General features: G+C 46.2%; 4 protein-coding genes, 1 long non-coding RNA gene and 1 other non-coding gene across 7 annotated transcripts; 4 read left to right on the top strand and 2 right to left on the bottom strand.

Moving 5' to 3' along the window:
* The first annotated feature begins 15,854 nt into the window (after window positions 1-15,854).
* Window positions 15,855-23,672, top strand: aar2 (AAR2 splicing factor). The gene is made up of 8 exons (XM_048984274.1): window positions 15,855-16,716; window positions 17,216-17,353; window positions 17,778-17,834; window positions 19,109-19,249; window positions 19,404-20,277; window positions 20,560-21,309; window positions 22,124-22,353; window positions 23,056-23,672. Exons 6-8 carry the CDS (start codon window positions 20,562-20,564, stop codon window positions 23,221-23,223), a joined length of 1,146 nt encoding a protein of 381 aa, XP_048840231.1. The 5' UTR covers window positions 15,855-16,716; window positions 17,216-17,353; window positions 17,778-17,834; window positions 19,109-19,249; window positions 19,404-20,277; window positions 20,560-20,561; the 3' UTR covers window positions 23,224-23,672.
* Window positions 23,673-25,826: 2,154 nt separating this feature from the next.
* Window positions 25,827-28,632, top strand: LOC125713278 (uncharacterized). The gene is made up of 2 exons (XR_007383525.1): window positions 25,827-26,227; window positions 26,603-28,632. It is a non-coding gene; the product is annotated as an uncharacterized LOC125713278 (long non-coding RNA).
* A 19,326-nt stretch (window positions 28,633-47,958) lies between these two features.
* Window positions 47,959-48,031, bottom strand: trnar-ccu (transfer RNA arginine (anticodon CCU)). Its single transcript has one exon. It is a non-coding gene; the product is annotated as a tRNA-Arg (tRNA).
* Window positions 48,032-79,552: 31,521 nt separating this feature from the next.
* LOC125713271 (EMILIN-3) lies at window positions 79,553-90,980 on the top strand. Its single transcript, XM_048984270.1, has 4 exons — window positions 79,553-80,145; window positions 86,277-86,396; window positions 87,575-87,900; window positions 88,475-90,980. Exons 1-4 carry the CDS (start codon window positions 79,982-79,984, stop codon window positions 90,292-90,294), a joined length of 2,430 nt encoding a protein of 809 aa, XP_048840227.1. The 5' UTR covers window positions 79,553-79,981; the 3' UTR covers window positions 90,295-90,980.
* A 1,753-nt stretch (window positions 90,981-92,733) lies between these two features.
* b4galt5 (UDP-Gal:betaGlcNAc beta 1,4- galactosyltransferase, polypeptide 5) lies at window positions 92,734-117,972 on the bottom strand. 2 transcript variants are annotated; one of them, XM_048984275.1, is made up of 9 exons: window positions 117,534-117,972; window positions 100,843-100,959; window positions 100,062-100,175; window positions 99,473-99,600; window positions 98,278-98,394; window positions 97,653-97,840; window positions 96,104-96,226; window positions 95,661-95,762; window positions 92,734-95,571 (listed from the first exon to the last, which is right to left on the bottom strand). In XM_048984275.1, the coding sequence occupies exons 1-9, from the start codon at window positions 117,637-117,639 to the stop codon at window positions 95,424-95,426; spliced, it is 1,143 nt and encodes a 380-aa protein (XP_048840232.1). In that variant the 5' UTR covers window positions 117,640-117,972; the 3' UTR covers window positions 92,734-95,423. The 2 variants fall into 2 exon arrangements, with proteins under 2 accessions (XP_048840232.1, XP_048840233.1); XM_048984276.1 differs by lacking the exon at window positions 117,534-117,972 and adding an exon at window positions 114,653-117,522.
* Window positions 117,973-119,560: 1,588 nt separating this feature from the next.
* slc9a8 (solute carrier family 9 member 8) lies at window positions 119,561-143,295 on the top strand. Its single transcript, XM_048984271.1, has 16 exons — window positions 119,561-120,089; window positions 121,005-121,192; window positions 122,899-122,979; window positions 123,758-123,816; window positions 127,257-127,340; window positions 127,768-127,869; window positions 128,009-128,043; window positions 129,063-129,206; window positions 134,832-134,970; window positions 135,468-135,573; window positions 136,557-136,673; window positions 137,132-137,214; window positions 137,318-137,429; window positions 140,471-140,691; window positions 141,589-141,735; window positions 142,542-143,295. Exons 1-16 carry the CDS (start codon window positions 119,833-119,835, stop codon window positions 142,653-142,655), a joined length of 1,989 nt encoding a protein of 662 aa, XP_048840228.1. The 5' UTR covers window positions 119,561-119,832; the 3' UTR covers window positions 142,656-143,295.
* The last annotated feature ends 884 nt before the right edge of the window (window positions 143,296-144,179 follow it).

Here is a 144,179-nt window from a genome sequence, read left to right as displayed (position 1 = left end):
CAGTAGTCGATGACGCAGTGACAGAAGTGAATACTGTTAAGAGGCTGTTTACAGGGCAGTGACTCGTCGGCCTGTATGTTATGAATGGGCAGTGTTGGCCGTGTGAAGCCATTAAAGATTTTCCTTTGATTGGAAGCCCAGGATTTTTGATACAGAGAGAGAACCATGAGGGATGACCTTTGACCTGAGTCGATAAAGGGCTGGGGGCCAATGGAAAGATGCATAGCTTCAAATCCAGGTTTATCCTTGCAGGCGCTAGGAAACGGGTCGTCTGACCACGACTGTGAGCTCATAGCCGTCACTAGCCATGGGCAGTAGTAAATCTTCATCTTTCCCCACATATTGGAGTTTTCTTTCCTCTTTATTAGGGGAAATACGGCACTGTGCAAAAGTCTTAGACAATCCAAGGAAATGTGTAAAGCTATTTATCTGGGTAGGAAGTGTATATTTGAGCAGAACAAAAACGCTATTTAACATTAGAGAATATGCAAATGAAGAGTAACACAATAAATACTGTCAGGAATTCATTAAGTTCTCCAAAAATATACTGATATTTAGTTGGATGGCTGGACGAACAAGCTTTGGTTCCCAAACCTCTCCTCAGGGGCACCCCAGCCATTCCACATATTTATTAAATTTCACTACCAGCTCACTTAATTTAATTAGTTAAAAAAAAAGCCATTGAGGTATTGATCAGCCATACAAGGTGCGCTAGTGGTCGAGTCAAAAAATGTATTGATGTATTGGATGGGTGCTGCAAACACTGGGGTGACTTCAGGGGAGGTTCTGAACTGGCTAAACTGACACATGACAGACATCATAGTTTTACACCAACATGAACATCATTTGAACACCATTTTAAAAAACATTTAAACATTTTCTTTGAACGCCTATGACTTTTGCGCAGTACTGTATGCCACTCATCTTGGCCACTTGTAAAAATTCATATAAATAAAATGTGATTGAATAATTGATTGTCGGATTAGTTGATTGATTGATTGGTTGACTGGTTAGCTGATTGATTGACATGGTGAAAGAGAGTTTCAGTTTGGCTGGGAAATCCGGTTGGTGTGACTCTGCTCTGTCTTGGGACAGAACTGAAGGACAACGTGTCAAGACAATGTGATATTAACGCATCTCGGAAACAGGGTCAAAGGGGAGGTGAGCCCGGGCCAGAGAGGAGTCCGGAAAGGGGAGGTGACATTCCGGCACATTCAACAACTTCTGACCGGGTGAGGATTGGACGCTCCGTGACACCAGTGGCCCGGACACATTTCTGGTGATTCCAGTGAGCTCACTGACAATCCCGATCTGTCCCAGTGCCAATGGAATTCATCTGCGGTCATTTTCAGCACATCCCATTAGAACAGTTAGGGCTCCTCAGGGTGGGGTGGACATTGTGAGGGGGGGGGGCACCTTCGCTGGCACACGACTTTGTGAGCGACAGCTGGAAGACCTCTGGGAGGGCAGGGATGGGGAGGGGAAGGGAAGGCAGGCTAACAGGCCGGACACGGACCGCTTCCTCACCACATCAGCGCCTCTCAGCCCCAGCCCCTGTCCCCCCCCCCCCCCCCCCCCCCCCGCCCCAAAACGCTGAGAGCGTGTTTCTCTGACGAAGATCGATGGCCTGAATCCTCGCTCTCGGGGATTTTCTGAATAGCACAGTCATGCCGCTGGATCCCAGCTTGCATTTCAGCCCTCAGCTCCTGCTTGACATTTATACTGATCATCTTTAACTTGGGGCCTCACGCCGTTCCGCTTTCTACAGCAATTATAACAACACAGCATGACGCAAATTTGGTGTAACCATAACTGTCACCTCGAATCCCACTTTTACGTGTGAATTTGCGTGTCTCTATGGGTTACGCCACAGTACCTGTAATCAGAAGGTTGTTGGTTTAAATCCCAGGATCAACAGTGTTGTCATCGTTGGTTCCTTGCGCAAGGCCCTTAAACACCAATCTGACATTACTTTCTTAAAAAAAAATAAAAAATTATATATATATATATATATATATATATATATATATATAATAAATAAAAATAAATAAATGTGTCACTTTGGATAAAAGCTTCTGCTGAAGTCAGGTGAATAATGCAGTCAGAATAAAGAGGTCCTTGATTTGTGGGAGTATAAATTTCACTCCATACATCTTTCATAACCACTTAATCAATACAGAGTCAGGGTGAGTCTAAAACTTACCCACAATGCACAGGGCATGGGACAACTGGATGGGGTGGCAGTTCAGTGCAAGGTAACACACTTACACAAATTAAGGACAGTGCACAATTCAGGGAACTGCGTGCCTTTGGACTTCGGAAGCAAATCGAGGTTAACTCAGGTAAGAAACCTGTACGAATGCAGGGTGTAGATACAAACTGCCGACACTGACAGAGTAGAAAACAAGCCCTCGAACCTGGAGCTGAGAACATTCTGCTGCCCACAGAGACGCCAAGCTACACTCTAATGTACCTGAACTAAATTAATTCTTTGCTTTCCATACTATACTATCTAATGTCTACTTACACTGTTTTTCCATTGATCTCACCAAGTAAAAGAACCATAAAAACATATTTCAAAGCATTATTCACAATTAGTAGAGTCCTTTATGCAATTACCAAAGAATTACAATGATTAATACATAGAACAAATCACATCGGAACAAACATTTTTGAGTTTCTTGACTACATTGATGCAAACCATTGAGACTTTACATTTAACCGATCTATGAAATGACTTATCAAATGGTGCTTTAGGGAAAACAAAATCCAAACCTGACGTTGTTTATTAACTTTAGTAAACAGGTACCACAAGTAACTATTTTGGTTAATAACCAAAGCTAACATCAGTTCTTAACCAGGCAGCAGACCTTGGTGAGATCTCAAACCATGTCATACTTGCCCTAGAACATAAACGTGGGAATTAGTCAACCTTACATTGCTAAATTAATTTTTTACATTGATCTCAAATCATGAATCATCACCAAATCTTCACATTTAATCATGAATACCATCCATCTTCCAACCTGTGCAGTGTCACGAGGCATAATCGCCATTACTCAGAATTAACAATTTAAAAGGCAACTGACCTAAGGCATCTGACGTCGCGCGCTCGCTGTGCACAAGTATCAAATGTATCTTTTTTAAATGAACGAAATAAAACCGCTATAGATACTAGCGCATCCTGCTGTCTGACCACTAGGGGGAGCTGGAAAGAGTTACCGGGAGAAATGCAAAGTACTAGGGCAGACGAATATCCGGTAGAAAAGAGAATTCAGTGTGAGTAATGAGTTCTTTATGAAGCCGACTGGAGTCCAATCATTACTGAGGAATATCCACGTCTGTCTCATGGACTTCATTCCATTTTCTGTTGTGCTTTGTATTACGCGCGTTCAAAAATCTGCTGGTCAGACATAGGCTTGGGTGGTATTGTGGCAGCAAAATGAGATACCACCCAAGCGTACTAGACGGCTGGTGTGATTTGCATAGTTCACATTGTGCATTCTCTGTCTCCCTTGGGTGCGTCTCGCATTATACTGTGGCATACAATATTTTGGTGGTATTTTCAAGCAGTATATCCAAATTCTTGATAGCCCACAGGCCTGTGTGTCTATGTATTTGAGAACGGTCTGACTGCAGCAGACTGGGCCACCTTCACTGTCGGTACAGAAATCACATGACCTCCACTCCTGGCCACCAACCCCCCCCCCCCCCCCCCAGCCCCCCTTTACCAGGGAACCACAGGAGGGTCTGACGCAGGATGGTAGGGCACACACACTGTGGGCATTTAAAAAAATGCAGAGGGGCGTGCAAGGATCAGACAGGATTTACACACGATACAGGCAAGGGCAATCCCGACAACTGGGGACTCAACGTGACTATTTATAACAATAAACATACCGAGATATATACAGATTTTCCCACTGGGCTCGGTGGGAACCAGCTCGCTGACTACTTTATATTAAATTACAACATAAATACAATTTAAAATGGTCACAGTAAAATGTTATATTGCTTGCATGTGCTGGACCTATACAGGAGTGTCTAATTACTCAGCAAATCTGACAGCCACCCCACCCCACCCCCACCCCCATCAACGAATCTGACTAGCCCCATTATAGCTGTTAATACATTTTAAGGCCCAACTGAAGACTAAAGTTGCCCATCCCACCCAGTGACTTGCTTTGCAAGGTCACACTAACGCCTCCTAGTGTTCGATGCCTGAAATGTTGCACCGTTGATGAAGGAGCGCTTGTGAACACTTGGAAGTTCATCCATATGGTCAAAAATAGTCAAAATGTCAAATATTAAACCATGGTCTTGTCTATCATTACCAGCAAAAGAAAAAGTCACATGACACATTGTGCTTGTGACTACTTGAAGGAGATGGGGATCTTCGTAGTCTGATTGGACGCCTAAAACTTCAGCAGACCATGCCAAGTTCTCTATAGAGTCATGTCCAGCATGTCTTATATTACTGAATGCCAGATTTCTGTTGTGGGTAATTGTTTGTAGATACACTATATGGACAAAAGCACTGGAACACCTGCAGGAATGATTAGTTATGACATCCCATTCTAAATCCGTAGGACTCAATAACAGCTGCCACTCTTCTGGGATGGCGTTCCACAAGTTTATGGAATGTGTCTATGGGAATTTTTGCCCATTTATCCCGAATAGTGTTTTGTGTCCGACTGATGTCAGAAGTGAAGGCCTGGCTTGCAATCTCCATTCTAGTTCATCCCAAAGGTGTTTCATGGGGTCGAGGTCAGCAAAATTTTTCCACACCAAACTCGCCCCAACCATGTGGTTATGGGCCTTGTTGCTGAGGCATAAATTGTTCCCTTCACTGGAACTTTGGGGCTGAGCCCTACCCCTGAAAAACAGCCCCACACCATTATCCCTCCTTCACCAGACTTTACAGGTGGCACAATGCACTCAGGCAGGTAACGTTTCTCACTCCACAGAACACATTTCCACAGCCCCAGTGTCCAGTGGCGGCGTGTTTTACATCATTCAATGCATTCAATGATCTGAGGCTTGCGTGCAGCTGCTTGGCCATGGAAGCCCATTCCAGGAGATTTCTGGAACACAGTTTTTTTGTGTTTGGGTTAATGCCAGAAGAAGTCTGGAACTCCATTTACAGCTGGCCGTGGAATATCTAGCAGGGAGGAAATTTCATGAACCGACGTATTGCAAAGGTGGCATCCAATGACAGCACCACACTTGAGTTCACTGACCTCTTCAGAACGACCCATTCGTTCACAAATGTTTGTAAGCCTGACTGTATGGTTGGGTGCTTGATTTTATACGCCTGTGGCAATGGGTCTGAATGAAACACCTGAATTCAATGACTGAGAGGCGTGTCCCAATACATTTGCCCATATAGAGCATCATGTCTACCACAGCCAGTGTCCAGCTGGTGGAACAGTAAACAGCTCTGGGATGTAGTGGTGTTCAGGGTGCTCCCTGTCCCCTACGTCCTGGGATACTTTCTGAGATAAGCTCCAGGTGCAGAGACCCTGTAGTAGCTAACCAGTTGTGAAAATGGATGTCCTTGTAATTTACCAAAGGCTGTAATTAAATCATATATTACCCAATGTATAAGATACACGGATGCTTGGGATGACTGTAGATTACGGGACGTTTGGTTGAACCATTATACTACCAACCATAAATGTTAATCCCGGATTTCTGTCATTATCAATGCTGGTCACACAAAACTCACTAAGCCTGCTTTTCCAATTCCACTACCTCCCCTTCCTCTTTGCTTGTGAGATTTTTACTTACACAAAAATGTTCTGAGGGCAGAACAAAAACATTATTGGTTCAGAGAGATAACCAATCAGATTGTAGAAGGGGTGGGTTCAATTAGCTTCTTTTTTTTTTTTTTTTAAATAAACCACAGAACTCTGTAGTATCTGACCACTCGCCTGTAGTTATAATTTCATTTCCAGTTGTCATTTTGGTTAAAATGGTGGGATTCAAGTAATTTCCAATAATAATAATAATAATAATAAAAACAACCTACTATTTTTAGCAGAAAGCTACCAGCTGTGACTGTTTTCAAATGCAAACGTTCAGATCCGAAAATGCAAAATCAACAAGAGCCACTGGGGGATGTAAGACTGATCTTCCTTTTCGGAACCTGTTTGCAGCCTTGCTTTGAAACACGGTTCCCTGTTTATTTCTCTTCATTGTCATTTTGAAAACACCGTGCAGAATTCTGACCACTTCGTTACAGAAGCTGAAGAAATGAATTATAATTTATATAAGGCCTTGTGTTTTTTTTTTATTCAAACCAGCAAATATGGATCGCAGCTTTCTGCCTTTTTGTATTTATTGTAGTTGTTTAAATTTAATTCTAGATGTGTGATGAAATACGTTCGAGCGCCTACTGTCACGTTATCGGAGGCAAAACCTTTTACATGTGTTACTACGTGACACGTCTTACATACAGTGTCAAATCAGCATTAATTACATAGCAGCTCGAAATCTTTTTGTTACTTTCTTTTTAAATTAATCATATATAAATGAGCTGTATGAGGTGAGGAATCCGTATGTTTGGCTTAATTTTATGGTTGTGCGATGGGATTGATCCATCCTTCCCCCAGCAGAACAAGAGAGTCCCCAGGAGGAGCGCTCTCCAACACCCCTTCCAAGGGATTTGGATTTGTGATGAAATTTAAATGATTTAAATGAAGAAAAATGCGGTAGTTTAACGTGTATTTACCAGGGGCGTCTGAAGCATTTTGAATGTGGGGGGGGGGCACATTGGGCTGCCCCAGAATTTTTTTTGTGAATTAGATGACGTATATGTTCATATCGATCAAGTGGAATGGATACTTTCGTGAAACAATAGACACAGCGCTGGGTGGGCGCTGGGTTTAACATAATATTTAATGTTAAATGGGGGGGGGAGGGTCAAAACGAATAATTATGACACGTCCCCCTCAGATTGAATGGCGGCGACGCACATGGTATTTACTGTGAGATTGCGTCAGTGTAGTCACATGGCGCCTTTTCCCACTAGCGCACACAGGAACCAGAGGCGCTAGTTACCGCGCGGTTCCAGCTCGCTTTGGTTTTCCACTGCAGAAGGGTGCGCTCGATGAAGGCACTGAACTTTTAACATCTATAAAGCACTGTCACCTTATTACTAAAAAACATATGCTATAAAACTATTATGCGATTCATGTCATTTAAAGGCAAACGACCCAATAACCCCCAACACAGCAAATAAAACAGACACGAACTATGGAAATGGAAAATGTCGACAGATGGAAATACAAGAATCATTCCTTTACTGACTCACAGAGCCTATGCTCAGTTTAAATTAAAGTCAAATTAAGATAATTGGGGAGCATGGAGGAGAAAAAAAAGCGAATCTGACTGATTGAACTGAGTCACAGTTCCAGCGCCGTCGTGTAATTTCAATGCGCGGAATGTCATTTATTATGTAATCTGGCAGGGCCGCATGCGGCTCCTACATAATTACAACACATTAAATCGCAGCAGAAAGCGCACGCATTTCATTCCTCAGAGCGGTTTATGGATAAACTTCCCATGCCAGGTCCTTTATTACCGAGCGGCGTCAACAATACATATTTTGACCCCGCGCTCTGTCACGGTAATTATAACTGGACACATAACTCTCACCTGCCTTGTCCACCTGCGAATTTGAATGAGAAAAAAATAATGCGTGCAGGAAATATTTTCATATTGGTATGAATTTTTTTTTAATTACATCGCCCTCTAGGGGACAGGCGTTTTGCTTTTGTAAGTTGTAGTACTTCCTTCAACGTGTTCTTGTGTTACAGCCGGTTTATTGTTTATTTTAACATGGCGTACTTTTCCTCTCGCTTTTCTGAAGTGTTGTTGGAGAAAAAAAAACTGCTGTTGGCGTCTTAAAGAGAAAGGTCTTATTTAATATCACAAATAAGAGAACTGCATGCAGTCATTAAGGAAAGTGAACATTTGCAGTGTGCATTAGGCCTATATATATATATATATATATATATATATATATATATATATATATATATATATATATATATATATATATATATATATATTACATGGAGCCACAGGAATGGCACAGACATCTATGCAGGCCTTTTCATAAAAGGTGAATATGAAATGCAACCTGGCACTATATTGATACAGTGTTGCTGTCTGTTTCCCTTTTCTTGTTACATAGTAACTTGGCACTACAGATGTTATTAAGTAATTATATTAAGTGTCTTTCGGTGTAACAGAAACAACAGAAAACGAAGACCGGACTTGTCGGGTAGCTTAAGCGAGTTGTTTAATACTAATGCACTCATTATATCGCGCAGCAAATCGTGGGAATATGATCGGCCGTTTGTGCTGAGTGCGTTGTAAGTTTATTTAGCCATTTTAAACTTAAACTTGGCTGGTTTATCGGTGAGGAATTTGGATCTGAAGCTCCTTCAAACTGGACAAAACTTCCATTCTGCCAGATGGCAGCGTTGTTTCGTAAGGAGCACATATGTTATATTTGACAGCACATTTTTTTTCGCTTTAAGGAAAGTGTCTGCAAGCCAGTTTAGTTTGGCAGGCTTTTTGGCTCGCTTTTAATCTATTCATGAACTCTGGTGTATTCAAACCGAAATCTTAATGAGCATGTGTATAGGATAAGGATGATTGATGACACAGGCAATCATAGGATCTATTTAGGGGGCTTTAGTCCCCTACTCTTTCTTTCAAAATATTTCTTCTAAAACCATTTAGTGATTAATCCGGTGTTTTTGTAAACATTTGCCCCCCCAGCCGGCAAATTTAATCGTGCGTGAATCGTTGTATATTAACCTCTACAGAATGTGACTTTTGTTGCAGAAGTACGACTTCGATAGTAGTTGCTTCTCCTCCAATTTTTTTTTTCCATGGAAGTTTTTATTACAAGCTCAAGTGGCTGGAATAGTTGAGGAATTTGGCAGGAACTGAGGATTCGCAGTCTGAATGTGTATCGGAACTACAGAGAGAAGAATCCTGCCAGGAGGGACGTGTACAGAGAGGGAGACAGCTCTCGTTACCGCGAAGGAATGACGAATGTTTGACCGGGGTCGAGGCCTTGGACGTGTGTTATAGCCTCGAGATGAGATGTGGCTGCTGTTTGTGTGCAGATACCTCTGGGGATAGCTAGCAGGATACTTCTGGCTTCTTGGTAACAGAAATAAAAAACATGGAGGTTTCTGGGCAGAATGACAAAGAATTGCGACCCCCCTCCCCCCTGTCTCCTTCTCTCTGTGTCTCTATCTTTTCTCGTTATACAGCTAGAATTTCATGTTTATCAAAGAAAGTGCAAAAAAGTAACAGAGGTTTGCATGTTCTCCCTGTGTTGGCCTGTACTTCCTGGGTTAGGCTTGAGCAGGGGCAGTGCTGGGACCTGCAGATATCAGTCTGAAGGACACGACACTGACATCTGAGTGAAACAAACCATTCAGGACTTTTTCAGATTCATTCAGGGCTTTAGCTGTGTCTGGGCTCCAGAACGGCCATGACCCTGTATTGGATAAGACAGACTGATGGATCAGTGTACCGATGCATGTATAAATAAGTTCTGTCTTAGTATAGGAGCAGCAGAGAAGCTGTACAAGCCTGGATATCCATTCACCACAGGAAATCTCTCACTCACTTATGAGAACTTACTTCATTATTGGCCTGGTACACCTAATACGAATTTGTTTTGACAACACTGATGCATAAATTTATAATTTTTAGCAGATGCTTTTGTCCAAAGCAACGTACATTTATTTATTTTTTTGGAATAAGCAGGGTCAGTCAGTCCCCAAAGCAATTGGGGGTTAAAGGCTTTGCACAAGGGCCCAACAGCAAACTCACTTGGCCAATTATGGGATTAGAACCAACAACCTTCAGGAGGATTATGAGTACAGCAGCCTAATCTGCTGAGCCACACGCCAACTGCTGTGATTTAAAGGCAACACAGAACATAGATGTAAAGAAATGAACAAAATGGAAGATTTAAAAAATGCATGCAATAGGTGCACATGAGTACATATCAGTGTGTGCAAACATCACAAGTCAGAAATCATGTGCGATGTGTACAGGAGTGTGGTTCCTTGATGCTGGAACAAGTGACCTACCCCAATCCGGCCAGCAGTGTCCCTCTCAAACTTTCAGAAAAGTCTGAATACTCACACTTTTCATGACACCTCCCCTATCTCATCTTACTGCTGACCTTCCCTCACTGCTGACCTTCCCTCACTGCTGACCTTCCCTCACTGCTTCCTTTCCCTCACTGCTGACCTTCCCTCACTGCTTCCCTTCCCTCACTGCTTCCCTTCCCTCATTGCTTCCCTTCCCTCACTGCTTCCCTTCCCTCACTGCTTCCCTTCCCTCACTGCTTCCCTTCCCTCACTGCTTCCCTTCCCTCACTGCTTCCCTTCCCTCACTGCTGACCTTCCCTCACTGCTGACCTTCCCTCACTGCTTCCCTTCCCTCACTGCTGACCTTCCCTCACTGCTGACCTTCCCTCACTGCTGACCTTCCCTCATTGCTTCCCTTCCCTCACTGCTTCCCTTCCCTCACTGCTTCCCTTCCCTTCCCTCACTGCTGACCTTCCCTCACTGTTTCCCTTCCCCTACTGCTTCCCTTCCCTTCCCTCACTGCTTCCCTTCCCTTGGGCTTTACTGACTCTCCCCTGGTGATTGTGTCTTAGCAACACTGGATGCTTTTCACTTGTATTTTGCGCTTGTCTAGTAGGGATTCTATTTCTGTTTCAATTTGGCCAGCTTTCTGATGTTAGGTATACTGTAGCTTCTGGCCTAGTTACGGGGCTGGACTGACCATCTGACATCTCCAGGCTTCGATGGGCAGATGCTTCGTATAGTTAAGCTCAGAGAACTGGAGTGTGAACGTCACGGGTATGTACTGTACTGTAGCCCTGGGACAAGCTTTAGATGAAAATCAGACATTTAAAAGTGCTTCTCATTTCCAGTGTCAATGCTGTGCTGTACAGAAGCAGATGATGCCTGTAATTTGCCATGACTTGTTATTGTCATAATAAACAGTTAGGAACTGAATAAACTGGGAATCTTGCAGTGTTCCAATACTGTTCATATTTGCTTGTTTCACATTCACAGCTCATGCTAGGAGTATATAGGACACTTAAGGGTCAATAATGCGCTTAAAGGTAAATCTGTTTTGCAGTGTTTTTTCGACGCAGAAACAGGTGCATAGCTGACAGCCCATGTTATAAGGTTTGATGTTAGGGTGTGTCGGGCATCTGTGTAGCTCCCATGGAGCTTGGGGACAAGAGCCTTACTTAAGGGTCCACAGACGTAACCAGAATGATGAATGCAGAGTGATGTTTACTGACTCATGGGAAAGTGCACGTATATCTTGCCAGATAAGGTATTCCCAAGCTGTCCGCATGAATCCTGAGCAGGGAGATGGAGAGCGGCATGAAGCTGTCCACAGTACTTGGCATCGTCCCAACTGCCTGAGGGTGGGGGGCCTTGGGGTGGGGGCAGTGAAGGGGGTCAAAGATCACTTCTGCCCCCAAAGGGGAATTTTACTCTGTTCAATAAAGAATTGTTTTCTCTATTTTTTCATGAGTAACTTTTCCATACATGTCGCATGGGAATTTACTTCAGAAAAATATAAACTCAAGCTCTCCAGACATTTCAGAATGCTCCTGTGGGGGTGGGGTGGGGTGGGGTGGGTGGGCTATTGTTTTTCAAAGCATGAGCACAAACAATAGTCTTAAGAGGCTGACAAAAAAGGTGAGAAAACCCCCTGACTGTGATGTTTGCCTCCGTGGAGACAGGTAGTGCAAGCTGATCCGACGTGAAGTGAGGTGTTATCACTGTGAGAAAGTGAAAGTTCGCATGGAAGCACTTTTTTTATTGCAGCGAAAACATCCCCTTTCACCCATCGGAATCCCAGAATCAGTTGAATAACATGAAAGGCAGATTGTGTAGTACACTGGCTGTTTGTCAAGCCTTGGCACTGAGAGCGATAAGGACTCAGACCCAGTCAAACATGTGGGCATGCTTGTGTGTGTGTGTGTGTGTGTGTTAATGGTGCATTATAAACTGCTGTCAAGATGTCAAGCCTGAACTTGTGAGCTGTGGAATTTATGAAACACCTCCTAAGCTTAAAGAAGAATCGACAAATCCTACACGCTTGAGGTTTGGGCCACGTTGTGAGAAATCTGGCCCTGTGACTCGATGTGACTCGCCGTGAATGTAATATCCCCGAACAGTCGGGGTGGTCAGCGAATCTGCCTCCCTCCACCCCCCAGCTTCTGCTTCCCGACACATGGGACGGAAGACAAACCACGGAGGGATTTTCCTGGACCGCCTGGATCCTGGCAGTCAGATCGGCTTCCCAGAATGCCGGGCGTGTTGGTGCCCATCGAATGTTCCAAAACTACCACGTAACCCCTTCGTGTGGCACAAACTGTAATCGAACGAATCGCATCCTATTCTCAAGGTGCCGGACATGTATCCATTGGGAATTGCAGGATGTTACCGTAGTGATCCGGCCATGATGTGTGGAAATGCTGGTCTGCGCAAGGATGAAAGGCTCTGCCTGTTTGGTGGAGAAGAGCGTTTGCGCATATTACACACCAGATCCTGATGTGACGTACGCAGTAGGCGGTGACTCTCTGGCCCCCTTTACAAGGACGGAGCAAATTGGTGAAGCCTTGCTAATCTGATGGGCACGGCCATTCAAGAGAACGTTATAGAGTGGCTGAGTTCTGGTTTCGGTTTTAAGATTTGGCTTTTGCCGTCGTCCTTTTTTGCCGTTTGCTGGTCGTTACTCTGAACGTGCGTCTCTGACATCATTCCCACCATCCATCATCGTATGGAAATCGTGAAATTACAGTGTGTTCTGCCGGATGCGTGGATTCATTCAGAGGTCTTTAAATGTGACGTTGTTATAGTCCTTTAAAAAGACCAAATGGCAGGAGGACTGCAGTTCAGATGCTTTAATTGCATGTCATAATAAATTGATTCATTCACTTTCCTCGCATGTGTCTTCGCATCTTTTTCCAGACCATCCTCTTGGGCTGACGAACACACTGGGTTTCTTTATGACTAATTCAAGAAATACGTATATGCATAGTTTTATGCAATGATTTAAAAGCCTGTTTCTTTTTAATTGGTACAATATTAAATGCTCTGAATAACTTAGTCATGAAGCATTTATGAAACATCTGGATTAAAATCAGTCGCATTTTGTAATTGTTTAGCTGTTGGCTTTTTCTTTATAGAGCAACTATCAGGACATGAAAAGTGGCTCTGCTGTGGTTTTTGTAGTTTTTTCTTCGGCTGACAGGATAAATCTTCCGAACCCTGAATCTTTTTACAAAACGTTTGAGGGAAGGACAACGGCAATGTGACAGTGATGTTTATTTAGGGCACATCTGAGGGATGGGGAGGCCACCTTTATCTTCCAAAGCATGAATAAGTCAACAGGCAGGGTTTGGAAACCTTCCCCTCGGTACAAATGTGACAGGAGTCACAGTTCAGAGATTTTCATGCCCATTTCCATTTTGATGAAGTCGAGGTTGCAGTCTGGAGCTGATCCTAAGAATCACAGGGATCAAAGCTGACAGGACCTCTGCCTGTCCATCACAGAGCGCCCTTACACATATTCACTCACTCACTCACTCACTCACTCATTCATATATTACCAGCTACCACCAGTACTCACTCACTCACTCACTCATTAATATATTACCAGCTACCACCAGTACTCACTCACTCACTCACTCATTAATATATTACCAGCTACCACCAGTACTCACTCACTCACTCACTCACTCATTCATATATTACCAGCTACCACCAGTACTCACTCACTCACTCATTCATATATTACCAGCTACCACCAGTACTCACTCACTCACTCACTCACTCATACTAGCAGCTACCACTGATACTCACTCACTCACTCACTCATTCATATATTACCAGCTACCACCAGTACTCACTCACTCACTCACATACTAGCAGCTACCACTGATACTCACTCATATATTACCAGCTACCACCTGTACTCACTCACTCACTCACTCACATACTAGCAGCTACCACTGACACTCCCTCACTCAGTCATTCATCTATGATTAGCTACCATCCTTATACTACCGGCTCATTTCTCCATGGCAGGTTAAGAAGTGCTACTGGGGATCCTGGGTGTAGCCTTCAGTGCCACCCTTCACAGGTCAACGTGGAGAAGAGACCTTGGCCACCCTTCACAGGTCAACGTGGAGAAGAGACCTTGGCCACCCTTCACAGGCCAACGTGGATAACACAATGAATAATAAAAATTAAACACAATAATCATCAATGGACTTTGTCTTCATTCTTAATCACAGTAAGAGGAGTTTGGACTTAAGTAGAACAGGATGTTTAGATACTCAATTTGTCATTTGTTATTTGATGCCTTGGAAGTAATTGGTTTTCACACATCCCGCCTTGCTCCTCATGAGACAACATTCTGGGCCAGAGTACAGGGACAGCACCCTCAGAGCATTTGGGGCTAAAGACCTTGGTCAAGAGCCCAACAGTGACATAACTACCATTCATGGCATTGGAACAGCGGTGGATAGTTCAAGTCCAGAAAGTAAAAATCCAGACCAAGATTTTGTTTCACCCAAGCAGTTTTGGCCTCTGTGACTGTGATTCTTTATACTCAGCCGGTTGACAGAAACAAGATCTTGGTCTGGATTTTAACTTTCAGGACCTGAACTACCCACCTCTGCATTTCAACAACCTTCCAGACATATTACATTTACTTATTTGAAGACCCTTTATCCAAAGTGAGGCTCAGGTATCCAAATAGAAGCGGCTCAGATAGTTCCTGGACCAATTGGGGTTGAAGAGCCCAATGGTGACATTATGAATCCCAAACCTGAGGAGCTACAATCATACTGTTACAAAAAACAATGTCTATGCTAAGCTAGCAGCCTGACCTGCAGGTTCTGTTGATGATGCTAAGGTGATGTTCTCAGGTGTTTCTCAGACAAGGGTGCTCCACTAGGTGTGCCAGAGATGCAGGAATGAGAGCGATTCCTCAGGAGTGTATGATCGAGAACATAGGAAAGGATCTCTAAGAGATACAAACATGCATTTTAGGCCAAAAAAAAAATGGGATGCCGAGGAGGTGGGAGGAGGGATGGGATTTTATTTGGGTTGGGGAGTAGAGACAAGTTTATCAAAATAGGGAGGAAGAATGAAAAATTGAGACTGCCATATCTGATTTCAGTAGAAGGGAAAAATCCAAGAGAAACAGAAGTTGGATCTTTGGAAGGGGCTGTAATGAAGCCTGGGATCAGGCACTAGAGCAAAACCCAGTCTCACATAACTGGCCAACACATAGATATGAAACAAATGTCCCACACCACCTGTCTCGACTTGCCCTGCATTGCCCATGTCTTCCTACTCTACACTGTTTTCTGGAAGCCCGGGTGCCTGATTGTGATGTCATATCCTCACACCCAGAGATAAGGTACGTCCAAAATCGCATACTCGTTTAGTTTGAGCAGCTGACCTAAAGGTTATCCCGAAAGCCTGCATACACACCGGCCCTTTGCGGATAAGATTGGCCACCCCTGGTCTAGTCCATGCACATCCCCTCTGAAGGCAGGGCTACAGCATTTGAGACAATCTACTGGACTGGGTGACCTAAAGTTCCACTTCTACATCTGTGAATTGTTTTTGTCATGTATTATATCTGGAGTCTCATAATCTTGCGTGTCAGCAATTATTATTGTCGCTCTGCCCCTATTGTGCTTATAAATAGCAAGGCTAGATAGGAAAGGTCAGCTCTCCCAACATCTGGCCTTAAAAGCTAGTATCTTGCTTGCTGCATTGTTAGGTCTGGCAGGCTGGCTGATGATTTGATAAGGATCAGCGTCTCTAAAAGCTACAGTTAGCTAACAAGCTGAAGAGGCGTTAACTGCTTTAAGTGGCTTTACACCAGGCAGGGTTCCCACATAAAGGGGTAGAAAATCACACTAACGACCTAAGACCTCGATAACCGAGAGAATGTCGCAGCTTACGCGTCGAAATGAGAAGAGGTTCTTCCTGTGTCGACAAATGTGCTTCTCCGGCAAATAATACTGTTTTATATACCCGAAATGCGCAAGAACGTAAACGGACTACCGACAAGCTTAATATCAACAACGTGATTTTCAGTCTGACTGACTGAAACAAGCAGATTATTTTTTCAGGCTGTATTTCTCGTTCTGCATGTGATTTCTAGGAACAGACAACCCTTCTTTGAGTGACTTTGATGCATGTAGTTAAGTAGACTGGTGCCACTGCTATAGTTTCCTGGCAGCCTCTTAATGTTTTCCCCTCCTGCTGTGACCGAGCTCCTGGGAGCGTCGTTATTGATCGCGGAAGTTTTGCGGACTTGATCAGACTCGAGTTTGGCGAAACCCTAAACTCCGTGACGGGGAGGGTAATCAGAGAAGCTGAATACCGTTTGGCAATGCTGCAAGAAGGAAGGTCCGCACAGTGCGAGTTTGTCCGCCGATTCGCCGACTTTAGAAGTAAAAAGCATTAAAAAATACATGCCGTGTCTGAGGACGGGCTTTGATATTGTCTTGTAAAACGAGAGTCTGAGACATGCTGTCGTACCCCAGCCACCCTTCTATGGGGGTCTTGCACAGAATGGGATACCTGAAGATCACCCAATAAACAATGATAAATGGTGGGTAAGATATACAACTTTAATCTAGCTTCTAGTTCTTATTGTGTTGGAATATGTGTTTGTGTTTTTAAACAAGTACTGATGAATCGCAGAGAAGGATTAAATGAGCTTTTAGGAAAATCCGGTGATTATGCAGCCATCAGTCACAGGACAACACAGACTGCTGTGAAATGCGTGACAGAAATGACTGCAATTCGTGCTATATATATATATCTTTTCTTTTAACTTTTAAAATCAGATTCAATTGCTTGAGTATTTCCATGCTAAATTCTTAGCAAAGCGCGTTCACATATTACACTAAATAATGGTGTGATTGCAATATATTAATGTCTTAATTGTCACTGCATAATGTATTCAGTTGTATTATTTTTACATGTTTTTTGTTTTATGTATAAAATTGCAAGCATATGTATATATGGCCCATGCATATGCGCTGTTTGAACGTCTGTTTGACTTTGCTCGTTCATTCATTGTCTCCCTCATTCATTTCGCCTTCCAGTGCGTCGCCAGGCCCGTGCTCTGTATCTTTGTAGTAACATTACTCATTGGGGGCATAACCTACAGCAGATGCAAGTGTAACTACTCAGAGATACTCAGCGCCTACAAAGCGCTGATTCTCATTGAGCTGCAGAACCTGGTATGTGCGGCCCATCGAGTCCAATAATGAGTAACTGAAGATGAAATGGGGTGTTAAATCCATTTCAATTTAATAGTATAAGCTCTTTTTGTTTACGTCACGATAATGGATAAGACGTTTAGCCGTTACTAAATTCAAAGACATTAAGGGAACGGAATATTCTTAGGACTGAGTATAAATTAAGGTATTTTGTTTATTGACGTCACATAGAATTTCACTCAAACGTTTTGCAGTCGGAATATGTTACATAAAAGCTAATTGTAGTTTCGGTGTTTTTCACTTTGAATCTGTGTTGTACTGCCCTCTTCTGGGTTACCGACAGACATTGTCTTGAAAAAAGATCTAAGATAAGTGTCCTAAATGTAAATCAAGGTTACTTTGGTTATTTAACATTACTAAAATTGAATTTGTATTTGTCCACTAGAATCTGACCAGCATTTACACTACATCCAAAGAAAAGGACCGATGTCCTTCAGCAAAGGTAATGGGTCTATGTGCTTATGTTTATGGTCTAGATCGACCTTCGCGTACGGCTGACATACCGGGAAAACCAGCATAAAGCTAAAAACAACGACAGCCCGACAATGCTGTGGTAAATGGGCGTAGGAGATTTTAAGGGGAGCTTTTTTTTGCTTCTGAATTTAAACCTGTGGTTTCACTCAGCCGTAGGAAGAGTCAGAACTCCGGAACCACAAATAAATAAATAAATAAATAAATAAATAAATAAATAAATAAATAAAGATTCACCACCAAGGATGGCAGATAGGTGACACTGATGAGAAATGATTAGGCAATGACCATGACAGGCTGAAACTTGATCAGGTAGCTGGTTTGGATGAATCTCTTCAGATGTGCGGCCAGTTTACCAAATCAATCACTCAAAGCTTTTGCTAAAATGGTACACTCCCTGATCAAAATAATGCTAGGTAATTACATATAATGGACTGGTTTGTTCTTCCATGGCCACCTGTCCAGTAAGTGTAAGGGTGGCCATGAATCCTATGCTAAATAATGTAGGACGCAGGACTGGGTGCACACTGTTTGGGATCCCGACCCATTGTATGGATGAATTGCTCACGGGAGTTTTACTTACATAAAAATGTTCTGAGGGCAGAAGGAAAAATTATTGGTTCTGAGAGCTAACCAATCAGATTGCGGAGGATGTGGGACCAACCAATCAGATGTCTTGGTCCAGCCTCCTCTAGTTGCTTGGACCCACCTCCTGTACAATCTGATTGATCATCGCTCTGAAATAATCATTTTTCATTCTGCCCTCAGAACAATTTTGCGTAAGTAAAACTCCCACGAGTGGATGAATCACATTGTACAGAAGTTCTTCCTGCACAACTCCCAGTACAGGGATCAATTTTAATGTCACCGTACCAAAGCAGTCATTGTAGAGGCACTGATCCTCTGCTTGTGGCCTCATCGGCAGCAGCATGACACCTGAAGCAACCGTCTACCCTGTTTTATATTGAATTTTCCCATCGCTATATTTACATCTATTTACTTAGCAGACATTTTTATCTAAGGCAATGTACAGTTGAGAAAGTGGAGTCAGATGGTGTCTCAGGAGCGATCGGTGTTAAGGGCATGACAGTGACATCACTTTGCTGACCATTAGATATGAACTGGCAACCTTCTGATTCTCCCCCTTGGTTACCAGCTTCTCACACTGCAAAATGCTGCAGCGGTGGACTAACGAGACACTTAGCAGAGGGCCCAGTCATGCATGTCGACATGTCTGTTCTGTAGGTGCAGCACATCTTACGGTCGATCTACGGCATGACGCAGCTGTTCAAGTGCCAAAGTAAACGAAGGGAAAAGCAGGAAGTCGGGAAGGTGGTGGAGAAAATGGAGCAGTTATTAAGAGAGAACTGCAAACAGGCTGATCTGGTGAGACTCACACATGCTTCAGAATACGGGCCTGTGCAAATATCGGTCAGGCCGCATACCGTCGGATGCTTGCTGCTCTCTGACCAAACTACGCCTCGAAATGTCAGGTTATCTAATGAACAGTCTTTTTTTTTCTTTGTCTATTTTGGTGCAGGTGAAAAGATCAAAGCGTGAAATTTGCAGGATGGGCCCGAAGAGGAAAAAGAAGAAGAAGAAGAAGAAGAAGATCATTGAGAGTTTGGTCCTCTGCTGGCAGAAGCTGCAGGCTGTGTATGTGCCAAAGCCAAAGAGGAGAGCATGAAGGACCAGCCATCTGAATGCTCCAGATGCTCTCCTTCTCCAGTTCTTTAGCTAAGAAGAGGGTCACCTAACTAACATCTATAAATAAATGTACTATTTTCTATATATCCAGTGCATTTGATTGTCATAGCAACCGTAGAGGAATTGTTTGAATGTACACACAATATATGAATGTATGTGAACATTAATGTTGTACAGATCACTCTAAGCAAATAATTCAATAAGTATATTTAATGTGTGTAACAGTTGGGTAAATATCTTGTATTGAACTAAAACAAACATGTGAGATTTGTTCTAGTGGAAACACATTATATTCAGTCTATTAACCAGTATATAACATAATATATAATATGAAGATTAATAATATATAAAGTGAGTTTAAAATATCGGGTAGAGTTGATGTGTATTAAAACAATACTGTGTAGTGCATATTTTTGTTACAAACATTGAGAGTACATGTTTAAAGTGGCATCCTGTTGATGTAAGCAAATATATTTTAAAAGCTATATAAACAATTAACATCTAAGGAGAATGTGCTTTATTAATCATGCGATTAAACTAAAATAAGAAATTTGAAGATAATATTGAACCTAGGAAAGGAAGCCGTATTGCAGACTGCTCGGAACCAATCTACGCTGGGTGTTGTCTGCCTCTTATAGGGGACAAAAATTAAAGACGGACCTATAAACAGAAACGCGTAGTTAAGGGTGTGTTACAACGAAGCAAAGGTAAGATGATTTAACCTTTTTTATTATGTTTGCGTTCGGTATTTCCCCCCCAAAATGTTGGTAGCATATTTTAAAACGCATAGGCAGCTTTGCGGTGTTTTTAAAACCGTCTAGTTGGCGTGTAAATCGCCACAGAAATCCGCTTCGTCTGAGAGCAGCAGTTCGTGAAATTGTGCCCTATCGAGAGAAAAAGGACAAGGGGGATAATAGGAGCAACACCGCAGCATGTGTTTCCGTATGTAGATAAACGCTGGCGGCTTTAACGCTGTTCTTTATCGTTAGTCATGGCAGAGGGGGACATGGACCCGGAGTTAGCAAGACGGTTGTTTGAGGAAGGAGCCACGCTGGTGCTGCTGGGGGTACCCGAAGGCACCGAGCTGGGCATCGACTACAAGAGCTGGCAGGTCGGCCCGCGTTTCCGAGGGGTCAAGATGATCCCTCCCGGGCTCCACTTCCTGCACTACAGCTCGGTTTGGAAGGATGGAGAGACAGGCCCTCGCATGGGGCTCTTCCTGTCACTGCAGCCTCGTCAGGTCCTGCTGGCCCACTGGGACGCCAAGGAGGAGGACCTTAAGTTTTCCGACGACGAGGAGGAGATGGGGCGTGTTGCGGCCGGCCTGCGGGACCTGGACCCCTTCCTGGGGCCATACCCGTACGAGATCATGCGCAAGTGGGTCTCCCTGACCGACCGGCTGACCTTCGAGGTGGCCAGCGGCCTGCAGCCCCTCAGCGGCAGAGTCTGCTCCTTCAGTGACGTGGTGCCGGAGCTGCGGCTCCCGCTCACCAAGGACCGGGAGGAGCATAACCTGCCCCGCAACGACACCGAGTGCCAGAGCATGCAGGAGGGCCTGGACCGGCTCCCCCGGATGAAGCAACAGGCCGGCACAGAGCTGCGTTTCTCCCACATCCCCAAGCAGACGTACCCGCCGGGGGCCACGCCGGCACAGATTACGCAGTTTAGCATGGACTGCAGCTACGCGCTAGAGCGCCTACTAGAGGCCAACTACAAAGATAACCCCCTGCATGTCCTGGGTGAGCCCCGTCGGCAGAGGGCGCCCTAACGGCGGCGCTGCAAATGCGTTATGTATTTTATGGGGCCCTTTTCGTTTGACTGCAGGTACCGCAGATCCTAGTTTCCTACATGTGCTGCCGTTTTGCACAGAGACCGATTATGGCTCAAACCCAGTTCGTGCTGCTCGTTTAACTCATTACGTACCAGGTAATTTCTGGTTACAGTAATACACCGCTTCGGTAAAAAGGTTCATTTTCATGGATGGAGTAAATTATAGCGCATCGATCCTTTGATTTAGGTTTAAATCAATGTACTTAGCGGATGAATGAATCTCAAATGTTTTAATTACTCGCTAAATTTAAATTTTTTAATTGCTTTTAATTAAAACACAGAGTGTGTTGTGTTTAATGAGCACCATTAATTCTACGATTAACGCATTTTCTTCTCCGGTCTCAATCTGCCGTTGAGAATATACCGTGCAATTTGCTGTGACACGAACAAACACCCATTTTTCATGCCATTTTACATGTATTATCTTTTTTTTTAAAGCAAGTGTAAAACCAATACATTGTCACCGATATGGGATATTCTAGGGTTGCCAACTTTGGTCACCTGAGTGGCATGAGTTTTATTACCGTCTAAATAGTCTGTAAGGTTTGAAAACTACCCTGACACTTTCAGTGTTGTTAATTTATAATAGAGTAATATGTAGTTGCCATAAGATTACTTGCGTGAGTGTCACGTGAGAGTTGGCAACCCTGATATTCTCCGGTAATGTCAGTGCACAGTATCGGTAACCCCCCCGCCGCCTGTCCCCCTGTCCTCGTCCCGCAGGCGAGCTGCAGTTCGCCTTTGTCTGCTTCATCATCGGTAACGCCTATGAGGCCTTTGAGCACTGGAAGCGGCTGGTGGCTCTTCTGTGTCGCTCGGAGGAGGCAGTGCGGGCTCGCAGCCCCCTGTACCTGGGCCTCATCGCCGTGCTGTACCGCCAGCTGGCCGAGATCCCGCCCGACTTCTTCGTGGACATCGTGTCGCAGCAGAACTTCCTGACCAGCACACTGCAGGTACAGACCCAGTGTTTGTCATATTTATATAAATATAAAAAACATAAAGTATTAAACTGTTTATTGTATATAAAATACCTGTCGGGCAGGACAGAGGAGATGCAACAAATTTACTGTTAAACGTTCAACATATGTCATGTAATGTCTCTATAAGAAGCTTTTTGCATTTATATTTAAATGTGTGTGTTTTAATGGCAGTAGCTGTGAACGAGTGCATTTATGCGGTCGTTCTGTAAACTGATTGATGTATTTATGGCTTCTCCGGAAACGACGCTGGGATGTAGGAAATATCAGTTTTGATTTTCCTTTTATGAAGGCTGTTTTTCTGTTATGGTGATTGGCAGTTCGCTTTTTTGATGAACAGACTTTGTTTGGCAAATCTTTGTGAGTGAGCTGGACCCCATCTGACCAGGTGCCTTGTGGGGAATCAGCTGTCCTGGTCTGAAATGAGATGCGACATCAGTCAAATCATAAAAGCAGTACAATGTGTTGTTTGGTCAATCTAACCTGTGACTAAATATTTTTGTGAAATGAACAGTAGTAATTAAGGTAAGACGAGCATTACATTTTAACGTAAATAGCTTGAACAGTTAAAGCTTTTCTTTAGGTTTCCATAATAACAGTCTAGAGTTTTTTGGAGTCACGGATTTGGAGTCACGCTGGTTTTCTGCGTCTTTCCTTCCGCTCTCTCTGTCCCGGCAGGACTTCTTCCAGTTCACCAGCGGCCCCGAGGTGGACGCCGTGCTCCGGAAGCGGGCGGAGGGCTTCAAGGCCCACCTGACCAAAAAGTTCCGGTGGGATTTCGATGTGGACCTTGAGGACTGCGCCCCGGTGGTGGTGGAGCTGCCTGAAGGGGTCGTCTTGGACTGAGTCCAGCCGTCCGTCGGCAGCGGCCGTGACAGGAACAGGAGGCCTAGGAGCATCCCACATTCCAGAGTAGCACTGGCGAGGGTGGAGGGTGCGGCACGCCTGCAGTGCGCGGTCCATGCAGCCTGATAGGAATTCCCCTCTGACTTTGCTTCCTTACTGGAAACTTCTGGGTCTTTTCCAGGGAACTCCAACAGACCGTGACGCATTTTCACCCACAGGGTCATGCAACCGCCATGTTCAACAATGTGCAACAGTTAGACGCTTTTACAGCACTTATGGTATTTCTGATAAGCAACCAGAAAGCAAAGACTCATGCAGTGAGCATGTGCAGGCCTCACTGGCTCTGCAATCAGATTGTATAAGTTTTAATACTTAAAAGTAACACTGAATTCATATATCTCTGCTCCTTAACTTCTGATCAGACTTTGAATAAAATATTTGGTAAGTTAGTATTTGTGTGTCCTGTGACGGATTGGTATCCCAGCTTGTGCCTTGTGCCATGTGATGGATGGATGGATGGATGGATTGATTTCTTGCATTATGGAAGTGTCCTCTGAGTGGCAGACTGAGTTTCGTGTGATTTGAGGCTCCTCTCTGTGTAAATCTGATAAATTAATAAGCGTGGGTAAAACTGCTGTGGATGCGTCGGACTCTGACTTTATGCAAAACAAATTTGTTGCATAACGAGGTAAAGGAAGACAGCTGTGATGAATCTGCTGCGTTGAGAACACTGCTCTTATTTTAGTTTTTATTCGCTCGCCTCTCCATTGTTTGTGTCCCCCTTGTTACCTTTTAGCTTCTGCGTGATTGATCACCGTAGCTGGAGTTCGAGATGCGGCGGCCGTCAGGCCTATTGATCCCGGTTTTGCAGTCACGGCTCTGATGAATGAATGTCGCTTTTCAAATCAGAATGATTCAGCGATGCCCCACTGTTTATTATGGGTGGGGGGGCTGGCTTTGTGTTCCTTGTTTAGTGGGTGTATGTCACTCTGGTCTGTAGACCCATGTAAAGTGGCTTTTGATGCCAGGGAAGGGGGGGGCGGGAGTCAAACAGTGACTTTCTGTCCCGTGAGGATTGTGTGAGGGGAACAGTGTGGTATTTTGTGTGAAGGGTTAGGGGCAGATTGATATCCCAATTTTTCTAACTGTGTCCAAGTCTCCATAGGAAGGAGGGGATCTTTTCGTTGCCGGACTCGCTGATTACTGGAAACAGAGCTTACCCTTGCCCTGCTGCCGTGGGTAGATCCTGCCCTTTTGACCAGAGTGATGATTTGTTTAAATCCTGGAATGTGTCTGTACAGGGACCCTTGAAGAATTGAGGCTACCACTGTGATGGGGTCGTAAACCCCCCCCCCCAAGCTAAAACCCTAAATTGGACGTGTTTGTTGGTCTGTGAGCATTTGCCGTCACTGACCGCCCCCTGCTGGTTTTAATTAGTGCAGCAGGCTGGCACAATAGTGGATCAGACAACCTCATTAGGTCACTACATCTGACAGGTCTCCGGCGCAAGCTGTGTGTGTACGGGAATGCTCTTTAAACCATAACGTCTGTTTGTTCACACGTACAAGCTGCGTGCGCGTGTGTGTGTGCTTGCGGAAAGGCTCCACAGAGTCGACAGCCTGAGTGGGTGCAAGTCTCCTGCCATCTGGGGGGCAGCCTGACCCGGCCCTGAAGGACAGGCTTATCTGACGATGTTCTGCTAGGGGCGGTTTGTAATGCCGATTCTAATGAAGACAAGCGTGACCGCTCCGCAGGAAAAGTTTTGGGGTTTCACCCTCCAGGGAACACACAGCGTATTAATCTTTGGTTCTGACCTCAATGGCCCAATTAGTGACGGTGCCGTTGAGGGTGTGTGCCGTGAGTACTGACCGCTGAGATCTCCCCAGAAGGGTGTCAGTGAGCCTGGTGGTCTGCTATTTGAGGTGAAGCACAACTGGATGAGGAGGTTGTGGGTTTGAATCTCCTTCCCATCATGGTCCAAATGCATTTACCTTGTGCTTGTGCTGTGAGTGCCCCCTGCTTGTGTCTCTCTCTTTCCTGGCATGGGCTCCAGGTTCCCTGCCCCCCTCTGTCGGATCAGCAGTTCTGGAAAGAGCACAGAGATGGTGTTTAATGTGCTAAATGGGCTGGATCTTGGCTGCATGAGCCAGCACGGTTTCTGGCCCACACCCGGGCAGCTTGAGACCGTGGCCCTCGCGGGTCGTCACAAAGCCACATGAAAGCGTGTTGGAGCCCTCAGCTGACACACACCCTTCGGGCTGCCCGAGCGGGCGACTGTGTTCTCCTCACCCTTTGGTGGGCAGCTTGGGTATACCATGTCTTGTAGCCACCACCCAAACGGTCTAGTGATGCCGAATGCTGCCCACCACTCTCACTTCAGATCACGGCTGCAGGTAAACGGTAGCAGCCCCCCCCCCCTTGATGGGTGTGTCTGGGACGTTGGAATAAGCGTCTAAACATTCAGCGCAGGACGCAGCTGTGTGCAGGGATGGGGGGGAGGGTTCTTCCTTACAGCTTCAGGGCCTGAACTGGGGTGTTGCTGCCCCCCCCACCCACTTTGATGGGGCCTTCCCAAACCCCCCCCCCCCCCCCCCCCCCCCAGATCGTGCTAACCAGCAGCCTGCCCTCTGGCCTCCATCTCCCGCAGGCCCGTCTCTCAGCACTGCCCCGCTCCTCTGATTCAGGGTCAGACTTCTGGGTGGGGGTCCGGTCCTCCACGTGGTGTTAACTGGGTTCGTGAAGCGTGCCGACGCCCCCCAGCCAGCTGAACCAGGAAGTCGGTCAGTGTTTAGATTTAATCGGTCGGCTGAGTGCTGTGTAGGATACAGTTATGGTTTTTTTTTAAAGGCTCTGAATCAGTGCTATAGTGTTTAACATGCTGTACGACAGATGGAACCCAGCATGCAGGCAGGATTTGTGGGGCGGCATGTTGAGGTGATACTGCAGCGTTGCACCCGAGCAACGACGTCCACTCCTCCTCCTACTACTGCTGGCAAACACAGCTGTGAGTAACTGGGGTGCGGGGGTGTAGGGGCACAGTGATGGTCCTGAGCTGCTTCGTGATACCTGCTTTCTTTGCAGTTGAAATCCATCCATCCATCCTTTCATCCTAGTCAGGGTCACGAGGTCAATCATATAGACATATATTTATAAGATACGCAAAAACTGCTCCCTTATGGAAGTACTGACGTCAGGAGAAGAGTGTTGGATCTGTCTCTTGACGACCCCAAACTATAAATATTAACATTTATCTTGTAATTATGTTGGAATTTTCCTCCCTTATGTTAATTGCTCCAGTATGATGATGGTGTGAATGCTCACAGGAAGTGGTGACCGGTGACCTCTGACCTCTTGACTCCACCCCCTTCCACCCTCTCAGGTATGAGGGCTGCACTGTTCCCCACGCTGGCTGCTGTTGTGTTTGGCAGGGACCCCCCTAAACTCTGGCAGACCCTGCTGAGGATGAAAAGATCTGAGGACTGGAAGAGCTGGATTTTATTAACCCCCCCCCCCCACGCCTCCTCCGTTTGTGTCTTTTCATGAAAAAGTGCGGTTCCCATGTGCGGGTCAGGTGAGGGGCTCAACTTGGGTGACCCCTCCTTCTCCTTTGCTTTTAGTGTCTGGGTGTGGTGACACAAAGCGTGTCCCGTAATGGTCGACCCAGTAAGAGATCTCAAACTATGCATTTGTAGGGGGCCCCCTGTTGGCCACAAACAGTCACTACACTAGCGAGGGCGGGAGTGACTTTTTGAGTGTATTTCCCGAAAAATAACAGACCTGCTCCTGCCTGTGATCAGCTGGACTCCCACTTAGTAACACTGGCTCACTGACCATGTGAGCGGGCTGCCTTTCGGCTTTACAGACAGCGAGGGCCAGTATAGGACTGACTTATAGTCGTTGAAAGGTCTTATCTGAAGGGAGGAGATTCTCTCTCTTTTTTTAAACTTGCCACTGTTTTTCTTTCAGTCTGGTTGATGCTTTAGGAGGATCATTGCTCTTTGTGCCAGAAGTCCAGGAATTTCCTTGGGGTACGAAAGTGAGGCCCATTTCCGCAGTAAGAGAAAAGGTTGCCGATTGCAATTTACCTTGTTTTGAAGGCAGCCAGTCCCAAGCGAGCTTTTTAAAATATGAAAAATGCCCATAGCGTTTCCTTTTGCCATTTCTCTGGCTCTTTGGATCTGAGGGGTGACTTAGAGGCCTCCCTCCACGTTTTCTATTCAAGGAGCCGAGCTCCAAAGGAAATCCGTTGGAATCCGTACCGGTGGACGAGCTCCCTGCGTCAGCACTCGCCAGCACGCTCTTTCAGCCCGACGGTAGAGCGAAAGGTGCCCGGACAGGCAGCCAAATGATGTTCTTGTAAGATGAAATAAGATGAACTTGTTGATGCCAGGAGGAAATTCTGCTGCATACGGTGGCGAGGAACATGAAGTGCGGACAAATAAACACGGTACAAAAGAAAGATGCAGTGCAAAGATGCAGTGCAAAGATGCAGTGCAAAGAAGATGTGAAGACGTCCACAATACTCAACTAGAGCATCCTAAATGGCACAAGGCCTTTACTATAGCAAAGGAGGAAACTTTCTAAGCTGACTAATGACATTAAGACTGAAAAGGCTGCAGTGTCGTTTCCTTGGGGCTGCGTTCTAAGCAGGGTGCCGGTTTGCTCTCCCTGGCCGAGGTTTGACAACTGGCAGCCTGGTGCGGGAGACGTATGTCACCCGTCATGTGACCTGTCATGTGACACAAGCCAAGGCAGGTTTGTTGACCCGGGGTTCCACTCAAAAAGTTACTTCACTGTAATGAGTGTTTGTGCCTAACAGGGGGCCCCCTAAGCCTTGGGCACCACGGAGATGCCCGAGTGCTACACAGAAGCATTATTTCCTCAGAGTTGAAATGTTTACACACACAAATGTTTTCACTCACACAGAAACCGTGGCTGAATCTCAATACTAAGCCACTGTACTACAGGAGTACAGAGGACGGTAAAAATCCCCAGATGTTGATCTTGCTCCACCCCAAATATCAAGGATGCTTTGGGCACATCTTTGCCAAATCAGAACAATCCCATGATTCACTGTGTGCTGTCGCGATGGGGGAGGAAGAAAGCCCGACCCATAATGATATCAGAGTTACCTTAATCAGAGTTACCTTGATCAGAGTTACCTTGATCAGAGTAACGTTTCCATAGTTTCTGTCAGATACTGTTTTCCAGCAGTTTTTCACTTTTTTGGCTCGTGAGACTGGAATGTTTAACATCTGCGTATAGTGTTTGTGTAGAACTGCGATAAATATGAATATTTTAAGTGTAAACTTTATTTGTGAGAAAAGGACAAGTAATCATACCAGGAATAAGTAGTCATAGACTGGACATTTTTGATTATGTGTCATTTATTAAATATGTTAAAAATTATGGCTAGGGTAATTAGCCTGGGGTATGGTATATTGGAACAGCAAGTATACATCTGTCTCAATACAAAATTGGTGCGTTGTCTGTCCTCTTGATCTTGTGAGAACGTTCTTGGAAGGTTGGTTAATAAGACCAGTTTTGCCAAGACCACAAGTACGGTCTTTGCGATCTTAATCATACGGTGAATCTCAATACTGTCACAGAGCTGACAAGCTTCTGCTTAACGGCGAAATTTTGTGGCGTGTGTCTGCCCCCTGGAGGAAGGTATGAAACTGCACCCCTAAATCTCAGCAGTTATGAAAACAAACAGTGGAAGATTATGGGCCTCGTTTGGGGGGCCAGGAGGTGAGGGCTGGGTTTCACACGAACGAGCTGGTGGACAAGGACGACTGTCGTTTTTGTGTTCGACAGATGGCTCCGTCTGGGTCAGTATCCCGTCTGAACAGGAATTTATTTATCAATAGTCACGTTTTCCTCAATTTGTTTTCGACCTGGAATTCTCAAGGAACGGATTCACATTGACCATTTTCTTGGATTCTTTCCACTTCCTAATTATCCTTAAAGATTTATAATGAAACTAATCTCCTCTCCCTGGGCCCTGAGCGATTCCGCAGCGAGCCCCCTCACTCTTTTATATAATTTAGCTTGGCTGCAGCATGAAAAATGCGTTACGGTGGACGCGTCCCAGCTGCACATGTGCACGCGGGGTGTACCTGCCCGTAACTCCCTATACATCCAGCCACCCCGATCGCCGTTCACGACCCCGCGCCCCCTGCCGCAAACGTGGAACAGGATACTTCAAAGTTGATTTTTTTTTTTTTCGAACACCTCAGAATCTTTTTTCCTTCTTTTGATGCATGCGGAATATGTGTTTGAAGCCTGTGGCGCCAGATTGCGATCAAAGCGGGAACTACATTAATGTATGTCTCCGCAGATGAGTTCATTTTGTTCTCCAAAAATCAGCAGAATGCACAGCTGTATTTGGTATGGACAGCTGGAGTCTTTTCCATATGGTGGGATGTTTCACAGAGCTTTGGTATGCTTACTGATATGTCCATAGGATAAGGGAGAGTCCCCCCCCCCCCCCCCCCCCCCGGCTGTTAGCCTCTTGTGTAAAAGCGGCGTTTCTGCGAAGTGGTTTCAAACATAATCTCCCTGAGGAAAAGATGAAGGTCGCTTTCTGTTTGAGGATGAGGATGGATTTGGGCGAGTGCGCTGTGAGTTGAAGACGGAAGGTTCCAGGCTTTACAATCACCCGCACCGTCCCACAGCTGGCAGCTTGTCACGGAATGGGCAGCAGGTCCGTCGGTTTGCGAGCTCTGTCTAACAAAGGCAACCGGGCTCGTAAAATCGCTCACTGACACTTAATCCGACGGACATGAGCTTCTGCTCGCAAGCGCCACCTGTGGTGATTTTTGTGCGTGACGACACTTATGTCTCATTCCAGCGTTTAAATGAGACGATCACATTACTCGATGATATGCCACAAGATCCTTCTACTACTCGCTGATCCCGCACCTGCTGTCTGTATATCTAATTTCATTTTTCATTCCATCCCTTTGCTGTTTCTAACTGTAGGTACACAGTATAGTGCATAAAGCATGTGTACAGTTTTCATGTGCATACACTGTACCTGTGAATCGTCTTGAAACCAGGGCAGGACTCGGCTAATGAAGATCTTTCTGAATCTGATTCTGAAACGTGGTGAGGAATAAAGAAGTGAAGGGGGGGCCATCGGGAGAAAAAAAACGGGGAATGACTGAGGCGGCATTTCAAAAGGGAAGGTTAAAACAGATGCCGAACAGGGGCGGGGCCAAGACCAACCAATTAGGCCTGTTTGTCTTGGTAAGCACCTGTGAACGGTAGATTCATCAAGACCCGTCTTCTCCATGCCCCAAAACACACACATGGCATGTGCACCATCTGCCCAAAGTCACACGTCATCTATCTAAATCTACCATTCTCTACAGCAACAAATAGTAGTTAGGAGGACAGTTGTCGTTGTCAGTATGTTGAGCACCGGTCCCGTTTGACACCTTGAGGTCTCCGTCCACATGCAGGGGCAGACAGGAGAGCCACAGGTGAGCTGTCTAGGAGCATCTGAATCTGCGTGATGGGCAGTAGTGAGTTTTCCCACTCGCTGGCAGCTGCAGGTTGATGGGATGTCCTGTAGCAGCACGGGGACCTGAGATTTACTGTACGGCCTTTGTGGGATATTTTTTACCCCCTTCACCGCATCCTAAATCTACATCTCAGACATGTTTAAACTGGATATCCAGCAGATGGTTATGGGCTTGCGGCGATGGGGGGGGGGGGGGGGGGGGCTGTGGACCAGACTGTACCTCTACCGGACACGGGTTCCTGTATCTGTCCTGAGTGTCGGCGCTGGGCTCTCGGGCCGGTCATTCACGGTGCATGTAGAATTACGGCTTGGGGAGCCCTTTACTACCATTGGGAGGCATGGCCTCCCCCCACCACTAAAAAATAAGAGGTGAAGTCCTCAGCCAATAAAAATAAAGGGAAACGACCAGATGGCAGAGCAATTTCCCGTTTTTATTGCCCGATGACACACGGCATTCATGTTGCTCGCTTCACGGATCGTGGATCATCCGTGTTACATCTTCGTGCGCCGCTTTAAACGCGTCCATTATTTTTTATGCGCTTTCGCACGGTGGCGCACATTTGCGATTTGGCGCCACCTGCAGGTTGGTGGCAGCATCGATGGTATGTGGTGAAGGGCACATTGAGTCTGATTTGTTTATTCTCCTTGAGGCTAACGGTCTTGGCTGAATTTCCCAAGCTGGATGCAGGGCCTCACCGTGGACTCTAGAGGGTCCCCTCTCTTCTTATGTAACAAACACCAGCTTGGATAAAAGACTACGAGGTAACACAGCGTCCCCTGTGTGATTCAGAGATCGAGTCTTCAGAGGCATGAACCTTATAATTATGGTGCTTGCTAAGTATTTATGGAGATGTTGGATATAGTGAAATTAGACTGCAGTTATAGAGATATCATAAATTACACTGGTCTTTATCAAGACTAAAACAATACGATTCTGTGTGTTATGAAATCAGACTGTTTTTATTAAGTTGAATGAATTACATTGATACTTATTAAGATCAAACAGTGTGGGGCTGTGTTTAATGAAGCAATATAATTGCCTAAATTATCTGCAGTTACTTTGGGGGGGGGTGGGGGGCGGGTTGATTATATAACAGGACGGGATGATAAATATGACTTAGTTACAGGAGGGATCTGTGTCACATTTTCCTGGCACAGAGGAGAACAAATGTATCATCTTTGGTGAAACTCATGTGTTCCTTCTGTTCGACACAAGGTGATGCCTCCATGCCACATGTGACATTATAACAGCAACCATCTGAGTGTCCTGTCAGTGTTCTCCCACGGTCCCCACTTCTCTGGCCATGCCCCCTTTCCAGGAGTTCCTGTCAGTTCTGGTTCATGCGAGTGTCCATCCGGATTGTCTGTTGGCATCCTCCCTGGACCCCCCCTTACTTTGGCCACGCCCCCTTTCCAGGAGTTCCTGCCAGTTCTGGTCCGTGTGAGTGCCCATCTGGATTGTCTGTTGGCATCCTCCCTGGACCCCCCCTTACTTTGGCCACGCCCCCCTTTCCAGGAGTTCCTGCCAGTTCTGGTCCGTGCGAGTGTCCATCTGGATTGTCTGTTGGCATCCTCCCTGGACCCCCCTTACTTTGGCCACGCCCCCCTTCCAGGAGTTCCTGCCAGTTCTGGCCCGTGCGAGTGTCCATCCGGATTGTCTGTTGGCGTCCTCCCTGGACCCCCCTTACTTTGGCCACGCCCCCTTTCCAGGAGTTCCTGCCAGTTCTGGTCCGTGCGAGTGTCCATCCGGATTGTCTGTTGGTGTCCTCCCTGGACCCCCCTTACTTTGGCCACGCCCCCTTTCCAGGAGTTCCTGTCAGTTCTGGTTCATGCAAGTGTCCATCCGGATTGTCTGTTGGCGTCCTCCCTGGACCCCCCTTACTTTGGCCACGCCCCATTTCCAGGAGTTCCTGTCAGTTCTGGTTCATGCGAGTGTCCATCCGGATTGTCTGTTGGCGTCCTCCCTGGACCCCCCTTACTTTGGCCACGCCCCCTTTCCAGGAGTTCCTGCCAGTTCTGGTCCATGCGAGTGTCCATCCGGATTGTCTGTTGGCGTCCTCCCTGGACCCCTCCTTACTTTGGCCACGCCCCCTTTCCAGGAGTTCCTGTCAGTTCTGGTTTGAAACGAGGAAGGAGTGCAGCATCATCAGTATGCCACACCTTCATCATGGGGCAGCCCGGGCCTGAGCTCTCCATTTGAGAGCGATGACATGGGGGGCTGAGAGGGCTACTGCGTACACGTGCTGACCGGCGCCTTTCGCAGCGCCTCCCAGTGAACTACACAGATGACAGATCCTACTGCATTAGAAAAAACATCCCTGTAGTGTTTCCATGATAAGTCATCTCCAGTTTCCTGCTCAGCAGCTCTAAGTAAGCAAATCATCCAACTAATAACTTATTTATGGAGTAAAGAATCATGTTGTCATATCCCCGTTATTAAGTGCTACAAATTCACCTTATTTCCACATCCACATTTGACAGCCATGTATAAATTTGGCCCCATGTTTAAAGACATTAGATTTGTGTCTTTGGATTGCCAAGCAAAATTCATAATTTGTGGAAATGGTACGACTCATAACTTTGTCGCCGGGTCTTGCTTGGTGTTTGTATCGGTTTTTTTTTCTTCCTTTTCGACAAACGGGGAAATAAAAAGTTAAGGGGGAAAAAAATGCGTCTGAACCATAAGTGTGAAGATCAAGCGCATTTTGATCGGATCTGGATTCACTTTCCCTTGGCAGCCCGAAGAATTAATTGGCTGATATTTTGACTCGGAAAAAGAATTCAGACCAGCATATAAGTGCAATTAGAAAGCAGAATATTACTTGATCGGTTTTCCAAGTGAACGGTACTGCTGTCAGCTGACGTGTGATGTGGGAATGAGTCCCATGACTGTGGATGCCCTTTGTGTATCTGGATCTACACTCTGGAAATTATGCCAGATGAAAATGACAGACAATGAAGATGATAAATGATGAAGATGATAGATGCTCCTCCTGAAATGTCACTGACATGGCAGTTTAGGGCAGGGCTTCTGGATCAAAGTGCCGCTAATTCAGATCCCAACAGGCATCCCTGCTCTCATTACCCTACCATACCCTTCACCTGGTACTTACCCTGCAGCTCTTAGGAAGAACATCCAGCAAACCTATGGATGGTTTTGTAGAATTTGTACAGTGTGAAATTTGATGCCCTGAGCTTTTCTGGGACTCCAATTCTATGCCTTGGTAATGTGAGATTGCTGATTTTTCACCCCGGTCATTGCCCACCGCCCACCTTCACCCCCCAAGCCAGTTCACATTTTGCTGGGAGTGTGACTCAATAAGCCAGAGGGACATTAAGCCCTTGATTACCTGGCTCGGGTGTGCAGATTGAGGAAGAGAGAAAAAGCAGGCACAAGGCTGAGAAGCACCATAATTGATCCATCCATCTTCTAACTGGTTATCCGTGTCATGGTCACAGCGGAGCCTGGACCCTATCCCGGAAAGCTCAGGGCACAAGGCTGGAGTGCATGTTGGACGAGATGCTAACATTTTGCAGGGCACATACAATGGATAGCTGAGAGATGCTGGCTGACCTAATTGTCTGTGTTTGGAACACAGGAGGAAACCCAAGCAGCCCCCCCACAGACAGACAGACACACACACACACAGAGCAGGAGAGCAGGGGCAGGGTTGGAACTCCCAGCCCCAGAGGTGTGAGGTGACGGTGGTACCCACAGAGCGACCGTGCTGCCCTGCATACCTAAATATGACCTGTGAATGTGTAACACCACAGCTCTGCTCCACAGCCCTCCACTCTGTGATCTTCCGGGGGAATCCTGGGGAATGTGATTCTCATTACGGGCAGAAGTGGAAAAAATAAGTTGACCGAACAAACAAAGGCCACAGATTTCCGGTATACGTTCCTGAGCCAGGTGAGTCTCAAGCTCTCGTCACCTCAGAGGATGTAGCTCACCTTGAACAATCCAGCATACCCGAACATCAGCTTCCGGTTGTCATCCGAATCTCAATGAGCCATCAAAAGCCTTATTTGGTGTAACACTGACTATGAATACACTGGGCCTTCCTTAAATGTATATAACACAAAAAAATCAACGGAGGGTCTGTCTCACACTTTATGGTCCTGAAGCATGCAGGAGATGATCTACGGTTCTCGTTGTATCAATGCTTGAACAACTTCGACGCTACTGGCAATTCTCCACGGAGCATGTGGTCAGGCATGTGACAGGTGCCGCACTGTGATTCGGTGTTGCCCTGGGGCGGACCCCCGTGGAATATTTTGCCGATCCTGATCAGCTGGTTGGCCAGCAATGAAATGAAGCATTATCCATTAATCATCTCCTCTGATAGACCTTGAAACAGATCGAGCAAGAAGTTGGATACTCCTGCTATATATCGCTGGGGTTGGGGAAGAAGGGCCCACTGGGAAAATTTCTGAATTTCACGATGGCCAGTCGGCACCTGGCGTTATGCGTGTGGGACACGAACTCTGGAGTTTTCACAAAATTTACATCGTGCCTGTTAAGATCCCACAAAAAGATCACAATAGCGGAAAAAAGTCAGCCATGCGAGGGGATGAAATTCCTAAGACACCCTTCCTTCCTCTCTGTTTCCGGCTGTGTGACTGCCAGATTAATCTCGAGGATCGGTTCAGATCCGGCTCAGCCACCGGTTCTCAGATTCCCAGGGTTTTAGCCTCAATCCAAGCTCTACAACAGTGCCAAGCAGCTGAGCAGCCGGACAGGCTCCCTGTGACTTCAGCACAGACGCCCTCCGGTTGGTCGTGCCTGACTGATGGTGGTGTTTACGGCCTGGCACGGGCGCTGGACACCAAAGAGCCAGCTTCTCAAAATGGCCACATCTGTGGACGGGCGACTGTGTCATGCATTGACTGAGCTCCAGGTTCCTGGTCTTGTTCGTTGAGCTTGAACTAAATCCATTTGTTTTCGCAACATGATTATCCTTCTTTCAGAACCTTTGGCTCTCTTTTGACCGCTGTGGGACTTTCTTCCTCATGGGTCTCGTAATTGTTCCACCCCCCTTCCCTTTTTACAGTTTGATTTCTAAAGCCGCCGCCGCCGCCGCCCCCCCCCCCCCCCCCTTCCTTTCTGGACCAACTTTTTCCATTGTGGTTCTGAAGCTCAGCTCACGTGGACTTGACACATGGGCCATTTTGCAATCCTTTAAAATCGACAGAACGAGAGAGATGGGGTACACCACGACAGGAATATCGGGGTCAGAGCGGGTCGCCTGGCAACAGGACCGGGATCAAAGCTCACAGCGGCAGTTCTGACACGGACAATTGAAGAGTTCAGATGAGTCCATATGAACACCCTTGTGAAGAATTTGGGCTTGATAACCACATCACATGACACTCAGATTTCCAGGTCTGTGTATAAGTGTCTGAAATTTTTTCTGCCGGTTTTGTTTGGGTTTTCAGAAATGTGGCTCTTGTTTCCGAACTTTTCCATTAAAAGTGTCCTTTGTTTACCCCAAAGCTCTCGGTGGGGGCAGGAGGGAAGCAAAACCATTTATTCCACGACTGGCGTGTTTGGAGAAACTGTGCCACACAATACAGAGAGCGAGGCACGTGTGGCGGGATCCTGTCCCCTACTGGCCGCCTCGCTGCGTGGCGGGATCCTGTCCCCTACTGGCCGCCTCGCTGCGTGGCGGGATCCTGTCCCCTACTGGCCGCCTCGCTGCGTGGCGGGATCCTGTCCCCTACTGGCCGCCTCGCTGCGTGGCGGGATCCTGTCCCCTACTGGCCGCCTCTCTGCGTGGCGGGATCCTGTCCCCTACTGGCCGCCTCTCTGCGTGGCGGGATCCTGTCCCCTGCTGGCCGCCTCGCTGCGTGGCGGGATCCTGTCCCCTGCTGGCCGCCTCACTGCGTGGCGGGTTCCTGTCCCTTGCTGGCCGCCTCACTGCGTGGCGGGTTCCTGTCCCTTGCTGGCCGCCTCACTGCGTGGCGGGTTCCTGTCCCTTGCTGGCCGCCTCACTGCGTGGCGGGATTCTGTCCCTTGCTGGCCGCCTCACTGCGTGGCAGGTTCCTGTCCCTTGCTGGCCGCCTCACTGCCTGGCGGGTTCCGGTCCCTTGCTGGCCGCCTCGCTGCGTGGCGAGGGCCAGGACAGGGATTCCGCGCCAGATTGGAGTATCCGAGGGAAAATGAGAGAACTTACAGCCTCTGGGACCCTGATAAAAAAAAGGCTGGGAGCCTCTTTAGCATTGGGGTTTCCATGAAGTGTGTTTTTAGGGATGTGGGCTGCTACCAAACTCTTGACCCTTTAGCGCCATACAGTCAGTAAGTAATTCAGTGAGGCTTGAATCTGCAGGGGCTTAGATTAAGCGAGGGGCATGTAACCCCCCTCCCAAGCAAATTCAAAGGGTCCCAAAGGCTTGAGTCCTGGAAACAATCCCCCCAAAGCGCAGGTCTGTGAATGCCGGCAGTGTTTAAGCTCACGTGCAAGAAGGTGGCCATATTCAGCCCTGGAACGTTCCATTAAGTCATAATTTCTCCCTATTGAGGTGAGACCAGAGGAGGCTAAATAAATTTAGCCACTCTTTCAAAAAGGAATCTGTGAGGGGCCTTTTCAACTTACGTCACCAGGGGGGGTGGGGGTCTGAGGTGCATGAGAAAAATAGCATTTTCAGGTCTGGTTTTTCGAAACACTCAGGACAACCGGGCCATTAATGCGGGCGTTGTGGTCGCATGCTTCGCCTTAGCAGACAGCAGGGTCCTGGCATGGCACCATGCTGTTTGTTGGGGGGGGGGGGGGGAGTGAATGTGCTGCCTGCAGAATCTGGCCTTTACTACCTGAGCAGCTGAGGCAAAGCGATCGCTGTGCCGCCAATTAAATTAATTGACAAAGTCCATCTGTAAACTGTTACTAAACTGTGGCTGCGGGACAGTAAATGGAGGCCTGTTTTTAAGAGGGAAAATCTGACCATCTGCGTGGTATAAAAAACACACTCCCCTGTGTGGCTGCGAGCCATTTTAATGACGTTAGCGAAACTCGCACTCCGCCTCCCGTACCAGAGATTTTTCGACGTCCGCTTGCGGCTGGGGACTCAGCTTGCTGTGTTTGCTTTTAACGGGGTTGCCGTGCGGCCTTTGCCCCGGTGACACGTGTATAAAATAAACGTTAAGTCGTTAAATATCAGTAGCTCAAAGCCGCCGGATTTTGCGGAATGAAGCAGGACATTGATAATAATCCAGGAAAAGGAGCAGGAAATTGCACGCGCTTGGACTGCCCGATGTGGTCGTTGAACATTGCATTGTGGGATAGGCTTGCTGTCTTGGAGGAGTTTGTGTCGCTAGTTGCGGCTGGGCTAAAAACCGATCACACGGCGGTTTCCATGCCCTGAGGTTGGACCCCTGTCTCCCTTGATTTCCTGGGCGCTGATAGGTTAATGTTCTTGTGACTCTTCATCCCAAATCCCCAAGGCCCTCCAGAGATAAGCCCCTTAAGGTGGCCACATTTCTGTGAATTCCCAGCAAAGGATGTTTTTATAAGGATATCGACGGATCCATACAGAGAGGAATGTTTGGGCTTAATTGAAGTCAACTTATGGGATATAAGTGGGGCTTTGACGCTATATGGCAATATTTAGCTCTTCTCTAGATGTCATTGAGTAATATGAAGTGTGTAGCTTATTTTCTACCAGACCTGGTTGGGTGCCATGTCGAATCATTGGTACTCCGTCGTTCTTTGTTATCTTCCTGGTACAGGCTTGGCCTGAAGAGAGGGGCTCACATTTGGAAACCATTAGTTTCTTTTTGTAGGGAAGCTTGCTGGCAAGCTTACAGCCTAATGACAAAATCCCAGGGACCTGCGGAATTTGGACAATGGAAGTTTTCCTATTATTTTCAGGAAGGGGGGGGGCATTTCAAAGGCTCAGTGATGCGTACAAGTCTTGGGGAAGGAGGGAGGGGGCAGAAGCAGGAACAATTTCCCTGTAACACATTGGGGTCAAGATGTCATGCTGGAAAGGCTCCATAAGCATTCATAAGGTTTACAGCGTTTCCTTGCAAAGCATTGTGGGAAATATAAGTGGCTCGCGATGTCAAAGTTCCAGAGAGCTGGTGAAGATTTTTTGAATAATGTCAGTTTTGTTGATGGCCCCCACTTGCCCCTATAGACGCCTGGTGCAATGATGACTGGGCAGTGGGAAAAAAACACTGAAAATCGAATTAAAAGCAGCCGGTCTTCCGGCACCTTCTTTAGTCCACGTCTTTGTAGTCCAAGGTGTGTGTCGGAGATAAGAGTGGCTGAAGAGAGTTTTCCAGAAAGGACACTCTTCTATCACCTGACTGGCTGTGGTTTGATGAATGTGGGGCTCTCGGATGGAAATGAAGACGTCATGTTGTAATCTGGCTGATAACAGGCTCTCTGGGTGAGGAGAGACGTCCGTTCTGGGGCATAGCGGCAGTGTGACATGACCTGTGGCTGAATGAATGGGGCAGAAAGCAGTGGGGGGGCTCCTAAGGGGGGTTAACAGGGGTTAACAGAGCCAGGTCCTGCACCCGATTTACAATCATCTGTGCTGATGCCAGCCCCCCCCCCCCCCCCCCCCCCCCTTAAAAGTTAATGGGCCATGATAGGTGCCTGGGTTTCCTAGAAGGGGAGAGACCAAATACTGGGGGGCGGGGGGTTGGAGTGGCAAAGCTAAAAGGCTGAGAGGCCAACTTTAGTGTCGAAAGCTCGTGACGAGAATGTCCAAATCTGAAGTCAGGTGCAGATGGTCTCCACATCCTCAAAGGACCTCCAGCTTCTCTGTCCTTGTCATCTGTCTATCCAGTGACTTATCCCAGTCTCTCTTTGTCTCCTCTCATTCCTCCCACACTATATTTGTGTGTGTGTGTGTGTGTGTGTGTGTGTTTTGGCCTGGGGGCACTTTTGGGTTAGCGGCACCACTCAGCAGCTCATTAACAAGCGATGGCTCACTAGATTTTCCGCTGGTTTTCATATCGATGTTTTAATTTTTGAAAAAGGCCTTAAAACTGATGGAAAAACAGCTCCGTTGATTTCCTGGATTTTCCTTCAGTTGTTGGGTCACGTCCATCTGGACCTGAGATGTGTCATCATGTCCTGCCTGATCCCATTATCCCAGCACAGTGCTGTATTGGCCCCAAATTGGACCGAACAGAACATATTGTAGGTGGAATGCCAGCATTGTGAAGTTTGCCATGAGTTACGCAGAGACTCAATCTTTTACATTCACCTGAGAAAGTGCAGTTAGTCAGAAAAAAACTAATCGTCTCCTAGGAGCCAGATCATGCGCTCAGTTGGCAGTTTATTAGCCACACCTGCTTGTTAAGGCAAATAGGCTATTCCTCCGAACAACTAATCACGTTGCTGAGACCGAACACAACTGAGTAAACCGGAGTTATGAGGACCCTCTGGCTTTGCTTATGCCAATATGTGCTCGTCGGTCCTTCACAGACACGGGTTTTGGTCCTCGTGCACGAAGCCTGTGTGCGACTCACGCACCTTGAACGTGTTTTACGCTTCCAGTAAAACCCGGACTGTTTGCTGGAGCCCGATTACCATGGAAGAATGGAGATTTATACTGTTTGGGAAAGGGAAAGTAAGCCAGACCGCCCCGCAACTGGCAATGCACGGGGTGAGGGTGCCAGGCATAGGACCTGTGTCAGCTAATCTGTAATTAATTTGTAACTTTATAAAATAAAGCCAAAGGACTATTTATAAGGGGAACAGATGAAGTTTCTGAGGGGTACACATCCTGGTTACAGGCCCCTGAGCAGTATTTACAGTGATAACTGTCACTGTAAATGTGTATATTTTACTTATTTAGAAGATGGTTTTATCAAAAGCTACATACATGTGAAAAAGCAGAATTAGCCAGTCACTAGAGCAACTGGAGGTTAAGGGCCTTAATCAAGGCCCAATGGTGGCATCACTCTGCTGAACTTGGGATTTGAACCTATGACCTTGTGGTTACAAGCACAGAGTCCTAACCTGCTGAGCCGCAAGCTCAAAAATTAAAATGCCACAAACCTCTGTATGACCCTGTAATTTAGGCACATATTCACTGTAATCTATTAGAAGTATTTAATGTTTGTTAAATCCACCTACCCACAGGTTTTTTGGATTGTGGGAAGAACTCCCCCTTCCAAGCACAGACAGAACGTGAGCCTTCCCCACACACAGAGCCAGGATTCGAACCCCTAACCTTTGGTCATATGAGGCTACACTGTCGGATTCTATTTTGTAGCTATAAGGAAACCTAACATGTCTTTTTCTGACAAGATATGTTAAAAAAATTACCCTGCAATTTAAACTTCAGATTTCATAATATGCTTGACTTTCCTTCAGTTGATGTTGTGTTAGTAGCTATTTCACGGTACGAAAACGCACGCTTGTCATGTGCTCACGGTCTGTCTGTTACAGACTCCTATTTCCTGACAGACGCCATTTCCCCGCAAATGGGTCCAAATGAGCCGCCGCAGCTCTGATTGAAATAAAAACAACGCTGTCTTCTTCCATCACCTTCAGTACATGCGACACGTAATTCGCTAACGGCTACATTGAATTACAGCTTTATGAAAAGACTCATTTTTCTTTGTGCAGGTTTTAAGGTGCCAACGCTAAATTGACAGAGATCACTCTGAAAATGATCCTAAACCTCCTCCAGCTTCACTCTAGACCTTCGTCTCGGAGGCAGAGACCAACACCACTCTGTGAGACCACAACTAGCTACAGCGGCAAAATAACCATCTGTCTCTCAGGCGGCGCCCAACCCCTCGACGTTTATTGTTTTTTTTCTTTATCACTTTTGACAGGCAAATGAAACCTCAGAGCTTGCTAGCGAACGCTGGCGAGGGATCCGACGCGCTGATTGAAATGACTCACCCCTGCACTGCTCTCCTTGCTTTCTCACGGGGCCTCAGATGTTGTCAGCCATCCAGAAAAGGCCGCTTTTCAAGCAGGACAGTGGCAAAGGAGGGAGAGAGGGCCTTTTGTTTGGTGAGAATGGCCCGTGTGCTGGTGATAGCGACGGCTAAGCTAACAGTCAACAGAGGGGTCAATTATCACGGCCCCGATGGGATACTCTCAAGAGTGTGCGTTTTGTGTGTGTGTGTGTGTGTGTGTGTGTGTGTGTGTGTGTGTGTGTGGCGGGGGCAATGTCTCCATAAAGCAGTCCAAGAGATCCCAAACCTAAAGTCACAGGCCGGGGTGGAACTTTTTTAGAGCATTTTTTCTACGAGCCAAATGGGCTAGCTCCGCAAAAGATCTAGTCTGACATGCGTTTTTGTACAGTAGTAACCAGTGTTCGGTGTTCGGCCCCCCACCCTTTGTGTAAATGACCCGCCTCAGGCCAGTGGGTCTGCTCGCCCCTCAGAAAAGCCAAACTTTTCGCAAAAACAGCTCAGTGCCTTATCTGAAAATCACGTCATTTCCTGTAATGTTTGATCTTCCGTTGATGTGGCTTATCCAAGACCTCCAGGCTGAGCCGTGACACTGTAGGCTGTTACAGCAGTTTAAGCTGTTTAGTTAGTACAAACTGATGTTAAACCAAAATCTCTACAGACTCTCCAAAAGACGTCATACCTAGGGTTCAGGGTGGGCTTGACAGGGTCTACATGCTCCTGAGGGGCAGGTCTGAAGGTCTGAAGCAGTTACTCATCGTACCTTTACAGACACATAGACTGGTCTTCTGACCTCTAGCTTCCACTGAACCCAAGAGCATCTCCATCATGCAGGAAATACCAAACCTGCCTGTTCACCTAGTCTCTATGACATCACTACACTGTGTTTGCTCAAAGCCGGCGAGTTTAACCAAACTATTCTGATGGACGGGATCATGAAACATGATACAGGTTTGCAGTACCTCTGAAAGTGCGATCATTACGGAATCTTGTACACGCGGTGGGTGGTGTTATCCAAAGTCCGGCCTGGCAATGGAACACGCAATACCACTGAACACGTAACACCATTGAACATGTAATATCACTGAATATATAACACCACTGGAACACGTAACACCACTGGAACACGTAACACCACTGGACACGTAATACCACTGCACGTTTTCACGTGGGAAATGTATAACATCCGTGTCTTTTCAGGACAATACATCAAATGAGGTATTTTCTGGGGATTTTCCTGGGGGGAGTGGCTGCCTTTCGGTGGCAAGCACTGGGCAGGGATTGGCCAAATGATCGGGGTGTAGTGAAGACCCCCCACCCCCACACTGGGAACAGCTTCGATACTTGCCTGGCTACTCTCTCCCCAAACAGCATGTCTAATGCCCCAGCTGTGACCAATGGACTGTGGGTCTAATGAGGACAGATGGGCTTTAATCAGGAAACATTCAAAAAAACAACTGCATGGAGCAAACTATTACACGATATTATTATTATTGCCGAGTTGAGCTTCACTCAACCACTTAGTAGAGACAGCTTAATAATTTTACTAATTCTTAAGGCTTTGATCTGTGAAACAGGGAAATCAAAGACATATTTACCAGCACAAAGGTCTAATTTCTTTCGCTTGGTCTCTGACAGAGAGCAGTGTATACAGATTCCTGCTGTATTGCCTGTGTAATTTATAAATAAATGTTATTGGCTGACATTTAAGCGGTTGCCATGACGCATCTAAGACCTCGGGGCGATCGGCCGCGGTAGGGCGCCCGGGCCGTGCCTGATGACAAAAAAATACACGCAGACCAAAACACGAGGAGATATTATTAATGTCGTTAAGCTGCTTAGCAGGCGTGTTTACTGCGATGCCACTGTGGAGCTAACTTGCTAATTTTTACCAGTGTTTATGGCTGGATTTCAGCTGAAGTTCCCAGGCCTTAAAACAGTGATAGTGAAAACTAACTAACTAACTAACTAACTAACTAACTAACTAACTAACTAACTAACTAACTAACTAACTAACTAACTAACTAACTGTCTGTCTATCTGTCTATCTATCTATCTATCTATCTATCTATCTATCTATCTATCTATCTATCTATCTATCTATCTATCTGTCTATCAACCTAACCTAACCTAACCTAATCAATTTCACGTTTAATTCCATCCCATGATGCATCTGACCGAAAGAACGGGATCGTGAGTGCAAGCGGCCAAAATGAGTTTCCTCCGCAGGGTGGCTGGGCTCTCCCTTAGAGACAGGGTGAGGAGCTCTGTCATTCGGGAGGGACTCAGAGTAGAGCCGCTGCTCCTTCGCATCGAGAGGAGCCAGATGAGGTGGCTCGGGCATCTGATTACACCTGGTGAGGTGTTCCGGGCATGTCCCACTGGGAGAAGGCCCCGGGGAAGACCCAGGACACGATGGAGGGACTATGTCTCTCGGCTGGCCTGGGAACGCCTTGGAATTCCCCCGGAGGAGCTAGATGAAGTGGCCGGGCAGAGGGAAGTCTGGGTTTCCCTGCTGAGACTGTTGCCCCCGCGACCCAACCTCGGATTCAGCGGAAGATAATGGATGGATGGATGGATGGATGGCTGCATCTGACGGTAGGTACACAGTCTACTGTTAAAACTATATGTCAAATTTTCATATGTACATACTTATACATTGTCTTGAAATGTCATATGGGAGGAGAAGCAAATTCCTTGTACACGTAATAAACTTGGCAAATAAAGATCTTTCTGATTCTGATTCCAAAACGTGAGAAATAAAGAAGTGAAGGGGGGGCCATTGAGAGGAGAAACAAGGAACGACTGAGGCGGCATTACAAAGGGAAATAAAGTTAAATGGACGCAGGGCGGGGGGACAGGGAGGGGCCAAGACCAATCAATTAGGCCTGTTTGTCTTGGTAAGCACTCGTAGATTCACCAAGACTGTTGTGTGTCACGTCCCCCTTCCTCGTGCCCCAAAATACACACATAGCATGTGCACCATCTGCCCAAAGTCACATGCTAAACACTGCAGTTCTGGGCCCCGTGGTGCTTAAATAAACAAAATCTACATGCAGCCCTGCGGCCAGTGATACGGCCAGAGTAATGACCCGGGCCGTAAGCGGGCCGCCAGGAGGTCCTTAGCAGCGGTTCAATGGTGGCGAGCAGAGCTGCAGAAGGGAGCCGCTGTGTCAAGTCCAGCCTGGGGAGGGACACGGAAAGAGCTGGTGTGGAGTTAAGTGTGAACACCTCACAGGGACACTTTGGAAGGTCTGGGAGAAATTAAAAAGTGGTACTTCTACAATGGGGGAAATGTTCGTGGTTTTAAGTAAACACTACTGGGGAAGTAACCATTATACACCAAACCTTCAGTCTTTCATGAAAATGGACAGGTCTTAGTTTTGCAACATAGTTATAGCAGACGGATGGAAGGATTAATGGGTGAATGAATTGATGGATGGATAGTGCCGCTTTCCTTAGTACACTAACCTCATTTTAAATTTAGTCTGTAAATTTTTATGAAAAAAAAAAACATATTGACATTTTATTTAGCAGACGTTTTTTTGTCCAAAATCACACACATGTTCGAGAAAGTCGGATCAGCCAGTCATCGGAACAGGGCTTTGCCCAGGGACCCAAGCAGCCTGCTGACCCTGGGATTTGAACTGGTAACTTTCTGCTCGTAAACGCCACACCCTAACTTTCTGAGCTACGTACACCAGCACCTCTGCTTCCTTCTTCTCTCGGTTTCACTGGCTGGGCTCGTTGGTTCAACAGAAAGCAAGCAGATTCCTAAAGGATTCCCAGTCAGTAATCAATGAATTCCTTTAACGATGCCACAGAGTCCCGGTCACGGGTCCATTAGCGCCGCGTTCTTTCCCACACCTTTGCTGGAGGTCGTCCCCGCTTTGGGCTTCAGTATTTTAATGTGTATTTCTGCAGTACGTCATGCAGAAACGGTCAAAGACTTCGCCGCGATTTACGGGCCCGTGTGAGAAGTGGGAAAGGTCGATTTTTTTAATGACACGTTGGGTTTGAAGAAGAGAGTATGGATGGATGATCATCCAAGGTCACTGGATGGCTGCTCTATGGGGAAGAGCTGAAGACCAAAGTAACCAGTGCTGAGCCTTTTAAATGGGAGTCAGTATAGGTGTCTTACGGTTAGTTGTCCATGTATCCCAGTGGGACGGGGGGGATGATGCTGGTCTCAATCCCGATCAGTGACTTGCCGCTGCTTGGAAACAGTGGGAATATGGGTTCAGATGTGCGCTTGCAGCTGAAAGGAGGCTGTGGATCTATGCCCCACCTGTATGGGCCTACATGAGCAGGGGTGTAGCTCGAAAATTCCAGACCCCTTGACAAAATGTCACCTTGGGCCCCCTTGAAAGAACAAAGGGGCCCTTTTGATGTGCCAGGCCACCTGAATCTGCCAGTGTGTCCGTGCCTCTCTGATGCCCCTGAACGTGAGTCTGCATGCCAGTCGTGTAGGTCTGCCTGTCTACCACAGACCAGTAGGGTTATAAGGACCCAGATGAACTGGGAAAGCGGAATGGGCGAACAGGGATGATCACCTGACCCACCATACCCCCCCCACCCCACCCCGCTGCCGCCTCAGCGCCCTTAACCCTCCGGGGTCGAGTGCGTCGTGGGTGACGCACCGTACCTTTCGCGTCTATTTCAGTTTATATCTCGCTGAAATCTTCATGTAGAATCATGAAAAAAAACACTGACTAAATCTGTAATCTGTCTTCTTTTCAAAAGGTCCATTGTCAGAAGTATTAAAGTTTTTAAAATTAGCTTAAATCAGGAAAAAAGTAAACAATGTCAGCTTTCTTTGTTTTACCTGCATGGGGGGCGTGTAGTGCCACCCTCACCTGAAGATCGCTACTCGCATTCTAAATAGCCGCATTTCCGCGTATTCAAATCGCATTCGCATGGTAATTAGATGAACAGCGCAACAGTGAAACGCGATCCAGATACATCCCCATCAGCACCATAAAAGGGGGGGGGATGTGGCCAGGTGTGAATGGCTCATTCATACACATGAGAGCTCCAATATATTCAATGAAAGGAGCCCAGAAATAGTGACATGAGTTTGATTTTTCTTATTTATTTATCCAACTGAATGTCGCAACTACACCATTTAATCATCTTCATGTAGCCAAGACTTTGGTGATCAGATATCTGGGATCAAAACAAACCACCATTGCTTATTATGTACTTTTATAATGTTTCTGCAAGTGTTCCAAACTGCAGTTTGCAATGTCTATACTTTGATGTCAAATTACAAACTTCACATCAATCTGACATATTTACAAAGTACGCTAAGATTAAGATGAGTTTAATGCCAAAACAAATATATAAGAAATAATTCATTTGCCATGAATTAAGTTTATGATATTGAATGAAATGTGTGAGCATGCCCCAGTCAGTGAAAGTGTGCCCCCTACCCCTAGACCCCAGAGGGTTACTGTCTCTCCATACTATGCACACTTTTTTGGGGGCCTGCCCCTTGTTTTGAAGGGGTCTCCCAGTCACATGCAGTAGGGCAGTTCGCCACTCATGCGCTGGATCTACTTTCGGAATCTGTCTTTCATTTGGTGTCAGTCTTATGTAAGCGTTCTGTTGTGATCACGCAGTTTCTCCGCACGCTTGCCTCACAGGACACATATTGTTCTCCTGAAGGACAATGCCAGTCATGAGTTCACACGCAGTTCAGGTCGCATCCTTTCACTTTCGGGATTCTTCTGATGCTAAATCCTTCCATTTTCAGTACCCTTGTATCGGGATTCAGGCATGTGGTTCTGTAAAGCAGCGTTCCCCAGTCCAGTCCGCGGGGACCCACAGACGGTCCACGTTTTTGCTCCTTTTAAGCTCCTTAGCAGGGTCTCTCTGTGGCTCCCCATAGGACTGGACTGGGAAACACTGCAATAAAGTATAATGACCCATTTCTTTTGGCATTAAGGTTACTTTCATCTCGCCACCTTTGTGTTGGCGAATCAGGAAGACGCCACTTGCCTGGTCGGTTCTGGTTTGTCAGAAGCTGCTTCATAGACAATGATGGCTGGGTGTCTGATCCTATAATGATGAGGCGGGGAAGTGTTAGGCCCTGTGGGCTAAGGACTTTGTGCATGTACTAAAAATGTTGCTTGTTTGAATCCCAGGACTGGGATGTCACTGCTGGGCCATTGAGAGTAAGGCCTTTTCTTAAGAGCTAATGATGAAATCACTCTGCTGAGTCTAGGATTTCACCCGCTGACTTTCCAATCACAGGCACAGTGTGCTAACCTGCTGAGCCACACACTGTCCCAAACAGACATTTTAAAAAATGTCACTACACCCCAGATGGGACTTGAACCCACAATCCCTGGCTTAGGAGGCCAGTGCCTTATCCATTAGGCCACTGGGGCAACTTAAATATATTGCCAACTGAGTGACAGGAGAGGATACTAACCACTTCATTTACAAGGAACTTGGAACAGGGTGAGAGCCTATCATGTGATCCAGGGGAGCTCATGCAAACCAGTGTGTCTTCTCTAAACAGCACAGCTGAAACGTTAACTGGGGCATGCAGTGCATTTCAGGAACATGTTCTGGAAGAATCCACAGCGGTTCTGCATGCTTACATGCCCAGCTAGTTCTGCCTGGTATGTAAGTGATTCAGCCCATAGACCTGAACACCAATGACTTCCAGCTGTGGTCCTTGCGGGTCCTGTTGGACCCCAGATGTTTTGAAGTTGTGGTTGCACAGTCACAGCTGTTCAGAACCTGGAAGTGGGATACCAGGATAGTTGTAAAAAATCAGCCCGGAACAACCTGGCACCCAAGCCTGGTACTACCTATGGCACCAGGGCATGATACAGTTTAGGTTTGAGTAAACTTCGTACAGAGCTGAAAATTAATTAATTAGGGCCATTGTTTGTCAGTGTGGTTCTTTTGGTTCTGCTAAGGAGGAACAAAGATGCCTCAGAACAATGATCTGCAGCTTCATACTCCTCATTAAGATGAGTCTGAGAGTGTGGTCAGATGTGTGTCCAAGGAAGTGTAAGCACGTGCTGTCTCCAAACAAACACAACAAGGAGGCCTCTTTCCACTGGTACTGATGGGATGAACATCTGCATTAAGCATTACACCATGTGGCCTGCTCTAGCACTCCCACGCTGCTGGTTACGCACTGGACATCTTTGTGCGTAGTGTGTGCGCACGGATCTCCGAGCGGCTCAGGGTTAGAGTCACTAGCCTCACCGGTGTGGAGGGCAAACGGATGAATATCTCACCATTCTCTAATGACCTCTTGGAGGTCACATGACTCGGCTCATGCGTGGCACCGTCACCCCCGGCAACGCCCCATGGCAACGCCCCATGGCACAGGCCCAGCTCGTAGACACATTTGCGGTTCCTGGCAGCGGTGCCTCTACATGTGTTCTGGAACGTACCGGAAACCTCTGATGATTTCCAGCATTTCATCCGAGAAATTTTGAATGAATGCAGAGGTTCCTGGGGTACCCCCCCCGTGAAAGTGGAAGGGACACATTAGAGAGCGTAATGTCATGTGTCATGTGATTCGGTCATATTCCAATATCAACAAAGCTTGAGAAACATCCACTCTGACGACACGAGCCGCAACATCTGTGCTTGTTATTCTGTCACTGTGGTGTAAACAAGCGTGCTGTTATGACCCGATTTACAAATGACAAACTGAAAAAGACAGCAAAAAGGGACCATAAAAATGTGGTGTGCGTACTTTCAAACTCCGGTGGATAATTTTATTCTTCCCAATCGCAAGAGAAACATGCAGCAAAAGGATTAAGTGATGCTCTTTCTTATTTATGCTGATTAGAACGAGAGAAGCACGTGAGAAATTGCTTAATGGCTATAAATCGGAGAGAAGCTGATCTCCCCAGTAACATTACCCGCACTTCCAGTATTAATGATACATGTATATCATCCATTGCTTTGTATATACAAACATCTCACTTTTCATAAAAAAAAAAAATCAAAGTTTATCTTCAGTACGGGAATGAAGAGCTGGGCTTTTTAACAGGCCCTTGTTAATGGCGGGGGCTCTCTCAGGGGTTCAGCACTTTTTCTGTTTCTGTTCCAGCTGTATTACAATGTGTCACTATACTGAACTTGCTCATCAGAAGGTGATACCAGGACAGTTAGTTTCGGAACGCACACTCTCGTTACTTATGTTTTTAGGCCACCTCTTCGGGCTGCTTATTACAGGGATGCCTAAAGCATCTGAAACACGTTTTTGGGACCCTGCCACCTTGCTACCAAATAAAGCTCTACTTGGCAGACCATGGTCACCAATGACAAGCCACCAGATCGACAGCGTTTCTCTAAATCCATGCAAATTCGAACCATCTGGAGCGGCGACGAGACCCAGGAGACAGACGACGCAGAAGTCGAGTCTTCTAACGTGAGGCCTGCCAGAGATTGGCCCTGATTTTATTTTCACTCGTACGGCGGGGACGTCGAGAAGCCGGCCATCCGAGGCGCGGTCTGAGGAAGAAACAAATGGATGCGGGAAAAAACATGGGAAATGTTTCGAGTTATAAAGATTCCTTGAATCGGCGAATCACATGGCTCTCTAAGTATGGCCGCGATTGAAAGAGACTCTTTGTTTCAGGCTGGTCTGGATAATCAGACGGATTAGAAGCAGCTTTGTAGGTCCACCGTTCCAACACGGCAGGCCGAGCGACCGAAAAGAAGGCCGCTTCCCCTTCCCGTGGAGCTGCACGTTCCTGGCAGAGTCGGCTGAGGTCCACATGAGAGGCCCTGTGGGTGCAGGACGGTGAACGCGGACCACAATTCTGAATCAGAATTCTACCATTATACCATTGTAAATACGACCAAAAAACTGTTTGGCTTCACCGAAGAACAACAAATATACACGTCAAAGGACAGTTATGGATATAATGAATGAACAGAACATAAATAACACACTTAAATAACACCAAAAATAAACAATAAACACCAAAACAGCAGGACTGATAGTAACACTTTAGCAAATATAAAATAAAATTTAACAAATTGGGAGAATGTACCACAATCGTCACAAGTGTGTATACAAAGTGTCAAAAGTCCTGTATTGATTCTGAAAAGGAACCTTTTCCGTGCACGTCGGCTGGACCTAACCAGAAGCCTCAGAAACCATCCTCAGCTGCTTGTGGCTTGGATTGGTTCCACGCTTCAGCTCATCACACCAGGTCGGCCAATGAGAGAGCAGAGACCCTGCGGTTTTGATTGGCTCTATGCTTCAGCTCATTACACCAGGTCGACCAATGAGAGAGCAGATACCCTGCGGTTTGGATTGGCTCCACGTTTCAGCTCATCACACCAGGTCGGCCAATGAGAGAGCAGAGGCCCTGCGGTTTTAGCTGTCTGCCGCTTTTATGCTTCGTTGAAGGCCCCCATATCCTTTGCACTAAGGGATTTAGGGATTTATTTCAGAGAGTCAGGCTTGACTTTAATATCAGCATTTTCATCCATCCATCCATCCATTTTCCAAACCGCTTATCCTATTGGGTCGCAGGGGGGTCCGGAGCCTATCCCGGAATCAATGGGCACGAGGCAGGGAACAACCCAGGATGGGGGGCCAGCCCATCGCAGGGCACACTCACACACCATTCACTCACACATGCACACCTATGGGCAATTCAGCAACTCCAATTAGCCTCAGCATGTTTTTGGACTGTGGGGGGAAACCGGAGTACCCGGAGGAAACCCCACGACGACACGGGGAGAACATGCAAACTCCGCACACATGTGACCCAGGCGGAGACTCGAACCCGGGTCCCAGAGGTGTGAGGCGACAGTGCTAACCACTGCACCACCATGCCGCCCCATTCAGCATTTTCAATGATGGATGAAACACTGTAATGTAACACGACAAAACATAAAAATGGTACTAGATGATCTCTATCTGTTCGTTTAAATAAGTTATGCTGGGAAATGATTTACGGAGTGTATATCTCAGCAAAGGTGTTTCCGAGGATCCCACCATGCTATAAAGTCTGTATCTGACTACGAGTTACTATATTCATAACATGTTTCATTAACTTTTTTAAAACGTGTCCCGCTAATGACTGTTAGCGTAGTGAACTTGGATGTATAACACTGGATGTAAGGTGCCTCTCGAGAAATAAAATAGTGAATCGACCTCGGTGTCGTGCCAATGGTCACAGGGACTCCACACTGCCGTGACACTGAGGTCTCACACCTCCCCCTTTGTACTCCTGAGATGGACTGAAGATATGTAAATATTTCTGTTGCCACCGAGTCACACCGCAGATATGGATGTTAGACGGCTCTCATTTCGGAGGGTGTGGCCACTTAAATCACAGCACCTCCTAGTGGTGGGGGCTGTAATTAAAGGTCAACCGCAAACGTCTCCCGACTGCTGAGTGATACAAACTGAGACGCCAGGACACCCACGTGTGATGCTGCAAAATCAAAGATGCTTCATGTAAACAAATTGTGTGTGTGTGTGTGTGTGTGTGTGTGTGTGTGTGTGTGTCTCCTGTGGTGGTGACTCATCTGGGGACTACGGGGAAGGGGTGTAACTGATTCAGTGTTGATTTATGTGTCTCTAGGTGACGCTTGTCCTTGGGAGGCCCATCCTGGCACTGAGTTGTATCTGACGATGTCTTGGACAACAGAGCGGGTATTTTTTCTGACCACTTCCTCTGGCTGGTGATTTCAGAAATGATTATCTGTCCACCCTTTTGCCCAGTTGGGCATTACCGTGTCGAGTCTGCCTAACACCCGCCCAGTACTGCGCTGGGATTTGTTCAGAAGAAAAGCCAGAATGCCCGTTTGGCTTTCGGAGGCACCATAAGCCCTGATGTGACTCTGTTCCGTTATCTAGAACATGTATAAGGATGCAACTTAGCAACGGGAGGATAATCCATCCGTTCGTTACTTATTTCTAAAATATCAGTGAGATTGGTTTGACCATCCATGCCTCAGTCACAGATGCTGCCTAAATCAATCCGATGTGACAGCACAGGGTGCATCTGAACCATCGCGGCTTAGGAGGACGACTACAGAGAAGAAGCCTTTTGTGGTTTTGACGGAATCTTCTTCTCTTCGTTCTCATCAGACTGTGTTATTTTTCAAACCTTCTCCTCTCCAACTGTAAACAACAAGCAGTTTCCAGAGCGCAGGCTCCCCTCCTGCGACGATTCTCAGGGCCCCTGGCAGAGCCGTCGCAATAAATGCAAAGGGAGCCGAGGGTCTTCTAATCTGGAAACTGTGTCTCATTCCAGATGTTTGTAATGGTGCAGTGCTGGCGCACTCCAAGCCCAAGGGAAGCCTGGCGTCTCCCAGCTCCAGCGTAGCCCTCGGCGTTGGCTCAGTGACACGCGGCACCCAGGGGGTCCAGATGAGGGTCTCAGTGGCTCTGGCTGGCGCCATGGGCCCCCATCTTCCTTGTTGAGGCCTCAGCATGGGGATGGCGTGAGTGACAAGTGATGAGCCAATGGCAACATAGAGGCTGGTGCGTGGGGACCCCGCAGGGAGGCCCCTGTGGGACGACTGCCGGCCGAGGCACCAGGCTTGTAATTAAAGTGATTTCCCTCGCTTGTTGAGTCCCAGTGCTGGACACCTCAAAATGCAAAGTATCTGTGTAATGGTACAGCTGCGCTCCTGCCTGAATCCCTTCTTCTCCAGCATTAAAAACATGACCAGTCATCACTTCTTCATTATCAGACTCAGGTCGAGTCCATCAGGGACCGGCACTCACTGCCCGCGAGCCCCGCAAATCCATCACGTTGCCGCTTCCATGGCAAAAAAATGAAAAAGCGGGAGGTTTACTGAACTGAAGGTTTATTAGCCCAATTGCTATAGTGTCGTGAATAACGAGCGGGATACTGGCCCGCAGTCCAGTTTTAGCGGACTCACGGGGTTTGGGGGGGGGGGGGGGGGGGTGGGTTGAGACGAGCCTTCGGACCACAGCTGTCCTCTCTGAGGTGACGAGCAGCAGCTGCGACCTCCCAGGCACCAGTACGGCCAGTTCCACTGAAACTGAACCTCGAGATAATAACGCAGCCTATTCTACTGAAATCAGACCTCCAGCCACCCCCCACCCTCTGATTAGATCTTTCCCACAATATAAAAAAGGAGGTGGCTTTGATCTCAACTTCAAATACAGAGAAATGTTCCTCTAGAAGAATGTATGCAACCCTCTAATGCCCAAGGATCATTATCAGGATGTTTGGACCACACCGCTGATGGATTCAAGGTCTTCCAAGGAAGTGTCCTATTCAAAAGAGTCACTGGAAACAATCAGGATGACCTTGTGTAAGCTGCATGAAGCCAAGAAGCACCTCGCAACTACCTAATGGCCATACCTCAGAAAGACATTTGTTAACCAACTTTTGTGTATCCCGAGGAGGATGAACCAAGTGAAAGACTCTCAACATCAGACACTCAACAGGTCACATATTCGGTTCTTCCTTATGGCTTAATAGTAAACAGCTACTCAAGGTTATGTGATGAACTATCTAACCCTGTCAGGAGTGACTAAACCCTGGTAGGTTCTATTCAAACCTGTGAAGAAATGCCAAACAAAATGAGGAGCTACCCAGCCCTGTGAAGGAGTTACCCAGTCCTGTGAAGGACCTACTCAACTCTGTGAAGGAGCTACTCAAGTCTGTGAAGGAGCTACTCAAGTCTGTGAAGGAGATACACAGCCCTGTGAAAGAGATACACTGCCCTTTGTAGGAGTTACCCAGCCCTGTAAAGGAGATACACAGCCCTGTGAAAGAGATACGCAGCCCTGTGTAGGACTTGCCCAGCCCTGTGAAGGAGTTACCCAGCCCTGTAAAGGAGATACCCAACTCTGTGAAGGAGATACGCAGCCCTGTGAAGGAGATACGCAGCCCTGTGTAGGACTTGCCCAGCCCCGTGAAGGAGTTACCCAGCCCTGTAAAGGATATACCCAACTCTGTGAAGGAGATACGCAGCCCTGTGTAGGACTTGCCCAGCCCTGTGAAGGAGTTACCCAGCCCTGTAAAGGAGATACTCAACTCTGTGAAGGAGATACGCAGCCCTGTAAAGGAGATACGCAGCCCTGTGAAAGAGATACGCAGCCCTGTGTAGGACTTGCCCAGCCCCGTGAAGTGTCCAGTGGTGGCCCAGCTCCCCATCATCTCCTGGAGTGTGCACATTGCTGCATGTCAGCCCGCCCATGCTGCTCACACTCACGGATTCCTGCTTTTGTTGCGTACACCTACAAAGCGCATAGCGGTGGCGGTTTGAATTTAGGGCCCCCGTGTTAACTGCAAACATCCGAGGAATGGCTCTGATTGCTGGGAGAAGCGGCCCCTTCACTTCCTCCATTTCTAAACACACCGCAGTAATGAGGCCCCTGCCTCGGCCTCTCGCCTCACTGGGGGACTCGTGTGCAACCCACAGGTGCAGAGATTTCGTGGGGAAGGCCGGGCAGACCCGGGTGTGACTCGAGTGAACCGGAACGCTGCCTGAAAGTCAATATGGCTGTATTTATCAGTCCGTTATGGATAACTTCGGACAAGCAAAGCCTCCCCTCATCCCTACACCATATGCTTCAGGCCCATCTGGTCTTGGACCCCTGTCCCCTCCCTCTGTCCCAAAATGCCCTTCCCAGAAGCATTTATCCGGCAACAGCTGTGGCGGCCTTATGCTTTAATCACACTGGGGCAGACGCCAACTTTCGCTATACAGGCACTATAGCGGCTCGCAGCCCCTCTGGCCCGGGCCGGGTCACCCGCCCAGCCTCAAGGGCGTGATGGAGAATGGAGGCCGCGGTAAACCCCCTGAGGCCCGAGGCGGAGGCGTGGTCACGGCCGCCATCCAGACAGAGCTCCGCAGCTTCTAATTGGCAGGAGTCACAAATTGGGTCCTGTGCTTGGAACCGCCTCCGATCACACAAGGAGCTTGGCTGCTGTCACTCGCCGAAGCGTGAAAGAAGCACACAGGATGGTGTGTTACGCCCCGGCTCCAAGCAGCTGCTGTATTTCAATACCATTTAATAACTGCCATCAGCCGGCTGGTGGAGATAACATCACCTAGTCATCTAAAAGGTAAAATCAAACAGCTCATACCAAAGTCAATACAAGCTCCCGCAGTTTCGACTTTGTGTTTCTATGCTGTCTGCCGCCATTAATTACAGTCTGTGACAGCAGTTTTGCATTGATCTGTGGGCAGCACTATAGCCTTATACCTCCAGGGTTGCAGGTTCGAGCCACACCCCCTGCTGTGTGTGTGTGGGGGGTTTGCGTGCGATTTCCACGTCTTCAGGGCTGTCTTCTGGATACTCATCTCATCTCCAAGTCCAAAACCACACAGTCAGATGAGCCGGCCTCCTTAAATGTGCCACGGTGTGTGTGTGTGTGCCCTGCGATGGGCTGGCATCCCGCCCAGGGTGACCCCCTGTCTCATTCCTTGGGATAAGCTCCAGGCTTAATGGAGAGATGGGCGCTATCACATTCACCTTTACTTGTTTGGTTCGTCCTTTCTTACAGAGCACCTCACAGGATTCTGTACAGGAGCAGGTGTGAGTTATCAACACGTGCACAGAATCAGTAAGAGCGGTACATCTTGACACATTCATATGGGGCCAAAATGGTGGTAATACTGTATTTTTATAATCCACATCATACGGTGGCATATTTCATTTCCAAACGGTCGAATGGCTTCACAGACGAAGAATCGTCCATCAATCCTCAATGCATGTGTTTTTTTAATCTTATTTATGTGACTCACTATAAATTCCTGAACCCTGACTTCTACTGTCACTCGGATTACGTTCCAACGATACATCTGACCATCCCCATCCCCCCCCCCCCCCTTGGAAGAGACACTCTTACTGTAATATGTGCCTTTCTTATTTAAAATTTTACTCCCAAAATAGTAACTGGTTTAAGAGATTTATGCTCTGCACCACCAAGGGAAAAAAGTCAGTTCCTCACCATCCTCACCACAAAGTGAAACACTCTCACTTATAAAATAAGGATTCGGTTTCCGCTCTTTTCACAGCTGATCGACTGCTTCCTGTGTGTGGCTGAAAGCATCTCAAGGGTAACATTTACTTTGTTCTGCATTTCAGTGTTTTTGTAGATGGATGGATTCATTTGATTCATTATCGTCTTTCTTAAATTCTTAATAAAGTGTCCGAGTAATAAATTATCTACCTGTATGTTTAGTACATTTTTAAAAAATTCTTTAGCAGACACTTTTATCCAAAGCGATGAACAATTGATAGACGGCGTCTCATTCTGGGGCCCAACGATGAAGTCACTCGCAGACCCTGGGATTTGAACCAGCAACCTACCTGCTAGCCCACACACCTCACCCACAACAGCATAACCTTTGACCTATGAACCTATAAAATGGTGGATGTGTTTGAATATCAAAACCATGTATATTATAGGGATGGGGGGGGGGTGCAGTGTAGGTGTCCCATTGGCTGTGTGAAGTCAGGTGATCTGCACATTTGATTACTACACCTGCGCTTTATCATCAATCCACACACAAGACTGGGTTCCATTCTCTCTGGTCCAGAATTTAGGTCCCAGCTCCCTCCTCGATTACTGTGCCCCACCCTTCTGTTGAAGCCAAAATGCCTGCTTTTTGTTGTCATTCCTCATTTGTTAAAGCCATCCTGGCTACCATCACCCAGGTTCTGTGCGTTCCCCTGCCCCCAAGCCAATTTTACACCATCTTACTGGTTAGTTTCTGGATTTGCAGGGCTAGTGGTGGCCAGGTGCCTGGTCATGTGATCAACTGAGAAACTAAAGCTGAATGAGAAGATGGTATCGATGAAGGTGCTGATCACATCCAGCTACACGAGCAGAAGATCCTTCAATGTGTCACAAGTATGACAATCTGAGATCTCCGGTCCAGATCTTGGTCACAGAGCCACAGCCAGCTCATATTTTGTTGAAGGAATTTTCCAACCGATTTCCACGGCTCATTTTTGTCTAGACGGGTTTTGAAACACGGGCCAGTTCTGTTATATTTCTGTGCCCTCGGGGGTAAATAAGCACGTTGAATAAGCATCAAATAAAAAGCAATTGAGCCCTCAAGAGATTTGAGATGAATTCCATCCTGTCACCGAAGGCGCTGAATATAATTGACTAGCCTGGTCTGTACTGGGAAAGTGGGGGGGTTCGAAACAAGGGTCTGCTAGGGGACCTGCATTCTACTGCAAGTGCCCCCCCCCTCCGCACATACACACGAGTCCAAATACCCCCTGTAGTTTGTCAATTCACTCATCTATTCCTCAATGAACAATGAACGTTCTGGCCAAACCCAGACCCCTGCCTGACCATAAACACCCCCAGAGGTGCCCCACCTCATTTACATTAACCAGACTGCCGTCACACTGAGAAAAACATCCTGACCAACTAGTTTAACATGTAAACTGATAACCGTACAAAAAAAAAAAAAAAAAGTTAATGTAAAAAGGACGCCGGAGTTGATTACGTCTGGGTGGGGCCAGTCCTGTGTGGTCAGTGCGCTCCAGCACGTGGATATTAAGATTATGGGCTGGTGTGGGGTTTGCCTTATTCTCTTCTGTTTATAAATGATCCATGGCCCTGGCATAAATACAGATGGATATCACATTCTCAGATATTTCCAGAAGGCCATTCCAAGCAGCGATGCCGTAAAAAAATATTCAATAGCAGCTGCTGGAGATTTATAAATCTCTTCCTCGTCCCTATAATTCACAACTTTGTCCCAGCTGTCTTCTTCTTTCGTCTGACTTTGCGACCTTTTTTCAAATTCGAGAAAGGGGTTTCGTTTTACAGAATCGGACGCAGTCGCAGCGCCTCCAGAGACGGTCGGCACGCAGTGAACGGGCTGCGGGCTGGCGTGTGAGAGGCACGCCGTCTGCCACGTCTTGAAGCTCATTAGCGCAGATTGAATTTGAGATGCGTTATAAAGACACATTCCAGGAAAGTAAACACCGATGGAAGCTCGGATGTATGGGGTTATTGTGTACCACTGCGAACGGCCTCCATCGTCTTCCTCGTCAGATAGAATCCTTTGACCGTCTCCAGGAGGAGGTCATAAGGTGTAAACGGAAGGGCTGGTAACACACATGACGTAGCATGTGAAGGGAACACTCAGGTTTGGCAGGAGGGCAGGTTTGTTTGGAGTAGAAATTTATAAGTGAACAGGGGGAAAAGACCACTAACTAGACCACAAGGACAAAAGGGTTTCTGTAAGAAGAGGCTACTGTATTCGCGTACAGCACACAGGAACAATGAAATTTCCTTGGCTGAAAACCATATACACAATTCAGACTCCGCATAAAGGAATCAGTTTTGAATTCCGACGGTCTTACTTCTCGAATAAACAGCACGTGTTTTTGTTTTTTTAATCAGACAGAAACGCAACAACGCTAAACATCCTAATGAAAGCAAGGGCAAGGCTGGTGAACTATAGGGGCAGAAGTAATTACAGCTGGGTCCATGGACTGTTTGCGTGAGTCTGTTTTGTTTTGTTTTTTTTTTGGAGGGGGGGGGTTCTTCAAGATGTTAGTGAAGGCTTGAAGAAGAAATGCTGTTTCCTCGTGATTTGATTAAAAGTGCGTGAGTGTTGTACTCTGGAATCACTTTGGGAAGGATATTTTGTGAACGGCGTGGACATTTATACAGCGAGGACATTAGCGTGTCGAAAGGCTGTATAACTTCTTCATGTGAAGGGGAACAACAACAACAAACAACAACAAATTTATTTTTATATAGCGCATTATCACAACATTACATTGTCTCAAAGCGCTTTACAGTATCCTCACCCAAAGCCCCCAGTGAGTAAGCCATAGGCGACAGTGGCAAGGAAAAACTCCCTAGAAGGAAGAAACCTTGAGAGGGACCAGACTCAAAGGGGAAGCCCATCCTCCAGGGGCCGGCAGGGATAGTCAAATAGAGAGAGGAGAGCAAGGAAGATAAGCCAATGCCGAAGCCGAGTCTTCATCCAATTGCCAGGCAACCAGAGGTAAGGCAGCGGGTCATACATGGAAGATCAGAACGGCGAGCTGGATGCAGGGACGTCACTGGTGGTGGTCGGGTGTGCTGGATATCTTGATAGATTGAGGTCTCCAGGCATCACCCCCAGGAGGAGTAGGGGAAATAAAATGTACAATTAGGCATAGTAGAGGAGGCTATTGGCAGTGCTAAAAGCTAGGTGAGTACAATATGAAGTGCAATCTGCAAGCTCCGGCAGATATGGCTATGGCAGCATCAGTAGGAGGGAGAGGCAAGTGGGAATGCCGGCATGGGGAGTCCCTGAAATGTCAGCACTCCAGTTCCACAAGAGATTGCAAAGCTAGAGTGACAGCACTGACAATCCAGTTCATCCAAAGCCAATGGCACCGATCCCCACCCAGCTCTACACCTCACACTACAGGTCTGCCTGGGAGTGAAGAGTTAGCTAGGGCTAGAACTAGTGTCCCTATACGCTAAACTAAACAGGTGTGTTTTTAGTCTGGACTTGAATATTGAGAGTGAACCTGAAACCCGCACATCCGGTGGAAGACCATTCCACAGCAGAGGAGCTTTGTAGGAGAAAGCTCTGCAGCCTGCCATAGCTCTTTCTACCCTAGGCACTAACAGATATCCCATGGCTTGAGAGCGAAGCAAGCGTGGAGGGTTGTATGTGGTCAGCAGTTCACTAAGGTATTCTGGTGCAAGGCCATTTAGTGCTTTATAAGTTAATAGCAGTATTTTATAGTCAATTCGAGACTTAACTGGCAGCCAATGAAGAGAGGATAAGACCGGTGTAATATGATCAAATTTTTTAGTGTTTGTTAGAACTCTGGCTGCAGCATTCTGTACCATCTGAAGTTTATGCAAGGATCCAGACGGGCAACCCGATAGGAGGGCATTACAGTAATCCAGTCTGGAACTTACGAAGGCATGTATTAGTTTTTCTGCATCATTAAGTGAGAGCATCTTACGAAGCTTGGCTATGTTCCGTAGATGATAAAATGCAGTTCTAGTAATACTTCTTATGTGAGCATCAAAGCATAGATCTGAATCAACAAGAACGCCAAGATTTCTAACTACCATGTTAGGTTGTGTAGGAAGGTTACCAACGTTGAGGTGGTGGAACTTATTTCTAGCAGCCTTGGGACCAATTACCAGAACTTCTGTTTTTTCTGTGTTTAACATAAGGAAATTTTTTGCCATCCAGCACTGGATATCTAATAGACAGTCTTCTAACCGAGATAGCAGTGATATATCATCAGGGTTAACAGATATGTACAACTGTGTATCATCTGCATAACAATGAAACCCAATACCATGATTTCTAATAATGTTACCAAGAGGTAGCATGTATAGGGTAAACAGTAGCGGGCCCAGGACTGATCCCTGTGGGACACCATATTCAACTTTAGTGGCCTTGGATGATTCATTGTTCACATGGGCATACTGATAGCGATCAGACAAATATGAGCGGAACCAAGAGAGCGCTGTCCCTGTAATGCCAACTACACCTTCTAACCGGTCCAAGAGGATATTATGGTCCACAGTATCGAACGCTGCAGTTAAATCTAGCAATACCAACAGAGATACACAGCCACGGTCAGAAGCCACAAGTAGATCATTCATTACTTTGACTAGAGCAGTTTCTGTGCTATGGTTTGGTCTAAAGCCAGACTGATATAATTCATTGGCATTAGTTTTTTGTAGGAAAGAGGACAACTGACGAACTACAACCTTTTCCATGATCTTTGAAATGAAAGGAAGATTTGAGATAGGTCTATAGTTTCCTAAAACACTGGGTTCAAGATTTGGTTTCTTTAGGATGGGTCTGATAACAGCCATTTTAAAAGGTTTTGGAACATATCCAAGCCGAAGAGAAGAGTTTAACACATTTAACACGGTAGTGCCAATCTGTGGTGCAATTTCCTTGAAGAATTTTGTAGGAATTGGGTCTACAAGGCAAGTAGAGGATTTACAGGAGAAAATTAAGCTCAAAAGTTCTGAGTGTGTAATAGGAATGAATGATTCAAAGGTCTCATTATTGGTAGGCATAAGACTAGCAGGAGGCAGGCAGCCGTAAGTAGGTAAAGGTGTGCACTGTATGGTCTGTCTAATTGTAGTTATCTTACCATTAAAAAATGTAAGAAAGTCATCACTCTTAAGAGCTTGTGGGATTTGCAAGTTTAATGAGGAATTCTGTGTTATCCTAGCCACGGATTCAAATAGGAATTTAGGATTGGTTTTGTTCATGTCTATTAATCTGGAGAGATACACAGACCGAGCAGTTACTAGTGCTTGTCTGTATTTAGAGAGGCTCTCTTTCCAGGCAGATTTGAAAACTTCCAGTTTAGTTGAGCGCCATTTTCGCTCTAGCTTGCGTGATGCCTGTTTGAGTTCACGTGTATTATCAGAGTACCAGGGGGCAGGTTTGTTATTGCTATGCTTTATACTCCTAAGTGGAGCCACAAGATCTAGAGTGCTGCGAAGGGATTTTTCCATGTTTGAAGTTGCCTGTTCAAGTTCATTTACACACGATGCTTCAGATGTAAGGCTAAAGGACTGTGGAAGTTGTTTCATAAATGTTGTTGTAGTTAGTGCCTTAATAGAACGTCTGATTCTATACTTTGGAGTGGTGGTCAACAGGAGGCTATACTGGATTTCAAATGTTAACAAGTAATGATCTGAGAGCAGAGGACTCTGTGGCATAATAGACACATGTTCTACCAGGATGCCATGACTAATGATCAAATCAAGGGTATGGTTACAGACATGAGTAGGCCCGACTACATTCTGACATACACCTACAGAGTCAAGAATAGCTGCAAACGCTGTTTTTAAAGGATCATTATCCTTCTCCATATGAATGTTAAAATCACCCACAATAACGGCTTTGTCAGTACTGACCACCAGGTTTGTTAAAAAATCAGCAAATTCCTTAAGAAAATCACTGTACGGCCCAGGCGGTCTATACACAATAACCATGGTGATTTGGGGTGACGAACTAGAAAAAGATGAGCCAGCAAGGCTAAGAACAAGAGTTTCAAATGTGCTGAAACTCACACCACATTTCTCAGACACTCCTAAGTTGGACTGAAAAATTGCAGCAACACCACCACCTTTGCGATTTGGTCGCGGGTTATGCTTATAACTGTATTCCGCTGGAGTAGATTCATTTAGTGCCATGAATTCATCTGGTTTAAGCCAGGTCTCAGTAAGGCACAGGGCACCAAGACTAAAATCAGTAATTATTTCATTTATTAATAGTGCTTTAGGGGCCAGTGATCTTATATTCAGAAGTCCAAGTTTAAGTTTAAATACTGCATCACAACTGTTTTCTAGTAACGGATTCATTGTGATTTTAATTAAGTTATTATGGCACACTCCACGGTGGAATAGTCCTCCATGATTAAAGACGCGGGGAGCAGACACAGTCTCAATGAAATGAACCCTAGGCGACGACTCTAAGCGACTAGCAGGCGGTCGGTTATGCCGGTTTGCCTGCCGCCTGGACTTGGCTCTAGTTAGTCAGCGAACACTGTTCCATGTGGAAACCACAGCTGGACAGAGGCTGGGGACCTTTACAGCGATACCTGTGGTGATATTTGGTCATACAGCTCCTAATCCACGAACCAACGCACGTCTCACAGCTGCCCACTAACCTCAGCTTAGATTTACTACAAATACTGTATCCACCGCAGTCAGTATGCACATTAAAATTATAACGGGGCGACGTGATCAGTGTTTACCAACATAACCCTGAAGATAAGTCATCCTTACTGTAATACAATAACGTTGTTGCAATATTATCTTAATGTTAGTGATAATTAAAATACCAGCAGCGATGCAGGCGTCTATAAAAGCACGGCTGAACTTAGCGGCAGTGTCTAGTCGTTACCAGCACTGGCCCGTTTCCCTGAGCGAGGTCCTCTGCCGGTGTTGGGCTACCTATCGAGACGTGCTATCGAGCCTTTCTGCGCATGTGCAGTTCCCCCGTCTTGGGTTAGGGTAAGGGTTTTAGGGGTTTTTGTGGGTTAGGGTAAGGGCTATCGATCAGCACTACGGTAGCCTTACTCGACAGAGTAGCTCAGCTCGTCAGAACACCTGCTCTTTTAGTTTGAAAACAGCAAAAGTGGCCAAACGCATTGCGATCGGCAGGTGTTCCTGCGGTGGGGGCGTGTGAAGCCGGCCGGGCTGCTCCACTTAACCGGCGTTAAGCTGATGGATGGACTCGATGCGGGAAAAGCTGCTTTGCGGTCCCGCTTGTGCAAGCCGGGAATCCCCCCTCGCAGAGTCGCTAATTGAAGCGGTCACACTTTATTTTTCTATCCCTTCAAACTCTGAATGCAGAACTAAGTGAATTTTATTTGAATGAGGAAGCGCTGGGCATGACGGCAGCGGAGGGCTTCTGGCCAAAGCACCGGCATGAATGGAGGGATAGATTCATTTACATTTTACATTTATTTTTTCTTAGCAGATGCTTTTGTTCAAGTGATGCAAACAGATTTGGGAAAGAACGAACCGCTAATGACCGTGTATTTTGGTCATATCTTATATGAACGAAAGGAATCCCTTTTAGGTGTATTACGAATGGCAACGATTATTTTATAGCGCCTTTCACGGCAGCTTGGAGGGAGTGACCACTGCATTCCTGAGTCTGCTGGCATGGTGATGTGTGGCAGCCCTAATTGCACTGTCAATATGACGGATAACGCCACATGACTCAAAACGAAAAGAAAATATAAAAATAGCCGTCCATTTTAGATTTATGGGGTAAAAGAAATCGCGCAACCTATTTAAAGTAGGAGTTTTATTACCTCTGGCCCCATGGGAAAACAGAATGGCTGGCATATGTTTAGGCGCTCTACCGAACGTAAATCTCTCGTTTTTTCTTTTCTGGATCTGCTTTCTCTCTACCCAGGTTATTAAACCTCAGTTAAATAGCTACTAAGGTGCAGAGGTCTGGAAAAAAGCGACAGGTCTGGCCAAGGAGGGACGGCTTTGAACAGCGGTCTCTGATCCCTGTGGCGTATTACCGGCCAGCTTGTCCTCTAACTCGGGAGACGAAGGTTCTCTGCGCTGTCCTTACGCCGATAATTAGGCTATATACATATTACTATCGTGATATATACAGTACTGTGCAAAGGTTTAGGCAGTGGGAAAATGTTTAAGGCTGTCTATCTGGGTAGTTAGTGTAAGCCAATATTTACTCAGAAAAAGAGACGTAATTTATCATTGAAATAAGCCTATATGCAAATGAACTGTATGACTTAACGGTTAACCATCAACATGACCCAGTACTTATCCTAGCTGGGGTCTCCAAGCCCAAGGAACATCAGCATTCCCAAACATCACTGTCCAGAAAAATTCCCCACACTGAAATGTACATTTAAACTTATGTTAAATGACCTATGGTGATCCCTTTAAAAATCAAATTAAAAACCATCAAACAATTTCCTGTGCTGTCATTAGCTGAGCCAAATTAATAGTATTGCTAGTGGTTAGGATAAGGTATCGTTTAATTTTGGACGTCACTGGAATCGTTCAGGAAATGACAAAATCGTTTTTAAAGCCGCTTTTGAAGGGCCCTTGGATAGATCTGTCATGCCTCCGTGTGTAAATGAAAGCTGTTACTTTTTCGTGGTCATTGGCTGCCGTTCAGACACTTTGATTAGTCAGGGTACGGCCAGTCGGGTCGTAAACACCTTGAGCAGCCGTGATTCGTCAGGCGGGGCGCTGTGTTACGGCTTCCTGTCCGCACTCTCAGTCGCCGCCATGATGATGCGTGTGGGTTCTCGCCCCCAAGGTCCCTAAGGTCCGCAAATTCCTGCAAGGCCAGGGCATGAATGGAGCTGACCTCATTTCCTGCCTCTACAGGAAATTGTGGCCAATCAAAAGGTCCTCATCTGTGAAAGTGCACAAAGTGCCTGTAGGTTTTATTTCTTCCACGCCCCCCCTCGCCCCTCTTCTTCTCATGCCCCCAGGCTGTATGTGATCCTCTTCAGGGCTTCCTGATGTTTTCATGCACATCCACGGTCTCCATGCTGACATAAAACACTTGAATCATTTCATCCAGTGACCCCCACCAATTTCATATACAGGCCTTTAAAAAGTGGGCTATAGTGTATCAACAGCTCAAAAGAAGGTGGATGTGCTGAAAGAGGCCCCACTTTCGGTCAAGTGCCCCCCCCCCCCCCAAGGCATAATAATAGATGAGTTAATGAAGTCTACCTGTGGATGGAGAACTTTTCCAATGCTGGGACGTGCCATAGGAGACAAACTCAGGCTCCACAAGACTGGAGGGGTTGGGATCTCATTGCTCTTCAGTGGGGGAGGGGGGTGTTTAAATGCTCATACATGAGCTCAGGACATTAGCCGCAGAAAGGGTGCAGACAAGCCAAGGAGTGGAAATATTTTAACAGGACTTCATGCTCTTACCGAAAGACTAATTCTCTCCTAATATAAACGCAGGTTTTGGTAAAAAAAATAAATACAAAGGCTGTGAAAATGTGGTTTGCTATGCAAAGAGAAAAAAAAATCATTGTGCTTTTATTTTTACAGCTTATCAAATGGCCTCATTTTCTTCTGACGAAAACTGCTCCTCCTCTGCCTTCCTGCGTAAAAACGTTCAGCATCCGCTTGTTGTCACATGTACTTCTCATGATGTGACAGTCATACGCCTCCCACTGGCCGTCAGTTAACAGCAACACCGACACAAAATAACAGCAAGTAGCGGCGACGGACAATGAGGACAATAAATGACGGTGAACGATGTCATGAAATAACACGAGAATTCTATCATAATTAGCGGTTGTTGAATAGCCTGACGGCTTGTGGGTGGAAACTGATTCTGAACCTTGTGTTTTAATGTTTCAGTGCCGCCTGCCAGGATTGAGCAGGGCTGTTTGGGGTGACTGGAATCCCTGAAGATGTTTCTGGGGCAGGGTGTGGTGCAAATGTCCTGAAGTGAAGACAGATGTGTGGTAGGGATGGCCTGAGCCGTCTTCAGTACCCTCTGCAGTGCATCGTACGTGGTCTATAAAGGGGGAATCCATGTTTAAAATGTGTGTATCTGTCAGGGGGAGCTCTGTGGGTTAGGACCCTTGATTAGAAGGTTGTCGGTTCAAATCCAGGAGTCGGGCGTAATGTTACTGTTGGGCCCTTGAGTGAGATCATTAACCTCGGAGTCTGACCCTGCTTTCCTGATTGTATGTCGCTTTGGGTCAAAGCTAAGTAAAAAAAAAATATGGCCAGCAATCTCAGCTGTCAGTTGGCTGCACCTCAAACATCGTGAAGAACTTACTGGATGTTCGATGCATCTCACCTGTTCAACTTGCACGTGTTCAAATCATAAACCAGCCTACAATGCAAAACTGTATAATCTCTATAAAACATCTGTAAAACTAAGTCGATATGGTTCAAGCGATGATAACCAAAATTATGGATCTCCACTGAAATAACATATATACCGCGACTGGAATTTCGTACTGTATATTTTGCTAATTTTGTTACATACTGCACACTGCACAACCACAACACCACTGCACAATCTTTATTTATTGTTTAATGTCCTGTTTGTATTGTTCTTGGAGCAAACATGAACTTACTTGGGCAATAAAACCGATTCTGATTCAATGACAATTTAGCAGTCAGAAAGTGTCCTTGTGCTACGATGATAATTCAGCATGAGCTCATAATAAGCCCACTTTATTAGGTACACCTGCTTGCTAATGCTAACAGCCCCCAAACAGCCAATCGTGTGGCTGTAACTGAATACACACGACACACAGACGGGGTCAGGAGGTTCACTTACTGTGTGGCTGAGAATCAGAGTGACTGAGACACGGATTCTAAGTGCTTTTAAATGTGGTGCGATCGCTGGTGCCAGACGCGGTGGGTCCGGCGTCTCAGAAAGAGCCCTGAATTCACACACACTGCAGCGTCTACAGTTTACATGGGGTGGGATGACCAAAAAACATAAAAATCTGCGGTTAAAAGCAGAGAGATTAAAGCTAACAGGCACAAGTGAGGCCAAGCAGTGGAGTGCAGCAAGCATCATCAAACTAATCTATCTTTGAAGTGCTTTTGGAGACTAATTAGGGGCACCTACTGTAATAATGTGGCCGCTGAGTATATGTACTTGTCCTGAAGAACGATAACAATGACAGAATGACCAGCAAATTCCGTACGATAATCATTAGCATCTGTGGTGTACCGGGGTGGAGTGGGGACACAGCCCCTTGGAGAGCTGATAGCCGAATAAGGATTCCCTTCCAGGGATCCAGCCATGATCACAGCTAAAGTTTCCAGGAGAGCGAAACGTGTGTGGCTGGAGCGTGTCGAATGATGGTGAAACGTCTCTGAATAAAAGCTTAGCGTGAGCCCCCAGGGAGCCCCAACAATAGGAGGCACACAGTCAATGAAGCATTCCGCGGCCCCCCTGCTGGCCCCCCATGCAAACTCCCAAGCCTTTCTGCTGGCCCCCCATGCAAACTCCCAAGCCCTCAAAAAAACATCCCTGTCAGCCCAGACCTCTAACGTTTTCATTACCGGGGAACACAGTCCCGCTCAAACCCGGAACTCCGTGAGAGCCTCGTTTGTAGCCACCGCGACAATCATGGCCTGTTCCCAAAGCTTAGGCACCATCTGTAGATGTAGCCATTTCATGAAAAGAGAATAAAAGAGAACCACTAAGTTATTCTGCACATGTTTTAGCTTCCCGCCCTCAGATACTCTCATGTACTCCAGCTTCTTTTGACTTCAGTCTTCTGGAATACATTTGTAACCCTATTTACATTGATATCTACTGAGAGACTTGCAGTTAAGAGCGATGTGGAAATCATCAATCATAGCCAAAGTGTCAATGGTAATATCACAGTCTATCTTGTTTCTAGTAGAAGATTGCAAAAATGAAATTGTTCAGATGGCTGTTTAATCTAGTTAAAAACAACAAGCCATTCAGAAGTACTGCTGCTGTATCACATTATTGATCATAATTCTGCTTCTCACATAATTATATTTGATTTTTGTAACAGATACTTCTGTCTAAAGCAATATACATTTTTTGGTGAAAACGGGGTCAATCAGGCCCTGGAGTAGTTATGGGTCCTATTTGAGGCAAATAGTGAAATCATTCTGTTGATTTTGGGATACAAACTAGCAACCTTCCGATCACAGGCACAGCATTCCGTGTACCACTGTTTGAACCCCACCTCTCTTCTGTCAGTGTGGAGTTTGAATGGTCTTACTGTGATGTGTTGGTTTTTTTTACTGGTTCTGTTTTGTCTCACAGTCCAAAAACACACAGTTATGGGAGGGTATGAATGTCAGAGTATGTGCCCTGCGTTGGACGGGCATCCTGCCCAGGGTGTGCCCCGGTCATGGATGGATGGATGGATGGATGGATGAATGGATGGAAACCAGTGCACACTGCTTTTACATATTTTATACCTCTGTCTTCTCACTGCACTTTAACTTTCTGACCTCATCTCTTTCCTAATTATGTCACAGTGAGAATATCACGCTCATGAAAGGTAGCATTATTACCTCAGGGACTAATTAATTTTAAAAGGGATCATTGACATTTTCAGGTCCATCAAGGCAGGGGGGACATCGCTGTGGAACCTAAGAGGAGCCTCGAATACCAGATGCTCATCTGTCACCCCCCCTCCCCGAGCCACACACACACACACACACACACACCCCTTATGTGGTAGTAATTTGAACACAAACTTGTGACACCCTCATAGCTCCCATAATGGTGGTTAAAGTCCAAAGCACTGAGGGGGGGGGGGGGGGGGCAGGTGTCAAATTGATAAAAGTCTCTGAATATTTTCCACAGATGACTGTGGTTTTGGTGTCACACTCGGGGCGTATGGAAACCACGGCGACAAATATTTGGCGGAAATCTTTGGGGATGCATAAAAAGGCACCACAGACTCACAGTGTGAGGGGGACTCGGCCTTTACGTCGTTCCGAAAGTCGCTCCCTTAAATCCATCAGCAGTGAACACATTCATTACACTTTGTTGGTGTCGTTCTGCCGTAATGAATACAAGGGTGTTTGTGAGTAGCCCACCCAGTACTGTAATACGCTGGTTTTAGCAGCCAAGGTAACACCAAATCCCTGAAAGGGTAGACGTCACATGACATGGAAACAAAGCATCTGATTGGACAAAGTTTGGAGTTAGCCTGGTATTCTTTGGCCTGTCGAGCAGATGGTAAGGGCTTACCTCATTCTCCTTCAGTTTACATTCCACATCATTGCTGTCCGGACCGTGGGGATCATTCAGACCTCTTTGCCTCTTTGCCCTGGTGGATTCAAAGTGTTGCCCCCAAGCTATTGAAGGGGTGTGGGGTGCTGAGTGGCCTTTAATTGAAACTGAAATGGTGGGGGGGGGTGTCCAGCTCACTTAGTATTCGAGGGGTGACAAGTCAGTAGAAATCAGTAGCTGAAGAGAGTGAATTCACTGAAGGACATTTGAAGAGCTTCTTAAATCCAGGGGAAGCTCTTTTGAAAGCAGTCACTGGGATGACACTCTATTGGACCATTCTGCAGACCTCCTCATGAGGCACCTCTGTTGCACCGTGGAGTAACCTGGTGCTGGGTGTTGGTTATAATGAACTTCAGGTAATATCTGTCCATGTTCGTCAATGTACTGGTGTTGGGATTTGGGCGGAGGGGATTGAAGGTGCCATGAATGGAGTCACTGTCATCAAGGTGAGAGAAGGAGGTGAGAAGATCAAAGTTCTTCAGGTGAAGTCAAGCAGTTGTTATTGATTAAGAACATTCACATTCTTATTCTCGAGCAGTGAACTGTTCCCAGTGATCCTGACCAGTTTGAGTGCTTGGTAGACAAATGGCTGGATGGATGAATGGACGGATGGTGGATTTGTGGTTGGAAGAAGGATGAATGGATGGATGGATGGATGGATGGAGTGAACAGTACACGATCCTCTAATAGTGTAGAATTCACCCAGTGTACAATTTGCAGATGACATTGGCACACAAACTAGTAGAACACAAATGCATGAAATAAATCCATCCACTAAAACCAACTTTTCCAGTCCATGATTGCGGTGAAGCTGGAGCTGGTCCCAGGCAACCCATGGCACAGAGGGGCGAACACCCAGGCCGGGACAGCAGCCCTCCCGCGGGCCCCACATACACCAGGCAGGAGGAATCCAGCATTTGTAGCGATGACTGATGCCAGTGCAGGGCATGCAAGGGAGGGGGGTCAAAGCCCCAAAACCACAGGGCTATCCACTAATGAACAAAATTACACACAATACACAGAAAACAAGTAACATGCTGACAGACAGTAAAGAGCATCAAAATATTTTGCATTATATGCAATGCTTCTATGAGGATAGAAAGGGTTTGAACAGGGTGGTCTAAGCTTTGGGGGTGCATAACTGCACAAGGGACTGTGTGGGGGGCCGTGATGTAGTCTGTGTTGGAGCGATGTGTGACCCACAGGGTTTGGATACTGCGCTAGCAATCAGAAGTTTCCTTGTTCAATTACCGGGGCCAGCAGAGTGATGTCACTGTTGGGCCCCTGAGCAAGGCCCTTAACCCCCAAATTACTCCAAGGACTGATGAACCTGCTTTGTCAACTGTACGTCACTTTGGATAAAATTGTCTGCCCGACGGATCATGTGTTCAGTTTGGATGGAGATGAAGGAGGGACAGCTCAAGAGGAGAGCGGACTCATTGAAAGACTCATTAAAAGCCTAAATGGTGGAAGTTAGTGAATAGATGGACTGAATTTATCCAAAAAAAGTGTTGCTCTTTATTTGCTGTTGTTTACGAAGCCTTAATTTATGACAGATCGCGATGTGGAGAAGATGGGCTGGATCTATACTGGGGACTTCAGCTTTTTTGGTGATCTCTGACCGGAAAATACGCCACAGAGCCTCCACTGTCCCGGAGATGAATTGTTTATGCGACGCTGCTCCAGAAACGGTCACCAGGGCTGGACAAGTGACGCTGTGTCTTCAGCTTTCCACAAGCTTCCATGGTAACAACAGCACCCCGCCCATTCAAAAGCCCTGTCCCTTATACTTGGAGCTGGCCACAGATCTGTAGCACGTTGACATTTTTATATTTTACATGTTTAGCAGCTCCTTTTATCCAAAGCAACATGCATTTTGAGAAAGCAGGCTCCGACAGTCTCCGGAACAACAAAGGGTTAAGGGCCTTGCTCAGGGGCCCAATGATGAAATCACTCTGGGATTTGACCCAATGACCTTCCGATCATAGGCACACTGTCCTAGTCCACTTAGCGACAAAAATATCCTGAGATAATTCAGAGGAAATATAACTATAACATGCATGATTAATGGTTAAGGAACTTGTCCCATAACAAAAGGTTACAGAGGGTAGCATGTGGCTGTTATTGGAAGGTTGCTAGTTCAAGCCTGTCTGTGGGGCCTGGAGCAAGTCCCTTAACTCCCAGCTGTTACAGGTGGCTGCCCCTCACAGCCAAGCTCACACACATGAAGAGCAAGGTGGCAGAGATATTTAAAGAATTTCCTAATGGGGTTCAACAAAGTTACTATTGTTATCAAAGCATTTGGTTTGCTGGTGTGCCAGCAGTGAAAGGCAGATCGATAAAATGCATCGTTGGAGTAAATCCCAGCCGAGCCCAGCGTGTCGAAAAGATGCAGCACGCATCAGAAAATGGTGGAGTGGAGTTTAAGACAAGGGAAGTGATGCTATGATTATATAATTCCTTGGTAAGACCCCACCTAGAATATTGTGTGCAGGTTTGGCCACCATACCTTAAGAAGGACATTGTTGCCTTTCCTGCTCTTAGAGGAATGTCTTATGAGGAGAGGTTAGCTGAGCTGAATCTGTTTAGCCTCGAGCAAAGGAGACTAAAGGGGGACACGATCCAGGTATATAAGATTCTAACAGGTCTGGATGCTGTTCAGCCAAATGGCTATTTCAATATTAGTTTAAATACTAGAACTGGCCATAAGTGGAAATTAGCGGGAGAAAATTTAAAAATGAATTTGAGGAAGCACTTCTTTACACAGCGTGTAGTTAGAGTATGGAATAGTCTTCCTGCTAGTGTAGCGCAAGCTAAAACCCTGGGTCCCTTTAAATCAGAGCTAGATAAGATTTTAACAACTCTGAGCTATTAGTTAAGTTCTCCCCAAACGAGCTTGATGGGCCAAATGGCCTCCTCTCGTTTGTACATTTCTTATGTTCTTATGGTCAGATCTGCGCGTCGCTCTGGTTACCTGCTGGACAAGTTGGGAATAAATTCCTCAAAAACATTTCAGTGTTTAAAGACCCACAGCTGTTTTCACTCACGCATCTCTGCGTTTTTTTTTACCATAAGCTTCAGCTATCCATCATCATCCGCTTTCCATCAGCTGCTCACCAGGTCACGGCAAGCCTGGAACACATCCCAGGAGGGGGGGGGGGGGGGGGGGGGGGGGGGGGGGGGGCGATCGCCGGAACAGCATGCAGAAGGAACCTGCGCGACACAGGCAGGACACACAAACCCGACACACGCGGAGCGGGAGCAGGGGGTTGAACTCCCATTCCTGAAGCGTATGACAGCAGTACTACCCTTAAGGTCTGAATAATGCGATTAAGTCTTAGAAAGTCGTGCCGAACGTTCTTCCATTCATCCATCTTCCAGCTGCTTCTTCCAGTCACGGTCACAGGTGTAGGGGGGAGTCTGGAACTTATTCCCGGCAGCACAGGATAGAAGGCAGGACACACCCTGGATGGGTGTGGTTCAGTAGCTTAAGATGTGCTTATAACCGGATGGTTGCCAGTTCATATCCCAGGGTTAGGAGAGTGATGTCACTGTTGGGCCCCTGAGCAAGGCCCTTAACCCCCCCAGTTGCTCCAGGGACTGCCTGACCCTGCATCCTTGAAATGTACATCGCATGGATACAAGCATCTCCTAAATGTACCTTCTGTACCAAATTGTAAACATGGTCTACAAGAGTGATGAATATCATGCCCTTTCTGGCAGAACGCGTGCATCACCTATCCCTACTTATCCCTACTGTTGGCATCCATATATAAAATCACCAGCCTGACACACTGCTCTTCAAGCCAAGATGATAATCAATAGGCTTCCTGTGACTGTTACTTCTAGACAAAGCAGCTGACGCAGCCGGTTCAAAACAGTGTTCCATCCCCATGGCAACAGCATCAGTTATCATCACGGGAACAGAACATATAGCACGTGCACGTCCCAAAAATGGTCGAGGTTATCATTCGTCTCAGCTCCCTTCAATCCCGGACATGCCCTTGGCACTAGAAGCTTCCAGAAAGTGCAGTTACTCTGTTCTCTGAAGGTGATAAGTAAAAAAAAAATGTCAAAAATTAAAGTAATATTTCATCCTGCTACTCAGTTTATAACAGAAGGCCAAAAACTCTTGTTTGGGTCACGTGCATGTTCTGTATTTGTGCCCAACTTTTCACGTGTACTTAGCCTATAAAAACCCTCTTAGAAAGTGTTTTCCTGTAAATAATCCCAGTTTTCTGTAATTTATAGTCCTTCGTCTTCTGTGCAATGAGCTGAAAAGCAGAGGAAGCAAATCTGTGTTGTGACCCGGGCGCCCAGCGCACCGATGAGCGTGTCACACCAAAGACAGTCCTGTATCCCCCAGCTGAGAAAGCTCACACTCATCTTTTATTTAAAGTTTTCCCGAAATAGACGAAAAAAGTGAGAATTCCTCACTCCCACATCATGATTACGGGCAGTGGGGTTGCGTCAGCAATGGATTGCAGCTGGTCTCGTAGGTAAACCCATTTTAATTGAGTTTGAAACCAGAACGATCGCCTGGAAAGAAACGGCGTATTGTTTCCTGGATTCATCTAAACAGTCTTACTACCCACCTAAACCCATGACGAAAACCTCTCTTCTAACTAATCACCCAACAGACACTGAAAAAACACCCCCCCCCCTCCCCACCCCAGTCAAAAAAAATAATCTCATAGGTGCAAGAAGAAAAGATGCATGGAAAAAAAGTCTGCTTGCCAGAGCAAATGTGCATACGCATGCACACACAGAGATGCATACTGTATGCACACACATGCACGACTGCCAAAAGATTGAATTCATTGCAAATAAAGAGCAGGTTTGATAGCTTGCAGCCGTCTGTAACACCAACCAAGTTTTTGGAAATCGGGTAAACGGTGAGTTAAGCGCTGGAATTAAATAAAGAGGGACATTGTGTTTGGGCTTGCTTCTTTTCAGTGATGAGGTTTGGGATTTGGGGGGTGGGGGGGGGGGGGTTAAAATGCGGAGGGGGGTGGGGTAATTAAAACCAGATGATCAGCCGATGTAGTAAAACCACCGCAGAATGAGGAATACAGGTCCTCGCCAGAAATAAATAAATAAATAAAGTTACAAATCTAGCATAATCTCATATACCATGATGCAGGCTGAAAGCCGTGCAGAAACGATCCTGCCGTCTGTGTGACCACAGGCCGCATGAATGAGAATCAGAATTCTTTATCGTTATTGGAGAATTGTACATATGACAAAAAACAAACACCATTACATTTGGAGACACAAGCATGTAGTAAACTACAGAATGATTCTTAAATAGTGCATAACTGGAATACTACATATGCTTCTTGTTTATTGCCATCATTTAATTCAGCATGCTTGATAATCCCTGGACAGCGAAGTCTGACAATGCTGCCTGCACATGTCTTGCCTGGATGCACATCTCTGTCACATGCCTTCCCTTCCATGGGGCAAGGCGAGCCACTTACTTTTTGCGTATCAAACCGTGGATCGAACGTGCTCTGCTAAATTTCTGCACTGCGTTTCGTCCCGAACTGGCAGCTTTTTTCTAAGTTCACAAAGGATCGCTTTGTCCTCCAAGCCTGCTCCCATAATCCCCTGCGGCTGATGTCACCGTGGCGGAGATTGGAGTGGGGAGGTGCAGGAAATGGACCACGCATGCCGTTACTCATTCGTGTCGCCCGTGATGGATTAATGGAAGAGAAGGTCTCGACCTCGGAGCCCGGGGCTGCTCTCGGCGTGGGGCGGGGCCTGACTTTGGACCCATTTCTGCCTCTTCAAGGCTGTGGGCCTTGTTAGCCGTCCTGGCAAGATCTGTTGGGAGTCCAGCTGCAGCACCAGGGAGGGCAGAAAATGTATCCACAGGAAGTAAACAGCACAGAGTGCAACAACAAGGTCAACCTGTTCCCCTTAGATGCCGAACAGAAGCCGTCATGTGACGTTGGGAAAGGCCCTCATGTTTCAGTCCTCATGGGCTGCTGGGGGGTGTCCGGCTGCATTCTGCCCTACAAACCGAGAAAAGGGGCTTCAAAAAGTTTTTTCAAAAAGCTTTCGACTGTCCACCCCCTGTGTGCAGTTACTAAGTAAATGACAGTGTATGCATTCACAACCAAACAGAGCTGAAGTGAAATACTTTGTCATGAAATAAAACAGAGCCTAAGAGACCAGAGTTCGGTCATAACTCAATTTTGATAAAATATTGTAGACCAAGGTATTGCGAGTGTAGTGAAGGATGAGGAGACCTGCTTGCCAGTGTAGTACACGTTCTTTTTTAGAGTCCTGAACCGGACTGTACCTACGACATTTTGCCTTTGTACAGCACTATAAATGTCTTCTGTAATGTGTACCTCATATAGGTAAACCGGTTGGGACACATTGCCACTTCTAAGTAAGAGTCTCGAGCTTAATTGCATTTCTGCCTCGTGTGCTCATATATAAAGCTACATAACCACAGAAAGAATGACAGCACATGCAGTATGATGTACGATGCGAAAGAGTAGCTGGATGCAACTAAAAGTTAGCGTGTCAGGAAATTCGGCCAGGTGTTTGCGGTGTGGTTAATTATAATCACGCTCTCTATTATATGCTCTTCAAAACTACATTAGTCTCAGCCTCATAGCGCAAATGTAGAATTACAGTTAGAGGCCACATTATATTTGTTGGATTTTGGGAGGTCGTTCAATGTGGTCTCTAACATAACTGTAACTCCACATTTGCGCTAAGAGGCTAAGAGATTCATGTAGCCTTGAAGAACAAAAGAGTGGATCAATACTGATTTTTTTCTTGAGGTCGCTGGGATGGGGTTTCCCCGGAGAGCCATTTAGTGCTTCCGGACGGTGATCACATGGCAGGTAAACATCAGTGTTTGCTGTCTCTGATGGCAGGGAAGTTAGGGGAAGAGACAGGTGGGCATGGCAAGTCACAGCGGGGGTGAGACTCACTGGCTCCGTAATGAGCTTCCCGCTCGCTTGCAGATGTGGATGGGCTGTGTTTGGAGATGATGACCACCCCCATTGCGTCTCACTGGAGTCGCCCACATTCTGGAATGTCAGGGAGATCCTGGATGCTCTCTCTCGTATGGGGCAGGGTGGCACAGTGAGTGCCTGTTATCAGGAATGTATCAGTAACATTGTAAAAGCCAACATGAGGAATTAAGTTCTGAAAATGACACAGAGTTATACATACATTCATGCATGTTCCTTGGAACATTCACCCATTTTGTTTGTCGTTGCTATCTATTGATGTCTAAATACCTTGCAATTTCCTTAAGAATAATCTATCTATCTATCTATCTATCTATCTATCTATCTATCTATCTATCTATCTATCTATCTATCTATCTATCTATCTATCTATCTATCTATCTATCTATCTATCTATCTGTCTTTGTCTGTCTGTCTGACAGACAGACAGAGTTCATTCATCCCCTTTTAAAGCAGGAAAATGACACCAAAAAATATAAGCTGACGATTTTGACACCTGTCCTGTGAAAAAATCCTGCTATATAACCCTATATGTTGCAAAAATAAGATGTTAAAATTATCATAATAATTATCCTGTAACTGGAGTCTTTTCAATAACAGAAGCCGTTTCTCCTGCAAAAGAATAAAGGTGATATTTACTTTTATATCTTAAATATAGGAAAGCACTGTCCAATTCTACTAACTTGAGTGATTTATTTCTGTCCATTAGGTCTTGTTAAAAAAGGGCCACTTTTATTACTGGTGTTAAGTGTTAATGGCCCAGGATTATAGTGTAAATGTCGAGGTCAAAGGTCCAAATATTAGGTGAAAGAGTCAAATATCCGGCTTTGCTGGTGTGGGGTTTAACGCATATCCTATAAAATTAAGAAATAGAGGTAGCTGAATAATCCTGCACAACGCCACCACCTCCCACTCCATCTGTGCTTCCCAGCCATGCCTGCAGAGACATGTATCAATATCTATAGTTCTTAAAAGAGATTTTGTTCTTTTATACGATATATTGGTCCTCAGGGGGAAATCCATAAGCTTCTCCTGGTTTTCCGCGTCTTATTGGAAGCAGGCCTTTACCAGGTCACCCCCCCCTCCTTCAAAAGTATCCAGTATCCTCGTACTAAACGGGCGATGTCACAGCTCTGGAATTCTGTGCCTGCCACTTTCACGTAAAAAAAACCTGCATCATGGGAAAAAGACAGGTTGTGGCGCAGGCATGTCAGCAGTGTGTGGGTTTACGACATAAAGAAACCTCCCTCTCGCAAGTTAAACATATTCTCCAGCTGCTCCTGGTGTGGGCTGCAGAGGAGTCATGTGAAGAGGAGATTATACGAGTTCGTCACGCAGAAATGGCGTAAAACTGGCGATGTACACGACAATACGGCTACACAGACCGAACGAAAATCTTAAGCTCTTAAAAATGATTCGATTATGGGTCGACTTCCTTTGAGAGCCGTGGATTTCCGGAAAAAACGGAAACATCCAGTGTGACTTTCAACACCACGCGTGGCGTGTTGGGTAAACTGGCAGCTGAAGCCACCATTTTCGCTGTTACGTCGAAATGTATGCAAGTTATTTTCCCCAACAGACAAGCTGCCTTATTGTAAACAGTTCACAGATGTCAAAGTCATAATATTTCAGTAATGCAAAAAGAAAGAAAGCACTCAAAGTGAGGGGCGAAGGACCTGACTTAAGATTTAATATCCAGTATTTGATGACTTCGTCTGAGCTTATTACATATCTCCTCTTAACTCAAAACAGACAACTTCTTCAGAATTCCTGCTTTTGTGGAACACGGCACCAGTGAGGAGAAGGTAAAGCTCTGAGGATTTGGCACTTTGGACTTTTTTCCACCTGCAGTTGTGTAAAAGTGATATCAGTGACACCATCAAAGGAGATTCTCAACAGACCAACCAGACCTTCATCCGAGAGTTCAGAGTTCACATCAGCTCAGAATACAGTAAAACATTGTATGTACATATAGATGCCCTGACGGTCTACATATGAAATTTATACATCTATATATGAATATATTCTAGACAGCGTAAAGAAAATGAAAAATTTAAATAACATGATAAACTACTGGAATAAAGCAGCTGTGAATGAAATAGTTTTGCCTTTGCAGTTTGACTCTGTGAGCTTGGATTCAGTACCTGTGATTTGAAGCATATTGGTTCACATCCCATAGTCTCCAGAGTGATTTCATCACTTAGTGAGGCCCTCGGCAATGTACTGGCTGAACCTGCGTCTGGATACTGATCTGGTCCATTTCGGGACTGAAAGCTCTGTATCTGGGACAGCGACGACCCCAGAAAACAGGACGCAGACATGGATACCTGGCATCAGAGTGAGAACAAACACATATCAGAGGATTGAGAACCAGCCCCACACGTGGCCCCCCTCTTCTCGTTAAAGTCGGAGGGGGCGGAGGGGGCCTTACTGGGGCTGGGGGGGGGGGGGCGGATTTGGCAATGCTATGCTGCTTCCTCCCTCCCGAAAATTGGATTGGATTGGGGGCTTGCCCCACCCTGCTTCCCCACGGCCTGGAGTCCCTTTTTTTTTGGAAAGAATTCCAAGTTGGCGGTTTGGGAGGGATATGCAAATCCCCCCCCCCCCCCCCCCCCACCCGGCAGCCTGCCCCCTTTGAAGAGGCTCTAGCGGGCCCTCGTGCCGGGGGAGAGCGCAGTTTGGCTGACGGTGTCTCGTCAGTAGGTCCCACAGCCAGAAGCTGTCTTAGAGCCTGCAGTAGCTCTCCTGGTGTCTCACCCTCTCTCTCTCTCTCTCTCTCTCTCACTCCCTCACTCACCCTCGTTCTCTTCTGCCTGCCTGCTCCGTTACCCATCACATCTGTGCGTTCCGTCCTCCCCTCCCCTCTCCTCTCTTCTCCCTCGTATCTCTCTCTCTCTCTCTCTCTCTGCGCCCGGCTGCAGCAGACTCAGAAGCCACAGGTTTGCCTTCGGTCAAACCGAGGACGTCAACTTCACAGACCTTCTGGAACCAAACGGAAAACCCACAATTTTTGTGACCCAGTACTGGGACACTGTTTTCATGTGATCCTTCTACATCTTGCGAGGTCTCTCTGCTTTTCTTTTGCTGCTGTTTCGCGACAGAGAGCTGAAGATGAAGCAGATTCTCAGCCTGCTCGTGCTGCATCATTCCATCCTTGGATTGTTCTTCTGCGTAGCTGATGCCAAAGGATCCTACGGCAGCCCGTACAGATACAGCCTGTACAAGTCTGGCGCCGCCCCCCACTACACCCCCGGGAAGCCCATGGGGAGGCACAAGTGAGTACGAGTGCCAAACGTACGTGCCTGCAGGAGTGCGACTGATTGTCATCTGAACCCACGGCAGTCCCAATAAAATAAACGGCTAATGTTACGCTCGGGTGCATTTACGTCTCTGCCAAGATACAGAAAAGCTACGATTGGGGTTTCCTAAAGCTGTCAAGGGGCTTTGCAAGCTTGCAGCTTAGGCTTGTGACACTTGACGCTCGATGACAAGCTTAGCGCGGATGAGAGGCGAGGAGAGCCGTCAGCAAACGGGACGTCAGGACCGTAACTGGGACTCATGACGTTTTACCTGTTCGCGTGTAGAGTGTAACGTGTGTGAGATGAAGGGCTGCTGTGTGTTTGATGCTCAAAATGTGACATTAGGGAGGGTCCCTGTGGACGGGGGGGTTGGGGGAGATATGCTGTGTGATGCTCCTTTGACTTCTTTATACATCTACAGTGTGAATGGGAGATGATTAATGTAGGAATTCACAAAGCGGATCTACGAGATCTCCGGAGCTAAGTGATATGAACAAACAGGACAACCGGAACCCACATAATAATAATTTGTATTATTAGTCGTATTATTATTAATATTAACAGCACGAGTGTTACTCATTCATGGTTGGTGTGTTACAAGGCTACCTTGTTAACTAAAACCGTCTTTCAAACTGTCGCCCGCTGGGACCAGCTGAGTCCCTGAGTTTGGTCCAGTTGTATTTACTTACTTAGCAGATGCTTTTATCCAAAGCTGTGTTCATTTTTGAGATGGCAGGACCACACAGTCCCTGGAGTCGTTGGGGGAGGGGCTTAAGGGCGTTTCTTAAGAGCCGAAGTCCAGGATTTGAACTAGCAACATTCTGGTTACAGGCAAAGCATCCTGACCTGAGCCATACCCCAATCCCATTGATGAGAAAACACTGAGGTCCTAGAGTTGACTTGAGGGAGGTGTCCAAAGGATGTCACTCATGGGACTTTGTCCCTGCACAGGACACTGCTGTTCACTCCCACCCTCCCTGCCACCCCCCCATTAGCCTAACTCTGCCTCTGTTTCAGGTCTGGGGGGTGTAGCTAGGGGGACAGTGGGGCCAGGTAGGGGGAAAGGTTTCTGTGTGCACGGGAGCCGTACAACCAACCCCATGGAATCCACACCGAATTCTCTGATATTCCACATCCACACCTGCAATTTCATTCCTGCTCAAACTAGTGCTTCAGGAAGTTTGATCCCAGGGAAATTAATTCACAGGCGACTGATTAGGATTGCCCTCCTTTCCGAATCCCCCAAGGAACGGGAACATTGCACAACGGGTCAGGTGTTCGTCTCTTGCGGTTCCTACGATGCTGGTGGAATGCTCAGGCACTCCGAGATCCGCTGTTCCGGATCTGCTTCCTCCATCGCGCTTAGACCCATATGTCTAACAAGCCAAAAAAAAACAAAGGATTCTCTGTTACATCCTCGCCTGGCTCGGCGACTTTAATAGACATGTCATAGGCCTACCTTGGCCAGGGTGCACTCTGGGGATCGGTCATGGGATCGGAGCGGGTTAGGAGCCCAGTTCGAGGGTTGAGGCCCAGGCGAGGAATGCAGACTCATATGACTGTGGTTATGAAACCAGGATCCTTCAAAACAAGTAGGTGCTGAGCAGGACCAATAAGGAAGGCAGATGCATATGTGTAGGATTTCCAGGGTGTTTCTGAGATTTCTCTCCATTATCCTTTGCATGAAGAGCACACGTGTTTTTGGCCGAAGTTTACGACTGAGCTGAAATTTCTGCAAATTTACCCAAATTGCAGTACGAATCTTTTAGCCCTATGAGTAGGAAATCTATATTTTATACCTGATGGTAGAAGTACAAACTCCCTCTGCAGGGGGTGGCTGGTACAATCAAATAGGGCCTTAGCCTTCCTTCTGACCTCCGAACTGTAACGGTCTGAGAGCTGAGCTTGATTCACCCCAACACCTTTACTGGCCACTCTAACAAGGGGACCTAGCCTGAGCATGACAATACTCACAATACTCACAATGCTCGCAATGCTCACAATACTCAGCCGCTCAGTGCACACTGCACCTGCCATTGGGTCCACCAGGGCAACCTTACCATCGACCAGTGATTTCTGTGACAGGGAGGAGACAGAGTATGAAACCTAAAGGGGTTTTGATTCCGTGTCTTTACTGCGTGCCGTTTGAATATGGTTCAAGGACACATTCCCTGTCGCGCCTGTCATGCCTGTGACAGACATTCCCTGTCACGCCTGTCACAGACATTCCCCGTCCCCTGCCTCCTGCTCCATACTTCCTAGGATTGGCTCCAGGCTCCCCGTGACCCAGTATAAGCTGTTATGGAAGATGATGAATGAATCTGTTCTATTTTCATCTTCTTGTCATTTGAGGTGGGGGGGGGGTAACAACTACTGGGTGGCACTACACAGGGCACCGGAGTACCGGGGCAGCCTTGGAGGCTGAGTGGGACGGGGATCACTGTGAAGGACAGTTTTAGGCTATCGGTGAACGCACCCCCCCACCCCCCCCCCCACAGAGCTCTACATCAATACTGACCCTACAGACTAAACAAACGTGCAGGTGGTCATGTGAAATCGCACCTCCTGAAGGCACAAGGAGACTGCTGCCCGTTCCGACCTGCTGGAGGTGTGTGTATCCATGCAGGAAGGTCGCCTGATTGCCCCCCACTACCCCCCTACATATGGAATCCATTTTTCAGCAGCCTGACTGGGCAGTACCCCACCCCCGATTATTCCCCAAGTGAACATCAGTAAAAGATCCTTTCTTCATACCCCCACCCCCCTAGTCGGCCGTACCACAGAGGCTTAGTCAATATTTCTATGGAAGTGAGATGGGACTGTGCCAAACCACATCTCTTATGGGGGGGGGGGGGGATATGCAACATGTAGATGTCTGGCACTGAGTCCACATACTGCTGATAAAACTACATTCAATAGCAACCTTTCTACCAGCGATTCAGTGACACGGGAGCTGAAACCGATCCACCGGGCAGAGAAAAAACAGGACTTAATTGAAAATAATGGAGAAAATGTCATCGGGGCATTTTGAGGCTGTTTTATTATTCTTTTTTATTTCTCTTTGAAATGCAGCAGAAACGACAGGTGCATTATTCATTACCCTGACATTCTGGGGCCCAGTTCGATCTGGAAAACATTTAAGAGCAGGTTTTCACTTAAAGGAAAGACCCAGGTGGAGACAGTCGCTAAACAGCTAAAATGTAGTCGGGTCCTGTGCACCAACAAACCCCCCCACCCCGCCACCCCCTGCCCCTGCTGCGCCAATAAATTTCAGAGGTCAGATTATGGCCACCTTCTCATGGCCGGTGGTAGAAGGGACCACATTAATGCAGCGCTTTTTTTTTATTTCTGGTACGGGGGGAGGGGGAGTTCCTTGTAATAATACTTGCAGAGGGCCATATGGGAATCTTAAAGGGAATTTGGTATTACTTGGGGGTGGGGCATGGGAGGAACTCAAGGCCCGAAATGTAAGGCTATATACAGTGACACCCCACATGCCAGAGAAGGTATTTTTTTTGTTCAGAAAAATACAAATATTTTTGGTAGGAATAATGAGGATGATGTAAGCCTCTGTGTTAAACACGGGCCTTCTAGTGGATGGATGTGATGTTAGATGGAAGTTTCCCCTCTCATCTCCTCTCCTGAGCAGAGGTTACTCCCCTCTCGTGCAGATGGATCAGCCTGGGATCTCCCACAGCTTCCTGTAGGGTTGCGGACATTGTCTCCTGGCTTTTAAACTGTGGACCTCTTGTCCAGCTGGGTGAATGACGACTCTCAGAGTGGATGTTAGAGTTCATGAACACGGCAAGAATCTGTCTTTGCCTAGTGTGATATTTATACATATTAATTCTGGGCAGGCAAAATAATAATAATAATAATAGCAAAAATAATAGTCATTTTTGTAGCTCCTTTCAAGAACCCAAAGATGCTCAGCATAGATGAAAGAACACAGAGTCCAGTGAGGCAGTAACAGAAAGAAGAAAATAAACAGATAATGCGATAAAGCAAAATATGCAGGCCATGACAAATTAGTAGCTCCGCAAATGAAGGAGAAAATGTAGCTTAATGATAGGTTAGAAAAACACAGAAGGCATAGATCCCAAGCATGGACTTCTCGAGTTAGTCATATTTCACCCAAAGCTGATTCGCTTTAGAGATTGAACTTCCATGAAAAAAAAAAAATCCTGAAACCTCAATACACCATGTGAATAAGTCACAGTATTGCAACCATTCTATTTGGTCCATCCAACCAATTTCTGCAACTGCTTGTCCTGTTCAGAGTTGTGAGGATCTGGAGCCTATGGGTGCAAGGCAGGGAACAACCCAGGATGGGGTGCCAACCCATCGCAGGGCACAGTTACACACAGCGGTCATTCACACAGGCACCTATGGGCAATTTGGTAACTTTGATTAGCTGCAGCATGTTTTTAGACTGTGTGTGTGTGTGTGTGTGGGGGGGGGGGGGGGGGGAGAGAGCATGAGGCAAGGGACACCCAGGACTAGATGATCCATCAGAGGACACACAGCTAGACACACAAACACAATACAGCCCATTATAGACTCACCACATTCCATTTTGGGGTTTCACATGCTCGGTTATTTCATTGAAAATCATTTATGAGGAATGCATAATACATATGAAATGTATAAACCCATCAGATAAGCAACCAAACCGCCGTCTGCCAAAACCGCTTATCCAGTACAGGGTCCCAAAGGCTTCTGGGAAATATCCCAGGAAGAACAGTAATGAAACACCCTCTGCTGGTCAAACACACACTCAAAGACTATGGACAATTTAGAAAAACTCGCTTATCTTGCTGCATATATTTGGGTTTAAACATAAACTAGTATATCAGCTTCCAATAAGCCAGCGATTTTAAACCCCTGGGTCGCGAGGCAGAGCTGGAAATGTAGGCATTTTCAAACAAGCATACTCCTATGCTGATCCACGATCAGATTTCCCAGCCCCAATCCTAGAATTAACCTATATAAACAGCCTGCAAATGCTTATCGCAAAACTACGGAACATTCAAACAATCCAAGAATCCAAACCACAGATGCTTAATTTAAAATTCATTGGCACATCCAATCAAATTTGTGCAATAGGCATCGATTGGCGTAAACTGCAGAGGGTACTGCGTGCTTGATCATAGCATTAATTTAAACCTATACTGATCTATACTATACCTATACTGGTCGCGACTGAGCCGGCATGTTTAAAGTTAGGTCGCGGTGAAAAAAAGGTTGAGAACCACTGCACTAAGCCATTCGCGGTTAATTTATTACCAGAAAATTCCTCCCTAAGTCATGAATGAAATTGTCAAAAGCCAACCAAGGGATTCCTCAAATGCCTCTAATAGCTGCTCGGGAAAGTACTAAGAACATTCTCAGCTGGGCATTAGACAAAGCGCGAGCTAAACATAAATTCAATAACCTCAATATGAAAGTTTGCAGCTACGGACTTTGTCGCAATTTAACGTTCGAACAGTTTCAATTGTTCATCTAACTGCGAGTCTAAGGAGCGTTTGTAGCTACTGAAAATATCACGGGCTAAGTCAAGTTTACCTGGGGCTTAACTTTATTGATTTATTGATTGAAAGAACTGCTTTCGGGGTTAAGTTTAAAATTCTCGAGGTTATTGCCCCGAGTGATCGGTCATAACGACGCCCATCGTGCGTCTTAAAATAAACAGCGTCTGTAACAGATTCCGATTACGGCTTGTGTTAAATAATTGGCACCCTGATATTCAGTTATCGAGTTTGTATACGAGGAAGGCTAAGCCCGCTTGTGGTATTCGTTGTTCCCAAAGACACAGCATTGGACACTAACGAAAATGACAGATTTACCAGCTCGGACGCTCGGCTTGTTTGTTTGTGAGCTTTCAGCAAAATGTGGAATGTGGGAATTTTGGTGCTGTGAAGTGTTATTTACGTGTCACATTAACTTAGTACGGATGTCCCAGGGATGGGGGTGAAATCAGGTGATGAGAACGTAGCTCCACCAGTAGCCAGTTGCGACCCTCTCTGTCGACCTGACACTGTTTTATTCTTGTCTGCTGCCCCCCCACGATAAATGTGAAATTTCCTGTGTTTCCCCTCTTTGAACAGAAACCATTGTGCTTATGTGGTCCAGAAGAACATCTCGTGCACAATGCAAGATGGAACCGAAACTTATGTCAAAGCAGAATATAAGAAGTGTTCATGGGGTCAGAAGTGTCCTACTGTTGTGTAAGTATTCAAAAAATTACATTTCCCCATTTAATGTGTATTATTTATTTATAATTTAATCAGCAATGTAATTAATGCCAATATGCCCCAAGCAAAACAACAGGTGGTGAAATATCATATTAAATATCTTATAGTGTCCAGAATAATTTTATCTGGTGCACGCGCAGTCTCAACCGTTCAAAAAGCACAGCAACGACACAGCGTCAGATATGGCTCTTTACTAACCTCTAGTGTGAAAGTCTGACATTACGGTATCTGATGTAGCTGTATTCCCATTAGTGACGGGAATTTCTTAGATATCCCACCAGTATAATCTCATTCCGCAGTTGTGCAAACAGCAACTAACAAATCTTGCTCATTCTGTCCTGAACCTGCGCCAACGTCTACCTCTTTTGACTGGCTGGTTCTCACTGTTCACGTATAGGGGAGTAGAGTGGATTTAGGGCAGGCAGTGAGACGTGCACGCAATGAATGCAAACAATGGCTCTCAAGTACGACTCGTTTCCCATCCTTCATACTGAACCGAAGAGCCATTCAAAAAATTGGAACATTCGCGAAAGTCACATCACAAATTCCCACAGACAGGGCTAGTGAATTCATGAATTCCACAAAAAAAGCACGATAATCTAAGTTAAATTAGTGTAATATCTGATGTGATTAAACAATTAAATATTCACCTGGTTTAAAAAAAGTATCACTCATTTGTGTTACAGTGGTCTGCCAACACCTGGAGGAAAAATTTAAGTTAATTTGCTTGAGTTACTGTCAGTGAATATTCTGGAAAGAATATTTATTTTGTTTACTCGTAAAACAATATTTTGGTCTTAGGAGAAAGAGCCGGACTTAAGAAATCCCATATTTAACTTGGCATCATTCATCCCTCGACAAATAGACCTTTGTATTTAAATTATAAGCTGTGCCCCCCCCCCCACCCCCAAGTGTCTCCTACGCCGTTGATTACTGTATATTTGTGCCCCAAGAAAATGCAGTAATTAACATATGGCAATAAAAACTGCAGGATGTAGTTTTTATAGTCTGTCTTTAAAGGCAATGGTTGTGTTTACTCGGATCATGTAAGGAAGCATTGGTTTCACTCTTGAGCGAATGTGCAATACCTCGATCTGTCTGGCTGGAATGCCTCATTGACTTTTCATCACCTCGCATCTGACATCACGCAGGTACCGGACCTTCTACAAACCCAAGTACAAGGTGGGCTACAAGGTTGTGACGGAGCTTGAATGGAGGTGCTGCCCCGGCTTCTCGGGGGAGGGCTGCCACGAGGGCCCCACGCCGCTGCCGGACCTGATGATGCCGCCTTTCAAAGGGTCCGTACCCCGGCCGAATTTCAAGGGCTACCCCTACGGTCGGCCGAGGCCACACCCAGGCCAGAAGTCATTCCCCAGCGGTCACCTAGAGCCCATGAAGCCGTTCCCGGTCGGCCCAGAGGAGGCGGAGCCCATTCCCACTGGACTCCTGCCATCAGGGCAAATGAAATCCAACTATGGTAATTACTGAACCGCCTCTATTAAACGGGTGTCCGTAAATCCCTGGTGCCATTCAGCTTTGGGCAGCACTGTGGCTCAGTGGGTGGTGCTGTTGCCTCATACCTCTAGGGCTGTGGGTTTGATTTCCTTCTCTGGGCCTGTTTCTGTAAAGTTTGCATATTCTCCTCTTGTGTAACGTGTTTCCTCTGGCCACTTCAGATTCCTCCCTCAGTCCAAAATCATGTGATTAAGAGAGAAATTGTCCCTAGATTGTCTGAAACAGACAGAAACAGATTCCCTGTAGTGAATGGGCATCCCATAAAGGCGTCACCTGTGGATGCCCTATGCCTCTGCTAAATAAAGATAAGATAAATGCTATTCATCCTAGAGGGTATATTTGAGTTGGGCATGTGTTTTGCTTTGAAAGCAGCATGTGCATACATTTTCATAGACAGCGACCACCAGGATTTTGATCAGATGCCATGATCTAGAACAAAAAGAGCAAAAGAGATGTTGAAAATAATCAAAATGACTGTAACACACGGTGAAGAAGATGGAAATGCTCACATTGTGCCATTTACTGTGTCACTGTAGGCCAGAAGTTTGCTGGAGTAACAGGAGAGCGCCTAGACCGCATGGAGGAAGACCTCCGACGTTTGTCTCAGAGCCTAAACACGCTGAATGGCTTTGTGACGGGTCTGGAGGAGCGGCTGCGCTCGTCCCTGCGAGAGGAGACTAACAAGGTGCTGGGGACCCTGCTTAACCCTGCGCCCCGGCTGTCGGACTCATCCATCGGCTTTGGTGTGATCCCCGATGGCACACCTGACGGCCTGGACGGCGGCGAGGGCTTCCCTGGCCTTGGGGACCTGGTAGGGAGGGTGACAGAGGTGAAGGAGGACCTTAGGACGAAGAGTGACATGCTGGACGAGATTCACGGTATGGTGCTTGGGCACGACGGGCAGCTCAAGCAGCTGATGCAGGTTGTCTCTGGCCAGCCGGGTTTTGACGGTTCTCAAAAGCCCCTGGAGGAGCTTCTGGATACTCGACTGGCTAATGTGCGAGCCGACATCCTGGACGGCTTTGAAAGGCGGCTGTCAGGCGTGGAGAACCACTGTGAAGACCGCATAGGGGAGGTGCAACGCAAGTGCCTGCAGGACCACATCAGCGGCCAGGAACAGATACAGTTGTCGCTCGACGGCAGAGAGACAGGCCTCAGGGAAGAGTTGGGCAGCCTGCAAGCTCAGATCCAGGGCCTCACCCAGACGGAGAGCTGCTGTGGCCTGGTCTCCCACCTGGAACAGAGAGTACTGCTGCTGGAAGAATCAGTAAAGGGTCTCACCGAGTCCCAGAGACAATTCCAGACCATGTTCCACGAGCACACGATAACTCTACAGGCGACCCTGGATGACATGGATTCCAGGATCAACGTGACGGAGAAGGGGAGCTTCAGTGACAGATTTCCAGATGGCCTAGAAACCTTGGATGGCTTCAAGGTCCTGCTGGACGAGAAGCTGAAGAGTCTCGGGGACCGGCTATTTGTGGCTGTGGAAGAGATGAGTAACGCCACGACACCGACCGTCTTGGAGGGACAAGTTGTGCCCACACTGGAAACAGAAATTGAGTCGGTGCGTCAGAGGGTGGAGACTGGCCTGGATGGGCTTCAGAAGCAGCTAACAGACTTGGAGCTCCTGTGCACTTCCGCCTGTTCCCCAGCTCCTGGAGAGGATGTCACCCAGCTCCATGCCGAGATCGAGGAATGCAAAGGTTTAGAGAAGAAGCTGTCAGGGCGGCTAGACACCTATAAGGATCAACTAGACAGGCTCAATGGCTCCTTGCAGGCCTTGTTGGTCAGGCTAGAGAAGGAGGAGGCCGAGGGATCGATCCAGGGAGAGATCACACTGCTGAAAGTTAGCGTCAACTCCGTGAACCGCACGCTGAAGGGTCTACGCGACTCGGTCAACCTGTTTGCCAGCGAGGTGACGCATGCCAACTCTACATGGCAGGAGCGAGATGGCCGCCTGGCTGGGCAGATGCAGGGCATCGTGCAGATGGTGGGCAGGCAGTCTGCACAGCTGGGCTCCAGCGAGCGCAGGCTGATCCAGCTGAAGGCCGAACTGCAGAGCCTGGGGCGGCGGCTGGCCGGGGAGCTGCAGGGCTGCCGCAGCACAGCGCTGGACGTGCAGCAGGAGGTGCAGGCCGTGGACAGCCGTGTCACCAAGGTGGAGGGCAGCTGTGGCGGCCTGAGCGAGCTGGCCGAGGACCTGGAGCGCATCCGCGGGGAGCTGGAGAGGCACTCGGACACCTACCTCTCACAGATCAATGGCACGCTTAGCAGCCACTCGCACCAGCTGACCGAGCTCCAGGACGGACTCAAGGACTGCCTGGGCAAAGCTGACCACCAGGGGGAGCAGTAGCTCTGGCTGCATAAACACAAACTTTTACGGCTGTATAGATTGTAAAATCTTCTCTCAAGTTTTAATCTAAGGGGGCATTTTCTCTATATACATTTTTTGTGTTTGTTTTCCTGTGTTTTATATGAATTTTAGCTGACCTTCTAACTTATATGAAAAATGGTGACTGCATTAAGTGCTAGACGTATTTGTAAAATGATCAAACAAAGCATATGCTATCACACCCTAATAAGCTGCTACAGGTTTCTACTGCCAAGTCAATTCTACTTTTTTTTCTTCACTTTGTATTTTCCTTTTGAAATACTGTATGCCAACATCAGAGGTGCTAAACTATTGTATACATGTTTTACTGTCAAAAATGTTCGTTATAATGTACAAATATATATATATATATTTCTGCTTAGTTTTATATCTTTAAACGATAGTTTTCCTAACTAAAACACGAGAAGGTAACGCTGTTAAGTGTGATGAAGAAAAACTACTAGACTGGAGAATCTAATGAAATTCTGTGTGACCACAAGGTGTCAGTAAAGCGAACAATGAATAACATTTAGGGAACGAGAAAGTGGATTTTATTTTTTACATATTTTCCTTATTTGACATATCTATTACAAAAGTAGGCAATGTTTTACAAATGTTGATAAAGTGAAACGTTCATTAATTAAAGTGCAATATTAATTTTTGATAAATGACTGTATGAGTCTTGTTGAAAAGCCTCTTAAAAGCTGGCAGCGGTATTTTTTTTAGTCCTTGTGAAGGATAAGGAAGGAAAATCAAATTTGCTTTTGATAAGTTAGTCTAGAGTCCCATCCCTGAGAATATCCCGCCTTTTCCCTTGATCCGATTGCAAGAAAGCCTATTTGGCGCTACGTCAAACGAACACAAACTGCACGTTAAATTGCGGTTTTATTTTATTCCATGAATTACAAAGGCAATTTATTGTATTGACACGCCCTGAACGTGTGCACAGTTGACACTTTTACACTATATCTGTCTACGAAGTACGGATTCTGCTGATCCGAGTCAAATGCGAGTAAAGAAATTAGACGGACAAAATCGCGTCTGGTATTGTCGCACCGCTGCTTCAGCGGTGGGGCGGCTGCTGTTGCACCCCAAGGCTCAGTCACACTACAGTTACATCCGAATCGGTCTGCTGGCAGGGACACGGCTTTCGGACAAGGTGACAAAGACAGGAGGTGTTTCGCCTTTAGCCTCTCTGCCTGGAAGGGCGATGAGGGTCTTTTGCCACTATAGACAGACCATATTTGTGTACTTCAGGCATGCTATAAACAAGACTTCAGGTAGAAGGCTGTCAAGGTCATTAAAGTCATAAGTTTCACACTTTATGCGCGTGGGGGGGGTACTAGGACGAGCTGTTAAGTATTTATACATGCACTACCTAACGAACAGCATGGTTATATCTCACCCACATCTCCAGGAAGTCGACTCACAGGGCATGGTGAGGGGAGCAACCACGCGCCGCCGCCGGACAAGGTAATGGAAGCCGCGCACGCAGACGGCGTGACGTCCCCGTGTCACCTGATGTCACGCGGCAGCTCAAGGAAACTATAAAGACCGGCGGCGTCTAAGGCGGGAGGGGGCTATGCCTCGCTCACGCCACAGATTTGTACGAGAGCACCCCTTTTTTCAAAATTTATTGGTGTGACTGAACAATAACAGTGATAAAAAAAAAAACTCAAAAGACAGCAATATGCAGGTTTACACAAAACACGTAACACTGATTTTAATGTTTTTCATTTTCTTTTTCGCTTGTGCGAGGCTGAGATGGCTCAAGTCGAATTCGGAGGCGGGTACCCACCCAGCGATCCCGCTGCACGCGGTGTCTTGGCCGAACAGGCTCTGTCAGAACCTGGGGTAGGTCACCTCATGCGTTTTTTTTTCCACCGGTTCCGCGTCAAAGCTAAAAACGTTCCACTTCGCCAGCGGACCAACACCGCGGGTAGCGGCTTTTTTTCACTACCACATCACATGTATGTGCGTGCTAATTCATTCCTCTCTTTACCAACACAGCACGTTTATTCGATGTGCCCTTGTGTTCTCTCGGTCCTGGTCCGTACCCTTCCTCTTTCCATTTAAAAATAACGTTCCGATAAATAAAATTGGCTCGCCCTGCCAGTCCCACATCATGGTGTCCATCTTGCCGTCACTGGACATATGTGCGCCTGCCACACAGTTTGCCTAAGTGTGGGGGAGGGGACACCACAAACGACATGTGGAGGTTGACAGCGTGAAGTGTGTATTTGTGCGTGTGTACGTGCGCATGGGGGACAGGATGGGGTGTGGTGGAATGTTACGGTTTTTACAATGATAAATGGCACAGAGTTGAGAAGGAAGCCATTTAAAAAAAATCCTCATTAGGTTTAGTTTCTTATACTGATGACACGCAACAATGAGACGTGGACGAGTGACCATTAACAGATATACATTTTTAAATATTTATTCATATGAAATTAAAGAATAACACATGAGAACATTAGGATGCATGAAAGATTTAAGGCTGCCAGTCGATCAGGACCGGGGGGTCCATCATTTGGGCTGGTAGGAAACCAAATCCATCATGGCTCTCACGGAAACGAGGCACGTGGGGAATTTCAGCAGGGTCATAGCGTCCCCAAAAATGAATCCAGAATCAGTTAAAACTGGCCGGGACCACGCTTTTGGGGCACTCCCCCGTTCTGAAATAGTGGCCACTACATGTGCCCAAATATTCTGTTTTTCTACAACAACAACAAAAAACCCCACCGTCACTGAGCACCTCCTTAAGATTGGCGATGTGATGTCATCTTGTGCTTAAAAACGGAAGGTTTTTTTAAATAAAAACAAAGATACCATCATGATGCCTCCGGTCAGCACAATGTGACTTGTCTTCAAGAGCAGCACCATTGATAAGACGCAGAGAAGTGGGTCTGGCTGGTGAGAGCATGAGGCTGCCCCCCGCCCCCCATTTCCACTGGACATGGAGCGCCTTTGCTCCCCGGCTATACCACTCAGCGTTGCGAAATTACACATCACTTCTTCCACTCAGCTGAAGTATTTAACCTACACTCCTCAGGCCAAATTGCAATCATTGAAGCAAAATGGGATTGATGAAAGATAATAATAAAAAAAAGTATAAATAAGATAAGTAGAGGCCAGCCTCTGTAACGGCAAGAAGGGATTCTTCCCTCTATGCCAAAAAATAACGTTGACTGTATAATCGAGGTGTTTTTGTTCAATACAAAGCCATGAAGGGAGGCTCGTGGTGTGAATCTCCTCTGGTGCTTTAAGGTCTGGGCAAGGAGTCACACTGGGGTGGAGTTTGAAGACAGCTGGCCCGTAATGCCATTGGCCTGACGATGTGGGGACAGTTGGCACAGGATGACAAAGCGTTTACAGCACTACCCCAATGTACTCGGAAACGGCTGCAGCATGTATACCAGGAACAGTCTGTCTCTGAGCACACGCGGATTCAGATTCGGATGTAAACGTGGGTAAAAAGTAGCACACGAGTAAGTAAAACCCCCGTAATCTGTGCAAAGAGTACGTGTCCTCATTGGTTTCTTCTAGCATGCCTCTAGCTAGAAGGTCATCTTGAATATTCCACACAAAAAGGAGCAGGAATTTTGGGATCTCAGATTAAGGAGAAGAACGGAATAACCATTAAGTTAGAAATTCACAAAAGCGCATTGGTTCCTGATCTACTTGGTCGCCCGGGTCATTGTCCACCTTAGTATAGTGGAGTCGTGCCGTCCACAGGAGAAAAAGGGAGTGCGACAGAAACACTGTAAACATGCTGAATTTCACACAGCTCACCGTCCTTCTCCCTTTACAGGATTTTAAGTATACAATGCAGCTGCTCAAAAAATAGTTTGCAACTTGAGGAAGAGAGCAAAAAGAAAAATAAGAGTATAGAAGAAACCATCTACATATATGTCTACACACACGTACAGGTTTACACTTACGCACGCTTTTACAGACAAACGATGGCTCTATGTCAGGAAGATACCATCTAACAGCTAAACGCAGTTGGATCTGATAACAGGGGACGAGTCTCTGATTTCTGCAGGCTTCTGCAGTCATTCGGACTTCTCCCAAAGTGTAATTTCACAGTCTTGGATTTCGGTCTCGTCCGCCTGTCTGGTGGGGATGACTGACGGCCCGGTGCACTCTGGGAGACCCCTCGCATGGCGGGGAAGGGAGCAGTGTCCAACTTCTGCTCAGTCCGGTCTCCTGGGAATCACCACCCTCTTTTAACAGAGGGAAATTGCAGTGGATCCGCGTCATAGCAGAACTCTGGCCACCAAAGCCCTCAACTTCCCCAAAATGGAAAAGGTCCCCAGAACATCTGCCCTTCTGATGTGGAGCATAAACTCACAAACCACTTAGGTTTGAATCCTAGCTTCAGCAAAGCAATTTCACCATTGGACCCTTAAGCAGGGCCCTTAATCTGCAATTTCTCCATGGACTTGCTAACGCTGCTGTCTCAAAAATAAATGTATGTCACTTTGGGTAAAAGTATCTGCTAAATAAATACAAGTGTTCTCTTGATGTGTTTTAAATCCAAGGGGCTTTAGAGTTCATCAGATCCACATAAGCTATTAGATATTTTCTCATATCGGTTCAGGGTGAGTACCTTGTGGAGATGTAAACGGAAGGCTGTCTGGGTGAAAAACGGATTCCGTGTGTGGCGGAGACAATGGCATTACCCATTGATCCCTGTCAGAATCTGGCGTTTTCTGGTCAGTGGCGAAGGAGACTTTTCTGGCAAGAGCACCTCCTCCAGGTGTCGGCTGTTTCAGTGTGAAACTGGATGTAAACTTGGTTTTAAAATTTGCCGTTGAAAAACAAGGCCCAAAATTAGATGTGGAAGGCAGATGTGAGTGAGGAGTTTCCCCGGCAAAATTCTGGAGCCGAACGCAGAGATGCGGAGTGACCCAAAGCCTGGAAAAGCATAAGAACGTCCAGTGCTAGTGTCATGTTGCCCCATGTCTGTGTGCATTGATGATTTGGGAAACCCGTCTCCTTTAAGAAAGGACCAGCTGACATCTTCGGAAGATGATCATTCCCTGGACAGATGGTCTCAGCCAGGTCCATACCCCATCCCTAAACCCCCCATGACCTCCAGGGAGGGGTCAGTAGTCAGCCACTGGGGCCAGCTCCTTAGTCAGTTGAACAGTGATGTTGGTGTATAGGGCAGTTCGGGAGATCCTGGGTGAATAGTTCAGGTTGTTCAAGCCGTCTACCTCCTGCCTCTTCTTGGACTGCCGGAGGAGGGTATATCTGTTACGAGGACCAAAGGGAGAGGATTAAGCATAGTACTGGGGAGAGAGCCGTCGTAGGTGCCTCTTGGAGTTTGGGGTGGTACCCACCTGCCCAGAAACTGCGCCTCTCCACGGTGATGGTGTGGTATGGACATGTAGCGGCCCACATCCCCTGGGGGGCGGCTCACGGTGTAGCCCGCAAACTGGACCCTGCGGGAGACAGACATTTACCATGTATTGGAGCATACACTTCAACCAACTGCGGGCCACAGAACTGGAAGCTACAGCCAATGAGCAGAGAGCCCAGTGAGGATGGCACGTCAATGGCAGGAAGTACAGGGCGATCAGAGAACTTGTGATTCACTTGATCCAACCAAACAAATGGAATGGAATCACAGTGCCTCCTTGTAAGTAATTATGAGAATTCCTCTGGATGACAGTTATAATTGCAATAATAACAAGCAATGCTGAGTAGCGGGTGGAGCATGGTGATACTCCACATTTGTACCAAAGGTGTGTGCCGCCGCTAAGGGAGGTGCCAGCTGTCGTACCTGTTCCACAGGTCGTCGTCCTCACCTCCCCAGCCCCAAAAGGCATTGGGAAAGCCGTTAATTTTTCGAAACTGCTCGACAGTAAGGCCACTGACCCCACCAAAGAATTCAGTGTACGGCAGCCTGAGGGGGAAAAACAGGCCAGTCAAGTCAAGTCAAGCGGGCATCATTGTTATACCATCAATATACAGGTATATAGTGACATGAAATATTGTCCCCCAGGACCACATAGAGTGTGACATACAGACAGCAAGTGACAATTGTGTGGTTTAACAGGACTTAAAGTTCAAAACACAGGACAGTGTGAAACAGGGGGGCTGGATACAGGGGTTTATATACATAGTGCAATGTGTACGTAGACAATGAGCAGCATAAAGGAGTGGAATGAATATAGTGTCTGTTGGCTGACAATAATAGGATAAATTATAATTAGTTAAAGTGATCAATGTGGGTTAGTGGGGTGAGTATTCTCAGGATAAGGTGGGGGGTAATTTAGTATCCTGACAGCATCGGGGAAGAAGCTCTTGCTGAACCTGGCATTACTGACTTGGATGCTCCTGTACCTTCTGCCACAAATTTCAGTATGGCTAACCATCACGTCAAGCCGCAGACAAGCTGTTAGGTGTGACCAGGCTGTATGTGTTACGTGAACACGACTCTTCCATTTGACGCCGTGTTCACATAAAAGGGATGAAGTTACCACTGAAGATAATGAACATCATAATAGAGATAATAATGGAGCGATAAGTGCTGTGGTTTAAGGACAAAAGGATAATGACACTCAACAATGGGCGGGAATCCCGTCTAGGGTGTCTTATCCCTCTGTATTTTATAATTGGCTCTTGGCTAATTCCACAGCTGGGTACTAGATAGGCAGTTATTGTAGATGCATAGATGGAAATGAATCAGACCACTGAGGATGGATTCACATGTTGACCCAAAGCACTGCACTTGCAGTCTCAAAGGGCTCTGCTTCCAGAAGCTGGGTCACCTGACTACGTTTGTTGAGTGTAATGAATCAAGCACAAGAGTCACTTGACCAGGATCATGCGATCTGCTGTGTCCATGGGACACCTGACCACTATCACTTGGTTCACTGCATGTCGCAGATGCGTCATGTGACTTCAGCTTCTCACTGTGCTGTGTCCTAGAGCTATTGCTCAATCCTCTACATCCAGCAGCTCAGTCACATGACCAGAACCGCTCACCCTTCCAGTTCTGTAATCCATAGTCTTGACTCATTTCTGGTCTCAACTCTTTTCTGGGCCCCAATGCTTCTGAAATTCTCTTGACTCGTCCTAGGAGTCACCATTAACGCATTTTCAGTGTTCACTCATTACTGGCTTTTCTCTACTGCTATTTACCATTCCTTTGGTGAAGGTCACGGTAGGGGCTTGAAAATATGTGCTACACTGCTAAATAATATCGAGCTGAGTGTTATTATAAGCGATAAGCAGCTGTGAAGCAGTAAGTGTGTTGATCTCGAAAGTGCGATATGTGTGTTAGCGTGTAGCATTTGGGGGGGGGGGGGGGGGAGGCTTGCACTCACATGTATGAGTACTTGTTGAGCTTGACAGCAAAGTGGCGTGGCATCTCTCCGCAGCCGTAGTAGTTTCGGTCGTTCTCTAGGATGTGGTCCACGTCGTGGAAGACCATGCAGTCCCAGTCCAGATCCTTCATTGCTTCCCGGAAGCCCACGTTGAACAGCATGGCACGGTTGAAGGCCTCGGTGCCCACCTGTCCAAGAGAACCCATACAACTCCTAACTTCACAAACTAAAGTTTTTGGCACTCTCTGTATAAGGGGTTTGTGTTCATGTTGCTGGGATTTCCCCTCGCATCTGTTTTTCAGTAGCTACTTTTGCAGTAAAACAGCAGAACCCAGACGTATGTGCATTCCCACCACACGGGGGAGCACTTCCTTACAAACGTGGATTTTTTTTCTCTTTATCACTCTCACTGCCGGGAAGAAGGACGGAAATCTGGGGTAATCTGGAATTCATCCTCACAGCCACATAGAATGAGTTAAGTTTGGCTTTGAGTCAGCAGTAGGCGTTTCCCCATCGAGCACCTAGACTAAAATGACTGGTATTGTGTGAAGTGCGTGGGTGCTCGAGGGCGTGCTCTGGAAAGTGTGGCACCCCCTGCAGGCTGTGTGGGGTAACTGGAGTGCACCTGCTCAATGACGTAGAAACCGAACTGGAGCCGCTGTCGCTGGAGCGCTGGGACAAGGTGCCGGAGCAGGATCGGCAGGTGCTCGTGCCGATTCCGGAACGGGATCAGGATGGCCACCTGGAATAAGGTGGGACAATTAGTACCCCGACCTCACAGCCCCCCCAGGAATACCCTTAAGCCTCCCCCTACTTTTAGGCTATAATATAATATAATATAATATAATATAATATAATATAAAACTTTATTTGTGACTACGCAGGTGACAGAGGGTGAACCAGGCCAGCGTAAACTTATCAGTAAAACATTAAGGAAAGTCCAAAATGTATCAGTATATAGAAGACTAATGGAGTCTTACAACATACCGTGAGATCCTCAAAAGCTAATATTTACTGTGAGAAGTATTACACATTATACCATCACAGGCAGGGTCAGCATCAGAAGTGTGTGTCTGTGTGTGTGCTCCCCTCTCCTAATACGAGGTGGACGGCTCAGTGCCTTCTGCTGATTGCTTGTTTGTCCAAACTGGCCCATTATTCTGCTTTCGAAACGAAGGCGGACATTGCCATAGTGCTCAGGTTACCGTCTGCAAACAGAGCACGCCCTGTGTGGGTGTGATGATGTAAAAAGGAGAGCACAGGAAGTGATGGGGGTCTGTTCCCCCCCCCCCCCCCCCCCCGCCCCAGGAAACCTGTCAGGCGTGATGACAGGCTCACCCATTCCATTTACAGGTCACGCTCTCTCTCTCGCTCTCTCTCTCTCTGTTTTCCTTGAATAAGAAACCTATATGTTTTTTTTGCCTGGTTAATCTTCACGCTGTGGCGGGAAACAGCCTTGCCTGGGTGAACTAGCATCTGGCGTCATGGAGTTAGGTGTTCTTGAAAATACTCTTACAGAATACACAAGGCACAAAAAAAACCCCGATTTGGTTACTTTGGATAAGGTCAGGGCTAGGTGGGGTTAAGGTCTTGTTGGGATCAGAATTTTCCCCATAGAAAAGAATAGAGAGTCCCCACAAAGATATAATTACAAACTAGCAAGCCTGTGATGGGAGAATCAAATGTGGATGTTTATGAGATGACAGCTTCCAAATGGGTGTTTGAAATGCGTGCTGCCATATTTTCACATTTTACCCCTTAATGGGCAAAAGTCACAAGCCCCCCAAACGCCCACCCACCCCAGTTGGGCCTCCCCTCACCTTCCAACGTGGCATGCAGTCATGTGGCTTCCAGTGGCCCCCCAGGGCCAAACTGCGGTCTTCTAGCAGCAGGCTCCTTTGCACCTCCGACAGGGCCACCTCGCTCATGTTGACGTCCACCCGTCCCTCTGATGGGCACATGCAGAAAGGGCAGGGTGTTACGCAGACTCATGAACTCCCGGCAGGTTTGTGTTTATGCATGCACAGTCCTAGTTGGGACACACCATGCCGCCTACAAAGGAGAGTGATAGTGTCGCAACACATGACCTGGCCACCTGACCTAAACATGGTAGAGGCGGTTTTGGAGGAGTTTGGCCCTTGGGACAGCTGGAAAAGCATCCCAGGAGGCCACCTCATGAAACTGGCATAGAAGAGGAAGCCATCTTTGGAGCAATTGGGATTATGGGCCTTACTCAAGGGTCCGATTTTGGGATCACACTAGTGACCCAAGGATCTGTCTGTCTGTCTTGTTTGTCTGACTCCATCCATCCATCCATCCATCCATCCCTCCATCCATCCATCCATCTATCCATCCATCCGGTAGGAAATAGAAGAGAGCATAGAGCAGCAAGGAGGAGCTCATCCTTACTCATAGATGGAAGCTTTTCAGGACATCTCTGGCTGGGGAGGTATGTGTAGCCCTCCGGGAGGTAGGTGGTGGTCTGGGTGTGGGGCTCGCTGACATTGAAGTCGTAAGCATAATCTGGACGAGGGATACCAACACACACACTCAGACAGAGGTCCTGAGCAGTACAATCAAGAATGAAAAGACCAGGAGTATTCCTAGGAGTATACCTAGGAGTATACCTAGGAGTATACCTAGGAGTATAACAGTATATCTTACATATATCAGTACTGGCTTATTCATTCATTTGACTATTGCACTACCAGCCATCACTTAACCACAAATTTCAGTTTATGAATATTTTTCATTTTTGTTTCATGTTTATTATTTAATGATAACTTTTGTTATGAAAAGTTTAATGTTTCATCTCTTTATACTTATAGAATGTCCCCTGCTTCATTGTTCTGGATCTAAACAATCAAGCGCGCCACTAGATATTTTACGGAGTGTACTTGTGTATGTGACAAAGCAGATTTTGACTGACTAATTGATTGATCAGTTATTTGATTCAGTTGATGTTGATTGAGAATCAGGTGACGCATGTGCTAGTCGTCAACTCTCCCTTAGGGGAAGGGCTATCAAATGATGCATGGTGGATCGGCTAAGACTTCCAAATATATATTAAAAGCTGTGGTCAATATCCCAGACAAATAATGACTTGGAGTACCTATGAGGTCATTTTCAAAATGGCCGCCTACTGACCCCTACATACCCAGGATTCATAGGGTTTGCTGCATCACAGTACCTGTGTTGTTGCTGTAGGCTCCCCGAACCATCTGCTCCAAAACCTGGACCCCAATGCTTCTCACATTCTCTCGAATCTGGAGTCCACGGGCTTGGACCATGAAGAGGTATTCGTTCACTATGGGGGGAGGTTGAAGGCAGGCAGTGAGTAAGGAGCATGACGACATTTATCAGGAGTATAACATCTATTGGTCATCTTTGCCGTCTTCTCAGAATGCTGCTAAACAAGGACATCTGTGGAAAATGACTCTTCTTGACCTCGGGTGACAGGAGAACCTGCTAACTCATTGTGCCACCGGGTTGCCTGGCCCAGTGACTCTCCTAGACGCTGAGTGACTCGCTGTTAGTCACAAACTTTTCCCGGAACGTCACAGTGACTTATCCAGGTTAAACAACTGCCTAGTGAAGCAGAGGTCAGCGCCCCCTAGAGGAGACTGGAGCCTGGTGGTTGACAGCCTTGGAGCCTCACCTGGTTACCACATCTCCAGTGGTCTGGCATCCTTTTAGGTTTGTCATTATTAGTGGGGAGGGGGGTAGCCATAGATAACATTGCTCATGATCTTGGATGAATCACCTCTAGGGAGAAGAAATTTAATGACAACAATGATACTTTATTTTCCCATTATTTGCCATGTTGCCGATGCGCAAATTCGTAGGAATTCTTGGTTTCCACACATCTCATCTTACTCTCCTTCCACAGCAACACTTGGGATTGAGAATGCAGGGTCAGCCATTCTTCCAGGACCCCTGGACCATGTTTTTGGGGTTAAGGGCATTGCTCAAGGGTCCACTAGTAATATGGTTATTCTACCAGTCATGGGATTCAAACCAGTGACCTTCTGGACACAGTAACTCACAAAAGCACTCACACCGCAAATCGGTATTAAAGCATGTTGATGGATGCCACTGCAGGACCTGTAAAGATTTACCCAAGGTGGAATCTTTCTGATTGAGTCACATGACATGGATGCTCTGGTGGGCAAGCTGTGAATGGCTAGAGTAGTGAATCACCTCCTTCCAAAGGCTTATCCAGTTCAGGTCACTGTCATTCCAGGTATGTACCAAACTGGCATATCAATAGTGTATCATATCACAGGACATACACACACAAACACACACACCTCTACCCTTACATCAATTTATGTAAACACAGGTTCTTGAAATGCAAGGTAAATCCACAGTGCCACTGAACTGACCTGTAATTCACCTTCATTAACTGGCACATAAAGCAGTTTTTCCAGAATTCTGGGGCCCACAGGTATCATACAAGATAAAAGCAACTGTCACAGACTTCAAGAAAAACCACTCGGAAAACGCCAGCACTTGTACACACTCTCAGTTCTTTTTGTACTACTGTAATACTGTAGTTAGGGTTAAAAAGGCCAGTGTTTTATGACTGGGTTTTCCATGGAAACCACCGGGCAACGGACTTCATCTCGTGGCTCCTGCAATCTGAACTACAAAGGAGCCGGGAGCGGAACCTTAATGTGTGTGCTCAGTGTGCGTGAGTTTGGCGTGTTTCTTTAGCTTGATAGTGCGTGCATGCTGCCAAACAGCCTCGTGCTGGCCTAGAATGGCCTGCTTTGAAAAACAGCCAGGGCTCAGATTACACGTAAATAGTTCCCACCGTCTGGGTGATCATGTTTGATGTCGTGCAGCGTTTCACCCGATTAGGTGTTTCCATTACTGTTCACATTAAAATCAATATATTTTTTGTGTGTGCACGCGCATGCATGCAGTCTGGCTTCCTCCCAATGTATTTTATCAGTTAAAATTATGCCAGTGTAACGCAGTGGGTTAGCCGCCTGTATCCAGAATATCACTGGTTTGAATCCCCTAGCTGTCAATGTTGATCACAGCAGGGCCCATGAGCGAAGCCTTTAAACCCAAAAACCTGCGCCTGGATCTGACCTCAAGCTTTACTGTCAGCATGTATATACACTCACCGGCCACTTTTTTAGGCACACCTGTCCAACTGCTCATTGACGCAAATTACTGATCAGCTAATCACATGGTGGCAACTCAATGCATTTAGGCATGTTGACATGGTCAAGACGAACCGCTGCAGTTCAAACTGAGCGTCAGAATGGGGAAGAAAGGTGATTTAGGTGACTTTGAACGTGGCATGGTTGTTGGTGCCAGACAGGCTGGTCTGAATATTGCAGAAACTGCTGATCTTCTGGGATTGTCACGCACAACCATCTCTAGGGTTTACAGAGAATGGTCCGAAAAAGGGAAAACATCCAGTGAGCGGCAGTTCTGTGGGTGAAAATGCCTTGTTGATGCCAGAGGTCAGAGGAGAATGGCCCGAGTGGTTCAAGCTGATAGAAAGGCAACAGTAACTCGTTACAATCAAGGTATGCAGAAGAGCATCTCCGAACGCACAACCCATCGAACCTTGAGGCAGATGGGCTACAGCAGCAGAAGACCACACCGGGTGCCACTCCTGTCAGCAAAGAACAGGAAACTGAGGCTACAATTCGCACAGGCTCACCGAAATTGGACAATAGAAGATTGGAAAAATGTTGCCTGGTCTGATGAGTCTCGATTTCTGCTGCGACATTTGGATGGTAGGGTCAGAATTTGGCATCAACAACATGAAAGCATGGATCCATCCTACCTTGTATCAACGGTTCAGGTTGGTGGTGGTGTAATGGTGTGGGGGACATTTTGGGCTCCTTAGTACTCATTGATCATCGTTGCAACGCCACAGCCTACCTGAGTATTGTTGCTGACCATGTCCATCCCTTTATGACCACAGTGTACCCATCTTCTAATGGCTACTTCCAGCAGGATAATGCACCATGTCATAAAGCTCGAATCATCTCAGACTGGTTTCTTGAACATGACAATGAGTTCACTGTACTCAACAGTCCTCCACAGTCACCAGATCTCAATCCAATAGGGCACCTTTGGGATGTGGTGGAATGGGAGATTCGCATCATGGATGTGCAGCCGACAAATCTGCAGCAACTGCGTGATGTCAATATGATGTCATGTCAATATGGACCAATATCTTTGAGGAATGTTTCCAGTACCTTGTCAAATCTATGCCACAAAAGATTAAGGTAGTTCTGAAGGCAAAAGAGGGTCCAACCCAGTACTAGCAATGTGTACCTAATAAAGTGGCCGGTGAGTGTCTTGCTCTCTTACAAGAGAGCAAGACAGGATATGTGAAGATGGAATTTCGTTGCACCTGCTACCTGTATAACGACAATAGTGGCACTTGATTCTGAATTTAAACTTCAGAGACCTGATTTTTAGCCCAGACGTGCCTGAGGTTTGGTGCTGTCTTTACTAGTGTGACCCAAGACAGTTTACGCTGTTACTCTCCCTTTTACAACTGGGCCTTTGGCTTTCTGGGCCAATCAGCTGAGCCTCCTAAGAATTCCAGACCAGATGAGTCTTCCAAGCATTCTGGGCCAATCATCTGAGGTGCACCAGCATTCCGGGTCACTCAGCATGAATGATTTGATTAGTTATGAAAAGGGCCACTGCCACTGAGTCCGCCACTGAGACCGCCACTGAGACCGCGGACGCATCCTAATTCAGTCCGACCCGGTGGGGGTCTTTGTTACCAGAACCTGAACGAATGGAACCAGCACAGAAAGTCCCTCCCCCTACACATCAAAACATGTTACACCGTCAACACTTAGAGAAGGAGGCCTCCTGCTCGAGATGTTTTTCTGCAACCTTTCTAGAAAATTGGGAATCGAGGAACAAAACACCCCAGGCAGACAGGCAGACAGGCAGACGGCAGTCACATATCTTGTGTGGCTCCCCCGAAACAGCTAAACACATGAATAACACACCATAACGATGTACATTTCAATAATCAAGTGAAAATGCAGCACTTTATCCTGCAACCATGTTAACGTTACAGAGCCAACTTATAATAATGAATGTAAATATAGATTGGACATCTCTCGAAGTCATGACAAGTCAAGTCAAATATGTGGCTCCACCAATGAAATCAGTTGTCAGTTTAATCCATGGCTTTTGATTGGCTGACACTAAGATTGCTGTTCTCTTGGCTACATATGACAGGACTTGGGACGGGTAGCCTAGTTTCTACAGGATGCAGCAAACACACAACGACAAGGCCTACAAACTAGAACTACACCCAACAATGGACACATGAGGAAGAACAATCGAAAACACAGCCCTGAAAAGTCTAACCAGTAAAAATACACACTTTAATAACAAAACATGAGGAATATTCAGCCTGAAACACTCCAGTCTATATTGATTGTGTCTATGAAAGACAGAGAACGATGAACTCATTTCCCCATCATTTTACATGCAAACCACACACATCCGCCACTACAGGGTTGGCAGCTCCCATAGAAAGCTGCTGCCTGATATGCACAGACTGATAAACAGGCGGCTGGGATTACTGCGATAATTAGTATTCAGTATAGTATCACAGCATGAACGCATCATCACTTCACTCAGATAGCCAGACTGGCTGGAGAACACCTTTCATGGAGTACGAATATATAAGTAAAGCACTCATAGGAGAAATTGTGGAAGTAATGTAGACAGACAGACAGACAGACAGATAGACAGACAGATAGATAGATAGATACTTTCACCAAAAGATTTCTGACTAAGCGTTAATCATTGGGGACACTACTGCAGTGAGGTTACTCTAGCGTCATCACCCAAATTTAACACAGATCGCGATCGGATTCCGTGCTCATCCTGTCTATAGCTCGACTCAAACGGGAGGAGGCAGATTCGTCAATCGATGACTACTCCCGTAAAAGAATCACCCTCTTTACCCCTCCGGGCTACCGCAAATGGGGCGCGCAAAGCGCCCACATCGATATATTTTCCACAATCCTGATTAATTATTAATTCCGTGTTTTCTTCCGTCCACTTATTACAAAACATCAAGGACACACCCCTGCCCACGTTGCCTTTCGTGGATTACTGTCCTCCGTTTAATTTCTTTTATCTAATTTACTCCGATCATAAATACACTAAGGCTATATGTAACTGACATACAACGAGCACCAAAGGTTACCTGATAAGATTTCCCGTTACTATTTTATTGATTCACTGATTAAACTATCGCATTTAATGCTAAAAAGGTATTGATCGTTAGAGTCCCGCAAATGCATCTGGGCAGAAGCCCCGGACTCCCTTCCTGGCTGCCGGCTTTATCCGAACCTCCTCACTTTTTGTGCGAATACTAACGATTGATGTTGACAACTTTATCAGCAGAAACTGAAGCTTACAAAGCTGCAGAAGCACTTCTATACAAAGCTCCAGAGAGGAGTAGTACCACTTTTGTATATAATGGAAACATTTAGGATGGACTGGTTTCTTTAAAGTGCCCTCTGGGTGTAATTGTCCGGGTGTGTGTGTGTGCCGTGCAATGGGCGAGCATACCATCCAGGGTGTTCCCCTGCTTCATTCCGGGATTGTCCCCAGATGCATACGCATACCAAATAAATTCATGGAAAATTGACATATAATATTGCTTTCGACTGCCCAGGCACGCACACACAGCAATTTAGATAGCGAAACCATTAGAGTACCCAGAGGAAAGCCAAACTAACATGAATTCTCTGGGGACAGGATTTAAACCCACAAAGATGTGAGAGCACAGCGCTGGCCTCAGAGCCCATTTTAAAGCATTATATGCCAACGTGATAGGATGGGAATGTCATGGCAGCGAGCAAGAAAAACAACTAGATGCTTCAGCCTTTTAGCACATTTAAATTGCTAGCCTACTTAACTACCAGCAGCCCTCTCGACCAACTCACCTGTGCTCTCTATGGGAGGGCACAGATCTAACACCCAAACGGTTTGTATGTCTTTCCAGGCAGCTGGAGAATTCAGACAGCGCTGGCTAAGGGTGTGAGTGTTGTATTGGGACGTGAGCACACGTGGTAGCATGATGGGGGTGCATTCTGTATGTCTGTGTATGTGGGGGCCCAAATAACCCCCATCCAACAAAAAAGAAATCAGGTCTTCCGCACCCTTTGAGATCCTAATATCCCAGACAAACTGCTACTCTTTAACTCCAGGTGCTAAAAAACAAATGGCTATGCAGTCGTAACAAAAACATGCTTCAGTTATAAGGTTGGGGCGGGGGGGGGGGCATCTCTCTCATAGCCGGGGGCAACAACTACGAGAAGAAAATACAGAAACATTCTTTACCCCATGGCAGGTGCCCATCTCACGCCGGGCCTAGCCCAGTGAGCCCGTGACGCAAGAAGAGGTAGTCTTTACTGCCACTCTACACGGATTTGCTTGGGGCCCCTGAGGTTTAGGAGCCCCCTGTTGGCCACAAACAGTCACTACACTAAATATTAAATAAGCACCTTCCTTATTTAGGAGGTGCTCATGCTGCATATGTTGCTAACCAGCTAGCTAGCTACCATCTTCTGAATGTACTCGCTAGCTATTTATTTTGTTTTTGAAACATGTGGGGGGGGTGGGGGGGCTGAGGTGATTTCGATTGCGTGGGCTTCGGTACAGCACCGATTAGTCAGTGACAAAGAGGGAACATGGCCGGGGGAAAGGCCAGCTAGCACAGTAACCGATATGGAAACCCAAGTCCATGTACATTCCAGCCCGTCATTAAATAGTAAGTGTAAGGGACGTGTTTGCTTCCCAGAAGGAGACGCACTGCACACCTGCTGCCAGCAGATACCGCACTCGCTGTCACTGCGGCACCAACAATTACGTGCTCGTGCACTGCCGTTGCCGAGGCGACGCACGCCAGTGCGTTAGGAGTTCCTGGCTTGAGAGCAGCTTGGTGGGAAGTCAATCTGTAATCCTTAAGAATTTATTGATATCCACATGAAAAAATAGAACACACTTAATTCTCGTGGAGAAATACTCCTGTCCCATCTTGCTCTCCATGAGACACACAGACAGGTGAGAGTGAGCGTGAGGTCAGCCAGCATGCAGCGCCCTTGGAGCTGGGGGTTAAGAGCCTTGCTCTACGGCCCAATAGTGGCTTCAGTCTTTCAGCCCCGGGATTTGAACCAACAACCTCCCGAACATAGGCACAGAGCCCTGCCTTTCTGTTATACTGTATATGTAATCTGTTGCTCTGAAATAGAGAAGCAGCAAGCATCCCTAGAAAATGAATATCACTATTACGCCTATAACAGCAGGAATCACCTCTCAAGGTAACTTGAGGCACGACCAGGGCTGCGTAGCTCAGCCCCCTCAGCACTAAACCCCTATCCACCATCCACCTGACCAAGCAGTGGTGCTCCAAGTCACCACAACCCGTGTCGTTTGCATGGCAAAATGTGCCAGTCCTCATATTACTCCTGCAGTGTGCTATGCCTACCCTGTCTTACCTCCCTTCCAATCAGCGAGAGGGGGCGGGGCTCAGCGCTCATTCCAAAGAACTGGAGGAGTCACTTGGGAGCCACGTGGCCATGCCTTACAACAGCAAGATCCTGGTGGAAAAGCACAGGTATCAAATGCAAACGAAGAGGGCTGCAGCCTCTGTCTGTTGACATTTCAGCGCAAAATTCACAAGAATGTGAACCCGTATATGATGCTATACCGGATAAGCTATTAGGATGGTTGAACGGATGGATGAATGGATGGACCTTGAATATGTGTAAACATCAATATCTTCCCATCCCGTGACTCAAAAAAATTGACTAACAATCCATGGGGTGTATAACACTAAAAGTTCTCACATAGGTGGCCAGGTGGCATTTTTATACTGGTAGCGTATAAAATCCCTCATGCATGTGGAACTGGTGGCCTTTGCTTAGACCCAGACTGGACAGTCTCCAGTAAGGCCATCCAGTTGGCAGCCTGAGGATAAACATCCTACACTGGCACTCTTCATGGGAAGAGCTGAGAGAGACCATCCACAGCTGAGGTGAAGAACACCAAAACAATCACGCCATCTTAAGCGTATATTCTTCAGGCAGTCTGCACTGGGTGAACAGCACAGCCAGGGATGGGATCTGCCTGGTCCTGCCATGCAAGGGCTCCACCTTTCTGGGGTTCCCGAGAACCCCACCCAGAACCTGCCAAACGTTCCCATGATCTGAACAGAGGCGGACTCCTGTGGAAGGCAAGGGAGGCGCCATTGGGCCGTGGCCGGGAGAGGAGGCGCTGCACTCCACCCAATCCCAAGGTGGAGCACCACCTCGCACCTCCACCTTCCACACCTGGCACTGATCCCCCCCTCCCAGCCTTCCTCCAGTATTTAGGGCTGGTCTTTGTCATTTGCTTTATCACTCCCTGGAAAACCCTTAAGGTGTTTAGTCTCACACTGAGCAAGGAATCGAAAACCATCAAGATCCGGAACTGAGGGGACGTCACCCATCCCTCCCCCCTCCTCTTCAGAACACTACGAAAAAGAGATTGTGAACAGGTGCAGCATTCCCCCCACGCTGAGTACAAGCTGGCGGCAAACACCACCCACAGCTCTCTCTCTCTCTCTATCACTCTCACGGGTCAAAGCCCGCAGTATTACCCAAGATATTCAAACAGCTACATAAACACAAGGGTGAATTCATGTTATCTGGTATTTCAGGTACTAACTGCGTGATGAAACTCTCATCTTATACAGCATTACAGTACATTTCAGAATAAGTGCTGATCACAGGATCCTGAACCATTCAGATTTTGTCCTTTGTTATTTATTGCAAATAACCTTTAACCTCTAATTCTATCCAGTTTTAACCTCCATTTGCTCTGATCACACAATTTTGGTCCTAATGTCGGGCTACTTGATTATATTACTTGTTATTTTCCCAGTTTATGCAAAGCTCGCCTTTACAACATTTCCAGTTAAGTTATTAATGCTACTGGGCCGCCATGCACATTGATTCACCCGCACAAATAACTGGTGACATTTAACTTCTACAATATTATTGTTTATTCCACCAATGGACAGTTAATCATTCAAGGCCTATCCCCAGATTAACTTCCTGCTCCAAAATCCTACACACGGAGTAAGTTTTACAACAATATTTATCTTAAGTAAATAATACAGCAGAACATTTAACGATGCCAAACATTAGCTAACACCGTCAGGGCAAACTGACGAGGAGCCTCAGGTGATGCTGGTAGAAACCGTAACACTAATTTCTAATGACAGTGACATTAATCAATTGATCACTGAATGATGCTAAAATATTGTTGCCATGTCATGTGTTTTATATTCTGATATGTACACAGTGTGAGTTCCGTAACTGATAAACGCCGATTATGTCAGTTACAACAGGGAACACAAAAGTGGCAGCTGATATGTACATTTACATCAGATTATTTCAGAGGTCAGCATACGGATGGATGGATATTTACCTAAACTGCTTCTGCGAGAAATACCGTTAAGAAGACCCATTTACATATTTATGAAAGATGTCGTATATCAGACAGGTGAATCAATCTGATTGGATCCAGTTCACCATTTACCTGCTGTGGGGGGGGGGTCCTTCCCCTTGGCCACACTCACTTCCAGATGATCCTTAAGTATAATTTGCAACACCTGCAATCAGCGTATTTAAGCTCAGTCTGGTTAGTGTCTCTTTGCTCTGTCTTGAAGTTTTATTCGTTATATTTAGCAGTGGTGGTCAGTTCTCTTGGGTTGGCTTTGTACAGCTGTGTACCACGCCTTCCTGATGAGTGCAGTACATCCAAACCGAGTCTCTGGACTGGAAGGCCTGTCCCCTGCGGTGGATGTCATAAGTCCGTTTCTGCCTGCCCATCGTCACATCCTGCTGTTGGCAGGCCAGCACATGTTCCTGGAGCTGGTGCAGGCAGGCCAGCTCCCAGCGTCACTGGCAGCTTAATGCTTACTGCAGTGCCAGTGTTCCCCTGCGTCACATGTGCGATAAGCCCACAGGGCCGAGGGAAGGCGTCGCACTGTTCCAGTCGCACTGGTGCTCGGCGATGAGGATTGTCGTCTATGCAGCAAGGAAGCAGTGAAACCGCTCCAGTAGTTCGTCGCTCTGAGGGTGAAGAAGGTGATGCGGGTCTTCATGATCCCCAGCTGGGGCAGACCTCGCAGAACACCTGCACCTCAAAGTTTCTACCCTGGCCACGATGCAGCTCCTCGGGGGGCCCGAACAAACAGAGAAACTCCTCTAGGAGTTCTGCCACTCTGGTCTGCAACGGCATACTTCTCAAGCTACTTGCATGAGAAGCTCAGCACTGCTCGAATAGCTCATTGTCCTACCAGTAAAATCGCGGTCACGGCTTCCACAGCATCTTTTTTGTAACCCCGAAATTCCCAACCCCGATGGTTCTGTGTACTGACCTCAACACAGCAGGGTGCAGACTGCCAGACACCAGCAGCTGCAGCAGCTCCCCTGCGCCGTGCAACGATGGCCAGTGCTGATACAGGGTGTCTCACTGGGAGTGGTAGGCCTTGGTCGAGATCACCTCCCAGCTTGGTCGCCCACGTCAACTCCAGCGTGTCATCCATGAGTGACAGCGGGTAGGAGTCTTTCCTCGTCACCTCAGCCCTTCCACGATCCAAACTGCAGTTACTGTGTCAGTTCCTTTGGAAGCTGCGGGCGGCTCTCTTCGACCCTCCAATCGGGCACCTCTCCTCCTCTTGCCCCAGCGCAGGCCACCATTGTCACGCAGGAGGACCACCATGTCCATACCAAGGCAGAGAGCTGCCCCCGGTATCGATGGTGGCTCTCAGGCAAACTAACAGGTCCAACCTGATGATGCTGGGTTCAAAGATGTTGGCATACCAGACTTCCTACATCACCATGTGGCCTGCCAGCATCACTCACAGCTGTCTCTTCCCCCTCAAGGCCATGCATAGGTCAGTCACTGATGCCAGCTGGAAGCTGGATGCCAGCTGGAGCAGCCTCTTCGGTGCCTGGCAGCATACCTGGGCAGATCAAAGTGATGGTGTCCACAACAGCTTGGCAGGAGGTCCCATCCACTATGTAGTTGATGTACAGACCACTAGCCTCGACGAGTTGGCCCAAGCTCAACTTGCACTGCCCAGGGGAAGTGAGGGTAGCCCTGTCGGACACAGTCTTCCAGCTTGGCTGCTAAGACCCCCAGATTTTCGCTGGTGCATAGTCCCCGGTCTGCCGGCTGCTCCCTCATCTTCCGTGCAGACTGTTGCTGGCCAAACTACCACTCCAATGTGGTGATCGAGGCTCCGCAGTCATCCTGCTCCTCAGGAGACAGGCTTAGGAGAGCCTTCAGTGCCTCCCCTTCCAATGACGTGGCCAGGTGGCCTGCTGTTTTGTTGGGGGACCAGCCGTTGAGCCGCCCTGCCACCCAAACCTGGGCCAGGTAGGGTTCCAGGTGCCCTTTCCTGTTGTAGCGTAGCAGCTTCAGAGAGGTCTTTGTCATCATCGGTTGTATCCTCATGCGATGTAGCTCCCAGTCGCAGCCCCGCTGCTCGGGCAGGCAGAGGGCGCTATTGTTCTGGGAAGGTGCAAGTGCTCGGTTCCCAGAAGTCTCCTTGGGCTCGCAGTGCCCCTTTTGTGGGGGGTCCTCCAGAGCTCATCTAACTCCCTCTCGAGCTCTGCAAGTCGTATCCACAATCATGACACCAATGTGGCCAAGTAATAAATCATCTTGCGGAAATGACAGGAGTTTCTGCTGGGAGCTGAGAAAGAATTCTGGGAAAGCTGGAAAATGTTACCAGATAAAGTGACCGAGAGCCCCCTAATTTATATATGCTGTGGGCTCTGAAACAAGAGGCTTCTGGAAAGCAGCTTCAGAGCAAAGGCGTGTGACGATAATGACATACCGACTTCCTGCTTATTTTTAGGAAACGAAAGCCAGACTCTAGACCTCTTATATTTACCCCTAGATGGACATGAATAAGTTCCCCCCAGAAAAAAAAGAAACTCAGGGAATATCTTATCGGCCCGCACTTCTAGTTCTGAAAGAGCGGCCCTGTCTTTTAATTCAATGGAGGGGAGGACAAATGCAATCGACAACTACAAACAGTGTCCTGACAACCAGGATGTAACGTGAACATGAAGGGGAGGGGGGCTGGCTGGCTCGCGTGGACAATGTCGGCATTCAAGTGCCACTTGAGGTTCACCTCATGCTGGGAAGATACCATTCTTGCATGAAACAGGGGTGGACCTGTCAAATCATGCAAAAGCGGAATGAAATGGGATCACAGTCACGGGCCACCGACGAATCACGCGTTCCCACAATTAACTGTTCTTCTTCGCCAGAACATAATATGGGCCAGTAACTAAAAAAATAATAAGAAATTAATCAGGCAGGGTATTAGTTTAAACCTCTCTTTTGAACTCGGTCACAATGAAACACCTGGCTGACGCCCAGGTTCATTATGCTGTAATAAGATTGTTAAGAGGTCTCATGTTAGCAAACATGTCGGATCAATGTCACTCGAGCTCACAATGCTGCTGCCACTGGGCCCGGCACGCAGCCCGAAAGTGCCTAGGGCCTCCACGGATCCATCCCCCTCCCCGTATCGCAGATTTACTCTGCTCGTCGCCCCGGGAACAATGCCCGGACATGTAGAAAAGGTGTCAGCCACCTCTCTCACTGACAGATAATTACACACCATGAAACGCAGTGGAGCGTCGCACGGTGTGGAACACCCTCTGAGTCTGGAGGTTCAGAAGCTGCGTGATGGATGGATGGCTGGAGGAATAGACAGATACGCTATTAATCCGGAAGGAAAACTAGAGGTTTGTAGTAGCATAACACATGCATTTGCACACTACAATACCAGAAGACATTTAGACATGAACAATTACAATAATACATGACAGTAAACAGTGACAGTGCAAAGAAGATCAGAGAAAATATAGCGTGGAATTCCATTATTAATAAGTAAAAATATATAGTATTTGGTTGTACGCAGTGGAATGTATGGTAGCAAATGAATGTTCTGTGATTTGCGTGTTCTCCGGGCAGATGCTCCCTGCGAGCTGAAAAACTGAAATTGAGATGTACATTAAATAGCTAGTGAGTAGTTGCATTGGAGTTGCAAGACAACAGCTAACTATTTCGGCAGTTGCAGTCAGTGCTATTCGGTAGCCAAAGAGCCATAATCGACTGTAGAGTAATATGCCCCCACTGAAAGCATAATATGAGCTCATTATTCTAATGGGGAGCGTGACATTGAGGCCTCACGCCTCCAGGACTGGGATCTAACCCCTACCCACTTGAGGTTTTGATGTTCATTCTGCGTCTCTCTGAGGTACAGGTCCAAGCCATATATAAATTTCATGTAGTGTAAATCAGCCATACCGATAGATTCCCCTGATTTTTTTTTTTGGGGGGGTAGAGGGGGTCAAACTGGTAATTTTACTACCCAACTACATGCCTGGTGGGGTCCCTCCTAAAAACATAAGGTTACATGAAATTACCCATGGACTGTCCCCCCCCCCCCTCCCCCATACAGGGTGTTCCCTTGCCTTGCGTTTCCTTCAGACCCTTTTTGAGCCCATGGTGCACGATGGATGGATGGTTTTGTCAGATGCCCTCACATCCACAGCTTGTTACCAAACTGCTGAAACATCACGTTCGCGATTTTATATTAACGGTCACGTGCACCACATTGCAGAGACATAAAAACCACCACGATATATTTGTTATACTAAGATCAGGAAGGAGCTACGATGGGTCGCTATTTGTCACAGCAGTTTAGGTTATAACTGAGATCCGGAAATTATAAACAAAGAACTTGTCCAGGTGTTTAGATTCATCTGGTGAAACTAAAATATCATCCTTCTGTTACACCTATAACGACTAAATTAATTACTTTTGCATTCATAGTGGCAGCATGCTTGCTTTCTCACAAAAATATTTCACACGTTACTTAATAAAGACGGAATGGTGTTTGTTACCTTAAATTGTTTACATGTGTCATACGAGTTGACGGGACTTTTCCCCTCAGTCGGACAGCATTCAGGTGTATCCTACCAGCATCTGGCATATCAGAGCTGCGACTGTCTCTCAGCGCACGAGTTTCGGTTCAGTTCCAGGTTTACCTTTTTGGTATCAGTCTTATTCTCCGTGTATGGGCTACTGCAGCGTAACATACTTCACACAGTCAAGGAATTCTGCTTAACCTGCTTCACCTGTAAACACCCGTGGCTCTCATCGGGGTAAACCTTTTGGAAGATGGATGGATGGGTGGATATGTCTTATATGAGTTTAAGTTTCGGATTAGCGGGCTTATAGTGTCTGAGTCACATTAAAAAAAAAGATGCTGAGTGATTTTTGAGCTTAATGACGAAAAAAATCTCCGCCCGTTAATACTTTTTTCTGTGCTTCACATCAACTTGTATTTGCTGTTGCTTTATGGGCCTGCAAAGATCACCCTGGAGATAACAGGTAAAGGGAACCAATCTGTGCTGATTTTATATAACTGATGTAAAACTACTGAAACTACAGCTGTCACTATGTGTTATTGCACCTTGCACGCACCCTTAATAAATGCATCTAACGACTGTAATTCAGCGTAATAAGTAGAAGTTTTATTGTACTCAAGGTCCACATGCACAAGACATGAAGGTGATGTAACAATGTGTCAGAACATTCTTTCCGCCGGTCGATATTTATTATTAATTATTTCCTTAAGGAGATTTTTCCAAGCATCAATAAAAGCGACTCAAAGTTCGGCTGCACGAAGCAACATTTCCGTCTACATCTACGGATGTGGGGAGACCTTAAGGTTTTTGGGGGAGCGTTCCCCATATGGCAGTAGCGTTGCCTGGGACGACCGGAGAGTGGCGGAGAGTCTGATGTGATGGAAATCACCCTGCGTTTCCTCCCGCGTCTAAAAATAGTCGGCAAACAGCGGAATCGGCCGGTGCTTTAATGAAACAAGCTACCGCAAATTAGGTTAACCTGGCAGGGGCTTGAATCAGCTCATCAAGGCCCCACAGGAAGGATCCACTCAGGCGTGAGGGAAACAAAGTGCCCCCCCCCCCCCAGCTCCGTCAAGAGGAACCCACCGCACGCACTGCAGATCGACAGTCACCGTGATACGTATTTATTATTTATCGCCTGCCGTCGCAGCTCGCCAATCCTTTACGAAAGGCACCTTTTTGCAACTTGAAGCGGGGCACCAGACCCCCACTACACTCATTTGCCCAACGCTTAGTTAAAACAAAGGTCTCACCGCTGAGGGGCTGGCAGTTTCGCTTTGACGCACATTTGCGTTTCCAATCCGTTGGAAAATGCTTCTCAGAGCACTACTGCCCCATTTATTTTCCATCGTGTAACGCAGGTATAATTTTTATATTGAACATACAGTAAGAACGAAGTTTCAATATCTGATCATCCACTCACAAAAATATGCCTAAATAAATGTGTGAGACAAGCCTGCTTAGAAGAACTGTGCTTATGAAACAGGGCTGAAGGTCATCGGATACTTTTACTGCACATCCCTTTATAAATCACCGAGATAAAACATCAGTCGACAAGGGAAAAGTTGGAATAGAGATCGTCGGCAACCATCTATTTGAAAAAGTCTTATAGCTTATAGCTAAACGAAAGCCTTAAAAGAAGATCTACTCCTACATTGTAAAACAATATGATATTTTAAAAAGACCCTCGACAACGAAGTGTGTTCTTTCCTCTAAGCACAGCAACGATGTTCTATTTTCTGTGGGGACATTTAAGATGGACCATCCTCCTCACGAGACCACAGCCAGCTCGTGCATTAGCAATTTGGAAAAGACCGGGAAGGAGCTCAGTTTCCACCCCCCACCCATGCGCCGCAAAAAGGACAGCTATATTAAAGACGTAATGTTATGATCTAGAACTGATTCCTCTTCATAACCAGATATGAGAAAGCCATCAAACACGCGGAACACATGGCAGAGTAAATACTCCGTGTTGTATTTTGGATTACATCATCAACTACACGAAAGACCAGAATTGACATCCCATGTGAAAAATTCCCCGACGTTCCCTTCATTTTTTACTTCTATACATGCTATTGCATCTCCATAACTGATCTTGTACAATTTTATATGAGCTGTTTAAATTACCATTGTTTAATACTAACTTCTTTCAAACGAAGCTCCTTACTAAAGGCAATCGTCTGCATCTTATGTGTCAGTGTGTGGAGCAAAACACTAAAATTGTGAATATCTGTTAGGTACATTTAAAATGATATCTATTTTGAAGCCAGTTGCATTGCAGTCGTATTGCACACTGTCCCATTCTACATACTTCTAAAGTGTTGACCTCTATTTGAAGGATGAATATAGATTTATAAATATCCGATTATAACGTATCTAAGAAATCACGGCAGGGTGCCCTTCAGTCTACAGATCGAGCATCTTCATGTGAAAATCTAACTAAGGAATGTTGCAATGAACCTTACACCAGTCCCAACTTACGTTACAGGGCAAATTACAGTTATTACCAACAGCCACAGCAAGAACACGAAGCAGTGAACCACATCATATTTGACACATTTAAACAGCCAGAATGGATCTTTTTTTATGAGGACAATTAACAGACGAGGCTTGAAGCAGAAATATATATCGTATACATATGAATGGTGTCGGCTTCACGAAAGGGTGGTGGGTTGACTCACGCCGATACGGGAGGCAGTCGCTTCAATATCATTTACAAAAATAAACATTTCTAAATGCGGTGGGTAGGATATGCAATACAACTGGTAAACCGCACTAGGGCTTAGCGAACAGATCCTGTCGTTAAATTAATTTGGCGAAATGACACGGACTATAATCGGAGTAGGGGACTTACCGATACCTGGTGCTGAATATATGAAGTACAATGCAGAGGTGGACAGGGAAAATAGGAATAAAAGTCCAAGGAATGACCTTCTCGGAAATCTTAAATATCTCGTCATTATAAGAAGAAACGGAACGTTTATTGATATTTCTTTATAAATTAACTAATTCAAATATAAACTGGATCATTTAAGCAAGGGAAAATAAAAAATATATATATACGCAGGTAAATAATACAATCTGCAGCGCCGTCAGCCGTACGTGGAGAATATTAGCGTGGACGTCGGCCAGAGTCTGCATTCGCCAGCCGGGCGGTATTTCCTATAACATCCAAAGCGGGCGGCTGCAGAGGTGATCCCCGTACGGCTGACTGGGCGCAGGTGAGCCAGCGGGCGCTGCTAACGCTCTGCCGGCGGACAGACAGAGATCAGGCTGACACCCCGCTGCTGTGCGCCGACACTGAATGAAGGCGGGGGGCGTGTCTCTGCGATCGAAAAAGCCAATGAAAGTAGTCGGCGTAAGGGAGCGTCGACAAAAGCGTGTTTTCCTTGGCGCAGGGTCTCCGTGTAAATTACCGCGTCCCTTTGTATGTAAAACGGAAGACCGGCGCTTCTCAATTCACAGAAATTAGGAAGTCACAGAGGCTTTACATTCAGATTTTTTGGCTTCATCTTAATTTACAGGGTTGTAAAACACAGTAATACTACATGCCAAAACAGGTTCTGCGGTATCTGAAGATTATAAGTGGGTTAGCTACAACAGGAAAATCCCTGATCTAGACACAATTTACTGCAGGCCATTAGGTAGCTTAAAATAGAAATAAAAACTCAAAGTTTTTAGAACGCAAGTCTTTTTAGACAAATTTGCGGTACATATTTACGATTTCTTCATGCCGAATTATATTTTTAAACGCACTACACCAGAAGCACCACGTTAACCCTGCATATTATTAACGCATTTATTTTAAAAGCACGAATATTTACATTCATATAAGAGAATTTGCATATACAACCGTGCCAACGGTTGTACACGAGGATATACTTAATTCATCCGTTGTCATCCCGATGTGTTTAAATGATTTAAACAGATCATTTAAGAAGGATGCATTCCTAGTATTTTAGCTACGGGAGTAGAAAAAAAATGAAGTGGGATGTGGACAAATGGAAATTTTACGGGGGAGTGGATGTCATAAATTAGCATATGTGACTGCCTCTAGCCAGTAAATCCAATGAGCACGATTTAATGCAAATTATCACTAGTATACATTTTCCTAACGAGACAAGTCCACCTGAAAACTGTGAAAACGTGTTAGCAATAGATAACGGTAGATGTTACACGATCGAAAAAAAAAATCGATTCCATTTTAAACGGAAATCCTTGTAGGGAATATATTACAGGCGGTAAGTCATAAGCAAACGTGCATGGCCTAATGTTTACAAACTCAAGAAAGATAATAATACAATGCTCAAACATTTATAATAGAATATTCTGCCATGATTTGCTCATTATTGTGATACAGCACCCCAAAACATTCTGCTGTCAATAAGCCCGTTTGCAAAGTACTGATATTTACTGATGCAGCACAGACACTGCACATATGACAAATTGCTTGAATCTTGAGATTTGCTGTCTGAATTGCCCATAGTGTGTGATTTTGTGTGTGAATGTCCAGTATAATGGGCTGTCCCACTGTCAAGAGTGGCTCTTGTTTTGTGCCCCGTATTGCGGGGTCCCCGCCATGGCGTAGGCCTACTAGAAAAAGGTGGGACCCATCCATCCATCCATCCATCCATTTTCTGTATCGGCTTGTCCTATGCAGGGTCTGGTGGATCCGGAGCCTAACCTGGAAACTACAAATGTAAAGCAGGGAATTACCCAGGAACTGGTGCCAATCCATCACAGGGGGAGTGCACACACACGATTCACCTTAGCGTGTTTTGGACTGTGCAGAGAGGGAACCAGGTCACTACGTAAAACTACAAGTTCCACAACATACCATACCAAGCAGGATGCCGCTATGCATTCTGGGAAATGAAGTATAAAACATTAAACAGCGTTTGACATTTCTTTGAGCAGCGACAGTGACTGCATTTCATTAGATTTTTTAAAAATTGTCGTTCTCTTGCACGATTTATTCAATAATTTTTAAGACTTTCACAGTATATGTATAAATAATCTAGTTCCTGAGACTCAGCAGTTACTACAATTCCCTTCAAGAGAAGGGTCTTGATCCAGGAAATGGGGCATCGGCTGATGACACGACGGGACGAGAAATGGAGTCGCATTTGCAAAGCATATTTTAAATAATACAAATGTGCAGTTTTGGAAAAATGGGAATCGGCAGCCGCGAGTCAGTTACGGGCGTGTTCCTCTTGCTGGCAGCGTGTGCGTGTGCGGCGAATCGGCTCCGGAGCTACGATATCTCGTTACAGACTGGAGATGACACCCAGGCCAAGACGGCTTGGGAAGGTGTTGGCAGCAACGCTGGCGATGAGCAGTCTCAGGCAAAGGACCGAAGTCTGACCTCCGTCCAGCGTACGGTGCTCGGTCAGGCGGTCGGTCCGATCGGGTGAGGACATGTTAATTATATGTACAAATGTAACCCAACTGGGACGGTCGGTTCCAGACATGTCGCTTCACTTACCAACACTGTACAAAATGTCACAAGTCATATTTCTGACGCAACAGTCAGTGATGCCAGTGATAACAATGAAATACGTCCGTAAATTACACCATGTTCTCGGAGATATTAGTCAACGTTTAAACCGTGTAATAAAACTGCGTGGATCTCTGATCCTGCATTTCGTGTAAACACAATGTATCCTGGACGGTCCTTTCTATGAGACTAATATATTGCTTGTGGGGTGTGTGCGATGCCTGTTAAGTCAAAACTGGTGTGTTACAGTAAATGATGAAAATCGTAAACATAATTTAAGTAGCATGAAGTGGTCAGATCATTCAGCTCACTTGGTAGAGGAGCTGTGTCAATACTTTTAAAAAATTGCACGTGAAGTCCCTTTTGCCTCGTGACATCTTGCCTATGTCTGAATCACTCCAAATTTCGTATGATAGATTACATATAAAGTTAAATTTAGTTAACACCGCACTTTTTATAGCGTGGTCTATATTCGTCAGTGAGCCATTTCTGGTTGATGGGTCAAGCACTTGTAACACAGCACACAGTCACTATTTAGATATTTTGAAATGTACTTTTATCCCATTCCAGGATACAGGAGTCAGTCTCTGATACTCCTATATTAATAGGCGCAAGGAGTTCCTTACTCTTAGTTACTGAACCTTTGCAAGCTGATAAACTTTACATTGTGATTTGTTTATGTCGGTTTCATTAGTGGTGGACGTAGGATACCGTAGGATTTCTTGCATAAGCGTGAGCGTCAAGCCAGATGCGTGAGAGATGGCAACCCTGACGACAGATTAAGTGCTTTAAAAACTGAGCCCCTTTGCCCTACGCTCCTGCGTGCAGCCGGCTGAACGCCACGGAGTTCGCCGGAAATGACACGCGTCACGACGCTTCCGCCGCTGTTACCAAAGCAACGACGCTGGCTCCAGCTCCCACCCCAAAGCCCATCCTGCCGGTGCACACGGGGGTGAAAGCGCAGGAGGAGGAGCAGTCCAGCGGGATGACTATATTCTTCAGCCTTCTCGTCATTGGTGAGTCCAGACAGCTGGTCAGTGGAGCCCCCTCACGCCCACCAACACGCAATATCAGTATCTCCCTTAAGTGGGAATTCCTCCTGTGTCTGTCTGGATTCATTTGAGATGCTTTGAAATGTCACAATGTGAAATGTGGACAGTTGGAGAGTTCACAGGGCACATTTTTGAACGATTACTTGGAAGGCGCAGACAGGGATTCTGAAAGAAAGCTTCAGAAAGTGAACCGATGGAGGTCATAATGTTTGAGGCGACTTAGAGTAAGCCGAAAGTTACTCGGATTAATAAAGCTGAGAAAGTACTGCAGATGTTGGTTACTATGGTAACATGAATTAGAATGAGTACTGAATTGTGGTCATTAGAACTGATACACTGCAGTTTCTGGATTACTTCCCCATTACAGTTGGTTTGAATGGCCTCTCTAACTGACACCCAAAATAATACTCCTACCACCTGCTCCTCCCTCAATAAAAGTCTCTATCATTCATACTCAGCAAGTAAATGCGCAAAGTCCAACTTCTGGCTCATAAATTATAGTTAATCATTGCCTGACAAGCAGCCTGAATAGCAGATTACGTCTCTGTAACGGACCCATCCTTTCCCACCTTAAATTTAGGCATCTTTGCATAATACAGCATAATACAAGGTTGCAGATGCCATCGTCGCTCACTTCGGCTTCCACTTTGCTGACTCACGATTTCCTTCAGTTTCTGTTGCTGTAACCCAGCATGATGCCAAAAGATTAGGGCAGGGGTCTCCAACTCCGGTCCTGCAGAGCTACTATCCAGTAGGTTTTCTGTCCCTCTTGGCTTCTGATGAGCCACAGCTGTTCCTGGTATTTACCTGAGAGCAGGTGTGACTCATCAAAAGCCGGGTAGGATAGAAAACCTACTGGACGGTAGCCCTCCAGGACCGGAGTTGGAGACCCCTGGCTTAGGGCCTAGACTCGTTGAGCGAAGTCAAGGCTAAACTATTGTAGTGCAGGGGTCCAGGAAGGGCCGCAGTGTATGCGGGTTTTCGCAGAAACTCCCCAATTAGTTTACTAATTAGAAGACTGATTGTCTGAAGCGTCCTCACACCTGGGTTTGAACATCTGCCCTAAAGGTTATCCTCAAAACCTGCATACACCCTTTGCGGATAAGATTGCACATCCCTGGTTTATTCATGAAATTCTACATCCATAGATGCTTAAGAATGAATCCTGTAATATAAATACCATGTCAGTGTTATAATGCGGTATTATAATTGCTTATATTGTGGGTATTGTTTCAGCCATATAATATAATCTCCTGTGATAATATGTTTGCATGTGAATGCATATATCTTAATTCAACCTTGATATAATGCTATGGAAAAGCCAGTGGGCGTGTCTCTTTGTATTTCTTTGAAACTGATATAATGTCGTGGTTGTGTTTGTACGTATTTATTCAGCATTCATGCGCGACGTTTGGCAATTTCTATATACTTCGGCAATGTCAATAGGTGTGTCCGTTTGTATTTTTCCTGTACTAAGGTAACGCCCTGCCAATGTCTGTATGTGTGTCTGTTTGCAGTCTTTCACTGATGTTAAGCTATGCAGTGAGGTGTGTTGTGCAGTGAGCCTCCGTGCTTACTGCATGCTCCTCTCCTCCTGTCTACTTTCTGATTGTGACGTAAGCTGCAATGTTGCTCTGCAGGATTTCATGCATTTCCTCTTCTCTCTGCAGGTATTTGCATCATATTGGTGCACCTGCTAATTAAGTTCAAGTTGCATTTCCTGCCGGAGAGTGTTGCAGTGGTCTCACTGGGTAAGCGAGAGGTCCCTGCCCTAAATCCTGGGGCTTATAATCCACCGCCTGTCATTAATGTCACTGCTAGTCCTTACCGTATTTAGATTTGATTCTTTTTCGTTTCAGCGTGTTTTTTTTTTTTTTTTGGAAAGATAATTCCATAAAATTGAGATAATCTTTCTATCGGGTGTTAAGGTGTTTTTGCTGTGGAAGACGCACATCAGACGTAAACTTTGAGGGTTTACGACAGTGCACTAGTTCTGCAGAAAAGGCGGGAAACCTGTAAAGGCTTTTTTAAAACTCTTTTTGTAATTTTTGAATTGAGGAAGCAACTGTCTTCGCAACCTTGACTAATTCCTCACGAGTCTTGAAAAGGGGGTTGGCCAATAAACGTGTGTAGCAATGCATGCCCAGTTAATGACACTTGCTGCCAAAACTGTGTGTTAGGTGTAGTTTTTTTTCTATCTTCCTTTTCCTCTTTCTTCATCCTCATAATCTTTCATTCTTTCTTTTCCTTCTCCCGGTGTTTTAGTCCTCGACCCAAAATGGGGGAGTTGAATCCCCTCCTCCCGGCATGACCCTGTTCCTCATGGCAAACCTTTTGTCAGATTTTGAACAATAACCCCTTTAAGTGCATTTTTAGGAATGTTTGGAAACGCGTGATAGTGTTTCCCGGGCAGGCCGCGCGATACAGATTGGCCACGCTCGCCTTCCTCTGTGGCATGTGTCTGATTACTGCGCTGTGCCTTTAAGCTTGACATGTTCCCCTGTCTGTTCCTCTCTGCCACGTGCCCAGGCATTCTCATGGGGGGCATCATCAAGATCATAGAGTTCCAGGAGCTTGCCAACTGGAAGGTAGGTGTGCGCCTCTGTAAAGACCCCGCCCGCCCCCTCGGTGGTCACATGACCTTCGAAGGGGTCCTGCACTTCCCTTTTTTTCACCCCCTCCCCTATATCATAATCACTCACCGCTAAAGCCCCAGGCCGCTAGCTGTGTTATGTTCCAGCCCCCTAAAAAAACCTGACCTGGAAGGTAATGAAAGATGCACTGAGGACCTTTTAATCAGCTCAATAACAGCCACTTTTCTCCACTCCTCTATTAGACTCTTTTTCTATGCTGGTTCGCTGTGGCATGCAGGCGTCCTTCCGCTCAGCATTTTCTGCTTTTAATTAACATTCCTTGTAGGATGCAGACCAGTGAAGTCAACCCCCCCCCCACTACAAACATGCCTATTGTTTGAAATCCGGTGGGGTCTGCTGCTGATTCATCAAATATAGTAACAGAAGATGCTGCTTCCATAACAGCTACAGGGGAGCCGTTCAGGGTTAAAGCTTCTTTATGCTTAAATTCTTGGCAAAAAACGTTATTTTTTTGCTATTTATAAGTCTGTATATTAAACGTTGGAGCCCTCCTTAGGGACTTACTGGGATCTGAACCAACAATCTTGTTTGTTTTTCTTTCTTACTGGGTACAGTTCTGTTCCAGGCTTCATGATATGGCATGACTCTCATTTGTAGTACGGGAAGTTGACCTCAGTATTCGGCTTCATCCAAGCCGAGAAGAGGCGGATCGGGGCGAGACAGCTGTGTCCTGGGTTTGAGTGCATTCTTTCTCGAACTGGCAACCCGTGGCAGGTTCGTTCAGTGCGACCTTGGCTGGTGGTTTCTGGGACGACAGCAAATTTGCTGAAGTGGTGAGGAGTCCAGGCCTTGGCTGCAGCCTGCGGAGTGAGATAAAGATCCGCTTCCTCTGCTCTAGGCCCTGGCAGGAACGGCAAAGGAAACGTATGACTTGCCTTAAAAAAACAGCAAGCATGAAATGGCAGCTGGGAATTTGGACCAGGCTAATTTTAAACTGGTATTGCTCACTGCAGCGTTTGAAACGCACTTACACTCGTCGCTCTTCCGCTGTCTGGTTCAGCCAGATCTTGTTTATGAAGCCCTGCAATTCATTATAGAGTCCAGATGGACCAAGGCAACAATAGTCTTCCTTCTCCGAAGTCGGATGGGACTTTGCCCTTTTGTTCAGGGTCATTTTGTGGGGGTGTGTGGGGGGGGGGGGGGTTGTAATCTTCTAATTTGTTTGGGCTAAAAATAATTATACGGGGATTTAAAACGATCAGTTTAGTAAATAAGATAGCAGAAATTAACCGGAATAGATAAGCTTAAAATAAAATTAAAATATGTCCATGTTTGGATGGATGGATGTTTGATGGGCTCGGTTAGCGTGTGGGTCAGCCTGTGTTTGGGTCTTGTGGCTCCAGGACGTCACTTGTATTACAGGAAGCCCCCCCCCCCCCCCCCCCCCCCCAGAGCTGAATGAGTTTGGGCCACAAGCCCATAGTAAGGTAACACGTCTTACCCAACAGCTCATTCTGAGGACACGTTTCCCTTCCCAGCTCAGTGCTGTGCCCTGGGCAGGGCAGTGAGCCCAACTCCTCTGGATCTTGCAAAATACCAGAATCCTCTTGCGTTACGCAGCCTTAACGTAAAGCCCTTTAGCAACACTGCTTCAAAGCATGCAAGATTAAAAACAAATACAAAATGTAGTACTATATACTGCATTCCATGATACAAAGCGCTACGGTTACTGTGTGCCCTAGACGTGAACGTTTCATTCCGTGAGCGTTGCCACATGCTTCCGCAGGCATGAGTCGCTGTTTGCCGTCGTCGCTGATCCGTCGGCCTCCTGTCTGCTGAGTTTGCTCCGTACTGTGGATTTCTTCTCTTCTTAGCCCATCCCTTGGTAGATTTTCTACTCTGTAATGAGTTAGTGTTGCTGTGGGGCTTTAGTGCACGTTGAAACCCGACCCCCCTGCTGCTGATATCATGGGGCACAGAAAAAGCAGGTGATTAGTGCACTAATTCAGATCATCTGAGTCTGGCTTTTTCTTGAACCATGTCTAGTCTCTCGGCCATGACCCCATACCCTACTGTAGGTTCTCTTGTGTGTGTTTCCTTGGTTCCGTCGTTTGATTTTTTTTTTTTTATGTATTCCTGTTCCCGTCCTCAAATAAGGTCCCTATCCCTCCCCCTGACCCAGCTTTAAATCCTTCACTGTAGACCCTGTCGTAGTGCAGAACAATGAATCTTTTTGAAAAGGCCTCATTAGAATAGGATGCCATTATTGTCAATATACGGGTATCAGAGAATTGTTTACAGTGGTTGCACAAATGTACATACAACAAAAATGTTGCCACGATGTACGGCTGGGTTATATAAAAATATGCACTATTTTAATATATCAGGATAAATGATAATATTGAGTCGTACACCGCCACTGCCACACACACTCAAACGTACGCAACACCAAACGGGACGTATGAGGAGTAAAAAAAATAATAATAAATGCCAATGTGTTTCTTTAAACTGCATCGGAATCACAGGCTAGAAGCCTGAACTGTAAAGCGAATCATAAATCTCTCTGTTATCTTCCAATGTTGCCGAAGCCCTCTTCCCCGATAAAGGCAATAATCACTGGTTACTCGCTGTTAGGTATCGACACTGGGTTACTTATCTGATATTGATTACAGATAATATTATCGTATCACCCAACCCTAGTAGAATTTACCATAACACCTGAACAACAATGTAATATTAGGTAACAGTTTTTAGATATAAAGCCACGAGTTTGTAACCAACATATCAAGTGTCAATGATAGTCCAAGGCAGCTGCATTAACAGCCTTGGAGTCTGGCCAGCAAGTACAGGAAGCAAGTACATGGAAATTTCAATGTTTGCATATCTTGTTTTGCTCTCCTGTGAGACACACACTCATATGCAGGTGAGAGCCAAAGCCGAGGGACCTGAATGCAGGGTGACGCATTTTTCCCCTGGAGTACATGGGGTTAAGCGTAGCAGGATTACGCTGTCAGCTATGCGATTCGAAACGGCGGCTTTCCATTGACAAGCACTGACCTGCAGAGCCGTACGCCGCCCTGCTGAGCATTTACAGACCACCTTCTTAGGTCTGCAGTGTACTGTATTATGCTCACCTGCAGTGCCGGTCAACACATTGTGCAAGAAATCGAATTAACCAGGCGATTCCACTTTGCCTGGGGTGAGGGGGCACTGGCAGTCAAGCCTGACCAGGGTTCCACATGGGCTTGAATCAGTACTGCAAGTCTGTGCAGGTTAGGTTAAAATAACAAGGCTTTTAATCAGTTTGTAAAGTTTACAAATGCAATGTAAATCTATTATCAGCAGCGATTCATGGGTCCTGGGAAAACCTGATGTGTGGAACAGCTTTCAGTGTGTAAAATGTCCTTGTCGTTGCTCACTTTTGTCCCCCACAGGAAGAGGAAATGTTTCGTCCCAACATGTTTTTTCTCCTCCTGCTGCCGCCCATAATCTTTGAGTCAGGGTACTCTTTACATAAGGTGAGTCACTGCTGCGTTATTTACAGACATTTGTCTGTTTTCCAGAATCGCTTTGCCTGCCAGGTGTTACCTATCACAGGAAACAAAAGGCATAAGGCAAGGGGCTCCTCTTCCTGGCTGGGATGCCAGTCAATCACAGGCCACAAGCATTAGCTACAGATTTGTTATTGTTGAGGAAGCTGCGTCACTTACTGTATCACACTAACATCCATAACTACTCTGTTACTAGAGTGTTGAGGCCTTAAATCAGTACAGGAAAAACAGCGGACATTTCTAAAGAAAAAATAAAATAAAGAAAACCTTCCTGTAGGAGATTTCTGTCAGGTTTACTGAATTTCCTAAGCAGTTAAATGACAGCCATGATGCGAAGCTTGAATTAAAGCTTCATTGCCGTCATGACCTGGGTGCATCGCTTTACCTTCCCCAGGGAAACTTTTTCCAGAACATTGGTTCCATCACCTTGTTTGCCGTGATTGGAACAGCCATCTCAGCCTTCATAGTGGGAGGAGGCATCTACTTTCTGGGCCAGGTGATGTATCTTATCACGCTTCTGTTCCACGTCCTCGTTTCTCACACGACCCTTCGTGCAGTAAATTTTGCACAGACCTTCACAATGTCGCAGGCTGATCTGAAGTCGTGATCTTGTCTTGTGCCTCTCGTCCCTGCAGGCAGATGTCATTTACAAGATGACAATGACTGACAGGTGAGAGTTTAACACCGTTAACTGAATGATCTGTAGTTCGTAACCACATGCTGTTTAAATAGACCCAAGTCAATCGAAGTGTCACACATGCTGCAGTTTCTGCTAAGTTGTAGCATCGAAAAGTCTCGCCTGCAGAAAATGGCCGATCTGTAGGACGCCGGCCTGCTTCAGATATGTCAGGAGACTGAAAACAGATTATTGTGTGGGTTTGGAGAATATCACCGTATTTTTAATTTGTTTATTATATGGGTTTGAAGTTTATTATGGTGAATTTTGTTGCTTTTTTTATTCTTGATAATTATCTTTATTGTACCAGTCAGAGTACTGTAGGGAGTGTGTAGTTGAAAGGTCTTTTTTAATGGAGGGTAATTACACGGCATTGATTTGGCACCTTGATTACTAGAAGTAGCAAGAGATGGTCAGAGTTTGATACAGAGATATCTGTTACTGATAGACTGGATAGATACCCTGACTGGGAAGTGTGTTACTTCAGTCAGCTGCATTTCACCTTCCATTCGTTTTTGAACGAATTTGAAAAAAAATTCTGTGAAGTACTTCACGAGTAGCAGTTTGACAGGTTTGAGATTTGTAGTCTTTCTTTTTCAGGACAGATTTTTAATGTGCCGCAAACAAGTTAGGACAGACGCTAGTTAAAAGTTAATTTATCATATAAAACATGACCGTGCGGCAAAAACCTGGCACGTTCGTTCGATTCCTTCAACACCACCTTAGGGCTTTCAGGGTCGGCTCCATACTGTGAAAACGAAACTGGGTTAATCTATTTTTTTATACCGAAAATTTAAAACAGATTAAAATGTCACAAACGAAACCACTTCTTTCCGACCATATATGTTGGTGTGGTTGGAAACCCAAGCCGTTTGTACTTAATTTTTTTCATTGTGGAAAATCTCTTAATGGAAGGTGGTTATGGGTAAGTGTGAAGACAGGCTGCAGATCCTGCACGATGGAGCTGTTCCGCTTGATCCACCATCGGTCGCCCTCTCGTGTCTCTGCTCCAGCTTTGCCTTTGGTTCCCTCATCTCGGCCGTGGATCCCGTAGCCACCATCGCCATCTTCAACGCCCTCAACGTCGACCCCGTGCTCAACATGCTGGTGTTCGGGGAGAGCATCCTGAACGACGCCGTCTCCATCGTGCTCACCAAGTACGTCCCGAGGCACTTTCACTATGTTTGAGGTAGCTACTAGGTAATAGTAGGCCTCTGATGACATCACGACAAGTGTAAGGTTTACTAGCGATGGCATGTAAGACGCAGTGATGCATCTGTTGCCTAACCCCCAAAGGGCAAATATTTCAGTTCACAGCTCATGAACTTAGGTGATGCCAAAATTTGTGTTGCAGTTCTTTATGGAACATACCTAGTATATATAAATCTGTATCAAACTGGCACCAGTTTCAAAACCCAGCCCGAGTTAGGATTGGAGTTAGGATTAGCATGCAGGAGCTGTGCATTGTGGTATATTGCTGTTTTGTAGCTAGTTTTATTAGCTTTCAGGATATATTAAGCTACTTCACGAGAAGGTGTATGCCGTCATGGGATACTGACCGTTGAGAATGGGAGTTAAGTTTCTCATTGGACTTTATGGATGGTCCAGCAAAATTCCGTAGTTTGTTAGAACCCTGGGACATTTTTGGTTTTTGGAGCCTGGGTATCGGAAGGATCTGCTGCTCTTTTCAAACATACACTTCTTTTTTTATTACACTTTTGTGGAACTTTTTTTACGGGTATTTTGACCTGTGATCACAACTCTAAAACCAGGCTTGGTAGAGCACACATTTAATCAGTCTAAAAATATCTTTTGATTTGTAATAGTTAAGTAAGCGTGCTTTTTGCAAACACAGTGGGCCTGTGTTATTTGCCTTACTTGTACATTGGTTTGACAAAAACAGTGGCTAGAAAATTTTTTTTTTTTTAATGTTTTGGATAAGTGGTTAAGGGATGGATGTATGGATGGATGTTTCAAAGTAGGGTTGTGCAAGTTGACCATATTAGACTGTGAACGATTAAAATGTCTCCCCTATCTGCTTTTACGGAGAGATCATTAGTGTCGTGCTTCACTGCACGTTCTATCAGTAGCAGTTATATGGCTCATACATGCATCTAAAACTGGTTTGCCAGCCAAATCTGTTTCGACACACCAATAAACCGGTAACCGCTAACGGTAAGTAGTGCCTTGGATTTCCTCCGCTCCCTTTCGCGTCCTCGTCCCAACATGCGACGTGTAGCATGCAGCACATTCCTTATTTGGCAGCCCAGCGGCATGGACAACATGGAGGAGTTGGTCCATAAAAAGAATTGACATTGGTAATATGGAACTTGTTTGTATTTTCCAAAACCAACAAACAACAGTTATTTGCAAAATTTGCGAAGATATGGGTCACACGTCAGATGGCGGTAGACGAACCTTTTTAAGCACCTTGAAAGAAAACACCAGAAAGACTATGCCGAGTATAATTATTCTTTAGCTTTCATTACCTTATATTTTGTAATTAAATGTTGTAAGTTGCAAGATAGTCTTAAAAAACGAACATGAAAGAGAATTATGAATCGTGATCCTGCCTGAAAAAAATCGTGATATGATACTTTCGCGATATCGCCCCCACCTGAAGCAGGGGGGACACGTGACGCTGACAGAGAACTGGGACATTCAGGTGTGGTACGTATAATGGGGGGGGTCGCATGCAGTGCTGGTGTGAGAGAACACACTGCTCAGTTCACAGGCAGCACTATAGTCAGGATCCAGCCTTAAGTGAGCACCAATAGGGAGGAGACTAGCCAGACTGGTAGAAGGTGAATGACTGACTGCTGTATTTGAAGAATGCTTATTTTTTGGCTAGAACTAGATAAGTGATGTATTGCAGAAAAAGCAATCAGGAAGTGGTACGCAGATCTTGAAATATGCTATCAGTTGCTATCAGTTTATCAATTCTTTTGCCACTTCCAGGGTGAAAGATAGCAAGTACAGGAAGGTCACTATAGTTGAGTATCATTCATGGATGCCATTCTGCTGACCTGTGTTCTGTAGATTTAAGCTTTTCATTGTTGTCAGCTGTTCGTTGATTGTTACGCCAAGGTCTTTTGTCCTGGCCCTTTAACACAGTTTGAAGTTGAAGGAATTTTTGCTCGAGCGATGTAGACCTTTATGACTCATTACTGGGTCATTTCTCTTTCCACAGGAAGAGTTACTGAGTCAGCCACTCTTTAATGACCTCTGGCCACATGTGTCGTGTACAGAGTGAAAACTGTGACCCATTTCAGTTGTCGTTGTGTTGTGTAGCTCTGCGGGTTAATGACCTGGGTCCTGAAGTTTATCTATTTCTGCAGCCATCGGTTCCTTATATATGACTCATAACCCCAGTTTCTCTAGGGACACTCTCACCCCAAAACTTGTTCAAGCCTGTATATACTGTACATTTGTTGGATGGAATACCTTAAAAATAGACAGTTTCCGCACAGGTATGAATAAAGTACTGCTAAATTGTTGCATTCTAGTTTAGAAATGATTCCTGCACATAATATATCAATCAGACAGAATACACAGGTAGAAGAGCAACGGGCCCAGCACAGGGCCATGTGGAACCCCGAGCCTGATCGATAACATACAATTTAATAAGAGTAACAATGGCTCATGGCTGCAGGTTCTGGTATGGCCCAAATTCTCATCCTCCTTGACCTAAGCTCTGCATTTGACACCGTCAACCATAAAATCCCTCTCTTCCGCCTTTCAGATACTGGTATTACTGGTGCTGCTCTTACCTGGTTTACACCCTAGCAACCGACAATATTTTGTTACTGGTCCTCTGGATGACTTACACCTTTTGACAGCTTAACTCTGATAGAACTGAAGTTATTCTGCTTGGTACTAGATTAGTTCTGTCTACTCTGCCTAAGATACAAATTAATGTTAATGGAGTCCTGGTAGGACCATCAAGAATAGTCCGTAACTTCAGTATAATTTTCGATCAGTTCCTCACCTTTCAGTCACATGTTAGCTCTCTGGTACAGAGTGCATTTTTCCAGCTCTGCAACATCTCTTGCCCTCGTCCATCCCTCAGTGTTACTGATACTGAGACACTAATCCCTGCTTTCATCGCTACCTGCCTTGATTATTGTAATGCACTGCTTTCTGGCCTCCCATCCAAACTTCTCAACACACTACAGCAGGTCCAGAACTCTGCTGCCAGTTTACTTAAATATGAGAAAATCCACCCACATCACTCCTGTTTCTCGTGATTGTCACTTATAGAATCAAATGTAAAATTTTACTGATCGCCTACAAAGTTTTCCATGCACTTGCCCCTCAATATTTGTCTGACCTTCATCTTCCCTAAACTCCAGCCCGCACACTAAGATCTCCGGGCCCCTAGCTTCTTACTGTATCTAAATTCAGATTATCCGCTGTGGGTGGCAGGGCGTTCTGTGTGACAGCACCTATTGCATTTCCTCACAGTCTGCAGGAGGTAATTGGTCTGTTTACACCTTCAAACTCCAATTGAAAACTCATATATTTCAGGAATGCTATAATGTGTATAATTCAGTACGTAACATTCTTGTTGTCATTGTTTTGCTGTTGCTGCGTGTGCACTGTTTATCTGTATTATATTGTCCTCATTGTAAAGCATCCTCAAGCGTGGGAAATGTGCTATATAAGTAAATTATTATTATTATTATTATTATAATTATTTATTATCAATAAGGAAGTAAGAGGGAAATTTATTCAGTATGAATTACTACATATGTATCATGGACCCCCTTCTATGCTCTTCAAAATGAGCTTAATCAGTAACAACCTATGCTGGACATACCAAAGAGAAATAGGTACATTCTTTCTTGGGAATGTTGCATGATTCATCCATTTTAACGTGAGACTTTGAAATTCATGGGGGAATGATTGGGATAAGAATGACCAAAATCCCCAGGATTATACATTCTGCGAGATAAAACGGAAATATCCAGAATAGCTCATTTTGAAATTTGCAGTTTTGATGGCTGGGATTGTAACAGTGGCCAGAATAATTTATCAGAACTGGAAATCACTGAGGATACCAACTCTGGAAGAATGGAAGGAACTGGGTGAATCGATGTTAGCTAGGATTGGAGAGAGAGGAACAATAGTAACAGAAGTCTGGATAACCTTTGTGCACCTTATAAATTGTCAGTAACATCTTTATTAAGAGGCAAGTGAATAACAGTGAGGACTTTAAGTGAATCTCCTATCTTAACCAGGAATTGCTTCGCTTTTCCTTTTTCCGTCCTGCTGGGTCCCTCTAATCCAGTTGCTCCATTCAGAATTAAAAAGTACAAGGTACTGGACAGCTTACATATCACATTGTCCTCCTTTGCACTATTAGTCCCGTGAAAACCCTCAGTGCCTTTATAGTGGACCCTGTGGTCCTGGTGAAATGTTATTTCTTGCCACCTTTACATGGATTCTATGACAATATAGCTGGACTTGATTTGACTTTGCTAAACCTCAAAGTTAATGATTCTGTAAGAGAATTGGGCCAGTTTAGAAGCACGAGGTCGCCATGATTAGTGTCACTGATGCATTGGCTAAGAAAAGATAGTGTTTTTGTTTTTAACGTCTCGTATCGCGTGACAGACAGTCTGCTGCCTCTTGGGTGTGCTCGATATTTTTGCTGAAACGACTCAGACCGTGGTTAATGACACTTAACCGACAAGTCTAACAGGAAGGGTGTACTTGGCCCTCAGACACATCCTGCTGTTGTAAGTGTCACTCATCCTGCGGTCATACCCCATTGGTGCTCGGGGTCCCTGGGTCTCATTGTGGCATCTGCAAACGTGTCGGGAAGTTTACCGGTAACCATCATACGACTGCCATGTGCCTCACGAGCTCACTCTCACATTCTGGGTGGGGGTGGGGGGGGTCACATGACACACAGTTTGTCATATGCTTGGCGGAGTCCCAGAGTTATTCTGATTGGTGGATAGCAGCGGTGTATTTCACCTACCTTGGTCATGTGCTTCTCTTTGTGTAGCTGAAGGCATTAACTGATTGCCACATTGACATCCACCTACACAAAATAAAGAATGGGACTAATGAGTGGCAGATTGTTGCTGGAACAAATTATAAAAACAAACAAAAAAAAAACCTTATGCTTGGCTGTAAACATTATCTGTCAGTCCCCCCTGTGGACAGTTACAGTACTGCAATTTGCAGATAAAGCAACCCAAGTCCCGCATCTCCCCTGGGATCAATAAAGTACATTTCAATCTTCATCTTAAATCAAATCTATTTTCTGCGTAGTTTAATAGCACGGAGGAGGCAGCACCATCTGGTAAGAGGTAGCAGGACAGTTTTAGCATTTTTCAGCAATTCAGTGTAAAAAGTGACGCTGATCTTTAAACGTCTGAAATTCCAAGTGAAAAACAGGCAGATGATAGAACATTTCTATCATTCTTTTCAACAGATGTCTTATTTTCTTTATGCCCCATCTGTTTGTTAGCATTTCTCAAGTAGCAAGGACTGTAGAAGTTATCAGTTAGGTGATGGTCAAAGATGATAGCAAGGGTGTGTGATATGGTTTCAGTTTGAGGCCCAGTGGGTAAATATGCTCATGCTATTGAACTGGGTTCAGTGGCTCGGCATGTAGCACATGCAGGGTTCGGATCCCACATCCTTCTCCCTTTGTTTGTGTGGGTTTACTCTGGTCACTCCCATAGACCAACAAATATCTGTCTCCAAATTGCCCCAATGAGTGTGAGTGGCTGTATTTTAATTCGATAATTTTTTTTCTTTCTGGTAAGCACCGCAGAGGGATTCGCTCAATCCGAGAATTCCACGGTGACCGGCTGGGAGACCTTCCTGCAGGCCCTCGGGTACTTCCTGAAGATGTTCTTTGGCTCTGCCGCCTTGGGCACGCTCACAGGCCTCATCTCTGCCATCGTATGCTTTCACCATGGCGGTGACTCGGGATGGGAGTGAGGCCCAGACCGAGGACGAGGGCGACCGAGTCTGTGCTTGTGAGGGGGGGCGCTGTGTGGCTCAACCGGCTAGGCTGTTGAGTCTGTGCTCAGAAGGTAGTGGGTTCAAATCCTAGGGTTGGACCCTTGATTCAAATTTTTGAACTGTATGTCAAATAACCAAAGAAAAAGGGTATGTCTGTCAGAGGGGGAGGGAGGGGGGGAATGTGACACTATTGTCCTCTCCGATGTAGTAAAACAAGCTCTCCAGGACAGGCGTGAGATAAGGCCTGCGCTTTGTCATGAAGCTGTTTTTGAAATGGTTCAGTGAAACAGAATACTTTGTTATAGGACTAATGGGGAACATGATGGGGGCTGTGTTGGAGGATGTCGTCCTGCCGTATGCTGGGGCGGTTAGGTGATTAGTTACGTGGCGAGGGAGGAGGTTTCCTAGTGCTCCTTAACCTCAGCAAACTCCAGAGCCTCAAACACTTTGACCTGAGGAAGACGCCCTCGCTGGAGTTCGGGATGATGATCATCTTCGCCTACCTCCCGTACGGCCTGGCAGAGGGCATCAAACTCTCCGGTGAGTCCTTCACCCCCAAAGGCCTCAGGATTCCCCAGGGTCTTAATGCAGGCATTGGCTGTGTACAAAAAAAAAACACACGCATTCTACACAAGCATTCGTCTGACCTGTTTGAGAGATATTAAAAATTATTAGTTCGGCTGATAGTTACGTAAACTAGCTGCCTTGATTATTGATATAATAAGAGAAACTATGGCTCATGGCTGTTCATCGATTGTTACGCTACTACAAAGACACCCTAATTAAAAATGGACATTGCTCCGCAGTGTTCGTTGCCGCTCATGTATTGCAATCCCAGCAGCCCTATAACTTGTTTCTTTTTCCTGATCTGACGTGGTTTAAAGCAACAGCGTCTTTTTACCTGAGCTGACCAAAGTCCCGTGCAGCATCCCGGGTGGGTCTGCCTGCCACATCAGCAATAGCTCCTTGGATTCTTGAATCTTGCGAAACTTGGTGTTCCTCCCGATTTATGAGATAGAACCTTCAAAGGAGCCCGCTGCTCGTGACATAGAACCTGTCTGCACTGTACAATCCTTCCTACCCTACGGATTGTTTAACTTTCACCCTAATTAAGCCAGGTTTTTTTGTTTGGGTTCTCCTGTACCTTCTGTGCATCAGCTGAGTACTTGACCAGTTTGTTAAATACGCCAGAACGCTGGTGATTTTCGCCGGTTGGAAAGTTCCCTTCCCATGCGTAGTGTGTTTTATTGGCCTGTTCAGGTGTCCTGCTACTGGCTGCCGTTTGAGTATCAGATGATAATTTTTCCTAAGCCTTAGAACTCATAAACGATTCCCTTTTTCAAGCATCTGTACTATTAGCAGATGTAGTTACACGCTTAGAAAACTTGAGGAAGTGCCTCGGCTGATTTGCGGCTTTTTCCAGCCCGCCTGCTCCTCTTTGTCCTTGGCTTCTGTGTGACCCTGTCCTCTGTCCGCCTTCCCCGCCGCTGGAATTTGCTGACTCTCCCGTTCTCTCCACCAAGGTATCATGGCGATACTGTTCTCAGGGATCGTGATGTCACACTACACTCACCACAACCTGTCCCCGGTCACCCAGGTCCTGATGCAGCAGACCTTGCGCACCGTGGCCTTCATGTGTGGTATGCATCACCCCCCTCCGCTCCCCCATGTCCTCTCCCTTTAATATCTGCTCACCCTTTTTCTCTCTCCATCCTTTACCCCAGAAATCTGCCCTCTGCCTTTCATCTTTCCTGCTTCTCTAAAATGTCCCATTTTCATCTCCTTGACCTGCTTCCTTCACCCATACCTCCCCTCCCACCAGCTCCCCCACTTCCTGTTCTAAATGTTTTTCACTTCCCCCATCCCCTACTTCAAATACATCCACTTCCTTTTCCCCACTTCCTGTTCTAAATGTTCTTCACTTCCCCCATCTCCTATTTAAGTGTTTCCCATATGCAGTACAGTGACATATTTTGATTCAGTGAGTGATGGTTAAGCAACACTCCAGGGGGCGATTGGCTTTCTTCTGGGGCCAACGCTTTTATGAGCCCTGAAGTCTCTTCACTTCCTGTTTCTGTTTTCTCCCGATCTGCCCCAGAAACCTGCGTCTTCGCCTTCCTGGGACTGTCAATTTTCAGCTTCCCCCACAAATTCGAACTGTCCTTCGTCATCTGGTGCATCGTAAGTGACGCTGCCTCTCCGTCCGAAGTGGACCCTCGTGTTGGCCTGGCCAGTTGAGCGGCAAGCGGGCCCGTCTCTCAGCCCTCTGTCTCCTGCCCCCCAGGTCCTGGTGCTCCTGGGCCGGGCCGTGAACATATTCCCTCTCTCGTTCCTGCTCAACTTCTTCCGCGACCACAAGATCACGCCTAAAATGATGTTCATCATGTGGTTTAGTGGTAAGGCAGTGGGCGGCCTGGTGAAACAGACACAGTGTGGGGTCCAGGTTGGGGTCACTGTGCTCCCCAATTGCTAAAGGGCTACCTCTCAAGTTTTGGGGGTGGTGTGTGGCCCAGCGGGTCAGGATTCTGTGCCCGTGATCAGAAGGTTGTCGTTTCAAATCCCAGGGCTGGCGTACGGAAGCCACTTTTGTACCATTGAGCGAGGCTCTTAACCCCCAGCTTCAGGGACACTACACGCTGGCTGACCCTATGCTGTTACCACCAAGCTTGCTCTCACCTGTATATGAGTCTGTGTGTGTCATAGAATGCAAGTTGGGACAGACGAAAATGTATTTCCCCATGAGGATGGGTAACGTGTCACTATTTCTATTCAAAGTTTTCAGGTTTCAAGTTTTATTGTCAAATGTATTCAGGGAACATTGGAGCACAGTGAAATTCTTGTGACACAGCGGGGGTGGAGGGTGGGGGGGGGGTGGCAAATGGCAGTGCAAGACAAGACAAGCCAATGCAATACAAGAATAAAAAGACATGATGATTACAGACGCTCCCCAGGTTACGATGGTCCAAGTTACGGTATTTCGACTTTACGATGGGTATTCCGGTTCCATTCTGTTGTTCAATTTCAATACATTATTCAGTGTGTTCAATGCATTCAATGCATTCAAACACTTTACAATAAAACAGCCTTTGTAACAGCTGTAGGCTAACGTAAGCGTTCTGAGCAGGTTAAAGGTAGGCTAGGCTAGGCTATGATGTTTCTTAGGTTATGAGTACTGTATTAAGATGTATTTTCGACTTTGTGAGGTTTATCGGAACGTAACTCCATTGTAACCTGGGGAGAGTCTGTATGAGAATTAAGTAGCTTTGAGACATGTGGGAAATGACCGTAATGTAGTCTGAAGTGTTGTGAAATGAATGAATGAATGCACAGATTTGTGCAATACTTTCCGCCCTGAAACCTGCGCTGGCTCTAGTGCCAGAGGATGTCCAGGCCTTAGCCCAGAAATTCATACACGGGAACGCAAGGACTGTCATGAAAGAGTGGGGGGCTTTGTTAGAAACACTGGCCCCTGAAGCCCCTCCCCCGGTGCCCTCAATGCTGCTGAATGCAGTGCTGCAGTGAAGAAGCGGAAATGAGTAGCTCTCGGGGTGCAGTGTGACTCAGCGGATCAGGACGCTATAACCATGATCGGAAGATGACCAGTTCACATCCTGTGGTCTGTGTGTCTGTGTGTGTGTGTCTGTGTCTGTGTATGTGTGTCTGGTGTGTGTCTGGTGTGTGTCTGGTGTGTGTAGTGTGTGTGTAGTGTGTGTGTAGTGTGCGTGTCTGTATGTAGTGTGTGTGTGTGTGTGTAGTGTCTGTGTGTGTGTGTGTGTGTGTGTGTGTAGTGTCTGTGTCTGTGTGTAGTGTCTCTGTCTCTGTGTGTGTGTGTGTAGTGTCTGTGTCTCTGTGTGTCTGTGTGTGTGTAGTGTCTGTGTGTGTGTAGTGTCTGTGTCTCTGTCTCTGTGTGTCTGTGTGTGTGTGTGTGTGTGTGTGTGTGTAGTGTCTGTGTGTGTGTGTAGTGCCTGTGTTTTTGTCTCTGTGTGTGTCTGTGTGTGTGTAGTGTCTGTGTGTGTGTAGTGTCTGTGTGTGTGTAGTGTCTGTGTTTCTGTCTGTGTGTGTGTGTGTGTAGTGTCTGTGTGTGTGTGTGTGTGTGTAGTGTAGTGTCTGTGTTTCTGTCTGTGTGTGTGTGTGTGTGTGTGTGTGTGTAGTGTCTGTGTGTGTGTAGTGTCTGTGTTTCTGTCTGTTTGTGTGTGTGTGTGTAGTGTCTGTGTGTGTGTGTGTAGTGTCTGTGTTTCTGTCTCTGTGTGTGTGTGTGTGTAGTGTAGTGTCTGTGTTTCTGTCTGTGTGTGTGTGTGTGTGTGTGTGTGTGTGTGTGTGTGTGTGTGTGTGTGTGTGTGTGTGTGTGTGTGTCTCGCTCCGTGGACAGTCTGGCTCCGCTTTCTCGATCGTATGTCACTTCAGAACAAACCTCTGCTGATGGAATAAACACAGGTTTCTCGCTGCAGTTCAGAAGGTATGTTTGTGGGTGGTCTGTAGATCAGGCATCTGTGGGCTTGGATTCGAATCCTGTGGTTGGCAGAGGAATCAAATGGCTGCAAGGCCCTTAAACCCAAATTCTTATTGGCCACAGTTTCTCCTTACTTGTGCATGACCTCCCCCAAGGCATCTGCTAAATAATTAGAAATGTAATGTAATCTCATTTGGGCATTTAGTCTTTGAACTGTATTATGGCTTGAGCATATTTAACCGCAAGCCCTCAAACTGACAAACTCATCGCACATCCTTTCTATCATCACTGATCATCGCGTAACTGATAATTCCTGCAGTTCCTGCTTCATGGGAAAGATTAAAATCGATCATGTAGGCTTTATCTTCTTGGCAGCAAGGTTATTTCAAGGTTAACTCCGCTAATTTAATAAAATTCAATTAGCTCAGGAGAAAATGATTTTCATCTTGTTTTTTTCTTCATTTTTATTTTAAAACAGGAAGTTTCATTTTCCTTTGTCCTGGATATTCAGGGAAGTTTTCAGGGAAGTTTTCAGGCAAGATTTCCCGTTAAATGTAGTTGTTAGTAAATGTTCTGGATCTTCCTAGATGCACATTTTTATCTAAGCATAGTGATCAAGGGGCGAGCAGAAATTAAAATGTGACCAAATAAACCTGGAATCGACGGATGAATGAGATTAGCATCTTGTTCATTCTTATATGCCATTATGTGAATGAAAAGGCTGGTTTGAACTTTCTGGTCATTTTTCCTGGTGTCGTCCAAATCCTTCTTTTTGCTACCTGCTGTCAGTCTGCTGGCTGTGTCCCCCATTCATCTTCTCCTACATATTTTCCATGATTATTAAATGTATTATTTTGTTAATTTTTTTTTTAGCTTAACTTTTATGACAATTAACAAATTATTTCGTTGTGTTACACAAAGACTATACGGTGTTTGAAACTTGAATCTTTTGGTGTGCCCCCCCCCCTTCCCTGTTGCCCCCCCCAGGTCTCCGGGGTGCCATCCCCTATGCTCTGAGCCTCCACCTGGGCCTGGAGCCCATCGAGAAGCGTCAGCTGATTGGCACCACGACCATCGTCATCGTGCTATTCACCATCCTGCTGCTGGGGGGCAGCACCATGCCACTCATCCGCCTCATGGACATCGAGGAGAGCCAATCTCGCCGCAAGAGCAAGAAGGACGTGAATCTCAGCAAGACGGAGAAGATGGTATGTTCGATATTCGTTTGTAAAGAAGACCTACCATAGTAGACCTTTATGGGAGGATGAGGGTTAGCTTAGGGCCAAGCTTAGCTTTGAGCCAGTCGGAGACAAGCTTAGGAATAAGGTAACATTGGAATGAATTTTCACAGGTCGTCCACAGCTATTCACTCTTTGAGCTGCATTATAAGATGAAAGATTGAAATTCGATCATTTATCTTCTTGGCAGTGAGGGCGTTTCAAGCTAAACTCCACTAATTTTATTAAATTAATTCAATATAAAATCAGCAGAAAATGGTATTCATCTTGTCTTCTGTTTTTTTTCTATATTAAAAGAGGAAATTTCATTTTCCTTTGTCCTAGATCTTAAGGGAAGCATTTTCCGTTAAATATTAGCTGTTAATTAACACTCCCGAATCTTCCTGCGGACAGTGGAATTAAATGCACGTTTTCGTCCTGAGATGCTGGTAAACATTATTTTCAGCGCCTCGAGCGGAGTCAGTTTTCCTGAACGTCCGAGCCTCCGCTTTGGAACTTTTCTTCTCTGAAGATCCCTGGAGCTGCATCGCTCTTTCGGTCTTATGAGGCTCTTAGTGGAGTTTGTGAGCTGCGGCCGTAGCCGGCTCTGCTGACGATGGAGGTTTCGCAGTTTCGCCGAATGTCCACGCTCCGGTTCCTGCTGATCACAAAAGTTATGAATGTGGGTTTTTTTTTTCCATATTAAAGTCATAACATGAGCAGGAATCGGTGAGTTTGTACTGGATCAGCTGTCGATTCACTGCAGTGCGTTGTTGAAACAGCCCGGTGACGTGTGTCCTGTGCTGTTTTGTTCCTCTGCGTGGTTTGGCATCTTCTCCAGTGCCTCGTCAGTCATGATGAGTCACGCAGTTCCCTGATTGTCTCTAGGGTCACGCCATTGAGTCGGAGCACCTCTCCGAGCTGACCGAGGAAGAGTACGAGGCTCACATCTATCAACGGCAAGACCTGAAGGGCTTCATGTGGCTCGACGCTAAATACCTCAACCCTTTTTTCACCAGACGTCTTACCCAGGAGGTGAGCCGTCTTGGGTGACCTCTCCTCTCGGCATCCTCACTTTCCTTGACCTCCTCAGCATTGTCAGATATCATTTTGGCAAACATAGAACTGAGCCAGCAGGGTCAGATACCGTCTGGAGCAATTGGGTTTTGAGGGCCTTGCTCAAGGGCCCAATAATGACATCAGTCTGTCAGCAATGGGATTTGAACTGGCAACCTTCTGATTATAGGCAGAGCATCCTAATCTGCTGAGCCACACAACGCCCCCTACAGTCTAATGTCACTTGCCTTCAAACATTGTGCGATGAGTTTACTACCTTTAATTGGCTTCCTATGACACATTCTTCCTACTTTATTCATGTAGTCAATCCCTTCATTCCAGCGTGACCCATAGTTATGATGAGCAGTGGGTAGCTCGGCAAGTTAGTGTTTTGTGCCCAGAATTTTGTGGGTTCAAACCCCTCGGTCAGCAAAGTAGTGGCATTGTCAATGGGCCCTTGTGCAATGCTATTACCCCCCCCCCCCTTCCCAACTGCTCTCTGACCCCAAGCTTTCCTCACTTGTATTTCTTTTTGGACAATAGTACCTGCTAAATAAATTAATGTAAATACAATATCTCACTTGCTTCCAAGTCTGAAGTCCCGTGACGTAATACGCTGATGCTAACTATGCTTGAAAAGCTCCACTCGAATGCTCTCAAAAGGCTAACACGCCCAGATAATGAAACACTGGCATGAACACTGTAGACTGCTATGTCACTAATGTGTCACGAGAGGACCGAACTCGCCGCCCCCTGTCTCCACTCACCCTTGTCGTGTCACACAGGACCTGCTTCACGGCCGCATCCAGATGAAGACGCTGACCAATAAATGGTACGCGGAGGTGCGACAGGGTCCGTCAGGCTCGGAGGACGAGGATGATGAAGCTGAGCTGCTGTGAGAAGGGGGTCCTGGGAGCCCGTGACCCCCATCTGCCCACGGACTTCTAGTGAAATGCTCCAGTGAAACTCAACAGCGCGACGTTCCGTAGGAATTCAGCATTGGAACACTCCAATGGAATTCAACAATGGAATTCAGTAGTGGAACGTTCCAATGAAACTCAGTAATGGAACGCTGCGGTGATTGCAGAGATGGAAAGTTACCTTGTCATTACACGGCATACTATCTTATCGGCTTAACACTGGAATTTTCTGAAGAGGGAATGTTGTATAAAATGAAGGGAACATTTTCGAACAGGAAACCTTTCCTGAAAAGCAATATCTAAGCACTTTGTGTTATATATTTTTTTCTATGTATTTTGTTTGACTGAAGATTAACTGAAGCCGTCACCATCATAAATGGTGCCAATGAATGTTCGTGTGATGGCCATCAAATCATATAAAACATATATTTATTTTGTATTTATTGTTGGGGTCGGGGAGAGATTTTTATAGTGGTGTCCATTCACAAGCTGTTTGAAAGCAGTAAGATGAATGAGTGGAAATCAATCCAGTGGCTGGTTTGTTGGGAAACCAATATTAATGTACTAGATTTTTCTTACACCGATTATGAATTAAATGGAAACATTTCATGCAACGAGAGACTTTGCGTTTTGCTGCCTCGTTTCTTCGTAAAATCACTTTTATAGGTCTTATATTACATTATATTTATATTATATTACTCTTATATCACTTGACTATCAACACAGCAGTGATCTCAGCTGGACCTGAGCTCACAGGTCAGTCACTGCGCTCACAAAAACCGATTTAGCGGACCAGTGTCTGGTCAGGTTTACTTTAAAAAAAATATATATATATATATATATATATATATATATATTTAATATAAACTGATTATTTGATTGAATTAGAAAGACTATAATATATACATTATGTTATACACGACCGAAAGCCATGTCGAGTCCGCACGATCCCATCGACCTGACTCTCAGAACAGCCACACCCCACCATCAAAATAACCGTAAACAAAAGTAATTCTCTCCCAAATGTTTCTTGAAGTCTTTAACCACAGAAGAATGTGTAACAGTTATTGTGCAATAGGCAGGGATCCAGGTCTCTGTGATTCTAAACATAAAAACCATGGGATGGTGTCCAGTTCATTTTGTGAGTCATTGTTTGGTTACCTTCACGAAATACTTTGAATTTCCGTGAGACTGAAGTTTATCGTAACGCAAGAACTTGATGTTTCCTTATGCTTCTAACCTTACGAGAAAAAAACCTGTAAGGTAAAGATATTTGCTTCTTGGAACAAGACACAAATTTTAGTCTTTTGGCTACTTACAAGCATGATCCAGTTAATGCCTTAACCCTAAAACTTATGCAAAGCTTTAAAGGTTGTATTTTAGCACAAGTTTTTAGTTCTTTCGGTCAGTAATTAAGACACTAGTATAGCAACATCCCTTAGAATGTGAAACTCGTTATTAAAGGTACCAAAACACGTGGATTTTTAATCAAAACGCTTAAAA

This window comes from Brienomyrus brachyistius, chromosome 18 (assembly GCF_023856365.1).
Source record: "Brienomyrus brachyistius isolate T26 chromosome 18, BBRACH_0.4, whole genome shotgun sequence".
In the NCBI taxonomy this organism is placed as follows: Eukaryota; Metazoa; Chordata; class Actinopteri; order Osteoglossiformes; family Mormyridae; genus Brienomyrus; species Brienomyrus brachyistius.
This window is presented reverse-complemented; position numbering and strand designations above follow the sequence as displayed.

Coding starts and splice junctions, on each gene's coding strand:
- aar2 (XM_048984274.1), top strand. CDS start 20,562: ATGGCAGAGGGGGACATGGACCCGGAGTTAGCAAGACGGTTGTTTGAG. Junction 21,310..22,123: donor TAACCCCCTGCATGTCCTGG/GTGAGCCCCGTC, acceptor CTCGTCCCGCAG/GCGAGCTGCAGTTCGCCTTT. Junction 22,354..23,055: donor TCCTGACCAGCACACTGCAG/GTACAGACCCAG, acceptor CTGTCCCGGCAG/GACTTCTTCCAGTTCACCAG.
- LOC125713271 (XM_048984270.1), top strand. CDS start 79,982: ATGAAGCAGATTCTCAGCCTGCTCGTGCTGCATCATTCCATCCTTGGA. Junction 86,397..87,574: donor CAGAAGTGTCCTACTGTTGT/GTAAGTATTCAA, acceptor GACATCACGCAG/GTACCGGACCTTCTACAAAC. Junction 87,901..88,474: donor GCAAATGAAATCCAACTATG/GTAATTACTGAA, acceptor GTGTCACTGTAG/GCCAGAAGTTTGCTGGAGTA.
- b4galt5 (XM_048984275.1), bottom strand. CDS start 117,639: ATGACGAGATATTTAAGATTTCCGAGAAGGTCATTCCTTGGACTTTTA. Junction 99,601..100,061: donor TGAAAAGCTTCCATCTATGA/GTAAGGATGAGC, acceptor TGTGCCCATCAG/AGGGACGGGTGGACGTCAAC. Junction 96,227..97,652: donor CTCAACAAGTACTCATACAT/GTGAGTGCAAGC, acceptor TTTCCCCCTCAG/GCTGCCGTACACTGAATTCT.
- slc9a8 (XM_048984271.1), top strand. CDS start 119,833: ATGTGCAGTTTTGGAAAAATGGGAATCGGCAGCCGCGAGTCAGTTACG. Junction 122,980..123,757: donor TGTTGCAGTGGTCTCACTGG/GTAAGCGAGAGG, acceptor CCACGTGCCCAG/GCATTCTCATGGGGGGCATC. Junction 129,207..134,831: donor GTCTCCATCGTGCTCACCAA/GTACGTCCCGAG, acceptor CTTTCTGGTAAG/CACCGCAGAGGGATTCGCTC.